The sequence below is a fragment of the Henckelia pumila genome, chromosome 3, assembly GCF_033568475.1.
Source record: "Henckelia pumila isolate YLH828 chromosome 3, ASM3356847v2, whole genome shotgun sequence".
NCBI classification, from domain to species: Eukaryota; Viridiplantae; Streptophyta; class Magnoliopsida; order Lamiales; family Gesneriaceae; genus Henckelia; species Henckelia pumila.
The window spans coordinates 61,238,625-61,365,409 of NC_133122.1; the positions used below are offsets into that span (position 1 = coordinate 61,238,625).

Sequence of the window (126,785 nt, forward strand, 5' to 3'; positions counted from 1 at the left end):
TCGATCCACATCTACTAGGCCAAAATCATGCATTCTGGCTTCTAATACTTGCTTAATACAGATTGATACCCAGATCAAGAAGAAAAAGAAGATGTGGAGATGCCTCAGCTGTTGTATAAGGTTTTGATTTCAATTCGGTATTAAACTGGACCTTGATCAATGCGTGTATGCTCAAAATTTGAGACACATTGTTTTGATTTACTAGATGTGTAAATGCATGAAGCAAACGTAGATGTTTCTCTATTAGGTTATATATAAATTCAAGATTCAAGCCTCAAAGGCCAAAAACTACTCCATCTTGTCAAACTTAAAAACTACTCCACAGATAATTGTGAAGCTGATGAGGGATTATGTATATAGCATTGGCCTATATGCAACTTTGACGCTGAATCACAATGAACAGAATTTGCTCAACTATCAGTACTTTATTCAACACCTTAAACCGGCTTAAAAGGTGAATACAAATCATATTTATGCTTACTGATGGTAGTCCTTTATTTTGCTGTTTCACCAGAAAGAACAATGGACCAATGCATCTATTTACATCGCCTAGAATACCCAGAATCAGAATATTTTATATACATTCTGAACAAAGAGATGAACAGTAGTAATCACATTGAGTCTATAAAAATAGGATTTCTTGAAACACTTCGGCATCAACAGATGCAAAATCTTGCTCGGAATTTCCAGTAACTCCAACCAGATGCTCAGCTTGTTTGAATGGATCTTTTTACGGGAGCTTTTAGGGACGATAAATAGTCCAAGTCCGCCTTTTCAATTCCATCAAAAAGATAGTTATAAGGTGGCATTTCTATGTACTTGCCAGAACCTGGAACAACTTTTAGTTCTTCATTTTCCCAGACAATTTTACCTCCAGCAATGGTCACTTCAATTTTTCCCTGTTGAAAATAGAAAGTAAATAACTCATCAAGAAAGTTTAACCTGGTCATTGGGAAGCAACAATTCACGCTACTGCATTGTATTGGAACCTATTTAGCACTGTGAAGCATGATCCACTTTACTTTAGTACATTAATAGGTACTCGGTCGGTCCTATACTCTTTACTGGAAACAACATCGAAATGACATATTGAAATTGGTATAAGCATTAGGGATGAGAGCTAAACCTTCCCTTTTCTTCCCTCGTAAACATTTGTATCCGATCGAGAGTGGTGAGTAGCTGAAGTTATTTGGAAACTTGAATTTGGGTTTAATATAATTATATCCGCATCTGATCCGACTAGTATTGCACCTTTTCTTGGATATATGTTGAATATTCTTGCACTTGAAGGAGCACACATATAATGGAATTGATATGTTAAATATATAAAGATATTCAAAATCCTTGAAATTAAAGATTTCACAAACATACCACTCAGTGCTCGTCACCCGAACAAAATCAGAGGAAGACATTTTTCCAGACGCCTAAAAATAAAATTAAAATAAAGAAATAAAAGGATCAGCAATGTCCAAGAGGGAAGAATATTGTTACAGGTCAACACTCACACAAGAGAGGATAATAAATAACATACCACCATTGTATCCCAAACTATATGCATTCTCTCCTCAATACCTGCAGGATAAATATCATACTAAAGAATCATGTGAAAAATTAACCCTTTTAGATTCTACATAGAAACTCTGGAACAAAATTATACCGTTGACTCCATTTGGGATTTTTCGAAAATCATCAATTCCGAGTGCTTTTTGTCTTGCGTTGAAGGTGCAGTGATCTGTCCCCACCAGCTGCAACAGGTTAAGTACCCTTAAACATAAAAGGCAAGCATTCTAACAATATAAGGTAAATATTTAAAGTCAAAATTGTAAAGACCTGATCATATCACAGGTTATATTTCCAGTGTACCCATGGATATTATTTTCTGAAATCTTAAAAAAATTGCAGAGACAAATTTCCTACAATTTTGATTCTGAATGGTTTGCCGTCTTCTCTAACTATGTCCAACGTCAACTTTATTATGAACAGAGTAATAACCTGAAGAATTCCTGTCGACAGAGCTGCTTGAAGAGCCTTACCATGTCCTAGTGCTCTTATAGGCGGACTCATGACAAACCTAAAACATAGAAATATCGTGTATAATGATATCATGAAGAAAACAAAGAGGATATATATCAAAATTTGATGTGAGACAGAAAAAATCTTGCTTTGCGGCTGTCTTGAAGTCGGAATCCCAAAGGACAGAATCATCCAGGACCAGCCCTGAAACTACCGGTTCCCCAATGACCTTCTGACCTGAATTCAAAAAGATTAAGATATTGCAATTGTCAATATTTTGGATTTCAGACGTAAGGATCTTGAAATATGACAGAAAATTCCAAGTCTGAGAATTAATCTACAAGGTCCCATGTGAGATCAAATGGATTATTATTCTCAAGAACTGCTAACCGGATTTTCGAGCTTTAGCTATTTCTTCCATTGCATCAATGCTCATGACATGAACAACATACAAAGGTGTGTTCACAAAACCAGCCAAACGAATAGCACGACCAGTCGCCTCACCCTCAAGCTGCATGAAATTTAATCAGATAACAGAAGAAAATGCAAATGAAAGTGAAAATATAAGCTTCATCAAGTGTCAGACACAAGTCTATACAACAATTTTTAACTAATTGATGATGAAGGTTACCTTCACCATTTCCCTCGTCATTATAGCTGATGAGGAAATGAAAAAGGTAATTGTGTGCTAACCACTAACCAAGCATGTTTAGGCTATTCAGATCAGCTATGAAATCCTGACATCCAACTAGATGGATCAAAATGTAATATAAAGTTTAAAACTCATATTTCAAGTGACAGGATGTTGTAACTGGGACAGAAAGCTTAAGATTAAGAATATATAAGGTCAGCAAAGGCACTTGATGTCAATATTTATATTTTTAGAAGATTAAGTGAAGTTACCATCGGTGGCCTTGAAAGAGCATGACCCTCGGGACCCGTAATGCCTAGTTCAATCATTCTTTTTTGTCCTTCAAACACAGCATCTCCATTCTCTGCGTGAACCATAGCCAAGGCACCAAGAGATTTACATTTTTTGAATCCCTCGAGCAGAAGCTCATCGTTGATCATAAGTGAACCTTTATAGGCCATGAAAAATTTAAAAGAATTTATGCCTACAGAGTAAGATAAATTAGTAAGAAATCATCCATAATAATCATTGAAGCAAAATAAAAGTATCTCCAAAGTGAAACAAATAAACCTGAAAGGGTACATGCCTTTGCCTTTAACAATGAGTTCCATTTCCCTTGACACAGAGTTGTCCCATTTCGTGATTGCCATATGGAAACCATAATCCATGCAGGATCTTTCTGCCTTTTTTACATAAGCATCAAAGCCTGCTAATAAGCTACCATTCACGGGAATAACAAAATCAATATGCATCGTAGTTCCGCCAGCTAATGCAGCGGCTTGGCCACTGAAATAATCATCAACTGTTTCAGTGCCCATAAACTCCATAGCCAAGTGAGTGTGGGGATCAATTCCTCCTGTCATTATCAGAAGATAAAGATTAAATAAACAAACAAGATGGTAGACTAGGGACTTCTATGGAATTTGGTATTCAGTAATAAGATTTTATATTCAATTTGACAAGTAATATACTGAAACACATCTTACCATTATTCAAGTCTTACCATTATTCAAGGATAACAATCAGACATTCTTGGTACCTAAAGTTCGTAATTTATAGGAAATGTTCTTTAGTAAGATTAGTTATGTACCGTCCATTCAGCTGCGAGATAATCAACATTGTTACCATAAAAAAGGCATTGAAATACATTATATATCACTACCAAAAGGAAAAAATGAAGAGAAAAGAAAGCAGCCCTAGAGGAGCGGTTTTCTCAACTTTAGAAGCAGTTTTTTACAGCTCCTAGACATTTATCAATGGATACAAAACCCCTCCTATTGTTGGGGTTGCTATATACAATAGAAGTTGTTTTAGTTACGGGTAGTGAAAGTTGAAAGAGCGCTCTTGTTGCCTACTATAGGAGTGAGATTAAATTGCTGATGATTTTGTTGATATAGGACTATAGGAGCATTTCAAATTGCATCTAATGCAAGGACTTTTTGAGCAGTTCAAACCCGCTATTAAAGCTGTTGGAAGAACAGTTCAAACCATTTCTGATGCCATGGATATAGGGGCGGTTACCGACCATTCCTGAAGGAAAACCGGTTTTTGAAGTGTTTTGATACCAATCTTGAAGCCATGGACTGGGAGCAGTTTAAAACCGTCCTTCAAGTAGTAATACCATGTTATTGCGTTTATTGATTTTTTTCAAACTTAATAACATCATTCTCAATACAATTCATCCATAACAAAATTAAGGAAAATACTAGTTGATTAATCAACAAAGCCTTCACATTGAAAATCTTAACCTACAAAATCAATATATGATATTAATACACAATTACTCTCTACAAAAATAGCGAAGTACAAAAAGAGCTAAAATAAATGAAACTATTTTTTAAAAGTCTGAGTAATTGGTATTGGTTCCGGAGGTGCAGGAGATCGGCTATTGTTGTCTTATGAATTTGGTGGAGCATGTGTGTGTTGTTGCATAATATCTCTCATATTCATAACCGATATCTATAAAAGAAATTTAATTTAATTTAATATCATGCATTTATATAAGTATTATAAAATTATTTGTTAGTATTAATAATGATGATATTACTTGAGCTGGTAATGATTCAGGCTAGGAGATCTCTTATCAATTCTAGATATCATACTTTGAATGATACATGTAAAAGTTAAAACTTTGGAGCTGATGTTATTGTATCAGCCATATGCTCTATATTTTTATTTCAGTATGTCTTTGTGCTTCCAAATATTTCATTCTCTCTTTCATTTTCCACAGTTCCATGAGATTGAACTAAGATTATAGTGCACAGGGCAAACTTGACTAGGCTGGGCACCAGCTCTAAGATATCGAACCCAACCACAATGCTTAGGCCCAAATAACATGTTACATAAAACGTATAACTTATATTGTAAAATGTATATATAACTTTAACAAAAATGAACATAATTGTAGATAAATTATATATTCAATGCTTTATCGTGAACTTCCACTAGTTGTGTTTCCATCGAGCATGTCTTGAAGGCAACATTGCACAATCTCGTTTGCAAAACCTAAAAATTATTTTCATGGAATATTGAATATCAATTTAAAAAGTTGAAACATATTGTCATCTCAACTCGTATCGTTTGGTCATAACCGGAGCACCTTCTTTTCTTTTACTTCGTCGACTCAATTGTAATACTTCAACACAAGTTAACTTTCCACCATTTTGCTGGAATTAAACACATAATAAAAATCACTTTTATTTAAAGTACGCAAGAAATAGCAGTGTTTTAAAAAACGCGAAAAAGCGTCGCTTAAGCGTGAGCAAAAAAGTTTTGCTTTGGACAAAAGCGTGAAAAAAGCGATCAACTCCTTGATTGACCATATTAAGCACAAAAAAACGTGAAAAAAACTCGAAAAAGCGTGAAAAAACTCGAAAAAAGCGTGAAAAAATATAATTTTTAAAAATAATATTTAATTAAAATTTTAATTTTTATTTAATATTTTTAAATTTTGAATTTTATTTTAAATGATAAATATTTAATAATATATATATTTTTAAAAAAAACATTTAAATACATCAAAATTAAATTTGTTTCGTACATTTCCTTTCTTTGCGACTAAGATATGGAATCTGATCTAACGTAAATATTTTACTCTAGATAATTTGTTATTTTGAGACTTACATTTTTTATAACTTGAAAGTTTATGTATTTTTTCTTATCTTAAAATCTTTAAGTTTATATGTTATTTATTATATTAAAACTCCGCTAAAATTTTCAAATTTCAAGAGTTTTTTACAATGATAAATATGTATTAGACAAGCCTTGGGCTATTGCCACATAATTAACTGAATTGAAAATGATTTTTGTTCCATGTTTAGTTTCAAGAAAATGGCAGAAAGCCAACTCATGTTGAAGTGCTACAATTAAGTCGACAAAGTAAAAGAAAGGAAGTGTTCTCATTGATCGTGAACAATACGAGTTGAAATATGTTTCCACTTTTTAAGATGAGTTTGCAAAAAAAATTTAATTTTATTGCCAAAGGTTTTGTTTGGCTTTGCTGGACAAGGTTGTGCAGCTTAGTTTTCAAGACGACATTGCTGAGTACACAACTAACAAAAGTGCACGAGAAAGTATTTCGGTTTATAATATTACTGTACAATATGAATTATATTTGTGTAGAGTGAGATATTTGGGTCTGAGCATATTGCTGGTTAGATTTGATATTTGGGAACAGGTGCATTCCGTGGCCAAGTTTTCTTAGTGTTGTAAGCATAGTTCAATCTCCAGGGAGAAGAGTTGTCACTTTACTTTAGATGTTATTAATAAATTACTGGGAAAGGAAGAAAAAATTAAAGATATGGAAGCGCCGAGACAGACGTAAATGGAGCATATGAGGTAGATGCAATAACATTAGTTCCAAAATTTTACACGCATCATTCAAACTTTTCCAAAATTGTAGTACTTTGTTGATTCGTTAAAAACAGTCTATTGTTAATGTTATAAATTGATTTTGCGAATTGAGATGATAAATATGAAGATATTTTGTGGAATTATGAACGATCATTTATTCATGTATTGATGGATAAATTAGTTTGGGAAAAAATTGATAAAACCCAATAGTATTGTTAAATTTGTCATAGAAAACGTTTCAAGTTCAAACCCTTCCTAAATCCCATGTTAAAGTATGTGGTTTTGAAACCAGTGACACGGGATTTGGGAGTGGATATAAACCTCTTCAAATCCAAAACTCAAAAGAAACTTTTATATCATTTCATAAGGAACGCTTTGAAATTTCTCCGCTACTACATTTACGGCTTGAAGAAGAGTCTAAAACCATTCCAAATCCATGACTTCATGAGAATATTCAAAATGCTTCGGAAACCATTGCTTTAGTTATTTTCACGTAGAGGAATTTTGTGAGTTAATTTGCAAGTGAAAGGGAATCTATTTCGTTATGGATATTTTCTGCTTTAATGAGGCATTTTCCTAGCAAGAAATTGATCATTTTCTTATACAAACTTTCTGTTTTGGTTAATGGCATCATAGTTTTCTTCCTTCCATTGTTTACCACACTTTTGCCCGAGAATTGTGACCTGAGTTCGTATCATTCAGAAAGATCTATCCAACAGTTATGGAGAAATGGATACTCTTTATTCCAAAAAGGCCTTTAAGAAACTGTCTCAAAACTGAAGATAGAAATATACCTGGCATGACATATTTCCCAGTGGCGTCAATAATCTTAACACCATCTCCAACCTATAGAACCACTAATTGATATAGATTCATTTGCAAAACATAGTGCTAAAACAGCATAAAACGCAAAGTATGGCTACATAGTCCCAGTTTCCATTGTCGATGTTTTCATTGTGGCGCACATGATAAAAATTCTTCATTTAAAGCGAGACGGATACATACGCTATATTCTAAGATCACTGCCATAACTCATAAGCTGTAGACAACAAAATTACAAATGGGCATTTTCACTTCACTTATCAAGTACTCTATGTACATTTCTCGGTAAACATCATTTAACAAACAAAAGGCTAAAAGCAAGAATACCTTGATATTAGATTGTACAGCAACAATAATCCCATCTTCCACATACACATCAGCAACCTCTTGATGGTGAGCATTCACAACTGTCCCTCCCTTGATCAAAATCTTCGAAGAATACAGCGAATCAACCCCACACATCGATTCACCGTACCCAATCCCGGCATCAGAATACTGCACATAAATTGTACCAAAAATGAAATGGAAAAAGCATAGACAAACACCAAAATTCAACTCTCAGATTGTTCATGCCTTTTTCACAATACACAAGGAAACAGACACGATTGGGGGAGATCGAAATACCCATTTTTATTGGCATTTTCCCTGTTCAGTCCATCTGTTTCTCGTGTACAAAAATCGTCCTTATAATCGACAAATTGATCCAAATGCATCCGTCATTTTATGTTCCGTCATTAGGCCAAATATGTATTCGGGTTAATTTCTCAAAGATTAGAGACTATTTTTGTACACAACCGAGAAGAGGGACTGAACTGGAAAGGACTTAACAGTGAACAATAGGGGTAAAGGTGAGTACTTTCCCAACAAGAATGAAATATCATCTCCACAGTATCAGTAACTCTAAAGATATCAGATTCATCGGAGCCCATAAAGTGATATACAATCCAGAATTGATGGGACACGAAAATATAAAGTGAAAACACAAGAACTGGCTCATGAATTCAGCAATAATCCACCATTTTCAGTACGTACCTGATTGGATTGAGCGAATGGCGATATTATCATAATCATGGAAAGTAAAAGAAGAGATTTACAGTGAATTTGATGAGTTGTGAAACTGGAATCCATGGTTGGGTCGCTTGGAAAATGACGCCTTGTTTCACGTCTGTTGGGATTTTATAGGCGAATACCGAGTTTTGAAGGAATCTTCGCGTTGTCTATATTATATATTCGATCTCCACTAGGAATCTTAATAAATCTTATTTTGTTCCATTTTTTTTCCATGTTTTTGTTTGGTCCACATGAATCAGCTTGGTTAAAATATATAACATATTGGTATATGAATTTTTATTATTGGAAAAATATGAATTTTTATTATTATTAGGCTAACCGATACATGTCAGTCAAATTAAGGTTAATTTTTCTTTCTTTCTGAAATTTTTACTATAATTCGGTTTATATATGTGTGTGTATATAAGACTTTTTTCGTATTAAATGGTTTTTGTGCAAAATTAGAAATATTATCTTAAAATATAAGAATGATTTTTATAATAATTCTTTTTTCGTGTAATTATTTAATAATTTGCTTAGGTTATTTAAATTATTTTATTGTCACGCATAATACCACTTGCTAGATAAAATTATGCCATACAAATATTTAAATATTACGAAAATGTGACAATAATATCATATTGTCAGTCACTATCATTATCATATATATATATATATATATATATATATATATAAAGCAAGTCAATTTTCTGAATATAGAACTAACCAATGTAACCAAGTAAAATTTTGAAAATAACAATAAATACTTCATCAAGTGTCCATGTAATTTGATTAGCCTCCAAGCTCCCACGTTCGTCGAAAAAGTGCAGGAAAGTCCGGCAGGGGCGACCTGAGAACACACGATTCGACCGATGAAGCACGACTAGCATTCGGGTCTCGAATGAGTCGATAAAATATGTCGAACATTCGTGTGATCTCATGGCACCCCTGTTGGCCTCCTCCACCTCAATTTCTTGAATTCACTACCCAAAATTTGGTGCCATTTTAGTCTGAATTTTCTCGAGATTAAATAGAACATAAGGCCAAGGTTTCAAGTGTACTGCATCTTGGTACTTTTGGCTATTACATGTATTGGATTGTACTTTCTGAAGTACGTGGCATTTTGTACTCGATTGAATTTCTTGTACTCCCCAAAGTCTATTCATGGACTGGACTCTTAGCGGCCTTTTGGAAGCCCACGGACCTATCCACCAATGAAGGCCACTCGAGCCCATTGAATGACGATTTTTTTTAAACGATCCAAGTAATTTTGTTTTTAAAAGAATAACTGAATAGGATCAAAGGGTGTGAAATTAGAATTTGCAAGTACACATACACATAAAAATAGTTTGGTGCTAAATTGTTTTTTTAAAAAAATTATTTAAGGATTATATGGCTACTTGATTATAATATATTGTTAACAAGTCTCCAACCCAAGTAACTCGTTTAAGTTTATATTTCCTCCGTCCCAATTATATTGTCCACGTTTCCTTTTTTGTTTGTCCCAAATATATAGTCATACACCATATTTAGTAATATTTTTTTAAACTTCTTTATTAATATACCCCTATTAACTACACCTTGAAAATTGTGCAATCATTTTTTTAATACATTAAATAGGGATAAAATAGGAAATTTATATAAAATTTACTTTTTCAATAAATTTTTTTTAATTCGTGTGAAAACTAAAACAAGATATATAATCGAAGGAAGTATTTTCTAGATACATATTTCCATATGTCATCATTAATAGCCTCAGTTGATGAAAACCAGGAGAATAACAAGGGAACGAACATTAATATTTTTGCTTCAAATAATATGAAACACAGAGATTACAACTGACACATTGATCAAAATCTAACAAGTTTTACATACACCACCGAGTTCTTTGTAGGATCTTCATCTCCATAAACCAGAGGAGGACCCGAAAACGAAAGGGAAGTGCGACGACACGGAGGAGAAGGCGATCTAATGCATTACAGGTGAAAATTATATAGTTTGTATAAGTATTAATGTCTTCACCTGTTAGTAATCTGAGCAAGCGATGATGGATGGCTTGTATTCGGTTACCGTCGTCGTCTCATCATCGTCCGGCGTCCTCTTGCCATTTTCCCTGAACTTGAAGCTCAATCTAATAAAGTAACTTCCCTTTTGTGCTTGTAAACTTTTCTTTGGCAACTTGGTAGCATTCTTTTCTCTGCCGAATGATGCATACTTCAATAGAAGTCCCTTGAGTTTCTGCACCCTGCTTTCTCCATTATCATTCCCACACTTGTCTTTAGCATCTTTCCCTTTAGTTGAAGCTGGCTTGTCCATTAATCCATCGTGCTCGTTCTTCATGGGCCTTACACGTCGTCCAAAACGTACCCCGGGAGCCGTGGGATTCGTCGGCCCGCGTAGATTTAGCCCTTCTTTCTTCTGGTCTCGAACCCATCTTGCATAAGCAGAGCCCTTGAGCTCCAGTGGTCCACTATAGCTGGTCAAGACTGGAACTTGATTCGTGGGCTTCATCGAGCTCTTGTCCTTGTAAGAATCTTGATTATTGCAGGAGGCAGCTGTGTCAGTGCAAGAGTATTTTGAGGCAATTCTGAATGGGGAATATGATCTTGAGCGTCTCGGCCGACCGCTTCTTCCCCTCTCCTCTTCCCTTACTTTCTCCAAAGCCGCCGCAAAAGGGTCGAAATCGTCGTTCCATGTGTGCTTACACGCGAACGGGATCCTGCACGTTGTCGTCGGAGACTTAGACGACGAAGCAAACGTCAGCCTTTGGCTAGAGCTACTGAAAACACTGTTATATTGGAGTCTTGGAGGTGGTTTTAGAGGCATGACTAGGCCACTGAAGAAGAGTTCATCCCCGAAAGCCGCCGAGGGAAGCGAGTCGCCGCGCTCTCGATATCTCTGTCTTCGACTGAATGTCTTGCTAGGCTCGAACTCCAGATGGACAAAGTTCGAGTTGGGAAAATCGTTAGTGTCATGTTTCTTCCTCCGTGGACTGACCGGGGCGCTGCAGTGTAAGTATGCGAGAGTTTTGCGATCATGCGAGTTCGGGCTGGTCGGGGCAGTCGCGTGTAGACAAAGGGAAGATGAGACATTTGCCAATGCCATTCGGTTCAAATTGGAGAGGGTGGCAATATGGATTGTGCAGGCAGAAAATGGGAACAAGAGGCTTTGAAATAGTGTAGATTGTGTTATGTTCTTAATTGTTCCTGAATATAAGGAAGGCCTACCTCAAAATATGGGACTTTATGTTCCTAAAATAATCTTCCAAAGTAGGCAACCAGACACCGAAAAGCAGACACTGGTGCTAGTCCTCGACGATTAGCAATTATTAAGTTGGCCTAAACGAAACACTTGTATGTTTAAAAAGCATAACTAAAAATTTGAAATATTTGAATGGGTTGATGAGAGCTTACGTCACGGGTTGTAACCAAATCATGTATATGATGATCAGCATCTCTATGCATGGTAAAATTTATGTTATATTGCTCATGTGACATATCATAAAACATCATATCTACGGTTAGAGTTGTAAATTTGGGTTTGATCCGTTGAACCAATCCGGTCGGTCATTAAAAAAAGACGGGTTGGGTCATGCTTTTGACGGCATGTCTGGAGGCGGGCCGAAACGGACTGGCCCGGCCGTTTGGGCTGCGAGCCAAGACAGGCCGGGGCGGGACGACCCACCAATTTTTTTTTTATTTTTTTATTTTTTAAAAAATTATATCATAACTAATATTTTATTTATTTTATATATGGTTGATAAGTTTTATTTGAAATGTTTATATATGATTATAAGCTTTAGAATCTTAAATGATTTAAATGATTTATTATAATTTATGTTTAATTGATAATTTTGAAAATTTATATTATTTATAATGATTTATCTATTGTTTGAGTTTTTAAATATGTATAATTTATAATTGTTTATGTATGATCTTTTTAAAATCTTTTTCATATTTTTTTGATTTTTTTTTAAGTTTTTTGACGGATTGACCCGTCTAATCCATAACCCATGACGGATTGGGTTGAGGTATTCCAACCGCCATCAATTTAGGTCGTTTCCAAATTGACTATCTTATCTATTATTAGAGTAAACGCGTAAGGTGTGTTGAATTGTTAATTGTACCTATTTGAACCTTAGAATGACATAATTATTTTAATTATTTTTAGTGAAACAAAAATAGCATATATTATCTGGCTTGATGAGTGATGACTATCTTGTATTCCTGCCGAGTGAATAACAAATTTTAAGCAATATTTCTAGATTTTTTATTGCTTAATTTTGCTATGTGACACATAGAACTTTAAGATAAGGTCACGGAAATATAATGGCATACAAATTTAGGTGTCCAATTTCAAAATGGAACCGTGACCGAAAGGCACCCATTGGAAGTGAACTCGTGATCCCATATGTGATATTTGTGATGAATTAGATAATGACTAGTGTTAATAATATCTGAGTAATAAAAACAATTTCGATTATTTGTGTCTCTTAATTACAATTATTATCAAATAGAAAGAGTTATTTATTAAGATTTTGTGGTGTTTTGATAAAAAAAAAATTGTTTGATTCGTGATTTTGGGGCCTGAAAATTTGATTCAAAATAAATTAGCTACAAATGGGAAAGATTGTTTTTGGTAATCTCCTTCTGAAAAGATTGTCATAGTTGAAATGGGAAATCTATTGTAGCCATGAAAATAGGAAGAGTTTAAATAAATCGAGTTAAGCAAGCATCACGCTCATTGATCACACATCATCATTATTATTTTATTATTTTATAAAATTTGAGATACCTATAAAAACCGTTTCTTCTCATATAATGTGCGGACACCGAGTTTTCTGCCGATTTTACCCTTCATTTTACTCTCGTTCGTGAGAATTTGTGCATAGTTTAAAAAACATGTATCAAAAATCAACCGCTTCACCCCACCTTCTCCCAAAAAGTGAAAATAACTGAACCATCAACACATTTTAAAACCTCAATCGCAGATGTATAATTCTTATATCGTCGTGTTCATAATTTCACACGCAACGTGTGTGTCTATCCCGCTAGTTATCTTACTATTTTATAATAGCTGAGTGGGTTAGAATAACCGTTGATTTGAGGACACCAACTTTCTTACTTATTTTACCCTCTTTTCATAATTTTACCTTAATAATTCTTACACATCAATTTTCACTCTCATAATTACGTTAGTCATGATCCTCAATCCATAACATCCACTATCCCACTAAATCCCCCACTTATACCATGTTTATTTAAAAATAAATTTTATTTTACACACGTATAGCGTGTGCACGTTTTTACTAGTTATTATTATTATTGAGACATGAATTGGGTTGCCGTATAACATTCTCATATTGCTCTATCTAAATCACAAACGTATCCTAATATAAATATTATATAACCTAATTACAAAAAATGATTCACAAAAATCATATTAGAAACAAAATCTAAACCACGTAACGTGTGATCCAAAAAAACTAGTTTTTTTTTTCTACAGAAGGATAGACGAGTTGGTAAGATCTGAGGTGACGTGGGGAGAGATTTCTCAATATTGCGGGTTCGATTATCGTGTGGAGCATATTTCCTGCTGAAATATTGTGGGGTATGCTCTGGGGATTGGTCATATTGCTCCCTCCTTCAGGTCCCTGCCGCTCCTGCACATCCCTCGATTTTATCTCTGCATGAGCCAATAGACATCTGACTCATGTGGAATGGGATCTGGTCAACTCTTTTGCAAAAAAACTAATTTTTACTTAAAATTAAGGTTGATTTGCTAACCAGTTTTTAATTAATGTGATGGAGCTTTATTTAAAATTACAATGAGATCCTAATTACATAATTTTAGTCGCGTCTTCGGAAAAAGGACATCTAACAGCTGGGCCAATCTATGCGCAACTATGTTGTAAAAGCCCATAATTAGAAATAAGTATGGGGCTTGGCCCATTAAGTATTTTGCAAAAACATAAAGGCTTGAAACTATTTATACAATTCTACATAAAATTTATATCAAAGTGGAAAACCCTTTCCATTAAACGGGAAGTTCTTTGATAATTTTTTTTCTTCCTATAATTGCTTTTTTTTAAAAAAAACTTCAAATATATTAATATGTTCAAACTAACTCGAGTCTGTTCAAACATTTGCTTTATAGAGGTCAATAATAAATTCTGGATCAAATGAATTGACATGAAAATTCAAATTCAAATTTTTTATTGAGTCGAAATCAATTCAAAATTAATCTATTTTTCGAGTTCATGCCAAATTAATCTTATTTTTCCGATACAAGCATAAAGATGAACTGACATCAGATACAACTTTTGCATCTTTATGCTAGCTTGTCTTGGTCATTCAGGCCACATGAAATTCATGTATCCGGGTTCGAGACGAGCTTAAAGATTCATTGATTATTCAAATTGTATATGACAGAATCAAATATTTATTTTTTTAATATCTTAATTGGAGTTCATGTCCTTTAAGCTCACTCGAAGCTCGAAAAATAAACCAACATATTAGTGCTCGTGTGTGACTCGTGAATCATCAAACTGATATTAGATCGGTAAATATATTTGAGATCGACTTAATTTTTATTATCTCAAAATATGCTTGGAAAAGTATTCGATTAGTCGATTTGGATTCATTTGTACCCCTAGCTTAACAACACACATGCACGACCAAGTCCAAAAAGATTTATTTGCACATGAGACGTAGGTGTAAACACAGACATACACACAAACACGATACCCAGTACGGTTTCAGACGACATCTGTATATATATATTATTTAAATTCAGCAATTGTGTTAGACTTCAATTAATATATGGGGAGAATTAGACTACTTGCATACTTTAGTCTTTTGAAAATTATTTCGAGAAATTCTGATTTGCATCTCATGACTAAAAAATCAGTAATATTAGCGCAACTTAATTAAAAAGATATTACAAAGAATTATCTTGTATGTATATATTAGTGCATTGACGCACATGTTTACACAGTTTTTTTATTGACTTGATTTATATTAAAATAAATGTAATGGCATAAACTCACGTACAGTTGTAAAAAAATAACAATGACTCATACTATAATATGATTCAAATAAATTTAGAGTGTGTTCCACAAAGCAGCTGGAATGCTTGATGCAATCACTGAGATTACGTTGTGTCCAATCTTGGAGCGATTAAGGTCAAGAACAAAATATGAAACCACTTTTTTTTTTACCGAGTTATAATGAAAATAAAGAAAGGAATACCTTGTATGTGTCACAATTTTGAAAAAACGTTATTCTTTGTTTCTTTACATTGATTTGCTTCATCTATACTTGTTTGATTTGTCTCAAGACTAAAATGTTAAAGGGACCATTTGTCACTTGTCTTGTACGCATATCTTAGAAGTTGAAATTTGACTATTGGTAGCCTAAAACAAGATTATGAAGGAAGGCATATAAAAGTTTTAATGGAATTTCTTTACGTTGCTCAATGAAATCATGGACTACGTCATAAGAGTTTAAATCTATCGAATCAATTTAATAAAAGTTGATTTGAAACATAATTAAGCCAAATTTTTATTGAAGTCAATGGTTACGCTATATGATCATGCACTAGTACTATCCACATATATGTGAGAGTATATGTGTATACATACTATGTTGCAGTATTTTTTTTCCTAATAAAAACTTATAATTTTTTTCACATGTTTAGGGGGAAAAAGTTTACTATAAGTTAGTTTTTTTTTAAAAAAAAATTACCATAAGTCTATAACGAGAATATAATAATGTATTTTTTTTAGAGGGAGAATATATAATGTAAACTTGACTAGTTGATGGCCGCCACTTCAAAACTAAAAAGATATCATATTAATTTTTTATAATTAAACTAAAGAACTTGTACATTTCTGTACTCCAACTCACTTAGTTTTCCACGTCCGCTTCCCCATTAATCAATCAATTGATTAAATTAATTACCCATATGGTTATCGATGAAACGAAATAATTTCAACCTCATATCTCATTAATTTTATAAAGCAATCAAATACTTTAAACCAAATCTATTTTTTTATACCACACGTAATATTTGCATATTTTGTTATGAAACAGCTTAAAAAAGGCTTGGTTCAAGCTCTTTTCCCCAAATCCTCCTCTCTTTTTTACACCCAATCATAAAACACACACCCTGACCAAAAACAAAAACAAACTCCGGCATATATTGAAATACCTAGCTAGAAAATCCTATTTTCCCAATCAAAACACACTAATCCCTTTTTTGAAAATTGTCCCTATCAATATCATAGACTAAAGTGCCTGATTTGTGAAGCGGGGAGAATTTTGTCACAAAGTCTAACCTCACTTATTGACAAATAATAAAATAATGAAATGTCAATTTCAAAATATATAATACGTATATATAATGAATGTCTAATGTCTTTATTAAATCAAAGTAGGGGCATTTGACTGGTCAGCCGAATGAATTCCATGCAGCCTTGAATTTTAAAATATCTATACCAGAAAATTAAAGGAAGCTTCTTATTAGTTATTATAAAGTCATTTGTGTCACACTTGAGCCCATACATATTATAAATAGAAATAATAAAGAACACATGCATTATTGCCATCATATTCAAAGATTTAATTTTCAGAGCCTTGACCAAGTTGAGGCTGCTAATTAACTTTAATGTTCTCTCCTCCCTAAACCCAAGAATTTGCGGATGAAAAACAGGTCCCTATCTTCATTTTCTTGAAAAAAATTCGATCTTTTTCAGTTTTTCAAGGTGGTGTCTTTGAAATTTTGGGCATGGGGATTTGCCTCCAGAAACCTGCTAAACTTGCTCCTGCTTCTTCTGGGCAATTCTCAGGTATGGACTTTTCTTGATTTTGAATGGGTTTTCTCGATTATCTCACTTTTTAGTGTTGGATTTCTGATAGAAGAGAATGCTTGGTAGTTGTATGGCTGTATCTAGTGGTGGAGCCATGAGCGGCGGTGTAAAGTTTTAGCTATTTTAATCTTCTTTTGACTAGCATTTATTCAACCGACCTTCTTGGTTTTTTAACGTTGTTCTATGGATTATATATTTATATTACCTACTTAATTTTTAAGCATCGAACTATGTTCACGATGATGTGTACTTTTGCAAATAGAATTAAGGTAATAATCGAAAGAAAGTGAAAGAAAAATTTATTTGATCAGGATTATGTATCGATTGCCATTTCTAATGTACTGCAATGTATGATTGAAGAGAATGATTGCAGGGTAATTGGTACAAGAATTTTTTACCTTTATGCGCTGAGAGACCCTTTTCATGTCTAACACATGCTTTAATAAAAGAAAGAAATATTGAGGGAACAGTGCATTTTGAAGTAAGATAAAGTACTTACAAAATTTGTAGTTATTTTCACGTTAACTTCTGTTGAATAATTGAATTAGATGGTGAAGTTGAAATAATTTGGTGTTGGAGCTGGATCTTGTGTATCGTTACTTTGTGCTTGAGATCAATTTTCACTACTTTGGCTCGAGGCTATCTATTTCACATTCACGAGTCGACTTCATACATTTGCGAAGTTCAAAGGCGCCTTGCTTTTCTTGGTTATTTGACATCTTTCATCTGGCTTATAAGCTAAGTGTCTGCAATGAACTGACATCATAACATTATATTGTAGGACGAAGATGATTAAATGTGTGATTTGCAGCAGAAATCTGCAATTTTATTTTATTTTTGTTAGTCTTAGAAAACAAGAGATATTGTATTCACTTGTTCAAGTTGTTCGTTTTTCAGATAAGATCCCACCAGGATCTACAACACAGGACAATTTATGTTCTTCGAACCAGCTAGGTCATTCAGGCTTATTATGCAGTGCTATTGCTGCATCGAAATTCGGTCAATTTCCCTCCAACAATCTGAGATCCTTTGCTTTCAATGATCTAAAGAATGCCACTAGAAATTTCCGGTTCGACAGCCTTCTTGGAGAGGGTGGATTTGGGCTCGTTTTCAAAGGATGGATAGACGAGCAAACTCTTGCCCCCTGCAAACCGGGAACCGGTATGGTTGTTGCTGTCAAAAAACTCAAATCCGAAAGTTATCAAGGCCACAGGGAATGGCTTGTAAGTTCATAAAAAGACTAGCTAATTTTTCCATCATACGCCTAAAAATTTGTAAATAGCTAATGTTTTTGTGATCCTACTTCTCTGGCAGACGGAACTTAACTGTTTAAGTCTTCTACACCACGAAAATCTTGTGAAGCTGATCGGCTACTGTGCGGAATCCGAGTACAGGCTGTTAGTCTACGAGTACATGCCAAAAGGAAGCTTGGAAAATCACTTATTTAAAAGTAAGTGGATTATCTAAATTGGTTGTTTTATTTATTTTTCATTTACTTAGCTCTAGTTTCAATCTATTTATATTGGTGAAATTTGTGATAATTTCAGAAGGAGCACAACTTATGACTTGGGCTACACGGACACGAGTTGCACTTGACGTTGCTCGAGGGTTATCTTACCTGCATAGCCTAGACGCCAATGTGATATACCGGGACTTGAAGGCATCCAATGTACTTCTTGATTCGGTATGACAAAATTCATCTTGGAACTCTATATACTTTAACAGGGCTATTTCTATATGTTATTTATCATGTTTTATGTTAATGTTTTTTTACAGGAATTCAATGCAAAACTTTCCGACTTTGGCTTAGCAAGAGCCGGTCCTAAAGGCGACAAAACTCATGTTTCAACTCGGGTCATAGGAACCAAAGGCTACGCAGCACCAGAATACGTAGCAACAGGTCTGTTTTTATGTGGAAACTTATATGATATTGGCCCTTTAGTTTCACCTATATAAAGGGGTAATGATTGTACATTAGGAAATAAGAGAATCTCATAGAATTTTTAGTCCTTTGGGTACTATGTTGTAGATAAATGTCTTTATGGCTGAATCGCATGATTTCGTGTTGTATTGTAGGTCGCTTGACTCCAAAGTGTGATGTATACAGCTACGGTGTCGTGTTGCTGGAGCTGCTATCAGGGAAACGAGCACTTGGAGACGAGAACGTTGGTGGAGCCGACGAAACTTTGGTGGATTGGGCAAAACCATTCCTGAATGACAAGAGAAAAATGTTGAGAATCATGGATTCAAGATTGGGAGGTCAGTATCCTAAAAAAGATGCACAGTTCTTGGCTGTTCTCGCCCTACGATGCCTCAACACGGATCCCAGGAACCGACCGACCATGTCGGAGGTTGTGGCTACTCTCGAACAGCTCCAAGCATCGATTGTGGTGAACAGGGTTGTAGTCGAAGCCAACAAGAAAAAATATGGTGGATAGGAAGTTGAACACCTTGTATAGTAGAGATAGAAATGTTGAGCATGTATGATATGGCGTGGAAGAATAAAAGGATTCGAGGGGGTTATTATCAGAATCTTAAAAATAATATTTTTGATGGTCACAGATTAAAAATATTCATCTTTTACATAATAAAAAAATATATATTAATAAAAAATTATTTGTCCGAAATATAATTAGGATAATATATGATTCAGAATGATTAGATCAATATAAAGTCAAGTACGGTGTGCTAACCTCAGGATTGTATCCATTTCAATTTTGGTGGGACTGATGTTGGACACATATGGATGAGGGAATATCTATGTGATACAAAATAGATATAAAATATGGTAGATTTTAAAATTTTGGGATACAATAAAATATAGCTACTTTTTGTGTATATATAAATATATTAAATATTATGCAAATTATTTTAAATATCACTTTATTGATAAATCCATATTTATTAAGTAGATATATAAATTAAACTACTATTGTTCAACGTAGTTAAGTTATAAGTTTTGATCATGTATGGTGTATATTATTTATTGATTTATTTTTATGGGTGTATAGTGCTATACTTTTTTTTAGCCTATAGTTTTTATATCTTACCAGTTGCAAAACAATAAATATTTGCTAAAAAAAAATACAAATTATCTGACCAGCATTAAACATTGGGCTTTCTTTGCGGTAGCGGGGATCCTCCGAGTCGTTTGCAAGAATGGGCCTACATGTCGAATAACTTAATTTTCGTGGTCACCAACTCCAAATTTTAGTTTTTTTTAAACTCACATATTTTTAGTTTTTTTTTTTTTTCTACAACTTCACACGGAAAATAAATATTGATGGATTATTTATTTTTTTCTATTTTTTTCCGTTCAATATTTAACCCGATTTTTATAAAATCGCATTTGATACATTATATTTTATAACTATTTTGATTTATCATCTTTATATTATAAATATTTCATCGTCTCTTCCAGAGTCAAGTGATATGTAAACATATAATGTTTTGAATTGTTGAATTCATGTTAGTATGAATGTAATACTGTACATAAATCCTAAACAAAAAAATTTTAATGCGACTATTATTAACAAAAACTAATCGTCGATCATCCTTGTAACAGATAATCAAGGACAGAAAATAAAATGAAAGTCCAAATACAATTGACTAATTTAAATGCAATAGGAATACGAATACATAATAATATCATCAACACGATCCTTGGTCGTGATTAATAAATCTTGTTCCAAAATTTATTCCTCCAATGAACACACACACTCAAAATTTACAGGAAAATAAATATTACTGCCCAAAAATACAAATAAATTAAAACCACGCCTTCCAAGAAAATCATAGATTTTGGCAGAAACATAAGAATACGAACTCTTCAATGTATATATCCCTCCTGGGAGAAAAAAGTTCCCTTCTAGAAGAGATTCAAACCCGAAGAACAGTAAACCATGATTCCTCTACAACTACCAGTTACTATAAACAAGGAAAAGGGAATGGATATAAGATGTTCACTCACTCCAGAAAGATCAGTTTTCGAGTCCGACCTCCGAACGATGTTCGGACTTCTTGCGAGATGCTGTTTGCCTTTCGATCACGCAAGTATCCTTGCACACAGCTCATCTGGTGTGCAAGTGCCTCTAACTCGTTTCTTTCATCTCCTCTTCGGTTTTCCAAACGACGTCCTCGAGGCAGGTAGACAGATTCTTGTAGAACTGCGATAAAACGGTAAAAAAGATCAGAAATTTGAAGCCAATATGGAAAAGATATAGGTGCTGTATTGTGAAAGTTGAGCAAAATTCAGTGTACCTTGTGGAACTCCAAGGTATCTCCCTTTGCCTTCCTAACCTCAACCATATGCAGAGAAGGGCCAACTTGAAAGACCTATTTTTATCCACATTTTGCATTAGAAAACAAGGATATTGTATCACAAAAAATTTGTGATTATTTCAAAGTGTACCTCGGTAGCAACGTTAAGGTTTCCTTTTCTTCCAGCTTTTATGTTTTCAAGCCTCATCTGAGAAAAGAGTTGAAAGAAAAGTGCCAAAAAGATTAGTTTAAAGGGTAATAGCCAGCACAAGCACAAGGATTATCAGGAAAATTTCACTCTCACTACCTTGTAGTTCTTCTTGTGAACGTCAAAACCGAGTGGTTTTGCTGCTTGTTCGATTTTCTTTATGATCTCATTGGCGGGGCGTTTGGATGTGAACCTCGTCTCCCTCTTAAATTCCTATCACCGATGCATCGTCAATAAAAGAACGAATTGAACACTTCTATCAATGATGTAACGCATTCATAGTCAGAAAAAAACGCAAGGGAAACGAGTATCAACCTGTTCTGAATCGAATAGATTCCCAAGATTGAGACCTTTTGACATGGAGATTAGCTCAAAGGCGTTCATCGCCGTTGGTTGCTCCTCCTTTTTCTCCATCACGAGATGTTCCTGATGTAAGAAAACAAAGGCTCTATGATCAGAATATTGATTTCGTCGAGAAAGATGGGGAGGAAAAATCACTGATGTGTGACAATCTCACCTCGGAATCCTTGAAAACAGCTTCAACATCATCCAAATTTGTATCTTCTTTCTCATCAAATATCGGTGCTTTGTAACCTTTCTTAAACCACTCATCTTCCAATATTTCAGGGATAGTAATGCGCTGCATAAAAATTTCATAATTAGCTCACATGAAGTATGAACATAAAAGAGATCGGACACCACATAAATCGATATAAGTTGTAATATCACAAGGAAGTATTTTCAAGATTCTCACTTTCATGGGATTTGGTTCGAGAATCCGAGCGATTAATTTCATGGCACCAAAGGAAAGCCACGGGGGGCAAGTGAATTCAGCAGAAGATATCTGGATGTGTTGTCATAACAAAAATGATCAAAACAACAAAAAAATGCTTCGGGCATCATGATAAACAATTAACAAGGCACTTAAATTGCACAAATAACTTACTTTTGAATACAAGTTCATAAGATTTGAATCATCGAAAGGCAGGTATCCTGCAAGCAATACAAAGAGTATCACTCCACATGACCACAAGTCTGCAGTTGCTCCGTCGTAGCCTCGATCATTGAGGACCTATTCAGGTTTTAATCCATAAATCAGACCATGAAAGAAAAACAAAATGTGATGCAAGGGTTTGATAGTGGGATTTGCAAATCTTACCTCAGGAGCGACATAATTCGGAGTTCCACAAGTAGTATGCAGTAAACCATCATCCTGGCAAATAATGAAAATCTCATATTTTTAAGTTGATTTAAGGTATGCGAACGAATATAAATTGTATAAAGTGAAAGAGTGACTCGGCAAACTTCATAATCAAAATCCAATATTTACCCTGACTGTTTGAGATAGAGCACTCAATCCGAGATCGGAAACTTTTAGGTTCCCAGCGTCGTCCATTAATAAGTTTTCCGGCTACTCCAAATAAGGCGATATCAGTCGTGAGAAATGTTGTATGAAAAACTGAAAACTATGTGTGATGAATCATGCGATAAATTCGTGACAAAATTCGCTTACCTTCAGATCTCTGTGAAAAACTCCCCTACTATGGCAATAATCAACAGCATTAATGAGCTGTTGAAAATATTTTCTGGCATCATCTTCTTTCATCCGTCCATGATTAACCTAAGTCATTACAAACAAAGTTCAAACAATATAGTATAGAAATTCAATAACCGGCAGTACAACCGAGCCATCGAACTATGATTTTCTATAACACGCTTTCTGTGTGGCAGGAAAAAGCTCGAATCTTACAATATTATCGAAGAGCTCTCCTCCGGTAACAAATTCCATAACAATGAAAATCTTGGTCTTGCTAGCCATAACCTGAACACAAACAATAATATAAGCTCCTGTGGAGAGGAAGAGAGGGAAAGCAAGAAACAGATACTAACCTCATACAAGCGAACAACATTGGGATGCTTTATCAATTTCATCGTTGCGATTTCCCGCCTAATCTGCCAAATTTATGCATAACATATGTCAGATCCACCATAACAAGAACAATATTTGATCCATCAAAACTGGCAACTTAACAAGAGATCTGTTGTAACGCCTTTTTTAAGGCACAGAGGTAAAACATCTACCTGTTCAGCCATTTTGTGCTTCAGGACCTTATCCTTGTCAAGAATCTTCAAAGCCACTGGTTGTCCGGTCTCAGAGTTCTTAGCAAATTTCACTTTTGCAAATGTGCCCTCACCGATCGTCCTTCCAACTTCATATTTCCCAATTCTGCGCTTGATTTTGGGTTGACTCATCCGCAACTGATTCTCCAGCAGACTTGTTCTGCGCTCAGCAATAGCAGTCTTCAACAAGAACTTCCTGCACATAGAATTGGCTATCTTCAAACCCTTGAAAGTATCAGATAAAACTATACAAAAGTTGCAAACCCAAGACTCATAGAAAGATGGCATTTTTAGAAAAATTACGATTTAGTTTCGGGCAGATGACACAGCTAAGTCTGTCCATAAATTTACTATACAATCAAATTCAAAGAACAAACTTTCTACAATAATCAAAGTAGACTCTTTCTTGATCGGAAACCATTAGCTCGATCACAGCTCAGCCACATACATGAAGAAGAATATGCTGGAAATGAAAACCCAACAAGATTTCTCGGAATTCTTTTTACTTTACTCTTTAAACAATTGAATTTCACAGGACAGACAAATATTGAACCTTAAATGCAATCGAAAGCAATGAATGATCAGTTCACAAGCTAACAAGCATATGTATATAGTGATAACTAAAAGCCACTCCACATATGACTTAATTAATTAATGACTAAAACTTAGAAGAGTGGAACAAATTATTAGAAAAACACACAATAAAAAAACCAATCATGAGTAAAATAAACAAAAAAATGGGAGCGGAATCTACTTCCCATACTTGAAGACAAGAAATACATTATTAAATCACAACCAAATCCCAATCTATCTTATCCTCCCCGTTTTGAATTAGCAAGAAAACTTTTCGCCCACCAAACTCAAGGATTCCCCGTAAGGATCCACCCACTCTCAGACCTCGTCCAAGACTTCCAAATCTAACAAAAAATGATAAACAACTGAAATTTGAGCTCACTTCCCCCAAGTACGAAGGAATTTTCCAACAAAACTCAAAAGAATCCGTACACCAAGTTTCATAACTCAATCAAGAACTTCAAGTCTAACAAAAGAATGAGACAATAATAGAAATTCTTCCTAGAACAAAAATATCTTAAAAACTAACAAGTATTGTCTGAAAGAACACTTTTTCAAAGTACTGACATCTACTTGTGCTCAACACCGACACGGGCTTTGCTACAATCCAAATGATTCTGATGCTAAAGAAGAGATGAGAAGAGAAAAAGAGATAAGACTCGGATTTGTACAAACACAGTACTTAAAAGAGAGCTCGATCTCCCAGGGAAGAAAAGCAAAGCGGCTCTTGGATTCCAAATGGGTCAAAACAACTTAAAGAACCAAGCTTTATAATTGCAAAAACCAGAATGGACCCAGAAAATAGATTGGCCAGCGGGTGAAAATGGCCTCCAAGACTCAACAAATCACCCGCGGTAAATGGGATTAAATATATATATATATATATATATATACACAAGAAAACAAGATTCGCCGCCACACCGCTATATCATCCCAGCTACACATTCGCCGCCATACCTGGTTCCACGCAATAATAATAATTCACCGATAGAAAAGAAGGAATGTTCGGTTGTCACCAAAATTTATATTGTGATTGGAACACAGTTTATGTTTTTACACCGCGTTGGTGGCGCGTGATTGAAGACAATCGTACGATGATGTTATGGGAGCATACAGGATAGTCACATGTTCTAAAGCCCATCGTCTTTCGTTAATTTTTTCCTGCCATGCCCCACTGTATTAATCATTTTTGCTTCTATGAAAAATATATATGATTTCATTTTCAGAATATTATATTATATTTATATTTTAATATATATCTCCATAACTTTTTTATTATTAGATATCTTCTGCCTCAATAAATAGGTGACGACCTAGGAAAATGGTTTTTGTCCACATGATATTCTTGTGCCGAGTTCAGACTTTAGGTATAAATAAACTAAACATGTTCGTGAGTTTTTTTAGTTTATTCGATAAATATTTGATTCGTATTTGAATTGATTGAACTTGAGCCGAATTCGAACATGTTCGAATTTTTTTTTGAGCCGAGCTCGAGCCAAATTTATTTTGTTCGATAGTTTGCGAATAGTTCGCGAGCCTTAATATTTAATTAATATAATATAATTATATATTAAATTTATATATATTTCGAAATTTTTAGAACATTTTGAGCTTTTCGAACCATAATATCCAAACAATAGTTCACGAATATGTTAGAATATTTCGAGCCGAACTCGAACCAAAATATTTGAAATTATCGAGCTCCGAATCGAGCTCGAACTCGAAAATCCTTATATCGAGCCGAAATCGAGTCTTAAAATTTGAATAGTATTCGACTCGATTCGATTCGTTTGCACCCCTAATTCAAATCACGGAGCCATCAAGATTTTAAAAACAACGTTTCGATCAAATATTAAATAATATGATATAAGGTTTCTTTTTAGTAGGTGATTGTGCGTAATGATTGAATATTTTAAATACAATGTGTAATATTACTCAATGAACAGCATAATTATTAATTTATTCCTTGATTTGAAAACACTTTTTTTCCAATTCAAGGGTAGAACAGTAAGTAAATATTATTATTATTATCATGTAATCCAATATCGTGTTGTTAATGGGGCCTTTGATATGATGCTAAATTCTCTCGTATTAAATTCATAAAAATTTGGAGGGAAAAATCTTGGCAAGAGTTTCGTTATCTTTGTTTTTATTGAAAGTTTTATTATTTTTCTCGACATGGTGTTCCTGTGACATCAATGCAGAGTTTAGATGACACTTGACGGTTTAGTATAAGTCATCACTAAAAATTAAAATATACATTATTAAATTGGAATTTGATAACACAGATTGCAAAAATATAAATATAATATAAATATCTTAAAATTATATAGAACCCTGTAAAATTAATATTAATATTATTTTTTTTTATAAAATATATAGTTGGTAATAAACCAACGACTAAAACTTATCACTTTGTGTCGAAATCATACGTACCATAGTGGATGGCCCCACCAGGGTCGTCCATAGAATATGCCAATCGTACCCAAAATATTCTGAGTTATTGACCAAACTAATTACTTTTATTATTTTCTAATTCCCAATTCGAAATAGTGAAAGACTTAATAAATAAAACGAGGAAAATGTGTGTGGATTAAATTGCATGAAGAATTAATGGATAAACTCTTGTATATATATTAATATTATAATAATATTGTGCAATTTGGTGAAAAAGGCGCACCGTATTTGACTCTTCATTAAAAGATCTCTTCTTCTTTTTCTTTTTCTTTTTTTGAAAAATAAAAGATCTCTTCTTATCATGTCTTTGCTTTCACTAATTGGCCCCCACCAAAACCAAATTTGTTTCACGTGAAATTAACCTAGCCTTATTAATTTAAAGCTTAAATCTTTAAAATATTGTTTGTCCATGTCAATATTTCTATGATATTTTCACTATATCGAATTCAAATTTAAAATAAATGACATCTTCTGATACAAATTTTTTTCGAAAATACGAACGAAGTGTTTAACATCTCAATAATATTAGCTAGTGTTCCATCGTATTAAGTAATAAATGGACCAAATCATCGACCAAATGCAACTCACATGGATTACCAACTAGTTGGCATGTAAATCCCGTGAAATGCGAAACAATCATCGAATAGAAATGTCTCAATCATCGAGTCATAAAAGACAGCTAAATTATATTTCTGGACAAATCAATACGCAGCAAATTTAGAAATTTATTCAACGCTAATATATCGCAGATAAAACTATCACACCGATGGGGCAGTCTATGCTACCCCACCTGAACAGTATCTGATAAGATATCAACGATCCGAATCACCCGAAAGATCATATGATGTGATCTTTCGAGTGATCCGGGCTATTGATGCTGGCAAATCGGGCAGTGTCCGTCTGCAACATAGACTGAGCCCAACGATGACATCGATCTCCTTTTTTTTTTCTTTAGGAATTCCTCAGTTAGTACCCATGACAGATGAAATTTTTATATTGTATTTTATACATATATGGTATGATATGTATATAATGATTTTTTTTAATGATTTGCATTTTATGTTTATGATGCTACCCCTATTCTATGGAAAATGCATTTTTTGTGGGACAGAACTTTTGTATTTGTGCGAATGTTTTTTTAACTTGAATGCATTAATATTTAATAAAAATAAAAACATAAAAAATGACCAAATTTGTATAATACACAAAACATGTATAAAAAAAATCTGAAAATGTAATTTTTTTTTTGGAAGCAAAAACAAAATATATTTTATCAAATCACTGAGAATTACATCATAAATTACAGAAGGCGAAGGAACCACTCGGCCTACAAGATCAGACAAGGAACCAGCTTTTCTCGCTAAAGCATGAGCGGCATGATTCACTGATCTGCGAACAAAAGCAAACGAGATAGATTAGATATCCTGAGCAAGGATTTTACAATCTTCTAATATGAGACCAATCGAGGAGGAATTCGGTACCGTACAGTTTAAAGCTTCAACAATCAAAAACGCATCGAATTCAACAATAATTTACGATGAATTCAACTCCTTGATCCAGCTCAATGCTTTTCTAATACCCAGCGCTTCTGCTATTGAAGGGTTAGTAATACCGGGTATTCTACCAGGAATCGCTGCCACCACAGAGCCAAGATTATCTCTGATTATACAACCATAACCTGTTGTGCCATCATCTACAAAAAGCGCCGCATCAACATTACATTTCAGTTGATTTACCATTGGAGTTTTCCAACAAGCGAGACGATTTTGGTTGGTGGATGTCTGCTGGTTCTGATTCAAATTGTGAGCTACTTTTCATTGAGAACAGATATCCAAAGCAGCTTGCAGTACAATAGTTGCAGGTTTACCTGCAGAATTCCATACCACCTCGTTTCTATTCTGCCATATACTCCACATTACTACTACCGCAAGCTCGATTTCAGGGGTATCAAAGTTGGTGGTTATTCTGTTCCACCACCCTACTAACGACCCCTCAGACCCAAAGTGACTCCCAACTCCCAAGAGGTGTGAGACACTATACATTACGGGCTGACGGGCAAGAGATCAGTATATGCAAGTCGTCCTCCTGCTCATTATGACACATCGGGCACCATTCCGGACAAACAAAAAAAAATCAAATTCTTGTTTCTAACTTTTGGCTAAAACTCATAGAAGCTAAAGTTGACATTCACAAAAATTCAAAAGACTTTTACATGCAGCTAAAAAAATTTAGAAAGTGCTTACTAGAAATTCTCTAAAAACTCTTTAGGGTAGTGTTTGAGATTGTCTTTTGCGAAGAAAAAGCTCAAAAGTGATTCTTAACTAAAAACCATCGACTCAAACACTAATTACTAAAAGTTTTTGTATATCAAGAAATTTTGGAATTGGATTGGAGGTCAGCAAATTAAACCAACTGTTATTGAGTATATTTTAATTTGCGGCACATTTTGTGTAATGATGTACTTTATTTTATTAATAGTATTTTTTTTTTCTTGCAACACTCGTCTTCGTATCCTTGTTAATTTAATGTGTAGAACCATGAATTTACAAGAGTAATTTATGCTAAGCATATCGCATAATGATTATGAGCTAAATTTAAATAAGTATGAAAATCAAGCGAAGGTGTAATTTTTTAGAAAATTCGTTTCTGGGAAGATCCGAAAAGAAAATAGTAATGTGTGTAATATAATAACGACCTAACTCGTGATAATCAACGTGAAAATAAAATAAGATATATTATTTTCAATTTTCGAGAAATAGGCATTTGTGTTTGTGTGTGTGTGTGTGTGTGTGTTTTAACGTGAAAAAGTCGTGCAAATGAATACACAAATTTGATGTAAATAATGATCTTATTTGGTTAAAGATTAAACTTTAGTCATCGAAGGCACTTTTTTTTTTTTTGACAGGGTCATCGAAGGCACTTGAGTACATATAGAATTATATATCAAAAACCGTAAAAAAAAAAAAAACATTTATATCTCAACAAATCATTATCCCGGCCTGTACAAATTATGTTTGTGGGCTTACCTTCGTGAGTTCCGGAATTTGCGCTCAATTATCAAGCCCGCGATAAATGGCACGAAATTAAATTTAAAATAATTTGACAAAACCATATCATGTTCGCTTTTCACAGAGAAAAATGTTTTCGAAATTTGGGAACTTAGTGGTTAGTAAAATGAGGAAGAAGTCATTTTGAATTTCCAAGTTAATTAACATGTTTTTTTTTCTTTATTCTCGTGACTAGTTAATTTTGGTTATTGATATCCTCCTAACTTTTAACTTCTGGCTGTTCTATTTCTAAATATTGAAGTATCAATTAATGCTATTTACGGATGTTTTCCCTAGAGATTTTAATTCAACAACGGCTGAATCAATGGGAGTTCGCGAGGCCCTCAGTTGGTTAAAGGAGCTAAATCTTATCAATGTTATTGTCGAATCAGATGCGCTCTAAGTGGTAAATGTTTTTTCATTTTTTGGTGATGGATGTTTCTTGTTTATGCCTTTTAGTTAAAAATTGTACATTTCTAGCGTCGAAACTACTCTCTTGTTCATGATCTTTCCTTCGTAGATCAGCGAACCATGCGACACATACGTTAACAAAATCGGCTGATTTTATATCTGGTTATAATAGACGGTTTCCGCAACTATCATCAGTCATCTCGTGTATTTTTCTATTTTGATAGTAATAAAAATTGCTTTCCAAAAAAAAAAAACCCTGAAATGGCTGATGAGGTTGATTATAAGACAAACAAATGGGGAGTGCGTCCTATTTTTAGAGTTTTTTAATAAGAAAAATAATATATTATAATTTCGATTCGACGAGGTTGAATTTTAGATGGTATTTCACGAGAATTATTTCATTCAAATTTAAAAAATCCTCAAATTTGTTGTTACGTGTGATTTCACAACCTAGTCAACAATCTCTGATAAAATCAAATACTAGGTAAAATTATATGATCAAAATAGCCAAAAGTTACAAGTCAGCAAACGAATACCGAAATTTAAACTGCTATAAAGAGTAACAGAGAAGAGAGTTAAATTATAAGACCTGCAATAGATTGAACTTTGTAATTATAGACCTTTTTTAGGCCCTTCAAACTTACAAATCACCTGATGAATTAAAGAAAGAAATAAAACTGACCTAAAACTCAAGATTTCTAATGATATTCAAGGAAATTAAAGCTAGTATATTTAATTCATGCATTCTAGCTTTCACCAGTTTACAGGACAAAAATGGCTACTTTCAGCATGAAATCAATAATGCCATGGCAGCAAGGCCAAGCTATCTTCTTCTTCCGGCGGAGGGACTTCATTCAGATCAAAGTTGTTCACTATTTCTTGCTCCACAGGTGGCCACGTACAGTGGCGCTTGTGCGCGCCAAGCGCCTGGCCGGAGACGAAACTCCGCCAACACCTCCGGCATTCATGCACAACACCCGGGCCGTTACTTCGGCGGCGCCCCCGCGCAACCGCCCGCCTCCGCTCGTTCACGCCGTTGTTACAAGGGTTTTCCTCCCCCGCCGGCTGCTCCTGCACCCGAGCCCTGTCCCTTCTTATGTGGTGGCCTTTATGGATGGCCACAGATCGAGAGCTCGCGAATGTCCGGTTGCAAACGTCGCACACCGGCGGGGTCTGATCCTGGCTGTTGAGTTGGATTCTCTTCGTTTCGGGTCGGATCTCCGCCGCCTCCTTCAGTATTATGAGTTGGATTCTCTTCTTGATCGGCAAATCCGTAGCATGCAAGATGGATCCTTCTGGTGGAGCCTGTTTCGATGATCCGCCGCCGGCCCAGAGAACATCCGCCATAGCTGCACCGGAATCTTCTTCTTCTGCACCTGCAACAGTGGCGGAGCCGGAGCCGCTTCCTTTCTTCACCGCCGGGACGGAAGCTGCCATCGAAATTTAATCTATGAACAGCAAGAATTTAATTTCTATGGAGATTGATATATTTAGCTTTATTATATATATATATACAAGAAATTGAAATCCAGCTGCGATGAAGTGAGGATTTGCAATTTGCATGCAGCAGAACACTTGTCCGATGAAGGTGATAAAGGGTGGGAATTTGTTGAATCCAACGGAAAAAACATTTAAGTGGGATTTGTATTGTAGTAATTGCTCTTTGATTTTGCGTTAGATGACGAAATATGTGACCATATTGCTTTTGTATTCGAGCAATTCATTTCAGATGCTCAGCAATATTATATATGCATGATTTTCTGACTCATGTGGATGAAATTCAAAAAAAAAAAAATTATCTCATTCAACTTTTTTGTTTTGAATTAAATGCTTACAAATATGTATATTTCATAATTTTATTGTTTTTAAGTTTTTGAAGCTCCTTAAAGTGGGTAAATTAAAAGGATTTCATTCATTGAAACAATATTTTTTTTAAAAATGCTATATATAAACATTTTGTTCATCTTTGGAGAAGTTGCATGCAGTGCATCTCGAGTGATTATAGTATCTTTTTTGTTTTATAGTGCTTGATTTATTGAATACAATACTAGTGTTCTTTTATCTGTATTGCAAGTTTATGCAGTTAAAATATGTATCTAACATTATAAATATTTTTTATTTTCAAATTAATGCTTTTTTTCGTATTTATACTATAAATAAAGTTGTAGTAAATCTATGGTGAAACAATGTCACATATTCATAATTGTGAGAAAGGTTGATCTCATTGTCAAAACTAATGCTTGAATTTTAACATAAAAAAAATATTATTTTTCATGGGTCGAGTTGAATTAGAGATTCATCATCATAAAAATAACTTATTAAACCGCTTCATAAAAGCTTTTTGTGTTAAACTTGAAACTCGTATACTAACTAACTTTTTATTGATTTGTGAAACCCTATTTAAAAGAGTAGATTTTGAAAAATGATCATTTAACTTTTTAGATTTATCATGACTTTTCTACAAAAAGAATTGCAAAATGACATTCGAGCATACCAAAAATACAAAGATTAAACAAAAGTAAAAATTAATAGGGTTAAATTTAAAATTCATGATCGTCTGAATTCAATAATCACATAGTTGACCGGTGAAATGACCTTTTTACCATGAATTTTAATCATAATTTTTTTATACAAATTTAATATAATTTGATTACATAGAAAAAAAAATGTTGTTTTAAAAATAATAGCAATAATCCACAAACATTCTGCTCCTATCCATCAGTCCGTTAAACCGTCGAACACAGCAAGCACTTGACACAAACCTCCAAAGAACATTCTCAAATGTAATATTGATGTAGCTATTCTTCCAAATCATCCTCATGTTGTTATGGCTGCATAATCAGAAACTATCATATTATTGTTCCCGCGGCATCCCAAGGCAGAATTCACGACCCTCAAGACCCCACAAACGCATAGGCTCTAGCAATTAAAGAGGCTCTTAGATACTGTTTGGAAGAGCTTTTAAAAAGCAATTTTCAGTTTTTCGTTAATAAAATTTTATAAAATTTCAAAATTTTGTTAATAAAAAGCTGAAAAGTGCTTCCTAAAAGCTCTTCCAAACACTACCTTAATTGGTTGAAGAATTTTAATTTCTTCCTTATCATCGTGGAATCTGATTTTTTAATGGTAGTGGACGCTCTCAAGTATCAACCACACGGATGCGGATAAACTCCCCGCTCAAAAAGTCTCTTTTTGTACTTTTGTTTTTGCCTGTAGATCGGCGAACCAGGCAAATACTTTAGTTAGGACGACTACTTCTATGTCTGATCTTGTGGGAAAGGTTGATTCGCATCCTATTGTTATTTCGAATATAATTGTCCTGGACCTGTGTTCTTAATATTATCTCTTTGTTTTTTTAAAAAAAATAAAATAAACGTGAGACACACTACGTCGCTCATAAACTAATGTGAGTATTTATTGAAAAAAAAAAAAAAAAAGTAAAGGAAGTAAGGTCGAACGACCAGATTTCTTCTGCTAATATAATACTTATCCGAATACAACGGTGTGGATCTTCCCACGTCATTCAAATCTATCCGTCCCAAAGTCGCCATTTTTGTCATTTTCCCGATTATATCCCTCCCTCTCCACCTTAACTGCCTCCGGCGATCCCTTCCGGACAACCTATTTCTCTCTCCGCGTACACATACGTTAGGTATATACTGTACTGTGCTTTTTGTGTTGGCGGAACGATGGGGAATGCGAATGGTAGAGAAGAAGGCTGTGCTAATGGCGGCGGCGGCGGAGATGAGGCGTCGGGGAGTCCGGTACACGCTCCGAATGAGCGCGTGGATTCGGTTGATTTAATGCTCAGCTCTCCTACGCATGATCACCGTCAGTCTCGATCTCCGCTCTCGTTTTCCTCTCAGGTGCGTTCTTTGATTCCTTATCTGCTTATACATACATTGAACGTGTTCACATGTCTATTTGCTCGTCTCTAGGTATTGTAATCGCGCATATACGAGTTAATAACCTATGGTCAAAGAAAATGCATCGTTTTTTATGTACCGGGGGGATTTATATCTGCCGTAATATTTTGTAAGTTGACAAATTCTGAGCGATGTGGCGAAGTAGTCATTGTTAATTAGTGAGTTGCTGCAGTAATTGTCTGATTCGCTAAATTGCGACAAGGGAAATTATTTTGTCCTAATCAGCGCAAATGGTCAGGTTGATTGATAGTGCTGGGAAGGCAGGAAAGGTTGAACTGTAGTTTGGTGTATTCCACCTGATTTTCTCTCTTTTAGATGGCCAATGCATAAAGAGCCAAAGATGCTAAATTGAAATTGGTAATGCAATGATCAAATGTGAGTTTCATGATGGGTTTCTGTCAATCTTTGGCGATCTATACTTTCTGTCGCTTATTCGATGTGTAACTGTTCAACTACACATCCGGCTCTGAAATACATTTACTCAGTTGTAGACAGAGAAATGATTATGACTGTTACTGAATTACGAGCTTGTATGTGATTTTGATTGCTTACATAGATAGGAACTTGTATGATCTCTTTGCGTCATCTTTATCATTAATATCTTAAAGTGTGCGTGATTGTGTAAGGAGAGATATTTGCTGATATTGTTTTTGTTTCTGGCGTATTGGTGCCGTCTGTTTTCAGCAACCAAAACTTTAGCTTCTGCTTTGTGGAGAATCTATGTATTGTGAATTTTTGGGTAGTTTATATTATGTGTAATGTGTTTGATGTTTTTCTACAACATGGCAGGCTCCGGTAGATCCTCTACCGAGGGATAATGGCCCCTCATTCAATCCATCACGGAAGAATGGGTCTCAGATAGCTGTTGATCACCCTTTTGAACAAGGTATGCCAATTGTAATTAGTTGGAGTTTTGGAGGAAGCAATGTATCTGTGGAAGGGTCTTGGGACAACTGGAGGTCACGGTATATTCCATCACTCGGCCATAATTAATTCATTTGTGAGATTTGTTTTATCTGTTATTATGATGTCAGATAGGCAGCATGAATCAGTATATTGTCTCACTAGTTTCCCAGTAGGATGGCTTTAAATGCTGAAGCAAAGTCTGGATTCATGCAGGAAAATACTCCAGAGATCAGGCAAAGACCACTCAATTCTCTTGGTCCTCCCACCAGGTATATACTGTTATAGATTCATTGTGGATGGTGAAGTGAAATATGCTCCAGATCTTCCATGTGATGCTGATGAGATGGGTCGTCGCTGTAATCTCCTTGATGTCAATGTAAGTGAATAATCTTCTTGTGCATATAACTTGGGATGACATGTCTCAGAAATATTTACCATTATTTGTCCTTATCTGTGTTTGAAAGCTCAAGCGCATCAGCTTCTTGCGCGGAAACTTGCAGTATTTGCTCCAAACAAGTGTTTCCTATGCTTTATTTTTTCTCCTGCCGCAGCTAAAAGTTTTTCTCCTAAAAAGTTTACTCTTGACATACTAGAAAATTGATATGCTACAGGTTTTATAAAGTATTGCTCTCACATTCCAATTTCACAGCAACTTCGTAGGAGCATTTCATTTAATTGAATCGTCTCGTTTCAATAATTTATGTTTATGTTTTCTAAAAAAAATTGTTGTCATCTAGGATTCATGTGGTCAAGTCTAGGCAAATGCTGTTCAAGTAAATCGAAAAATGTATTACTCAGAAAAAGAGTACGAATATACTGGAAATTTGAATGATATACCTTGATATTGCCCTCTTCTGACCGTTAAATACATAAAAATTTGTCTCTAGCATCCTAGCTAATTAAGGTGTTGATCCTAGACCATCATTGGCTCTTTCTTGAACAATTTCTTTATAAATCTACAGAATTATGTTCCGGAAAACCTTGATAGTGTTGCAGAGTTTGAAGCTCCCGCATCACCGGACTCCAGCTACAGTCAAGCTTTCCCAGGAGAAGAAGATTTTGCAAAGGATCCGATGTTGGTTCCCCCACAACTCCAATCAACTGTGCTTGGCTCTGAAAACTGTAAAGAGACCACTTCTTCGTCGAAACCCCAGCATGTGGAGCTTAACCACCTATTTGTAGAGAAAGGTCGTTCTTCTCAGTCCGTTGTTGCTCTGGGCCTGACTCATCGTTTCCAATCCAAGTATGTGACCGTCGTCCTTTATAAACCGCTCAAGAGATGATCCTATTCTTGCTCATTAAATCTTTACTTTGACAATCATCTTATCATGCTACTGTGTATAAACTCTATCATCGTTTGCCTGTTGTACATTATGTCGTTTTGTTTACGGTATATCTGGTACAGAAGCAATGAGAAATCACTTGCATCATTTATCGTTCTTATTTGCTCTTTTATTATTCGAACTAATTTGGCATCCATGTCTTTAGTCTTGTGCACTTTCTGCTTTGCAAGAAAAAATTGTCTTTTTAAGGGGTGGAGTGGAGTATGGCTGAATTTAGATGACATTTCAAATGACAAAGTACCAAAATTGGTAGATTATAAAAATAAGTTAAAAGAGTCTTAAAATAATTAGCCTTTATGGTATATTTTTCCCAAATCAATGTACGTGAAAATATAATTTTTTTAAATATATCACGCATCTCCTCTTGACGTATTTAAAGATGTTTCAAATACCCCTTCAATACAAGATCCTTGGAACAACTCCATTAACAGAAATCTACAAATTCTTAAGCAAACACAAATGACAAAAATGTATTGTGAAAAAAGATCATTTTATGTCCCTGTCGGCAACAGATGGAATAGATAGGCCCCATATCTTAAAAGCAGGCTCACCCTATCCTATGGTGGTAAATGCGCCATATTATATTTATCCAACACAACGTATAATCTATCTATGAAAAGACGAAGAAATGGAGAATAAGCATGGATAATCTAGCTTCGGCATACCATGCTGCACCGGTAGGAATTAGCCAGTTAATTATCATTGGATTATGAAACATCAACATGCATGGTAATCCACATAAATTTTATATACGATATATTCCCAGATTTAGGTAGTTTTTGCAAGCCATAAAAATAAGTGATTATGAATTGCAAATACTACATAAATAATGTGACTGTGATTAATTTAACTGTGTATTTCACATTATTTAATTCAGACACGGGATTCTTTTGATCAACTAGTTATTAGAATCAATTCAGCATTAACTCTTCCTAAAATTAACCTTCCAATGCGTGCGACAAAGTGCAATACCCGTATCTCTTTACAATGAGACACAGAAGAGAAATATGCCCTAACTCGATAGAGTGTTACTGCTCAGTAACAGACCGACCAAATCGTAGTCTGTCCACATAAGTCTCAAATGCACAAAGTTCACCCAGTTAATCTGTGACTCATGAACCTTGGGAATTTTGTACTGAACGGAAATAAAGACAAAATAGGCATCTGAATTCTTATAATAAAGGGGGCACAAAGCATTCCGTTTTCAAGCCACAAGCAAGGAACGAAACAGGGCATGAAACTACAGCTCTAAGGCAGTATTGCCCATAAAAAAGAAAAGAACAGGGAAAACTGATGGAAGAATATGTTATGACTAAGATATTTACAGAAATTCGTACAAGAAAAGTAGAAGCAGTGTATATTAATGAACCAAAAATAAATAAATAAACAAACAAAAATATAGAAATGGAGTTGACAAATTAGAATATCCACAAATTAATCAACGGGTCAAACATAACTCGAAGTTGTCCAAATATGTTCTTAATATCGAATCTTTTGATGACACGAACAACCCAAATAGCAGCAGGACAGAGTAAACCAGCATAGATTGAAGAACGGCACTAAACTACAATGCAGACAATAGAGCAGGCAAGTACCAAACAATGCTAATAAAGCATAACACATCCTAACAAACAGAAATCTCAGAGAACTTCTCTGCCCCAGCTACCTTGTTTTATCCTCGTACTTTAAAATATTTAGTTTGTGTAGTTCAGATATCATTTGGCCATCATAACTTTGACAAACTCCTCATAGTTAATCTGTCCATCGCCATCAACATCAGCCTCACGGATCATCTCATCAACTTCCTCGTCAGTGAGCTTCTCCCCAAGATTTGTCATGACATGACGAAGTTCAGCTGCAGAGATGAAGCCATTCTGATCCTTGTCAAAAACCCGGAAAGCTTCCTTGAGCTCCTCTTCAGAATCAGTGTCCTTCATCTTCCGGGCCATCAGGTTTAGGAATTCTGGGAAATCAATAGTTCCATTACCATCGGCATCAACCTCATTGATCATATCCTGAAGTTCAGCCTCTGTGGGGTTCTGTCCCAAAGAGCGCATTACTGTCCCAAGCTCCTTGGTGGTAATGCAACCTGTCAAGTATTCACAAGGAACGATAAAAGGCCAAGTTTGCAAACTTTAAGGTTTATGGTGAATATAAGAAAAAATATGGAGAAATCCATACCGCAAGCTTTTCCAACCATAATCAATGGAAAGGTAATTAATATGTAATGACTATAAGCAGAAAGTAAGAAAAATTGCACCAACCATTCAACCAAGTCAAAATCTAAACAAAACGATTTTGAGGGTTTTGAGTTGACAAAGTATCTAATGCTTGTTTCCAAACCTCGTACCTTTCCCAGATTAACAAAAAAACAAAATGAAACATTTTGAAAAACGAGAAAACACCTTCAGTCACAATTAACAGCTCGAAACAGGTATACCGGTAATCCGGCTAGATTCATTGCTTTGAGCCTCTGACTTTGCTGTGAAGAACAAGTGACGAGTGACAACAAACTGCAGCATCCAGTGCAGTAGAGCATCAGGGTACCAAAGACACAAAAGGCGTTGATTTTTCAATTTTCATCAATCATACTCAATGCGAGGCTCACGTATATTAATGTATATACACAAAAACAATCCTTGAAACTCAGCATCCGATTATCATAAACCAGCTTCCTTCCCCTTTTAATAAAAAAGGAAACTTTTCACGATCAGCCCGACAATCTTCGGGTTCGTGAACAAATGATACACAATCACACAAACACAACAGAGTTGCGAGTCTACGACCCATCATCACGCGTATATATTTAGCGCGCGATCACATTTTTCAATCGAAATCCAAGATCACCTCGAACGATTGCAAATACGCAACAAACCAAATAACAGCAAAAAAATCAACAACCACGAACGACCAAACAGATCTACACAAGAAACAGTTCCAAACCATTCGCGCACCAAAACAAGATAGATATAAAAAAGGTGGCTAACCGTCGCCGTCCTTATCAAATAGGGAAAATGCTTCCTTAAATTCCGAGATCTGATCGTCCGTAAGCTGATCCGCCATTTTCTTCCCTCTTCAGCTAATGCTGCAGAATCACTGCGTCGAATTTCAATCGATAGATAGAGAGGGATTTGTGCGTGCGTCAACGGAGAAAATGGGAAACTGAGAGATGTGATTGGTGATAAACTAGGCTTTTCCTGTCTCTTTTTCGCCGTTTTTTTTCAAATTTTTGGGAAAGAAAATAAATATGATTTTTTGGCAAATCATAATTACTTTTCTTTGAAAATTAAATTATAATTGTTTTCCATCTTATTCCCGCTCATTTTTCAACAGTATTCAAATTATTATTATTATCTCTACTATATGTGATTAACACTCTTGTGAGACGAGTCAACTATACCTATATTTATAATAATAAGTAATATTTTTGGCATAAAATATAATATTTTTAATGAATAACTCATATAAGAGACATGTTTAAAAAAAATTACCCTTGAGACCGTCTCAAATGAGTTTTTGTCATTATTATATTATATCTCTACTATATTATAATTTTTGAGACACCTATAAAAACTATTTATGTGTTGACATCATCTTTTGTTTTCACTTTTGCCCCTCCTTCACTTCTTTTGGTATCCATAATTACATTTCTTAGACTCCACATTTCACATGAAAAAAACTCAGTTTTTAACATACGCGAAGCGTATGCATTTTTCACTAGTTATATTTAAAAATCATAGTACATCCCGACGAAGGCTCGTTTGCACATATGTTTTAAAAATATTTATAGTGTTTTATAAGTGAAAAAAAAGCTTTTAAAACATATATATTTGGATAAAAATTTTGTAAATATTTTTTCAAAATTATTGTTAAAAAAATATTTTCCAAATATAGTTTTTTTTTTTTGAGAAACTCCAAATATAGATTTTAAAGAATACTTAATGATTTTTTTTATAAAACATTTTTTAAATACATGTCAAAACGGAAGCGAATTTTAGGTTTGAATCCAACTTATTTGGGTAATTAGGAAGGCTAGATTAAAATAGGAAAGTCCCTATCTCTATTTTATATATGTTTAAAAAAATCTCAGTTTGTAAAAAAATTTGTTTCTGATTTTATTTCTTTTCATTCTTCTAATTAATATCTTTTAGGGAATCAGATATTAAATATTAAGTGAGTGGCGGGTAGAGTTCATTAAAAAGTAACAAATAGAACTATCGATTGAAAGATTTTTAATAAAATTTGGATTTCAATTTTTCATTGCAATGTATTTTTAGTTTATAATACCATTTTAATTACTCCACTCTCGAATTTATAAACTAAACTTCGAAGAAAAACGTGAAGATTGTGTAAGGTTTTTATTTTTCAGCTTCGTCGATCGATTGACGATTTTTAATAAAATTTGGATTTCAATTTTTCATTGCAGTGTATTTTTAGTTTATAATACCATTTTAATTACTCCACTCTCGAATTTATAAATTAAACTTCGAAGAAAAACGTGAAGATCGTGTAAGGTTTTTATTTTTAAGCTTCGTCGATCAGAACGTTTACAACATGATATTTACAATATTTTTAAAAAATCTCGATGGTGAACTATTTGGATGAATTATGAAACACAAATAAACTTAGCTTGTATGAGTGACAATCAGGGGCAGATCCTTGAATTTTATCAAGGGAGGACAGCCGAATATAATAAAATATCACACACACACACACACACACATATATATATATATATACACACACATAATCATTACATAAAAAAAGTTAAATATAGTAAATTTAATAATATTTTTATATTTCAAATTTTACTTACAATTTACCCTTACGACTTGATATTTACTGGAAATTATTAATAATACTTCATTCAATAAACTAATATTATATATATATATTATATATAAATATAATTAATTAATATTCATAAAAATCTTCTCAGTAAAAAATTTTCTCTTCACTGCAGTTGTTGTGACTGATAAAATAAAAGACAAACTTACAAGCTTGTAAGCTAACAATTTTTGCTTCAACAATTTTTTTTAGGTCTAAAAAACTTAAAACCCATTTGTGTTTAGGTTTAAAAACTTAGTGACTGGGTTACAATTTTAAAGACTATGAGCCACAAGTTTTCAGGTCACTTTGCACACATTAAACAATGAAGATTAACTTAAATTTTTTGACATTTTTTTTATTTTCGTGTTTGGTTCCTAATTTATGATCACGAATTATTATTTTTAAAATATAATACTATTTTGGTAATTTTAAAAAAAAAAATTCAAGGGGGGGCACTTGCCCCTTAGTAGATCCGCCAATGGTGACGATCTAACTAACATGCTCTATATTTATATAAAAATATATTATATGAATTGCACGTATTTATATTATATGGTGGAATATATTTTCTGCTATAGTAGATGCTCTGCAAGCCAACTGTTGGTTAGAGATTTTATTAACTTAAGTGTAATAAATCATCTTTATTTTAATATAATTACTCTTTTATTTTGGCATTTAATTTATCTGCATTCTCATGCAAGTTGCATAGATAAATACCTTGAATATACTATAGTAAATAAATATGAGGTTGTACACGTAATGACAATCATGAAACACATATTTTAAATTACTGTATATTCTAAATCGAGTTCCTAGTCGATTGAGCTGCCTAAAATAAGGATAAGGAACGCTCGAGCTCGAGACTAGACTCTGTGATGTTGTGTACCACTTTTCATTGGTATGGACATATAAATGTTCAATCATACAGTTTGGTGATCATACGATGAGTTCACTGAACTACCCTCCCTCGTACTTCCCAAATGGTTATCATTCATCGAGTGGATAAGTCTGTGGTTATGGTTGTATATCATTAGTCCTTACAAACCAAGACAAACACTGAGGCTCAACATGCTAGGACTGTGCTTTGACACATTTACCGACCCCATGAGGGTCATCAGGTGACGAGACTGGTACAGTTACGACACATGTAGGAGCGAGTGCATTGTAGTCAAAAATTCACCGCTCACCTACGGGTGTAGATATCCTATGTGATCTTATGAGAAAAAAGTACATGGAATCTCTGGCTAGAGTATGAGATGTGCATTAGGGTAAAGTGGTTCCCTAGTTGTACCTGTGATGCCACTATGTATTCTCAAATATGCATCACATCGTTATCAAACTTCACACGTAACCCTCGATGAATCAATGGTTGCAGATTCGATCGGGATATATGAGACATAGAGACTGTACTGTACGATAAGCGATCGATTAGTTCTTGCAAACATTATCAGTGATACCTAGAGAATAATGGGGTGATGCTACTGTACGCTCTTATTATGATTCGATGGGTTCAATCATAAAAAAATATGGCATTCTTATGATCAAGGTGCTGATGCATAGAATGGGGCAAGTTAGGATAAACCCATATAAAAGACAATGCCCTAAATCACAAAGAGTTGTGAACCCACGGTTAGCTGTATCACTGAATCATTGAGGGTCACACAAGTACTGGTTTTCCCTGTTTCCGTTGACATAATAAATTCAAATAGTTGAAATTACAATAAATAAGTTTGATAGGATCAAACGACAAGCTTATAATGAGTTATAAGAACTTATAGAAATTTTAGTACACTTCTCTAATTTTCAATGGAAGTGTACGTTCCAAATTAGCAGTTGTCTTTCAGTGGTTTCGAAAATCAAAATGTGCACCATAACGACAATCAATTCAAGGTTGTCACATATGTGATATTGGATCATTGATCGGGATTATGATGAGAGCACTGTAATAGACGCATGATTCATGGATTTGTAAGAGTACAAGCCCATCACATAAAATAATTAAAGTTGTAAATAGATTTAATTAATTTCTATCATATTTGGACTTGGATTAAAGGGGCTCGTGAATCATTCATGTGTGTGTATATATATATATATATATATATAATCTTATTGTGTTGCACACAGGGGCATATCTAAAAATTTTATCAAGGGAGGGCAGTCAAACATAATAAAAGATCATATATACATATATATATATATATATATATAATAATAATAATAATCATATAACAAAAGTTAAATACAGTACTCTAATTTAAATAATATTTTTAGATTTCAAATTTCACTTTCAATTTACCCCTACGACTTGGCATTTTCTCAAAATAATTAATAATAATTTCATTCGACAAACTAATATATATATATATATAGTATAATTAATTAATATTCGTAATAATCTTCTCGGCAAAAAATTTCTCTTCACTACAGTTACTACGACTCGTAAATTAAAATTCAAACTCACAAGCTTGTTAGCTAACAATTCTTGCTTCAAAAATTTAATTTTAGATTTAAAAACATAAAACTTATTTGTGTTTAGGTTTAAAAACATAGTGATTGAGCTACAATTTGTTTTACAGATTATGCGCCACAAATTTTCGGGTCACTTTCCACACATTAACCGATGAAGATTAACTTAATTTTTTTGACCATCTTTTATATTTTCGTGCTTAATTCCTAATTTATTTTCATAAATTAAAATTTTTAAACTATAAATATATTACTAATTTATATTAAAAAAAATCAAGGGGGGCAGCTCATAAGTGGAGCCGCCCCTGGTTGCATACCAGTCATGCTCACCTCTGTGCAAACCATTTATGTGACACTCAATCATTGGATGTATAATTCATCATATCCAATAGATGAGTGACACCTCATGGTGTGCACAATGGGTGAGCACGTTGGGTGTGCAGCATAATAAAATTGTATATGTATATATGTGTGTATATATATATATATATATGAATTTTGATATCACGAGCAACAACCAATCACCATGGACACTAACGTGGGCAATAACTGACGTGACAATCATTGATTGGATGTACAAAATGTCATGTCAGTTGTTGCTCATGTAGGTGCTCACGGTAGTTTCTCATGATATCAAAACTCTATGTGTGTGTGTGTGTATATATATATATATATAAAGTGATACATATACATATATATGGATAATTGATTGGATGTACAAGGTGTACGTCAGTTGTTGCTCATGTAGGTGCCCACGATATCAAATCTATGTACATATATATAACGTGATGCCATATACATATATATGGATATATGTGTTAATATATATGTATGCAACCTTTCAAAAAAATATATATATGTATGCAATATTATATATGGATATAATATATATATATATATATGTTTATTTATGACCTGTGAGCGTGGATATATATAATATATATGTATATATGGTAATAATGTACAATGGATGATGACAAAAACTGTAAGACCCAAAAATATTAAATTATTAATTATGAGATTTGAGAATTAAATTTTATATTATGGCTAATATTGATTTGACAAGTTATGGAAATGATAGATTTAATTTTCGAGCTGAAAATATTTAATTTAAGAATTTACGGGTTTTGAGATTTAAATTCCGGGATTCTTAAATTAATTTATGGAAATATTTGAATTGAATAGTTTTGGAATGCAAGAATTAAATTTTGAGTTCCGAGAATGAAAGAGGATTTAATTCGAGGGTGAAATTCGAGAAAGGACCAATTTGCAAATATAGAGAAGTTCAAGGACTAAAATGCGATAAGTGTAAAATTATTTAATTTTGATTCGAGATTATTTAATTTGAGAATATTTCGAGTTTTGAATTAAATTCTTATATTCTTAAATTATTTAGGATTGAAATTGAATTAAATCGCTTGTCTGGAGACTAGTTTGCAAATAGTAGAAACTTGAGGGACTAAAGTGCAATTTCCTTAAAAGTGGCTTGTTATACGTGTAAGAAGCATGGAAAACATCAGAATTCTTCATCTTATCAGAAATGAGAATAGAGGAGCCGAAGTTGTTCCCTTTTTCTTTGAATTCGATTTCTTCGAAACCCCGTAACTTTTGATTCGATCGTCCGTTTTCGATTCCGAAAGATGTTGAGGAATCCTTGCGACGAGGGATTTGATTTGATGTAAGTATTTTATTATCTCGGCATGTTTTGAAAATCGATATATGGCAGAGATCAGATTATGACTTTATGTTTGTGTTTTGAGTTCGTATGCCGTTCAATATCAAAGCCGAATTGAAAATGAACTAAGGAACGAACTTGTTATGATGTCCAGCTTGTATTTGATATATTGAGCTGCTGATATGATGAATTGAATGATGAATTCAGCTGATATAAGTGATACGAATTATTGAATTGATTAGAAATGAATTCGATACCAAGTCGGTTCCCGATTTTCAATCGCTATGCCGCCGGTTGATGTTTTGACTTCATTTTGATAGCCTATAACTGAGTTGAGATAGTTGTTTAGATGTTATGAATGTCATGGCATTTGTATTTCTCGATTTCAGTTGAGTTTCGAAGACTAACGATTCACGACTCCGAGTTGTATCTAATAAGAAGGAGTTGAAGTTTGAAATAATGTTGATTGAATCTATATTGATGATTTTGATTCAATTCTGAAATGATTGAATAGAATGAGGTTTGATATACATGTTTTGATGATATGTTTCAGAGTTTAATAGGAGACTATTGACTCAAGAACCTCAACTTGAAACCGAAGAAGAAGTGATCAAGATGGAAGCGAATGTGAGTGAAGATGATTGATGTTTGAATGATCAGATTCTTGTAGGCATTGTTGTTGTACTTCCTATTCAAATGTGGAACATCGTCAACTCGAGAATGAAAGGTATAATGACGACATCGCGAGTCAGGGACTTTGAAACTCAAGAACGACTATTCTTGAGTTATCCCGAACAAATCACATACTTGTTTAAGTACTTGTTCTTGAGGTAGAACTTATGTTATTGTCGATCCATCACAGGTAGTGGATCTTTATTGCTTTTGATATGATTGTATATTGAGTTGATTCTATGCCAAGGTTGCGATTAACCTTATTTGCGAGTCGTTTACGAACTCGTTGGATGGATATCCATGTCAAGATCGGTTACGAATCTTGATGGCAATGAAGTGATAAGAATCAATTCTTGAGATAAGCGCGCTATATAAATTGAGTCTTGATTTGAAGTTTTGAGTCGATATATGCGTTATGTTTACTCTATTCTTGAGTTGACATATTTAGAGTTGATATGGATTTATTTAACGCTTTTATATGTCGATTATACTGAGAATGATTTCTCACCGGAGTTTATCCGGCTGTTGTTTTGTTTTGTATGTGTGCATCACAACAGATGGGGCAGGAGCTGGTCTGAGATGACATTGACAGCTTAGGAGCGAGACTTAGCACGTGAGGACTCGGGTTTATAGCTGAACGAATATGTATTAGAGTACATCAAACCTAGTAGAAGACTTGAGACTTGAAGCTCACTTATGACTTTAGTGTAGCTTATGATTTAATGACTCTTACGTTATCTGTTTGATGTAAGAATTGCATGATTAGATGCTCAAGTTGTTGTAAATGATTATGTGCATGTTCTTAGATATTGTAGCATGCTTTTGATCGATTTGTATTGAGGTTATTTAAGATGGTTCCAAGTTTTGAGAGCAAAAATCAGCAGCAGATTTCGAGCAAAAGTTAGCTCGCTCGATCAGGTGAAAGTTACCGATCGAGCGAGGCTTGTGATTCTTGGGCAGAAAATATGATTTTTATTGCCCGCTCGATCGGTAGATTTTGTCCGATCGAGCGAGGCCAATGTTTGTGCAGACCCGAGAATTTGATATTTTTGCTCGCTCGATCGGCTGACTTTGCCCGATCGAGCGAGGCTCTGAAATTTTTTTTTTAAAAAAAAATTCTGCTCTTGATTTATTATTCTTTAATTGTTTGATTAATTGTTTAATTAATCATTAGCTGCCCTAAAACGAGATTAGCAACCCGAGGTCCCCACAACAGGTGGTATCAGAGCATAGGTTCTGGACTGAGATAGAAGCTGAGCGGGGTAGAGTGAGTCATATGCATTTATAGTATTGCATGATTATGCAGTATTTGATTCGATGATTTACTAATTGCATGTGCTCTTGATCTACCTTTGAAATTAAATTGATTAATTTACTGATTTGTAAATTTTCGAATTCTTATCGATGTTATTATAAGAATTTCCCCGGGTGATGTAAGCACCCAGAATCGAAGAGAATATTGTTCTTTGGGTGACGTAATCACCCCAGACTGATAGAGTTGTATGGTCAGACTGAACATAATGGTATGGTCAGATTGAATAAAACTGTATTATTGCTCAGTTGAATGAAATATATCTGATTGAACAGAACAAAATATCAGCGAATGAATAGATGTATTGCAGGTAGAAGTTGTTATGAAGAACTGATGTTCAGATATCTGGAAGATACCGATGACTGATGTATCAGATTGACTGTCTATCAACTTCAAGACCTAGCAACTAGCTGATAGATTTTGACGAATAAATTTTGACAAAATAGAGGTATATTTATTTGTTGGTAAGTGATTAGAACAGAGTTTTATTAATGTTTCTTTGCCACAACAGATAGAAATGATGAGAAGGAAAAATATATCTTTTAGAAGCTGAATGATGAAGTAGAAGGAATGAAATTGTAAGTATGCCATAGTGTATGAGATAATCACAATTGGCTACGATTTCTATTCCAATATAGATATGAAGTGAACGATCTGAAATTAGTTATCTTGCTCTAGCGAACCGAGACAGATTAGTCTGGTTCTAAATGCAAAGTATATTAGAGATTAGTACACAGAGGATCAGAATGAAATTGCATCTGAGAATAAAATTTCAGGTAACCGATTTATTTTGTTTTGACCTGTTTATTGTTGGTGCAATAGATTCATGATAGCTGAAAGCTTATTATATGATCACCTCAGTATCAGAAAATAGATTGTGTGAATTGAACTGAAGAATGGAACTATTGCTTCGATGAACTGAAACTGAAGATGATTTTGTTCGTATTGAAATATCTGTTTATGTTGCATGATAGATGATGATGCAATAATCGAATACAGATTAGTAGAAGAATTGATGATAAGAAGCGATAAAATTAGATCAGCAAGAACATAACGTGCATATGAATAAGTTGATATGATATAGAATCTCGAATTATTATGATTTCGGTTTGATATATGATGTTTGATTACAGAAATATTCCGAAATCAGTATATTCGATGCACTAGATATGTTCAAGATCTAAATCAGCAGTGATAGGTATGCCAATGAATAGAGATTACAGAGATGTTCCAGTAATATTTTGACTTTAGATTAAGTTGCGAACTGGAAGTCAATAGCGAATTGATGAATTAATGAATTACCGACGTGATGAGATTATGAACTGAATAGTGATTTTGAGGTTTAGAAAATAGAGGATGATATGAAAATCAGTTACAGATGAGTCTTTTCTTTGATTATGCTGAATCGGATTACATCAATTGGAGATATAATTCTTGAATGATTGAATATTGATTGGCTCTCATGGCACATTGCTTTCGTTTAGAGCCTGTGTTGATTCACTCATTCTGAGTTGTGCGATGCAAGTGAGTTGTTTTCACTTTGCAGAGTTTGTTATCCAGAAGATTTGATTTTTGGATGACCTTGATTGAGGGATTTTCTCAATCTTGATTTATTCTTTTGATTTTGAGAATTATTGATCCTTTGATGATATTTCAGCGTATTTTAAGATTGTTGGCTCGTAACTGATAGAAGAATTTGAATTTTATCCCTGAATTTTTGGATTAGATGATATGAATTGTCTGTACTTAGAGATAGAAATGAGGAATGGAATAGACATCTGATGAATTGATTTTAGATTTCTGTGTATTCTGGTTTAAATATTCAGATGAATATATCCTCAATCAGAATGATTTTCGATTAGAAGTAAGCCAGAACTGTTCAGAGGATAAAATAAACACAGAAAGTAACTGAAGCGATGAAAATTCAGTACAGAATGCCAGATGAAGATATGAATTGCAGCCTCAGATCAGAATGAATAAATTCCATTATGATTGATTATTTGATTGTGCTTGATATGTCCGAAAAGAAATATCAGATTTTGAAGAAAATGCACAACAATGAATTTGGGATTCATCCAATAATTGTTTTATCAGAAGATACAGCAACTAGATGGAACTAAATTAGTATGTTTTCGAAGTTAAACGTACAAAGAGTTTCTGATGAAGTTGCAAATCGTTGACCAGATTAGTTCAGTGATAGTTTAGAAACTCCAGAAATTGAAATAAGATCATGATTTGAAAGAGTAATTTGTGAAACTACCAAGATGAAGCCGTTATGATGTAAACATGCGGTAGTAAAAAACATATTGATTTGAGATTACTGTATACAATGGTCTTTCTGTATGATCCAATCACTGAATTGTGATTAGATTCGTTGCAATAAGAACAGTAAGCCACGAAATAATGTTTCAGATTGAAACATTGGGTTTACTATTAAATTATAATACAGATGATCCGAAGAATTTGAGTACTTTTTGAGGTAAAGGTACAGCATATTATCCTTGTATTGGAAGAATAGTCAGAGAAGATGAATAGAATTTTGAGAATGGAATTTTATCTGATATGATACCGATTATCAACAGTTCTGAATACGTTGAAATCTGTGAATACAACATAAACTCTGATTACGAAATAATCTGAATAGACTAATCAGATTTGTGGAATACACGTATGAAATGTGAATAACAACTATCGATTCAGATCTGTGAAGAAGATAGAGATATGATGAATTACAGGAATGATTAAGATCAATTGTCAGGATTAAGACTTTAGATTTATTCAACAGATGTGGCATCGATTGATTGATTGATGTTTTGATAGTTGGTTATATGTGATTGCATTATACCATTTGTCGATTGATGGATTATCTGAGTTGATTTTTCGGATATTGAGACTATTCTCAGAACTTTGATATCTGATTCGGTATTATTTGTCTTGATGTGTTGCCACTTGATGATTATAATTCCTGTGATAGCTATTGAGCCGATTTTGAGATAATGTCATGATGATATGATGAAAGAAAATCCGATTTCTTTGTGTTGAAATGTTACTATTGAAGTATATAATATCAGATCAAACATGATTTGTCGATATCAGATCAGATTTGATTTGAGGAACACAAGGATGATGAATATAAATCTGTATGGAATGAAAACAGAGAATTAGTATTGAAGGATAGATATAACTTCTGAAGCTGAAAATGAATAGTTAAGCAGAAAAGTATTTTTGAAACATCATTCAATTCAGAAGTGAAACAGAGCAGCGTTGTTTTACTGATTTAGAATATGAATGAGAAGACTGATTTTGAAGCGATGAACAGAATAACAGTGTAGATTTGTTATATGTTCTATGCATGGCATGGAATAATATAGAGAAAGAAACAAGTTGACACTAGAACTGAATTTTCACTGACTGAGATGTCAGATGGAATTGATGATTTGATTGAACGATTTAATCTTTTCAGCTTGATATGATGGATCTGATTTGTTCCACGTATCTATGTGAAAGAAGTATCAATCGATTTTTCCTACGTGCGTTAATCCGGTGAGATAGATATTGAAAAGATTCTGAGTTAAGTCGATTATTCGACAGATCCTGGATTGAGGAAAGAAACCACTCAGAAAGAATTCTTATCGGTTAATAAAGTACACGAAAATAGAAACAGGTTCATAGAAATAATCTGATAAGAGATGAAGAGAGGAGATATGAAGATCATAATTGAATGATTGAAGTAAGAATAACTTCAGATAATCATTCAGTCTATCAGACTTGATATTTGGATTGACTACGATTTCGAGGACGAAATCATTTCTTAGAGGGGAGGAATTGTAAGGCCCGAAAATATTAAATTATTAATTATGAGATTTGAGAATTAAATTCCATATTATGGCTAATATTGATTTGAGAAGTTATGGAAATGATAGATTTAATTTCCGAGCTGGAAATATTTAATTTGAAAATTTACGGGTTTTGAGATTTAAATTCCGGGATTATTAAATTAATTTATGGAAATATTTGAATTGAATATTTTTGGAATGCAAGAATTAAATTCTGAGTTCCGAGAATGAAAGAGGATTTAATTCGAGGGTGAAATTCAAGAAAGGACCAATTTGCAAATATAGAGAAGTTCAAGGACTAAAATGTGATAAGTCTAAAATTATTTAATTTTGATCCGAGATTATTTAATTTGAGAATATTTCGAGTTTTGAATTAAATTCTTATATTCTTAAATTATTTAGGATTGAAATTGAATTAAATCGCTTGTTTGGGGACTAGTTTGCAAATAGTAGAAACTTGAGGGACTAAAGTGAAATTTCCTTGAAAGTGGCTTGTTATACGTATAAGAAGCATGGAAAACATCAGAATTCTTCATCTTATCAGAAATGAGAACAGAGGAGCCGAAGTTGTTCCCTTTTTCTTTGAATTCGATTTCTTCGAAACCCCGTAACTTTTGATTCGATCGTCCGTTTTCGATTCCGAAAGATGTTCTGGAATCCTTGCGACAAGGGCTTTGATTTTATGTAAGTATTTTATTATCTCGGCATGTTTTGAAAATTGATATATGGCAGAGATCAGATTATGACTTTATGTTTGTGTTTTGAGTTCGTATGCCGTTCAATATCGAAGCCGGATTGAAAATGAACTAAGGAACGAACTTGTTATGATGTCCAGCTTGTATTTGATATATTGAGCTGCTGATATGATGAATTGAATTATGAATTCAGCTGATATAAGTGATACGAATGATTGAGTTGATTAGAAATGAATTCGATACCGAGTCGGTTCCCGATTTTCAATCGCTACGCCGCCGGTTGATGTTTTGACTTCGTTTTGATAGCCTATAACTGAGTTGAGATAGTTGTTTAGATGTTATGAATGTTATGGCATTTGTATTTCTCGATTTCAGTTGAGTTTCGAAGGCTAACGATTCACGACTCCAAGTTGTATCGAATAAGAAGGAGTTGAAGTTTGAAATGATGTTGATTGAATCTATATTGATGATTTTGATTCAATTCTGAAATGATTGAATAGAATGAGGTTTGATATACATGTTTTGATGATATGTTTCAGAGTTTAATAGGAGACTATTGACTTAAGAATCTCAACTTGAAACCGAAGAAGAAGTGATCAAGATGGAAGCGAATGTGAGTGAAGATGATTTATGTTTGAATGATCAGATTCTTGTAGGCGTTGTTGTTGTACTTTCTATTCAGATGTGGAACATCGTCAACTCGATAATGAAATATATAATGACGACATCGCGAGTCAGGGACTTTGAAACTCAAGAACGACTATTCTTGAGTTATCCCGAACAAATCACATACTTGTTTAAGTACTTGTTCTTGAGGTAGAAATTATGTTATTGTCGATCCATCACAGGTAGTGGATTTTTATTGCTTTTGATATGATTGTATATTGAGTTGATTCTATGCCAAGGTTGCGGTTAACCTTATTTGGGAGTCGTTTACGAACTCGTTAGATGGATATCCATGTCAAGATCGGTTACGAATCTTGATGGCAATGAAGTCATAAGAATCAATTCTTGAGATAAGCGCGCTATATAAATTGAGTCTTGATTTGAAGTTTTGAGTCGATATATGCGTTATGTTTATTCTATTCTTGAGTTGACATGTTTAGAGTTGATATGAATTTATTTAACGCATTTATATATCGATTATACTGAGAATGATTTCTCACCGGAGTTTATCCGGCTGTTGTTTTGTTTTGTATGTGTGCATCACAACAGATGGGGCAGGAGCTGGTCTGAGATGACATTGACAGATTGGGAGCGAGACTTAGCACGTGAGGACTCGGGTTTATAGCTGAACAAATATGTATTAGAGTACATCAAACCTAGTAGAAGACTTGAGACTTGAAGCTCACTTATGACTTTAGTGTAGCTTATGATTTAATGCCTTTTATGTTATCTGTTTGATGTAAGAATCGCATGATTAGATGTTCAAGTTGTTGTAAATGAATATATGCATGTTCCTAGATATTGTAGCATGCTTTTGATCGATTTGTATTGAGGTTATTTGAGATGGTTCCAAGTTTTGATAGCAAAAATCAGCAGCAGATTTCGAGCAAAAGTTAGCTCGCTCGATCGGGTGAAAGTTACCGATCGAGCGAGGCTTGTGATTCTTGGGCAGAAAATGTGATTTTTATTGCCCGCTCGATCGGTATATTTTGCCCGATCGAGCGAGGCCAATGTTTGTGCAGACCCGAGAATTTGATATTTTTGCTCGCTCGATCGGCTGACTTTGCCCGATCGAGCGAGGCTCTGAAATTTAAAAAAAAATAAAAAATATTTTTCTGCTCTTGATTTATTATTCTTTAATTGTTTGATTAATTGTTTAATTAATCATTATCTGCCCTAAAATGAGATTAGCAACTCGAGGTCCCTACAAAAACACCTATGAGACGGTCTCAATTGTCATTTTTTTAGACGGATCTTTTATATGGGTTATTCATTAAAAATTATTATATTATATGCCAAAATTATTACTTATTAATATAAATATGGGTAGGGTTGACCCGTCTCACGGATGGACCGTATCACAAGTTTGTTACTCATGGATGATATATTGTTGATTTAACGAACAACTTGTTCATCAAGAAAAATACATAATATATACATGTATTATTTTCGAAAATAAAGCCCTAATTTATATATGCAATAATTCGGCCACCATCTCTAAATGACTAAATCATATAAGATTTTGTGTGGTGTTTTCTTGCCTGTTGAAAATCTCAATGAAAAACTTACTCCTTAATCTCTAGTACGAGTTTGAAGAGAATCGAGCAATCCAGTCGTGGACCTGATTCGAAGATTGACGAAAAGTGTTTTTCAAGTTGATTGTTCGTGGGGAGTTATAACAAGATAATTTCGGAATAGTTGGTGTCAAGAGAACTATTCACTAAAGGTATGAATTCTATAACACCTTATGTATATTGATTAAACCATACGAGTGTCCAATTGCATTGAATGTCAAAATAAAAAAATTTAAACTTTCGTCGCGTCTTGAACACGAGAAAAACGGTACTTCAACATTGCCATGTGTAATGGTCCGGTGCGTCCCATCTCTCTCGGAGGCCCGCAACCATTTTTGCTACTCATGGCCTTCTCCCCACCTGGCTAGAGGAGTTTTTGCCCTCCTCAGGAATCGAACCTTGTACCTGCAGGCTTAAGTACAAAGTTTTCTGATCTCTGGTACCTTTCTGTGCGCAATGGGTAAACATCCGAATTAACACTGTCATACCCTGAGCCAAGGCCTACTTAAGCGCGGCCGCACAATGAACTCATTATCAACTACTTCGTATAGGTTGTCGCATTACAAAAATGATTAATTCAAGTTGATATAGAATTACATTAAAGTCCAATATAAACCATTCCTACCTCTTCAATTCTTCGAACAATGAACTCCTATAACAACTGCTTCGTATAGATCGTCGCATTACGAAAATGATTAACCTAAATTAATATAGAAGTTTGTTGCCCAATATAAATCATTATTAACTCTTCAATTATTCCTATGTGGGATAGAGAACATCACAATTAATCACCCCCTCCTTTAGAACGCGACATGACCCTCGATATATCCACCAGCACCGAGAATCTATAAGCGGCTCCTACAGGTTCAAGAGGTGGCTCCTGTGTAGCACGACATCATAATCACCCCTTACTCGGAACATGACACCCTCGTCGCGACCTGACCCTCGATCCACCAACACTGAGAATCTGAGGTGACTCCTACATGTTCAAGATGTGGCTCCCGTGATGTAGCACTTTGTCCCGCGGGTTCAATAGGTGAGTCTCATCCACCTAGCATTTTGTCATGCATACCACTTAATTAGTTCCCGAGGTTGGCCAGCTTTGTGACCGTATCCGATACCATTCTGTCACACCCCAAATCGAGGCCCGATCAATCACGCTGCACATTGGGTTCATATAGAAATTACTTTGTATTCGTCATCGGTTCACAAAAATGATTAACTCAAGTTGATATAGAAGTCCATTGAAGCATATTATAAATCATTCTTAATTCTTCAATTCTTTTCACGTGGGATATGAATATCATAAACGCAATACCCTACGACCACGTTAGTCAAATAAATCGCACTAGACAAACTCTATGAACCAGGTGTTTTTGTTTGATTCAGGACTAATTTAGAATCCATGTATATCATCATTTAACTAAAATATCCATATTCAGCGAGAACGAGTTTGAAAATCACATAAACCACGTTAATACAAACATATGAGATATTAATACGCTCTCGTAGACATAATTGTTTTAATTGGTAATTGTGAATATTGGTTCAAACATCTACATACAATTCTAATATGGATTATTGCTTTCAAGTACATGTAGTTCTAATGTGGACGCTACTTCAAATCTTGAACCCAAGATTTCAAAATACCAATATCAAATTGCACGCGTTGTGTGCTTATACACTGCGTTTTTGCGTATATATTAGGGATGACAATGGGTCGGGTCTAAACCCGACCCCGCATTAAACCCGCTCCGACGGGGTGGGTCTAAACCCGCCTAAGCGGGTCCATAAGCGGGTCCGGAGCGGGTCTCGGGTTTGGCCAAACCCGCCCCGAACCCGTCCCGCCATAGTATATATATATATATGTATATATATATATATATTTAAAACATACATTTATAATATATATGTAATATTAATAATATATAATTATATTTGTATACTAAATAATTAATATTTTATCCATAATTTGAGTATATAATATTATTGGATTGAAATGAATTTTTTTTATTATGATATGTTTAGTATAAAAATATATAATTATAATATTTTTTGGCTAATAATTATTAATTAACTACAATTTGATACATTTTAATTTGTGAGAATTTTTTTTCTTAAATATTATCAATATATATTTGAAATTAAATTTAATGATTTTTTTTAATTTTAAAACATTTTAATTTAATAAATTAAAATTTTTAATTTTTGACAGGTCCAACGGGTCTAACCTGGGGCGGGTCCAAAGGGAGGCGGGGCGGGTCTCGGGTTTAGCCAAACCCGCCCCAGACCGTCTCGTTGCCATCCCTTAACACATATCGTGTACACGTTCTCGTTCATGTACCAAGTACCAACTTGGTGTGATCTTACACTTAATATAATAAAAGAGATAGAAGAGATTTTGATTTGTTCGTTTTGATTTATTTTGTAAATGCTTGACTTTGAGTGACGTTTCTAGAAAATCGAAACAAAAATTTCATTCGTGTCAAGTATATACATCTGTTTGTTTTTCCAAATTAGTGCCGGATCCACATGTTATGTAGTCCGGGTGGTCTATTTTTTTTAATATCAATTTTATAAATTTTTAGATTAATTTGATATTAGTCCGGGTGACTCGATTATAAAAATCAAAGTATTCTGTAATTTAAAATTTTAGTCTAGATATATTTTTAATCATAACTCAGCTTTTGTTTCAAATAGATTTAATCATTGGAAAAATAAAATTTACAAACAAATTTCATATTTTCCCATGTTTTTCCTTTAAAAAACGGTTGCATGTTTTTCAAGTTTCAAGAGTTAGTTTGTACATTAAAACTGTGAAATATTAAAAATCGTTTAAACAAATAAAACATTTTTAATTGTTTATATGCATGTTCTTTATCTTTATTTTTGTTTTATTTATATCTTTCTATTTTATTAAAGTACATGGACTCTAACAAACTGATTTCCAATCAATTGGTGTAGCCTTGGAGAATATTACAAGTACACCCTTACGATTTAGTTCACAAGATGCCCATACCATTTAGATAAGTTAGTCATTTACGAAATACCCATTATCCCTTAAAAAACCTCATCCCACTTTAATCTCCGCTCAACGCCTCATCCCACATAAATCTCCGCTCAACACAACATCTTCTTCCTAGGTTAAGCGCTCAATCTCAACGCTTAGATTACTGCTTAATTTAATTTCTGTAAATTGTTTATCTCTACGCTTTGATTTACGGGTTTTTTTTCGACTTTCCTGCCCTAACCGTTTACAAAAACCGAAGGTAAGTGCTTCGTCTCTCTGCTCTACTTATGTTTCTGCTTAATTTAATTTATGCAGATTTTTTATCTCTAGTTATTTTTTCCCCGACCTCATATCTGTTTATGTTCCTTTCTTCCTCTTTTTGATTTGTTCTCAGATCGTGATATCTATTGATCTTCTTCTCAACGCATCAACGGCTAGGCCCTAGCCGTTTAGAATCACCAAAGGTCATCACTTTGTCTCTATGATATGCTTACGTTCTTTTTTTCATGAATTTTTTCATCAGATTAATAGAGGTGTATGGATGAAGATGTTAATTTGTATACGTGGATTGTAAAATTGTACAATGGATTATAAAATGGAAAAATTATTCTTCTGGTCTTACACTTCGATGATTTTTTTGTTTCCCATCTTTCATTTTATCAAACTTTGAATGACCGGTGTATAAAAAGTAGTCAAAGCTAGGTTTGTGTGTGTGTGTATGTGTCTATATATATATATATATATATATATATATATATATATATTTGGATTTGTGTTTAAGTGATGTGTACATTAATCTATTTCACACTTTATTATTTGAAATTTTGAAAGATGTCATAATCACGTTGATCTTCACACTTTATTATTTAGAATTTTGATATTTTAAATTAAACAATTGTTTTGTGCAAAACATTTTCAATACAAATATATTAATGTACACGAAATCTTTCAAAATTTTAAATCTGATTGCGTTTCTTCACTATTTATTATTTGGAATTAACGAAATCGTTCAAAATTTTAAATCTGATTGTGTTTCTTCACTCTTTATTATTTGAGATTTTCATATTTTTAATTATATTATATTTTTATTCACACTTTATTATTTGAAATTTTTATATTTTTATTAAAATTGTTGTTTTGGGAAAAAACGTTTTCAATAAAGATTTTGATACTATGTTTGTCGATTTAATAATTTTTCTATCTATAATTTGTTTTCATTCATTTGCGTTGTTGTTTTCTATATTGTTGCAGGTAGTAGATAAATGGATATGGAGCACAAGAAAATTTTGAATTTAACTTCGAAATTTGAAACATAAGGATGTTGTCATTTTTTACAACAAGTTATACACTATTTAAAAACTATATATTTGAAATTTTTGTTGTATATTCACATAACCTCTTGAATATTAGAAATTTTCATTCGTGTTAAGTATATACATCTATTTGTTTTTCTAAATTAGTGCCGGAGCCACATGTTAGGTAGTCCGGGTGGTCTATTTTTTTAATATCAATTTTATAAAATTTTAAATTAATTTGATATTAGTCCGGGTGGCTTGATTATAAAAATCAAAGTATTCTGTAATTGAAAATTTTAGTCCAAATAGATTTTTAATCATAACTCAGCTTTTGTTTCAAATAGATTTAATCATTGGAAATATAAAATTTACAAACAAATTTCATACTTTCCCACGTTTTTCCTTTCGAAAAGGGTTGCATGTTTTTTAAGTTTCAAGAGTTAGTTTGTACATTAAAACTGAAATATTAAAAAGCGTTTAAACAATAAAACATTTTTAATTGCTTATATATATATATGTTCTTTATTTTTATCTTATTTTATTTATATATATAATATAATTAAAATCAAAGCCTATAAGCTAGAAATTATAACTTCTAAATTTTTTTTTATCGCTTCAATCAAACACTACAATTTTTAACAAAAAATATTATTATAATTTTACTCAGTTACTTGCACCAAAATTCCAGTGAATGTATTTCATCTCTATGTAAATTAAAAAGTCTTATAATACTTGACATTTATAAAAAATTACATGATTTAACTAGAGTAACGTGATCTTTTGAACACGTACTCATGCTTTCTTGTGAAATCTTGCTCGAAAATACTGTCATTTATTGCTATGAAACAAGATTCCATCGTTTGTGGCTAAAATTTCGCAGATTTCAAACTCGAACTTGATCTGTGGTATTAAAATTTATGGGTTAGTTTATGCTACATCGGGAGTGCTTCATCCCCTAATTCAATACCATTAAATCATGTGGGTCCCTTGCATTTTTATGAAAATTGACACGTGTGTGGATGATCTAATTAAGGATGTATTAAACGGATTTGAAAAATATTATAGATCAACGATAGACTAGTTTTGTACACTCAAATATAATACTATTCAAGCTTTGTTTTTTTAAATCGTGCAATTTCTATAAAAAAAAGTCAACATCTGAAATACTTAATTTTTATGGGTGTAAAACATGTTTTTCAATATTTCTTACGAGTTTTAAGACAAATAACTATTTATTTTTCAAAAAATAGTGCATTTCATATTTTTACTAATCTAACCAAACGAACTATTAGAAATTGCTACTATACGTGGGAAATGGTGAAACGACCCTAACTCCATAATTAATAAATAAATATGCGAATTTTTTTTTATACTTACTAAATAAAATATGTACATATATGCCCATACATATATGCACAGAATAAAAAGATTTAAAAATAAATAAATAAATAAATAAATACTTAAATAAAAATGCATTCTTTAAATAAAATAAATATCTGAGTCAAACATTTAATTAAAAATACTGCATAAATAAAATGATTAAAATTTGCGTGCACTGACAATATTCAATAAAATATTCAAAACTCACAACCACTGAAAAATAATATAAAATGTGTAACGTGCTGACATAATCAAAAACATGCATGTGACTCAGACATCTATCACGGTCACGGGGTCACTGCATGTCCGCTCATACATCCTCGCCTCCGGTGGGTACAACCTCATCCTCAACGTACTCACCTGCACCATAACAGTGTAGTGAGCCTAGAGGCCCAACATGCTAACATAACAAGGGTTTAAAATAATTTAAAACAATTAAATACTAATACATACATATACATGAATGAGCATGCTTGAAAATTTCATAACATATCATAACTTAACTTAAATAACATAATACATAAACATTGTTGAGCAATTTATTTTCTAACATCGCATGGTTGTATCCGTAGTGTAACCTTAAATCATACATTAAATACTGATCAGCGTGGAAACCAACGTACGTGGCGGTGACGAATCACCTCTTAAATTGGCAGTAAACTGCCCTTCAATAGTTCACATATGGGGACGAATCCCCCCTTAAATTGTCACACTACTTCAACTTCCAACATAAAATATTTTATTATTGCTCAACCTTAAACATTTAATTATGCATAAAATTATTTCATGAATGCATGTACTTAATTAAAATGTGTGTCCTTCATATATATTTAATTTAAATTTCTTACTAACATATAAATATTAAAATAACTTCAATGCATAAAAATAATTAAATATATAATCAGGACACGTGCAATTTTCTCATGGATGGTCCTGGACTGCTGGCCCTAACACTCAAGCCCATTTACTTAAATCTGGCCCATTAACACTGAGACTGACCCAATAACATATTTAAGCCCAATAAAAATTATTCTAAGCCCAATTAAATAATTAAAGCCCATTAAAGCATTATAGGCCCAATAACAACTTAAACTGGCCCAATGGGCCCAAAACCCATAGACTGGCCCAATAACTTTTATGGGCTCAAAAGCCCATAAAATTAATGGACTAACTTAATTAAAATTTTAAAAGCCCAAATAAAATTATTTGGGAGTCCAAATAATTTTATTTCAAATTAATTGGCCCAAAAGCCCATTAATTCATAAAATATTTTAAAAATAAAAAGACTCAAGCCCGGCCCACCAAACCCGGACCCGGACTCACTTAACCCGACCCACGACCCACTGACTTGACCCGGACCCAAGAACCCGACCCGGACCCAGCCCTAACCCTAAACCCGAACTCACCTCTCCTCTCCTCCTCGGCCGCCGCGTGCAGCAGCCCTTCTAGGGCTGCTGCCGCCCTGCTCCGGCCACCCCTGGCCGGAGCCCCGCCGCCCAGACGTAGCCCACGTCTGGGCGGTCCTAACCTAGCCAAGACCCCAGCCCCATGCAGCCTGAACCGCCAAGGCCGAGCCCTCTTCCTCGAAACCCTAGCTGCGCACCCCATGGAGCCGATCGCCTCTTGGCTTGATTCTAGGCTCATTTGGCTCGAGCCCCTCGAGCCACTTGAGCCTAGACCCACCTTAGACATCCTACCAACCTTGACCAGCAGCTAGAACGATCCATGGCTTGAAAAAAAACGTGAACATGATCAACAATTTCAAGCACCATATGCATACCTCAAAACCGATAGAATTTCTTAAAGAATCATAAATAAAAAAAAAATCGATGCATACACACACACACTATAACACTGATATTGTACAAAAATAGAGAAGAAATCATGCCTTTCACCGTAAAAACGAAGAGAAAACGAGCGTGAGACGATTCCGGGACGACGGGGGCGATGACAACCGACTTGGACCTTCAAAAACCGAGGCTATGGTGTTCTTTCTTGTGGGAAGCCGATGAAGAAGATGATGGAGAGGGGAGGGAGGCGGCTACTAGGGTAATCGGTTAAGGGTTTGGGGTAGATTAGGTTAGAGTTTTTATTTTAATAAAAATAGGTTTTTAGGATAATTAAAATACATAAATAAGGGTTTTTAAATTCAAAATATATAAATTAAAACTCTAACTAACAATTAAAATCTGATAATAAATTTAACAATCCCGAAATACATAATTAAGGGAATTTTAAAAATACTAAAAAGTCAATATTTTGGCTTATTTTGAATAAAAATGGACTCCTAAAATTATATAAAATTAAATACTAAAAATTTTGAGATAATAAAACTCAAAATAATATTTTAGGGTTCTAAAAAGGCTCATGAAATTAATTGGCTAGAAAGTTGTCATCTCGTCCATCTACGGTCCCGTCTATGCGATAAAATAATTAAAATACTAAAAATCATAAAAATCACTAATTATGGGTTAAATGCTTAAAAATAAATTAAATCATGCACAAATAATTCACATAATTATTTAACCCATAAATCTAAAATTTAAATAATTAAATATCCTAATTATGCATGCAGATTTACGTATTTAAAATATCGTGTGTTACAAATGGACTACTAATTTATATCACAACTGGGAAAAAAAAATCTACAAAGAGTTTTATCTGAATCAAATATGGAAATCTAAATTAAATCTAAGATGGAAACTGTCTGGATAAATGGATAACATTAAATGAAATGTAAAATGGATTTTGATATAAAATGACAAAACAATCCTCCAAGGATCGTGCACACGTACGAGTGGGACGTGTGGGAAGGACATTCATTGTTTATATCACCAAAGCTGATAGTCTTCACTCCCTTAACTGCTCTGTCTTCTCTCTTCTCACTGTTGTGTTTTGCTTCTGGTCTTCTTCCCCAAACAGAGGTCTGAAGCGGCTCCTTTTTTAGGGCTTTATCACTTGATTCTGCTCTTTTAGCTTTTTTTTTTTTTTGGGTTTTGCAAGTGCTCATTCCACCTCGTGTCTTGATTAGGATGTTTACTGGAGTCACATTTGGGGTTTTTTGGGCCCTATTTTGTGTTTGACTGCAAATGAGTGATGGGTTTGTGTTGTTTCTTCGTTTTATGTAGAGATCTCGGTGTATTGGTGTTGTATTTTGCGATTTTGTTTGGTTAATTTGGACCCGTTGTTCAATTTTAAGTGGGTTTTTCTTTTTTCAGTGTTGAAGTTTCCAGGTGAAAAAATTGTGGGTTCGCCGTTTCTCTCTCACATTCTGTATGTTTATGTTGGTGGGCTGCTGTTTTATTTTTAATTTCTCTGTGTTATCCTGCTTGCATGGTTGTTTTTTGGCTAGATGTATGCCGATTAGGCTCATATCTGATCATAAGTTTCATATTCAGCTTGGTCTTTTGTGTATTATTTATTTTTTTGCTCGTTTAACTGCCTCTTTTTTTTTTTTTTTTTTTGCCTCATTTTGGTTCTTGTTTCTTGACTATAGTCTACAGAATAGCTCCTTGTTTTTCATTTGGTACATTCGATTTGAGTATGAAAAAAAATGCTGTCACTTATTTTTTACCCAGAAGAAGTGTATCGATCTGTTATTTTGTCTTGTATTTTGGCATACATTGATTTCTGACGACCAAATGTAGTATGTGCATAGCAAGAAAATGCGTGTTTCATTTTGCATTTGATTTTGTAACTTTACTCACAAGTCAAACGTAGTTTGTGATCTATTATTTCTATTGCGACTCTTTCATATATTTTTTTGGAATTTATATCAAATTGCATGTGATCCTTCTTGCTACTCAAACATGATATTTTATTGGAAAGATGCTCTCAGAACAGAGTAATCTGTTCTTAAACTTTAGACAATGTTTTAGGTTATCAAATTATTATGGTTCTTTATGTCCTCACTCGTCACCTTATTATACGTCTATTAGCATGCCCTTTTGCTTTTCCTGTTTGACGGACTTACATGTCCTGTCATTCCATGGACACGTGTAAGATAAACTTGCATGTGTTTTTGGTGCAAACATGCTTTTAGCTTTAGTTCTAGTATTTTTAATTGACTATCTGTTAGAGTTTCTCCACTTTCTAGGGTTTCAATGGCCGATAATTGTTTACCTGCTTGATAATGCTACGCGATGAGTGAATCATTGAAACTTGAAAGGACTCTTACTCTATTTGCTGAAAGTTTTTGCTGGCTTCTTCGTCAATTTAATGTTCATTTGATTTTTTGTTAAGTAATTGATGCAGTCATCTACTCTTAGCTCCTCTAAATAGTAATTTCTGGAGAACTTACATGGATTTGTTTTGTTTAAGCTACCAAAATTACGTTCGAGAGAAAATTATGTCTAATGCTTCTTTCTTTCCTGGTGTCTAGTGTGTCTGACCAACCCGCTATCTGGTAATGGATCCCTCTGAACAAGATGGTAATGGAACTACAGAATCTCTACCACCACCTCCTCCTATTCCCGAAAACGTTACTCCATTCATGGCTGAACCGGGACCAGCGTTGAACAAGGTTATACGTCATCCAATGGCCAGACCTGGCCGAGGAAGCAGAGGGAATAAGGTTCCTATTCTAACCAACCACTTCAAAGTGAATGTCAAAAGCATTGACGGCTACTTCTTTCACTACAGTGTATGTCTACTGAAATTTTTTTTGTCTATCCATTTATTAATTCTCTTAGCTTGAGTGCTGACAAAGTCTCACCGTAACATGCCAACCCTCATGTCTCATTTTCAACGTGTAGGTTGCCCTCTTCTATGAGGATGGACGTCCTGTTGATGGTAAGGGTGTTGGGCGGAAGCTACTTGACCGAGTTCAGGAGACTTACGAATCAGAGTTGGCTGGTAAGGTATTTGCTTATGATGGAGAGAAGAGTCTCTTCACCGTCGGCCCACTTCCGAGGAACAAACTCGAGTTTACTGTTGTGCTTGATGATGCGGCGTCAAGTCGGTATGTATAATATCTTGTTTTTTATATAGTTTCCTTCTGTATTTTATCGTGTCTCTTTATGTCTGTTGGTTACTTGTACCAAGGAACAATGGCAATGCCAGCCCTGGAGGGCATGAAAGTCCCAACGAAAGTGACAAGAAAAGGATCAGGCGTTCCTACCATTCGAAAACCTTTAAAGTGGAGATAAGTTTTGCGGCCAAAATTCCTATGCAGGCCATAGGGAATGCTTTACGTGGCCAGGAATCTGAAAATTCACAAGAAGCCTTGCGGGTTTTGGATATTGTTTTGAGACAACATGCAGCAAGGCAGTAAGTCTTGAATGATTGTAAGAATCTAACTGAATATATTATATATCTTACTGTTTGCTTCTTGTTAGGGGTTGCTTGTTGGTTCGTCAGTCTTTTTTCCACAACGATCCTAAAAACTTTGCTCCTGTGGGTGGTGGTGTCCTCGGTTGCCGAGGATTTCATTCAAGCTTCCGGGCCACCCAGAGTGGCTTGTCTTTGAACATTGGTACTAGCTGTGACTGCCTTACCCTTCTGAGAGGAAATTCCATTGATTCCAAATTTTCCGCAATTAATTTTAACCCATGGCTGGTTGTTCTGTACCTTCAGATGTGTCTACCACCATGATCATCCAACCTGGGCCTCTGGTGGATTTTCTCATTGAAAACCAAAATGTGAAAGATCCCTTCTCTCTTGACTGGGCGAAGGTAAGGACAGCCTTTATTATCGATTTTACATTTGGAATGAAATATATTGACTTTATTGAACTCGAATGATTGATTTTATAACATAACTTTTCCATGATCCAAAAAAACCAGGCGAAACGCACCCTTAAGAATTTAAGGGTGAAGACCGTTCCTACTAACCAAGAGTACAAAATCACTGGTTTGAGTGAGAAGCCTTGCAGGGAGCAAACGTATGCTTCCTCATTCTTCTAAAATTTTCACTATATATTTAGAACTTTTCGGGTCCTGTCAGGCGAAGTTTCCTTCCTTGATTTGCATCCCTCACATGAATTTAACGCATTTACTATCTGAAATCTTTTAGGTTCACATTGAAGCTAAAAGCTAGGGACAAGGATGGTGAACCACAGACAACAGATGTGACCGTCTATGACTACTTTGTCAACCACAGGAACATTGATTTACGTTATTCGGCTGATTTGCCATGCATTAATGTCGGAAAGCCAAAACGACCAACATATATCCCAGTTGAGGTGAGGCTATATAACATCCATTGATTATTGGGAAAAAACCATTTTGTAACAATTCATTCTTGACCTCTGTTTTGTGTATTAGCTTTGTTCCCTGGTGTCATTGCAACGTTACACAAAAGCTCTTACCTCCTTTCAAAGAGCTTCTCTAGTGGAAAAATCACGGCAGAAGCCACAAGAGAGGATGTCGGTTCTGAGTAATGTAAGCTTCTTCCTTTCAAAAAAGCTCTCTAAGATGTCATGAACGCTCACTCGCTCAGCTTCCTGTTGGTTGTGGCAGGCTTTGAAGACCAATAATTATGATTCAGAACCAATGCTTCGTTCTAGCGGAGTTTCTATTTCAAGTAGCTTTACTCAGGTTGAAGGGCGAATTCTGCCACCCCCCAAGGTGCATGTTTAACGATTTGGATATTACTGATATTCAGTTTGAGTACTGAAATAAACATCTGTTGATTGGGACCTTGGTTTGTTGTAGTTGGTAAAAAAAAAATCCCGCTGGTACTGACCACGTTTACTTGTGATTGCAGCTGAAAGTCGGTAATGGAGAAGAGATGTTTACTCGCAATGGAAAGTGGAATTTTAATAATAAGGTGTACCGCATACTTGTGTTTTTTTAAAAATGTCGAATGCTCTTTTCTCATCACTGTTCCTTAAGGAGGGTCCTCATGTTTCAACAGAAATTTATTGATGCGAGTAAGATAGAACGCTGGGCTGTTGTGAACTTCTCAGCACGCTGTGACGTACGCGGCCTGATCAGAGATTTGACCAGAATTGGCGAAATGAAAGGAATTGTGAGTTCTATTCACATCTTTTTGAACATGATAGTTTCTGCAACAATTATTTGTATATTCTTTTAATTTGCATGCAGAAAGTGGAAGCTCCGTTTGATGTTTTTGAAGAAAATTCGCAGTTCCGACGTGCTCCACCCCTTGTCAGGGTGGAGAAAATGTTGGAAGAGGTGCAGTCAAAGCTTCCTGGACAACCAAAGTTCCTTCTCTGCTTGCTTCCAGAGCGGAAAAACTGTGATATCTATGGTGTGTTTGGATAAATATCTGTAAACTTTGTCTTGAATAGATATATTCTAACACATTCTAGAAAAAATTTAAGGCCCATGGAAGCGGAAAAATTTGTCAGAATTTGGAATTGTTACTCAGTGTCTCTGCCCCATGCGAGTAAACGACCAATATCTAACAAATCTATTGCTAAAGATAAATGCAAAGGTTTGGTATTATGTGATAATAAGTTTCAGTTTATAAGCTTTCTTAGATCTCTTCTTGACTCATTTTCTTTTTGGCAGCTCGGTGGTTTGAACACTAGTTTGGCTGGTGAAATATCATCTTCTCTTCCAGTGGTATCTAAGATTCCCACTCTGATTCTGGGGATGGATGTATCACATGGCTCACCTGGGCAATCTGATATCCCATCTATTGCTGCGGTTAAGTCGATTTCTCACTTTTCCTGTGCTAGTCTTTCGACATGTAATTTATTTCTGGATACACGATTGTTTTCCTCGATCCATGAACATCTTTGTCTTCATTTTAGAAAAGAATTTTCCATCGAATAAACAAAAAACGAAGAAACAAAAATAAACTCAGTATTTCGATTTTAATTTTCATATCTAAAAACTCATTTTCTCATATCATGGTAACTATAAATTTTAATTCGAATTTTCATCGCAGCAGTATTTTATTCTAACATTATATGTTCACACTATATCATAAATTTTAAACGTTTTCAACATCACACACTATTGAAAAATCAGCGAACATTTACTATCACAACATCACACGGATAATGATTCTTTTGTCATGAAAAACTGGACAAACACTCTCATGATCTAGCCGCTAAGTAAACTGTTTCTGCTTTTATGAGCACCACGGAGATACGCATGCCCCAACACATTTTCAGTCATTTATTTTCCCAAAACAAATGTCTGAAAAAGGTAAAAGTGAAACCAGACATAGTGACATACCTTGTATTTTCCTTTCATGATATTAACTTCCAATTCTGACCTTGTTTCAAAGAATTCTTTAGGTTGTTAGCTCGAGGCAATGGCCTTCGGTTTCTCGTTATAGAGCATGTGTCCGCACTCAATCTCGAAAGGTTGAAATGATAGATTCCCTATTCAAGCGTGTGTCAGACACTGAAGATGAAGGCATAATTAGGTGAGGCTTATGAACTATGTGAATAAGACAAACCCCAGTCCTTTTCTGTGGGCTGTGGGATCTTGAAAATTTTATTTCTCAACACATCCTCACAGTCCTCCCCAAATTGTTTTTTGACTTATTGCATGTTATGCCTCACTATTAAATAGTTGTAAAGACACTTGGTCAATTCAATTTGATTTGATGATTTCGCATTGTAATCTGCAAAACAATCAAAGACCATGTTACCTTTTCGTATACTGATCATAACAATCTGAAAGAACGAAGATTTAGATCATAGATAACTAAGATCTGTAACTCCGGTTATTGTTTTCTTCAATTCCAGAGAACTTCTGGTGGATTACTACACCAGCTCTGGGAAAAGGAAGCCCGACCAAATTATCATATTCAGGTAATGCTTCAAGTCTTGTCTTCATGGCAAACAGATACAACTTGATCTGAAAATATTAAATAATGAATCTACCGGGCTTAATTTGTGCAAAATTTTCAGAGATGGTGTCAGTGAATCACAGTTCAATCAAGTCCTAAACATCGAGCTGAACCAAATCATTGAGGTCTCTGTTCTGACTGGGAGATCATTACAAAGGCCAAATAAACATCTTGTTCTTTTGATTTTCTTTTTTAGAAAATAATCAGGTGCGAAAATCTTCCTTTTTTTTTGCAGGCATGCAAGTTTCTTGATGAGAAATGGTCTCCCAAATTTGTGGTAATTGTTGCACAGAAAAATCATCACACTAAGTTTTTCCAGCCTAATTCTCCAGAGAATGTCCCCCCTGGTAGTTATTTTTGCCTTGAGGTTTCTGTTTAGGGGATGCAATTTCCTGAATTGCCTAAATTAACGCCATATCGGAAATGATGGAAGATTTGGATTGTGCTGAACTTTCCTTTGTCCTGAGTATGCAGGGACGGTGATTGATAACACAATTTGTCATCCCAAGAACTATGATTTTTACTTGTGCGCACATGCTGGAATGATTGTAAGCATTTTTAATTCTCTACTATCTGTCTCAAAGCCATATGCTGTTCAATTCCGAAAGTTGTTTCATGACTGGAATCAGTATGATAAAATGATCTTAATCATGCGTGGCCTAAATGAGTATGCCAACAAGATTAATTTGGAAATGGATTCACTAGTGCTTTCAGTTTCCCATGGAGTTACGTTCATCAGAATGTACTCATTTATCCGAGTGAATACTTGCAGGGTACGTCCAGACCAACCCACTATCATGTTCTCTTAGATCAGGTTGGTTTCTCCGCTGATGATTTGCAGGAACTCGTTCACTCACTGTCCTACGTGTAAGTGGATTATCCATGACCACCAGTTGTTGACTCCTTAAAACTGCTAGTTTCCAGTATATTTTCTAAAATTTTCTTTCATCTGTACTCCAGGTACCAGCGTAGCACAACTGCTATATCTGTTGGTAACTACTCGAAAAATAACAAATTCTTTTCTCTCTCTCTCTTTTTTTCCCATTTAATCTTTCATTCATTCTGTCATACCAATTTATCATATTTTATAGCTTCCATATTCTTAAATAAATTCTATCTCTACTCTTTCTATAGTTGCACCTATATGCTATGCGCACTTGGCAGCCTCTCAGTTGGGGACTTGGATGAAGTTTGAAGAGATATCAGAGACATCTTCTAGTCACAATGGTGGTTCTGCAGCTCCAGCTGTTCCACCGATGCCTAAGCTACAGGAGAATGTTCGCAACTCGATGTTTTTTGTATAAAGTCATTCTCTGGGGATACTAGGTAACATTCACGACAGTATCTTTGGACCAAGTTTATGATGTAGTTTTTCGTTCAGACTCAGGTTAATATTATGGTTTGCTGTGCAACGCAGTTGCTAGCTGACAGTCTGGTCTATGTATGCGCTGTTCCTGCTTTTGTTCAAAACAAGCAACTAGTCGTGTGTTTTCCCTTGTATGTAATCATGGTTTTCCTTGGTCTTGTAACTTGTTTTTTTTTGTTTTTTTGTTTTTTTTTTTCCGTATTTTGAGTGTTGGACATGGCATCAAAAAAAATGACGAAGTTGCATCGACATAGGACAAAAAAACAACTAAAAAAGGCAACGGTTGAAACTCTATTTTGAGTTTTGACAAGTTAAAAGGGATTACACATTCTTATTTAACCATAAATCACTTTCCAAAACTGTAATTTATTTATTTATTTTTGGTTGTTGTCCACGTTCTAAACATGTGCAGGCCCTTAAAGTGGAAAGAGAATATATGTTTTCTCAGGGTCAGGATCCCCTACTGTGGGATCCCAGTAGGGGGTGCTGTGGAGGTTTTCCTAATTTCCTCCACAGCACACGTCCTTTTCCTTCTTCTTTTTTCGTTTGTTTCCTTTTTATTTTTTTCCAAGTTTTTGTTTTGGTTTTTTTCATTTTTTTTTTCTTCTTTTGGTTTTGTTTGTTTTTTCTTTCTTTCAAGTTTTTATTTTTTTTTATGCTTTAACTCAAGTTACTCAACAAGTTTCTTTTTTCTTCTTTTTTCCTTTTTTTTAATAAAAAAATTGGCTTTTATTATTTTTTAATTTATCCAATTTTATTTCTTTTTACAAAAATTGTAGGGGTGGCAAAAATTCTCAACATTCCGACCTTTCCTGAATTGCATCTCATTCCTGTTCCGAAAAAATTTCAACACAACATTTTCTCGAACCGAGTTTTTGTGATTTTCTCGTTTTGATTGATATTGGGAGAAGGATCGGGAATAAAACTTTATTCCGACAAGATTCTCGATCCGTCATCAAATAATATTATAATATATTTTATTAATAGATTGAGCTAAATATTATTGTGTTTCAACTCATATAACAATTAATTGTCAACTTAATTCACATAATAATTATACGATACACCGTATGATGTTATTCTTTTAACAAAAAAAAACTTGAAGCATTATCATTAATATTTTAATATTATATGTTTTAAGTCGAATATTTATTTTATATTTATAAATATAAATTTATAAATAGTATTTTTTTAAAAAAATAAATAATCACTCTTTTTTTGTGTTTTTTGAACGAAATCTTGAAAATGAGAAAAAAAATCGGAATTTTTCCTCCCTACTCGAGGGATCCCGAATGTTCACGGTCCCGAATATTCAGCTCCCGAAATATGTTGGGTTCGGAATCTTGGTCATTTTAATAGGCGGATAAAAATACAATTTCATAAATAAATTTATTATTTAATTTTTAATAAATATTATTTGCTACTTATAACTAATCTTTCACAATTAAAATAATAAAAAAATTAAATTTTAAAAATTTCAATTGAAAAGGGTAAAAAATAGATGAATTGAACATGTAGAAATTGGGGGCGAATTTTTTTTTTAAAAAAAAAGGATAAAAAAATTTTTGAAAAGGAAAATTGGATGAGTTAGAAAATAAAAAAGCCAATTTTGATGGTTTTTTTAAAAAAAAACAGAAGAAAAATAAAAAATACAAAAACTTGGAAAAAAATAAAAAAGGAAACAAACTAATCCGTTTTCTCAGGGAAGATATGGGTGAATTTGAATCTTTTAGGTGACGGGTAATTTGAAATACTTTCTACCTGGTTCCGATTGGGTAAATTGCATTTTTCAAAAAAATAATTAAAATTTAATATTCTTTTCAGATTCTGTGTTTCAAAAAATTATGTACATTTATTTGCTCTAGGGTATTTTACATATGATTTTTATAAACACAAGTTTTAAAAGATCATCAATTTTATTTTGGGTATTTGTTCTAATGGATTTTGGGAGCTAAATGCTGCTATTGACCCGGTTCCAATTTTCACAGATATTTGGATTCGATATACTTGTCGTAAAGTAACCTGTGAAACTAAATATGTTTCCAAGGTTTAATAAGATATTCGATCCAGTTTCTGTAAAATCTCAAATTATAAATTCATTGGAAAATTTGCACTCACACGGGGTGTGAGAAAATATAATATTATACATATATTTATTTATTTTTAAAAAATGTTTTGTTTAGAAAAGTAGAACAAATAATTTGATATGAATGCCATATTCCAAAACTAAAATTTATTCTAAATAAACTTTATACTAAAAATTTAATAATTGAATATTTTCCGCACTCAGATTGGCCCACAATGAATGCACCAACTCCTTTTCTTTTGCTAGAGACGTTTTATTTTCCCCTAACCAATCTGCCAGGTGATATGGGCTCCTTGATCAAAAGCTTGACGATACTTTTGTTAGTTTGAATCATGATGTTAACCAGAAGCCTTTTTTTCACACATTATAACCCTATTTTGGCAGCACAAATATCGCACCAAGTTTTCAGGCCCCATGCCATCACTAAAGATATTGGCCACACACATGCCATAGACCCTCAAAAGTGCTATCCCTGCTTTGATTCAAACCCACATGTTGGAGCAACACAAGAACACCATCACTTTAACTAACACAAACTTCTACTGTTTAATGTAACATCATACATTACAAGTATCCCATTCAAATGTGGGCCGCGAAAACACCTCGTAATCTAGGGATCCATGTATTACGTTGTCAACACTCTGTATGCCTTGCAATACAGCAGGCTGAAACACATCGTGATCATAAGGCAAAAGCTTGTACATTACTAATAATGCGAGTGTGAATATGGCCTGAAGCTTTGTGGAGTCTCCATGAACTGAGAAGAACAAAAGCATTGATAGAAGGAACAAGTCGACACAAAACCTCATTATACAAAGTACGGTATCCATCAACCTTCCGTCGTTTCCAGCAGGAAAGCCTCGAACTCTGTACACAAATAGGAAGTTGTATTTGTCGACTACGTATCTATATCCAAAATAAACTGCACCAACCGGAACTGCAAGAGGGGAGAATGACGAATAAATGAGGGTCAGGGCGAAGATTGTGAGATTAAAGGCGTAGTATTGTGCAAAATCAAATGCTTGTTTGGGAACTGGAGATGTCTGGCTCCTGACTGGAGGGTACTCGGACAGATCATGCCCAGAATAGCGTGTTGCTGTTGGAAAGGAACCGTTTGAGTGTGTGTTTTCGCCAACCAAGACCTCGGATATTCGTTCACCTAGAAGGGGTCTCTGCAGGTTATCTATGTCTTGTTGCAGGGGATAATCTTCTATTCTCTCGGGTACTAGCTGAAGCATGTCATTCTTTCGAAACTTCCGAAGATTATTTTTAATCCAAGGTATTGGAGACAGTAGGTCAAAAGATATACCCAAGAAAGTGCTTGTAATGAGAAATGCAAGACAGGAGAGGCATGATTTTGACAAGAAAGAAGAACTCAGATATTGTTCAATCCGTTTGCAATCTTCTCCATCCAAGTAACACCTGCTCATTTTCAAAATAGCGCTTTCTAAAGATGACTCGACCAAAGCCCTCAAGAGAATGAGGTTCACCAGAAAAAAGCACACCATCTTTAACAATGCAGCCCTTTGCTCGCTAGACACAGTAAGATGACGTTCAAACTTCGAAAGGTATGAAAGAGCAGATGGAATCACCAGATACATACTCACAAAAATAATAACATTGGGCAGAAACTGAAAAAGTATGGCTATAATCCAGCTCGAGCTCTGCAACCATGTCAACCACAGCTGAGCATTATCTATCGCTTCTGCATTAATAATTCTAGCTGCACTCTTTATGGCACTAATTACGGCGAGTGGAGAACTGAAAAACAAAAGCAGCAACAGCAGGAAAGTATTTACAATCACTCTCCGCAGTTTTAAAGAAAATTTTGAGGATCCCAAATGGTTCCAATATATGTCACTTGCCAATGGAGCTCTTTCCACTTTCCATTGGTTTCTTTGGAGTTGCAACTCTGTCAATGAGAAGAACCTCCCAACCCGCCTCCTCTTCTCGGTCCGAAAATCCTGCACCGCCTTATTAGCAGTGTAAACATCTTTGAATACCACAAATGCAACCCCAGCACCCCTTGCTCGTCCCTCTTTATATACTGCCATTTCCATCTCCATTTGAGCTCTCGACTCTTGCAACTTCCTTAACCTATCCTCGTCTGAGAAACCCAATTCATCAACCACCTTGTACCACAAATCCTTTGCTCTCCTCCAAAGAAACTGACACCTCTCCAGCAAACCACTGTTCTCCCTTCCATCATCAACATATTCACTCTCATTTGTCAAGCCCTTGGCCTCAATTGTTGCCACCAATTTGGAGATCTTCTCCCTCACCCTCGTCAAATCTGTAGCTAAATCATCCAAAGCACACAAATCCATAGGTACGACCACTTTATAAATCTTACCAGGGTACTTATGCTGAAAATACTCCAGTAGCGGAGTGTCATTAAAGCCTAAAGTTTTTGGAACTCCATGAACCATGATAGTAAAAATTGCACTTGAATGTGAGCTAGGATCACTTGGATTTCCATTCCCATCTCTAAACCTCGTTATCCTCAGCCTACTTTCAATCACATTTATACCATAATGGACCAAAAAAACAAGGAAAACGACAAAAATGAAATGCACCCAAAGCAAACTAGAACCTTTAACAATATGATTTATCGTAGTCTTGGAAAATTCATCGGAAATAGCAGCCCTGCCCAAACAAATATTCACGGGCAGCATAACCACGACAGAAAGCGCGGCGAGAAAGAGGAGAATACCGAAGCTGCCCCCTTCAATTAGGAGAAACTGGGCCGCATCAGCACCACAGTGATGCGAAATCTCGACGCTGGTGGCATGCCACACAGCAAGAAGCTTGGAGGCTATGGCCGTGGATCCCGGCAGCCGGCGGTGATCGACGCGAAGCTTGACGAAGACAAAGATCAATAGGCAGGTGATGGCGCCAACCGCCGAGATATTGAGCAAGTACTGCATGTTCCCGTACCAAGCGTTGTCGAAAGCTCCGTCGCCATCGCCGGGAGAAGGCGGCGGGGAGAGGGTTGTGGGGGATAACAGAGGTGGATCCATGTGGTTGATTTCGCGAAAAAAATATATAGAATTTCTTATTCGAATCCAACAGCAAAAGGACTTATGTGAATGGAAATTGGGTGATCGATATTTAGTAAATATTCAATTTTGATTTTTCCCATCGTCGCATTAGCATTCTAGGGCAAGGGTTTAGACTTTGGAGAGCCAACGACCTCTCTCCTTTTAAAGCTTTAGCCATGATAATTATTTGAAGTTTAACAGTAATATAATATAGAGTTTTGCTGTCAAAAAATAAAATAAAATAAAAAAATATATAATATAGAGTTTTGATATGGGCACGCAACTTGCTATGGAGTTGTTGTTTATGTAGTTTTTTTTTTCAACGGAATTATTGTTTATGTAGTTGTTTATGGTAGTTGTCACTTGTCCATGATATCAAAACTCATACAATATTGTAATTTATTCAAAATAAAATAGTTAGAGGGTGTTTGACTAAACTTATTAAAAACGGCTTATAAGATGAGGGAGCTTATAAGCAGCTTATAAGATGAGAGAGCTTATAAGCTGTTTTAGGAGCTTATAAGTTGTTAGGTCTTATTTTAAAAATAAGCTTTTAAAGTGTTTGAATAAACTTATTTTAAAAAACTTAAAGATGTTGATGCGTTTGTCTTTATAAAATCTTTTTATTGTCAAAATTACCAAAAGGATATAATAATATGAAGGTGAAGTAAATATTATATATATACAAAAATAATTTTAAAATTTTATGATAAATGTTAAAATTTTAAAAAAAAACTATTTTATATTTTAATTTATATAAATCTTACACTATGAATTTTTTTAAAATAATATATGTATTATTTTAAAATTACTCAATAATATCTTGATAGTATAGCCTTTTTTTTTTTAATTATAAGAAAATGATAGAAAACAATTTAAAATTATATATATTATTTTATATTTAAATATATAAAAATCGTATGCTTTGATTTTTTTTAAAAAATATTTAATGTTAAAATAGTATCTCGATAGTTTAATCTTTTAAATTATAAAAAAATTATAGAACAAAACATTATTTTTTTGACCGGAAACAAAACATTATTTTAATATATATAACAAATTGATAAAGAAAACTGTAATTGAATATATTATGAAATTGAAAAAAAAATATAAAACGATAATATAGAAGGATAATAGTGGGAAACAAAATATTAAAATAAGATATTTTCTTAAAAAATAGAGGTGTATCTATTTTTTAAAAACAATTTGTAAGCTGTCAAACAGCTTATTTTCAGCTTATAAGCTGTTTAAAAAAAAAAAATCAAACAGTTTTGGTCTGTCTTTTGGAAAGCTTAAAAGCTTCAAAAAAGCTTATAAGCTGTTTTTAAGAGCTTAATAGCTCACCCAAACATCCTCTAAAAAATTTAATAAGATAGATAATTGATTATAAGATCTGTCAACCCAAAAAAAATAAATTACCCTCTCTCAAACAAAAACGAGATGCAGAAAAAATTGCAAAAGAAGTGATCAAATCTACAATTGTATTTTGCTGGTCTTCGAATATGGCTTAGCGTGGCAATGCTATGACAATCTAGATTCATCTGAAATTTGCTGCAACCTATCAATATAGTTAAGATTTTTATTTATAGCTTCGTGACTTCTTGCTGAAACAATTGAAAGTTAACAGGTGTAATATAGATTTTTAATTAAACAATAAGATAATAAAATTATATTTACATATAAATTTTCCTTTTGATTGGTTAGACTATAATAGAGTATGCCAATCAATAAAATTACGATATTATCGTAAAAAATAATAATTTATATTTACGTATAAATAATTGTGATTTTTATGAGTGTCTATTTTAATTATATATAGTACATATAATATATAGATAGTACAGATATTTACTAAAAATATTTCTTGGTATAACGTTTTTTAAATGCTGAAAACAAGTCTATCAAATTGAAAATTATTTAGTTTTTATCTGATAAAATATCATAAACACTGTTTTATTAAATTTGTAACTTGTAAAAGTTCGTAAATGTTATATATGAACTTTTTTATATATATATTTTAATCTTTTTTATCATACACAAGAATATGCATTGTTTGGGTAACCGGTACTCGAGAAAAAGAAAAAGATTATTATTTTTAATTATTCAGAAAAAATATTTCAAAAATAAAAATAAGCTCTGAAATTTAAGAGGAAAACAGAGAGGTGCAGTTGCCAGCTGGTCACTTCCCTTGGCCAGTTTGCTTCAAAATTTATGGTGATTTTTATTTTAGGGAGGACGACGCGAGCTTCGAAATGCATACGCCATTTGCAGTCGTTCCTGTGAATCTTCGTTAAAACACAAGGAATCGGTTGTTTTGTTTTGTATTTTTTTTTCTGAGCGGCTCAGTCTAGGAGTCATTTGCTCTGTAAAAAGATGAAGTTTTACCCTTTCCCAAAAAACTACCAGAGGAAAAGGTCGGCGAGAAAGAGACGTGTTGATTTTTGTAGCCAAGTCTCCTTGTTTCCAGGCAAATAATTATTCTTTACTTCAGCTCTCTATTTCTTTATCTGAAATTTTGTTTTCTCGAACTGGGATTTTCATATAGATACTGGAATTTTTCATTTTGTTGAGGTAGGGGTTGTTTAGATACAGCAAAATGTGGGTTGTTCATTTGTTGATTTTGGCGTTCTTGGATACCAGGGGCCGATGAAATTTCAAAGGGTTTTGCGGCGGCCGAGAGTCGAGATCGAAGCGATGGTTTGTCTCGAGTGCCATCTTAATGTTTCGTTTATTTATAAAAGTGATGCTGCGTTTAACTAAGTTTATTTTTGTCCGATAAGAACTTTGTGGGTTTAGGCCTCTTTTATTTCCAGTCATAGTAGCATGAAATTCGATTTACTACTGCAAAATATTAAGGGAGTGGGATAATTATCCCTTAATACAAAAGACAGTAGAATGTTATTATTTCATATGCTTAAATTCTTGTTCGGTTAGTTATCGTCATGCCTTCTTAAACAAGATACGGTTTTCATGTGCAAAATGTGACTTATGCTCTGTTCGCTCCCTTCTCAAGATCTTATGATTCTTATCCAGAGCCGCAGATGCTCGAATTTCTGAACTGTTCTGCATAGCAAGTCACAGTCGTGCAGTAATCTGATTGAAAATATGTAATGCAAATGACATTGGAGGAATCCACGAGAGTTGAACTTGATGAATGCATTTAATGTGGTAGCATTAAGTTAGGCTGGAACAGTCACTTGGATTTCTTGATAGCAAGTTTGAAGATGCAAAGATTCTATGATGGTTCATGTTAGCTATACTGACGGTGAATAGAAAATAAGGAGCAAAATCTGATTAATTTTCTTTTTGTCATTTTTGGTTTATAGTTTTTCAAATATATGAAAAATGGAAGGTGAATGATCTTTGGATTGTGGAACAGATGCCAAATTAGGTCTTTTAAGCATGAACGAGGCTTACCCGAATTAGAAAATCAAACTAAATGGTGGAAACCATAGAATCCTTTTATATTTTGTTTTTATAAAGCTCCAGCAACATGCCTTACGTTGTTGAATGGCTGTCAATCATGGTAATATGTGAATTCCACATTTCAAAGTATTGGTCATTGAAACGACACATGATGTGTTCTTGTTAATATAAAAATATATGTTCTCACAGTTCCCTTATAACACATGAACATATGTGGTATTTTTTTTACACTTGCTGCATTGGATAAAATATAATTTATTTTAATGTTAGGTGGATACAAGAAGACAATTAAGTATTTTGTGCGAGTTATGACAAGTCAATGTGTCCATGAGGAGCTAGAAAGCTTCCCAGGACCCGAAGAAAGAAATCTCCTTGATAGACGTTTACCGGTGTTGTTATCCCCTCGAGATCCAAAATCAAAAGGAAAAGTTGCAACGAATGGAGGAGAGCCATTTAGTCCTAACACTGGTATATTCAACAATTTTATATGTTGCATATGTTTTAGCCATTAAATACACCGATACATTGAAGTAATTATGCTTTTCTTTGAAATATAGAGATTATCGTGTTTTGTTTTGTTTTGTTTAATGCATCTTTACCAAAGTATTGTGAGACATCTGCTCAAGCTCCTAAGTATTGAGTTTTTTGAAACTCATTTTCTTATCAGCAATGATGGATATGGTTTTATGTTCTGATACATTTGTGATTTTTGAAGTTTGAAGTTTGAAAATTCGCTATGTTGTTAGAATTTGATCAGATCAGCTTGGAACCGATTATGCTTTTAGGGCATGACCGGTACGTTGGAAATGAATAAGGTATGAATGAAATCAACTTTGGAATGAAATAAGATTGAGAATGAAATGATTGTTATATTTATTCCAACGATTGATACGAATGAACAAGGAATGAAATGAAATTATTTTTAATAATAAAATTATATTTTAACAACATATATTAAAATAATAGTTATTCATACGCTTTTTATTAGTATTATTATTTTTATTGATGATGTATTAATTATTATAAAATTATCATTAAATAGTTTAATTACTCTAAGTTTATATTTTTATAATAATAATAATTATTTTATTATATAATAATAAATAAATAAATCATAATACTAATATTTCATATTAAAAATTTATTATTATTATTATTAATATAATAATAAAATAATACTAAAATTATTTATATATATATTATAATATATTATTATAATTATATAGGTTAATATTTGTTTAAATAATCTAAAAATTGAAAAGATTTGTATATAAAGATGGGAATGAGAGGTGGGAATGGATGGGAATAGGTACTCATTACCATGCCGAACCAAGCATAGGGATAGGGAATGAAATAGGATTGTTCATTTCGTTTCCACCTCATTCTTTCATCCCTAGCATGATTTAATTATTATTTGAAGGTCTTCCAAGCACCTCGAATCAATCCATAACTGAAAAGACTCAATTCACTGATATAAATTTATCTAGTGTGATAAAAATTTGTTTTTAATTAGCATCAAGTTGATTAAGGTTGTACTTGATAAAGCTTCTTTTTCAAAGATTATGTGTACACAGTTATGATCAATCAATCAAAAATTTCTGTTTTGTTGATTTTTGGGAGATTGAATGTTCTTTATCCCTTAGCTATTGCTTTGATAAACTTTGATGAATTTGGAAAAGTTCAAATCCATTATCAATTCTCTTTTTTCTCGATAAAAATCTTTGCAATTGCTCTAAAGATAAATGAATCAGAAATAGTGGATTTGCTTGATATTTTCTGGTGAATTAATTGAATTGTAAGCTCTGATTTTTTAATTTAAAGTTTAAAACAGAAAATTTATTGTACTCTGTTTGTCTAACGAACAAATATTTGATTTGCCGACGAAAAATGTGGAATAGGAGGCGTTTCTGTGGGAAGAACATCCAACAAACTAAAGGGTACACGTGCATCTTTAAAGAGTCGGAAGAGGAAAAATAAGCGAAAAATTGGGTTGAGTGATTCTGATGAAATTATTCCCAGTCGTATTCGTTTTCGTGGGCAAGCAAGGAGGGTTCCGGACAGCTGTAATACAGGATCCACTGAACGGAGAAAGTTGGACTCTGGTACATTCCTTCACTACTTCATGTAAGTTCTTTGATTATCGCCGTTTTATAGAGGGCTGATAATTCATTTTGTTGAATTTTATATATATTAATATAGTAATACAAATATGGCTAAGATAAGAATGCAACACTATGTGGTACTTTTGTGGTCTACTCATGAAAGCCTATATGCATGTAGGCATATATGGAATGATTTTTCTGAAGAAAAGGTGGAGTCAATTGCATTTTTCGACCCTTTATGGTTTAATTTGTATGCTGATGAAAGAAATAGATCGATGGTTATGGATTGGATAAAGGAAATGGGCATATTCTTGAAGAAATATGTTTTAGTTCCAATTGTGCTCTGGTATGTGCTTCTTTGAACCTATGCTACAAATAACCGAAGGCTATAATTTATTTTGTTGTTTTAGTATTGGCATTTCATTTTGGTAGGTCTCATTGGAGTCTCTTGATCTTCTGCAACTTGGGTGAAGGTCTAGATTCAGAATATGGTACTCCTTGCTTGCTATTACTGGATTCATTGCATGCCATAGGTCCTAAGCGACTTGAGCCCCTAATAAGAAGGTATTTTTTTCCTTAAATTTTGGTAAGATGGTATTTTAAATAATTGTTGTCAATACATTCGTAACACCGAGTGTTTCCTGCTACATCAAAACTCTTACAACTAGTGTAAGTATACAACTCAAATATTGTAAAACTGTTAAATTGTCCAACCATTTATGATTCAATCATTGTGTCGCATAAGCATCAGAATAGGGCAGAATGGGCAAGTGTTGCTCTTATACAAATGTCATGCTCAGTTTATGTTGTACCGAGAAAAATATCATGTGTATAATATATGTTACTTGATGTATTATATATATGTGGGTCTTACATAGAATATATGTAAAACTCGTTCAATGTAATATAAATCAGCCCTTGTTATAATATGTGTTTAAAAAAAACATTTAATTTGTTTTGCAGGCTCCTCTCTGACATATACAAAATAGAGGGAAGAACGGAAACTAGAGAACAGCTTAAAAAACTGCCACTCTTGATTCCTAAGGTATGTACATTCTTCATATCCATCGCCCCGCATGTATTTTGTATGAATATCAATCAAATTTTGTGCAGAATTGTTGTTAGGATAAAGGTTGATTGTGGTTATAAACTTGTAACTTTTTTTGTTCTTCCTTGATGCATGTTGAAAACTTTATTTTTTTCCCCTAAAAACCTCCCAGTGGTCGCTGTATCTGCCCCAACTCAATTTGTTACTGTCATTATATGTAACTTGATGTTCAGGTACCACAGCAGAAGAATGGCGAGGAATGTGGATACATAGTTCTCTACTATATAAGCTTGTTTGTAGAGAGTGCTCCTGAAAATTTCAGCGCATCCCATGGCTACCCGTATTTCGTGAGTTCCGTTTGCAATTTTTCCTCACGTCCACCATAATTCGGAGCCAGTTCAATTCTTGATACTGTGATGCAGATGAATAAAGACTGGTTTACCGACGAAGGGCTCGAGTCTTTCTACAAAAGACTCGATTCTTTTCCTCCTCTCCCAAATGATCACGACGACTCCGCGTCAACGGATTCTGATGCATGTGTTGAAACTGTTTCTGCGGACAAGAATGGTGGTAAAACGGTTATTTGTCTAGACTAGAACTGAATCAGACTTCTTTGTGTTGGATGAAAGTCGATGCATGAGGAGGTTTGGAACAATGTGTATGTGAAAGAATTAGCTTAAACGTATGTTGATCGAATTATAAGGTGGTGTTAAAATCAAGAAAGCAAGTAAAGACGATGACTATCGAATACGGTCTCGGTTTAACTTCAAAAATATTCGGCTCAAACAGTAGGTGCACATAAATTTTGTTTGCTTAATGAGAGTTCAAAAATAAACCTCAAATTTTGTTTCAATCAAAAAACCATTCCTCAGACATGTGTGCATAATAAATATAAAATATAGCAATATGTGATATTTAAAATATTTTATAATCTAATAAACTATATAGCTAAAATAATCTCACTTCAAAGTTAAAATAATAGTGTTCTGCTGTTTTGGAGGCAAGCTTAATAAAAAAGTTTGTACGATCAATACTTTTGTGTATATTTTTATTGTTCGAAAAAAATGGTCAACCTATTTAATTTATAATAAAGCTATAAAGTTATTTGATATATTGTACATAAATATTTACACGTTAAGATTTTATTATTATATCGTGATAATATCCAATTTATAATAAGATTTTTATAAATAAGTTTTTTATATTGGATTTTTTGTGATGCGAAATTGACATATAAGCGTCAATCTTTAATTTTTTATGCATAGTCATAAACATGCAATGTGAAGAAAATTTTGTGTTTTCGTCAACGTGGATTTAATGTCTAGATTGAATATAGTGAATAATTATATAGAAACCCAACCAAACTAAATGTCATACAACTTTAAGGTTTGAATATAACTAAGTTAAATCGAAAACTTGAATAATTGATTTTTTTTTCTTTCTTTCTCGAATTGGACTCGAATAATTAAGCCAATCACATGTTACTCTTATGTCCTCGTGGAAAAAGGATGAGAAGATCAATCAATCTGGTCACCGAAGCTTCAACAACAAATCAATTAGTAGCAAAATTTGCAAATTCACTTGTGTAGTTTTCAAAAGGAATAATTGCATACATTACCTCTGTGAAATACCCAAATTACTTAAAACTCTTTATGAAAAAATAAAGATCTACTAGTTTCATGTGTTTTTTAATCTTAAAAAAAAGATTGACCCCGAAGGGAACCTCATGTAGCAAAAAATTGATATTACCCGACCAGAGAAAATCTGGGTAACTTGTGGAGATCTGAATAGCCGGATTAATACTCGAACTGTTCCAAAGACCGAACTTCGTGGGTTGTCACCTGCATCACAAAGCAAAGTGAGTGGCGTCGGAGGTTGTCCGGCAAAGACACTCCGACGCTCAAGTCAGTATTTGCCCAATAAAAGTTCTAGAGAACTAGAGCATGTGACTATTGAGTGCGTACCTTAATAATGAGAGAACTTGAGCTATTTATAGATAGTCAGAGAGTTTCATGGGCTTGATTCTCTTATGGACTTTTAGGTATTTATGGGTCTTGATAAAGTGTCCAAATAAATATCAGAGTAATATGGGACCCAAATGGATTGAGTCATTGGGCTTGGGCCCGGGAGAAATTCAAATTGGGTAATAACTCATCATAAGCCCCCCCACTCTCGGGCATGTCGTTTTAGCGAGACGACCGAGAGTAGAAAATTTAGATACCGTTACGAGTAATTGTAGTAGGAATGTGTTGCAATTAAATTGCAGATAGTAGGAAACAAAGTCCTAGTTGAATTGAAAATTGTTGGATGCACAGTCCTGTCTGAATAATGAACATATAATTGCAGTAGGATTGTGGTGTAATATGAAATGAATCAAAGTCCTGCCAGAATAATAATTGTAGAAACTCAGTAGAACTCTGGCTGAATTACTATTATAAATTCAACACCGTAGTATTTTCATCACAACTTACTAACTCAATATTGTTTCTGAATTTTTTTTATTGCAGTAGCCGCGGGTGGAAAATTAACATAGCAAAAAGATTCAAAATAATATCATGATAGGTACAAATCAAATCTTTTTTTCTCTCTCCTCTCTTCTTCTCCTCTCCCAAGATAAAATATGTATTGTATGTATATGTGTATCTATGCTTGCAAATATGTGTATATCCCCATCTATGCAATCTTCCAACATTACCATGGATCATCGCCGACGAGTTGAGAGGCGGCGGCATGGCGGAGAGAAGGAAAGGCAACAACGGCGGCGGCGGCTGAGAGATTTGGTGACGGCTCATGTCGATTTCCAGCCATGGATTAGCTTCCAAGCTTTCCTGATTTGGCTTCGACGGAGACGACATCGTTCGTGGCGTTTCTGCACAAGGAGCATGGCCGCGCGAAAAGATGGAGAAAAATAGTGTCCGGAATCGACTTCCAGCATGGAACGTCCACCTCCGGTGGATGCTCCATTTCCTGGCTCGATCTGGGCGCGGTGGTTTCGGCCGTGGTACGACAGCGATGATATATAGTGCGACGGCAATGGCGCGGCGACGAAGCGACGATGAATTTCTTGGGCCGTGAGAGGCATGGATAGATGCATGTATACACACACATATGCATATACACACATGTTATTTGTTGTTGATAATAATTATTTTATTTGTGTTTAAATTCATGGTCTGCTTCACCATAAAATCGTGAGAATTTTTATTGTCTCACTTTTACAACTTTTGTCTAATATTTTAAAAATATTATGACTTGGTTATTTGCATTGAGTGGTAATGGAAAAGGTGTACTAGATATATAATTTAAAAATATATATATTTGGTGGGGTATCCGTTCTGGTATAAGGTATTGTACTTGTTGAGGGTGAACCAAAATACCAAATGGTTTGTTGATCTAGCGGAACCTAACGATGATAGTGAATGTAATAAGTAAATTTTCACTATTTTCAAAAATCGGACCGCGGGGTATAACAACGGTTATTTCTTTTGCTCACATATGGGCGTTGGACCGCAACTGCTATTCCGGTGGATGCATTAGGACCGCCACTTATAATATTTTCGACGGAGAGTTTTCCGAATGCCTGAGAGATTTTTGTCTTCTAAGCAATCTCTTGAGGGAATGTGTTTTCTGCAATATTTTGGAGTAGTATTTTAGATTAAAAGCCTTGAGTTAGTGTATTTCACGTAACCTCTTAGGTTGGTACATTGGATCTAACCCCTTGGGGCTATGATTCTGTATAGTCTTTAGGAATTGGTGAATTTTTTATGGTTATCATGACTTGATGAATTTTTTTTTTATAGTCATTATGACTTGATAAATTTTTTATAGTCGATATCATGACTTCTTCTGAAAAAATATTTATAGTCGTTATGACTTTTCCTGAAAATTTTTTTATAGTCACTATGATTTCTTTTGAAAAAAGTTTGACAGTCGGTATGACTTCTTCTGAAATTTTTTTATAGTCGCTATGACTTGATAAATTTTTTATAGTCACCATGAATTCTTCTGAAAATTTTTTAATAGTCTCTATGACTTTCTTGAAAAAAATTTTATAGTCATTATGACTTCTTTTGAAATTTTTTTTATAGTCTCTATGACTTTTTCTGAAAATTTTTTATAGTCATTATGACTTCTTCTGAAAACAAATTTTTATAGTCGTTATGACTTCTTGGATTATTTATAGTCGCTATGATTTTTTTGAATTGTTTATAGTCGCTCTGAATTTTTCTGAATTATTTATAGTCGCTATGACTTCTTCTGAAATTTTTTTTATAGTCTCTATGACTTTTCCTGAAAAATTTTTATGGTCATTATGACTTCTTCTGAAAAATGTTTTATAGTTTCTATGACTTCTTGGATTATTTCGCTATGAATTTTTCTGAATTTTTTTTTTATAGTCGCTATGACTTTTTTGAATTGTTTATAGTCACTATGACTTTGTGAATTATTTATAGTCACTATGACTTTTTTTAAAATTTTTTTTATAGTCATTATGACTTCTTCTGAATTTTTTTTTATAGTCGTCATGACTTCATAGATTATTTATAGTCGCTATGACATTTCTAAAATTTTTTTTATAGTCGCTATGACTTGATGAATTATTTATAGTCTCTATGACTTTGTGAATTATTTATAGTCACTATGACTTTTTTGAATTGTTTATAGTCGCTCTGACTTTTTCTGAATTGTTTATAATCACTATGACTTTGTGAATTATTTATAGTCACTATGACTTTTTGTTGTGTTCTAGGAGAAATAACGTAATGCTTAACATGAAGTACTTAGAAGTGGATCAAGTTCCTAAGATTTTGTCTCATGGGAAAGTCCTGAACCCACTCTAGTTGTTAGGTGGTGAGGTATCCCGGGACTGTATTTTTTTCGTCTTGACCTCTTACAGCATCGTGGCTTAGGTAGTCCTACAGGGCTGGCCAAGTCTCTGATGGATGAGTAGCCTTAATGATTGCATGAGTCGTGACGTATGAGTTAAGCATTCGTTGATGGAGCTGGGTTCCTTTCTATATAATTAAATAGAGAAGTAAACAAATAAACGTAAGTTTATTATGAAACTTAAAATAGAAAATAATTAAATAAAAGTTTTGATCTGTAGAACAAATAAAGTAGCGACAAACAATTTATTTTAGCTTGCAGGTGTTTCCTCTATGAGTATAGAGTTTCTTTAGATTGACATGACTCTCTGTCCTGCATTATATTTCATCGTATTCTTCGTTTCATTTTATTTTTCCCGAGGACTGCAACTCATCAGTTTCCTCGATGCGGGTGTATTTTTCCGCTCTAGACAACAGCTCCTCCAAGGTGTTCGGAGATTTTCCTGCTTTAGATTCCTTGAACCTTCCAGGACGCAAGTTCTCTTGCGTTATTCCAGATAACATATTGTGGTTCACGTGTGGGATTTCGTGAACCGCGTAAGTAAATCTCTTAACATATTTGTTGCGTGTTTTTTTGCTCGCAAGCGCACGATGTCAAGTTATAATATATGAATTAAGTCCAAGTCGATCCCATGGAGAATGAATAAATGATATTATATCAAATATTTTCAACTAATAAAATCCTAATCCTATGTAGAGATACGAAAATGGTTTGATTTTTATAAAACTAAAATTTGCAAGAAACAAAACTAAATAACCACGAGTTCACGAGAGTAAAATTCAATAAGCGATGAATGCTAGAGGTTCGACTTCACTTGACTGTTCACCACAATTTATTTCTAATGATTGTTCAATTATCAATTCTTCTAGTTTATTAGCCAAGAATCCCTATTATTTTCTACTACCTCTCTCGAGTGTCAAGCAGAAATTTGTATTCAATAACAAACTCAATATCTCTATCAAAGTTTAATTATTAAATCCGGTAAATAGCACAAGAATTCTTCTAATGACTTCTATGGAGTTATATGCCTCTCGAACAATATAAACACCAAAGATTTATTTTCCTATGTCGTATTCAAAATCTTCTCTCTCGAGTGATAGATTCTAAATAAAATATCAATCAATCTATGGCCAATAAATTGAAAGCATTAAAATCAGGAAAACACAAATAAACTGTGCGAAGAATTCAAATATATAAATCAAAATATCTCAATCATGGTTTCTAGTCAAGATCCGTCTACCTCTAGACTAAGAAATTAGTTCATAACGCAATTCAAAATCAAATAAGACATGTTTTTCCAACAATCCATAAACTAAGAAAAATAGAGTTTAAAGAGAAACTAGAACGAATTAGAATGAAGCTTCTCCGTCGCCGATGCCGCCGTCTTCCGTCTTCGTACCGAATTCTCGAGCTCTTGTGCAATCCTAAACTCTCAATCATCGTCCTTATGCTCTGAATCCTCTCTAAACCCTTGTATCCTCCAGAATAAGTCATAAAATACCTTTTAAAACTCGATTAAATACTTTCCATATTTTTGGAGACTGCGCAACGCTAGAGCACTAATAATTCGGCGCTGGGGCGCTCAAGTTTCGTATTTTATTTTTCAATGACAGACGTCTAGCGCTGGGGCGCTCAAAAGACGGCGCTGGGGCGCTCTGGACATGAATTTACGGGCGCTGGAGCGCTAAAAATCTAGAGCTAGGGCGCTACTTGTTCTTCCATTTCACCATCTGCGCAGCATTTTTGTAAAAATCATAACTTAAGTTCTAGCCGTCGGATCGAGCTGAAATTTTGACAGCAACTTTAAAACATCCTAAACTTCAATTTTAATGGTGAAGATTGGATTTAGGTATCGCTAACATGCCCAGTAATTTTCTGAAGTTTGCTGTCCCGTAATTCGGCTTTTCGCTTCTTCTTGCTACTTTTCTTCAAATCCTTGCAACTCACAAAAACAACAACAAATACGCATAATATTCACTCAATACATCACAAAATCCAAGTCAAATCATATATAAATTAAGTGCATAAAATGCACTTATCAAATCCCCCCAAACTTAGACATTTTTCTAGTCCCGAGCAAAACAGTAATGAGCAATATAGTCGACCTCTGAATTTTTACATTTCAAGATTCAATACACATGCCCGCTAATTTTCTCAAGAGTTCTCGTGTGTGTGTGATTTGCCAATCTCATCTACCCACCTAACTTTTGGTAAAATAATGCAATCCGTAAGCTTCATAAAATCATTAACTTCGCCCTCATGTTTCAAAATACTCTCAACCAAGTTCAACTTTTACTCACACATATCAACAGGACTTTTTCGGTTAACATTAGACTCAAGCATAATCAACAGGAGATAAGCATCCATATATATATATATATCAATGCAAACAAGGACTCATGATGCAAAGCAAAGGGAATTGAATATTTTTAATTTGTGCAGGATTATGAGTAGCTAAAAAAATTTTATTTGCATTGTCAGACATTAGTCTTGGCTTTCTTCTACTCCATACATCTCCATCTTTATGCCTTGTATTTGGACTAGAATTTCAATCCATTTTTTTTTCTTTTCAAGGCCTCCCCTCACCTTACTTTCTCCGCCATTACTTTTCTTTGAACTTTTTTAGCTACTCAATTTGTTTTAGATTTTTCATGAATATAGAATGGCTAAAAAAACTCAATAGATTCGAAAAAAAAATGCCTAAATCACTTATGTGATCTTAAAAATCTACCTCAGTTTCAAATAAAAATCACAAGAGTTAAGAATCAAATCCTCTAATCCACATCACAAATCCACATAATTTTTTTTCTAATTGCTAGGAGTATCGAAAATCATGGCATTCGTGCATAAATGTGAGAACTCAAGATTAAATATAGCTAACATAAACTTTTTCAGCACACAAAATTTATTTTCATCATAGGCCAACACAATTATAACATCATGCCTTCAACTCCAACTAACTCATAAAAAATTTCAAATTTTCACAATTTTTAAACACCCCCCAAACTTAAATTGTGCATTGTCCTCAATGTACAGTATTCATTAAAAACAAGGGACACATACCTTAGGCACCAAGCGTCAGTACTCAACACCATCTTAATCACTCAAAACTCTTCATCAGGGGTGGCTCCTAAACTCTTTCAGCTCCATACTTTTTAACCTACTCAATTCAAAATCATTATTAATGTCTAGTTTCCTCATGATAAAAATAAAAACAAAAACAACTAAAAGAAAATAAAAAAAACGCAAAAAACAACTAGCTTGGGTTGCCTCCCAAGAAGCGCTTAGTTTATAGTCCATAGCCCGACTTTATTCCAATTCTAGCCCGGTTCTGTTTTGTTGAGGGTCTTCCCTTTCGCTTTCACCCTCCAAATATATTCAACAACCTTTTTAAACTTTGATTTCTTCTTCGTTTTATTCTTCTTCTTTGGAACCTTCGGATCATTCTTCTTTGAATCTACCTCATGAACAAGTTTGGGATGACCATCCATCTTCACAACTCGCTCAATCATGAATAATTCCTATGGGTGGATTACTTGATTTCTTGAATATGTTAAAAATAACTCTTTCTCCGTCCACACCCATCGACAACTCACCATTCTTCACCTCAATCTTGGCATCAGCAGTGGCCAAGAAAGGTCTCCCCAATATTAGTGGCATATTTGCATCCTCCTCCATATCTAGCACAACAAAATCCGCCGGAAAAATAAATTTATCTATTTTTACCAAAAACATCTTCAATGATTCCAAGCGGGTATATGATAGATCTATCAGCTAGCTGCAATGCGATCATTGTGGCCTTCACCTCGCCAAGTCCTAAGCTCCTGAAAATAGACAAATGCATTAGATTAATGTTAGCTCTTAGATCGCAAAGTGCATTATTAAAATAAGAAGAACCAATAGTGCAAGGAATAGTAAAACTCCCTGGATCCTTCAGCTTTTGTGGCATCTTCTTTTGGAGCACAACACTACATTCTTCAGTTAAGCTCACCACCTCATTCTCTTGCAGCCTCCTTTTCTTGGACATCACCTCTTTAATAAACTTCGCATAATTCGACATTTGTGCCAAAGCATCAGCAAAAGGAATGTTGATATGTATCTTCTTAAAAATCTCCAAGAATTTTGAGAACTGCTCGTCCACTGCCTTCTTCTTGAATCTTTGGGGGTATGGAAGATGAGGTTTGTACATCGGTTTCTGCTCAGGCTCAGACTCTTTCTCCTCGACCTTCTTCTCGTCAACTGCAAATTTTTTAGATGTCTTGCTCTCATATTTGCCCTCTTCATCCACCTGCTTCCCACTCCTCAACGTGATAGCATTACACTGCTCCTTGGGATTCACCTCAGTATTACTTGGGAATTGACCTCTGTTATTATCTTTCAGTGCGTTCGCCAACTGCCCAATGCTAGTGTAGTGACCCTTACCCGGATCACCTACTAAACAGAATTTAGACATGCAATTAACTTAATTAAACAGATATCAGAATAAATTGCGGAAACATTACAAATACTACAATCCCAAGGCAATGAATCTGTAAAAATCCAATTAGATTATACAACCATATCGAAAAGCTGTATCAATCTGATAACAACAGAAATAAAAACCTAAGCGAAGCTCCAGCTGACCAACCGCTGCCTAGCCCCTCCTGGAACCACCCGTCTCGTCCAATCGCAAACCTGCCCCATGGAATAGGGTGTCTAGAAATACAAAGTACGAGACGTGAGCATAAAACGCTCAGTACGAGAGTATGAGTATACATGCATGCAAAGTGAACTCCCTATAACTCGAGGTCAAAGATCAGATAACAGAGACAGACCGGACCCTGGTATGTAGCACGCTGTGCCGTCGCTGTAGGAGGTGGCTCCCATACCAATATACCAGTGGATATGTCGGACCCAAATCGATGGAAGTCCATCCACTAACAGGATAGGGTACAACCCTACTAATATACATCTCGAAGGAGATAGCTCAATATGCAGATGAATGCAGCATAAATCAATGACATATAAATCATGCAGTCACATAATACATGCATACTCAGTCAGGATATCTCGAACAGTACTATCGTACCTAACACCGAAGTCTGAACTAAGCTGGAAGAAGACAACCCCTAGCTGCCTTAGGTTCAAGTCCCGACCCGACCCGACCCGACCTGGTCTCAAGACTGACCCGACCTGACCTCTCCCTTCAAGCCCGACCTGAACTGCTCCTGGTCAAGCCCGACCTGAACTGCTCCTAGTCAAGCCCGACCTGAACTGCTCCTGGTCAAGCCCCGAGCTACTCCTTCCCGAACTCCCGAGCTACTCTTTCCCGAGCTCCCGAGCTATTCCTTGGTCCGAGTAGAACTAAGAAGTGAGATGAAATGGTGTAAAATGACCGAACCCTCGACTCCTATTTATAGAGGATGAGCCGGGACAGGTGTCAATCGAGTGCATGACACCTAGCAGGACACTAATCGTGTTTTAGCTCCAACCACGTGTCCATTCCCGACCTGAATACCATGTGTTCTTCCCATGACCGAACACTACCCTGGCCTTGCACATCACTTTCTTGAGCACCCTAAGCCCCGACCCGAGCCAAGCACAAACACATTCCCGAGCCCTAGCTCCAAGCCCGAGCTCTAGCTCAATGCCCGAGCTATTGTTGAACAACCATGACCGACCCGAGCTACTCATGACCGACCCGAGCTACTCATGTCATGTATCTTAACTTGTGCTCTTGTTAATAAAATATAATTAACCAATTAATCTTGTAAATTGGAACTGGGCTACTACATTCTCCCCTACTTAAGATATTTCGTCCTCGAAATAAGATCTTAAGTACTGAATGTAAAACAAGATACAAACCTTCCTTTATTCAAACTGAAAATTTTACAAGATAAAAATAAATACAATAGAATCAAAAGAACTCAGGATGTTCTGAACGCATCCTGCTCTCAAGCTCCCAAGTGGCTTCTTCAGTGCCTCGACGCTGCCACTGAACTAAAACCAAAGGAATGACTTTATTACGCAAGACCTTATCCTTATGATTCAGGATACGAATAGGTCTCTCCACGTAAGTCAAATCGGTATCCACCTGAACCTCAGTGAAAGGACCCTAACTCTCTAAATATAAATAAATATGCGGAAAAATAAATTTTTTTTTTTTTACACTTACTAAGTAAAAATATGTACATACATGCCCATACATATATGCACAGATAAATAGATTTAAAAATAAATAACTTAAATAAAAATGCAACCTTTAATAAATTAAATATCTGAGTCAAACATTTAATAAAATACTGACATAATCAAAATAAATAAAATTTGCATGCACTGAAAATATTTAAATAAAATGAGTAATAATATCCACCACTGAAAATAAATAAAATGTATGACATGATAAAAATATTCAAAACATGACGTAGACTCAGACAACGGTCACGGGGTTACTGCTTGTCCGCTCATAGGTCCTCGCCGCCGGTGGGTACTACATCCTCCTCTACGTACTCACCTGCACCATATCAGTGTAGTGAGCCTAGAGGCCCAACATGCTAACATAACAAGAGTTTAAAATAATTTAAATCACTTTAATACTAATATATACATGAATGAGCATGCTTAAAAATATCATGAACATAACATAAGCTTAAATTAAACTTGAATATCATAATAATACATAAACATTGTTGAGCAAAGTATTTTCTAACATCGAAAGGTCGTATCCATAGTGTAACCATACATACATTAAATACTGATCAGCGTGGTAAACCAACGTACGTGACGGTGACGAATCACCTGTTAAATTGGCAGTAAACTGCCCTTCAATAGTTCACATATGGGGACGAATCCCCCTTAAATTGTCACACTACTTCAACTTCCAACATAAAAATTATTTTATTTTGCTCAACCTTAAACATTAAATCATGCATAAAAATTATTTCATGAATGCATGTACTTAAATAAAATGTGTGTCCTTCATATATATTTAATTTAATTTCATACTAACATATAAATATTAAAAATAACTTCCATGCATAAAAATAATTAAATATATATTCAGGACACATGCAATTTCTCAAGGGTTGTACTGAACTGCTGGCCCAATAACACTCTATTCTGGCCCAATGGGCCCAAAAGCTCAAAGACTGGCCCAATAATTTCCATGGGCTCCCAAGCCCATAAAAATTATTAGGCTAACTTAAAATAATTATTCAAGCCCATTAATAAACTTAAATGTAGCCCATTAATTTAATTAATCTAATTAGCCCAATTAAAACACTTTAACTTAATAATTAACTTAAAAATAAAATACCCGAGCCCGACTAACTTAACTCGGACCCAGACCCAACTAACATAACCCATGACTTTCCAGACCCGACCCGGACACAACAACCCGACCCGGACCACCCCAAAACCCTACAACCCGTCGCCCCTCCCTTGTTTCTTCTCGGCCGCGAGCAACAGCCCTTCTAGGGCTGCTGCCGCCCTGCTCCGGCCGCCCCTGGCCGGAGCTCCGCCGCCCAGACGTAGCCCACGTCTTGGTGGTCCTAACCTGGTCCCTGAACCCGAGCCATGCAGCCCAGCCCCTAGCCAACCCGAGCCCTTTCCGTGAACCCTAAACTGTGCGCACAAGGACCAATCCTTGCACCAGCCCTTACCTGGGCTCGTTTGGCTCGAACCACTCGAGCCACTCGAGTCCAAACCACCCTCACACAGCCTAGGGACCCTTGGCCAGCAGTTAGATGCACCCATGGCTAAAAAAAACGTGAGCATGCTTCCACAAAACATGAATAAAGCACATAATCAAAGCCAACTCGATTTTTCTGAAAAAAATTTCTTGAATAAATCTGATGATCACACACACACACACGCATAAACACTGATATGGCGAAAAAATTCGAAAGGAAACATGTCTTGCACCGTAGGTTGAAGAGAAGTAGGCGCGTAGAACGATTTCGGAACGACGGGGCGACGACAACTTGACTTGGAGCTTCAAAAACATGGCTATGGAGTCCTAGGGTGTGATGGCCGATGAAGAAGATGATGAAGATGGTGGGGTGGCGGCTGAGTGATGGTAGTGGGGTGTGGGGTTGGGTAGGTTAGATTAATCTAGGTTTTTAAAATAAATAATTAAAATTAGTTAGATAGATAATATAATTTAATTAGATAGGTAATATACATAAAATATAAAATTTTAAACTTTTAAAAATACAAAATAATCTAATATAAAAACATAAATCCCGAAATATAAAATTAAGGGAATTTTAAAGATAATAAAAAGTCAATATTTTGGCTTATTTTGAATAAAAACGGACTCCTAAAAATATATAAAATTAAATAATGATAATTTTGAGGAAATAAAACTCAAAATAATATTTTTGGGCTCTAAACATGCTCATGAAATAAATTGGATAGAAAGTTGTCATCTCGTCCGTCCACGGTCCCGTCTACGCGATAAAATAATTTAAATACTAAAAATCATAAAAATCTCAAATTATGGGTTAAATTCTTGAAAATAAATCTTAAAACATGCACAAATAATTCACATCATAATTTAACCCATAAATCTAAAATTTTAAATAAATAAATTTCCTAATTATGCATGCGAATTTACGTACTAAAAATACTGGGTGTTACACTCAGACTGTTGCAAAATATGAGACTGATCCGCCACATACCGTCGCAACAAAGATACGTGGAATACGTCGTGGATACTAGACAGATACGGTGGCAAGGCTAGACGATAAGCCAAATCGCCAATGCTCTCCAAAATCTCAAACGGACCGATAAATCTGGGAGACAACTTGCCCTTAAGGCCAAATTTGAGAATTCTGCGGAAAGGTGACACTCTCAGAAATATTTTTTCCCCAACATCGAACTGTAAAGGCCTACGCTTGGTATTAGCATAGCTGGCCTGACGATCCTGTGCAGTCTTAATCCGTTTCTTGATCTGATCAACAACATCCGCTGCCTGTTGGACTAACTCTGGTCCCTCAGCCTGTCTCTCCCCCACTTCTTCCCAGAAGAGTGGAGTACGACAACGTCGCCCGTACAATGCCTCAAAAGGTGCTATACCAATACTAGTATGATAGCTGTTGTTGTACGCGAACTCAATCAAAGGCAAATGATCTTGCAGGCTGAACCAAAGTCCATAGTGCATGCTCGAAGCATATCCTCCAAAGTACGAATAGTGCGCTCTGACTGACCATCTGTCTCCGGGTGATAAGCAGTACTCAAACTGAGAGTAGTACCCATCGCACTCTGAACACTCCCCCAGAACCTAGAAGTAAACCCGGGGTCTCGATGACTGACAATGCTCACAGGCACTCCATGAAGTCGAACGATCTCCTGAATGTACAATCGTGCCATACGATCCACAGAATACTCTCGGCTATAGGCAATGAAATATGCTGACTTGGTGAGTCGGTCTACCACCACCTAGATAGCATCACAGTTCCTCGAGGTCATTGGCAAATGGGTCACAAAATCCATCGTGATCAACTCCCATTTCCACTCAGGAATAGGCAGACTGTGAAGCAAACCTCCAGGTCCTCGGTGTTCTGCCTTGACCTGCTGACAAACCAAGCATCTCGAAACATACTGATACACACTGTGTTTCATTCATTTCCACCAAAAACGAGTACGTAGATCCTTGTACATCTTGTTTCTCCCTGGATGAATACTCAATTTAGTGCGATGCGCCTGAGACAAAATATCATCTCGCAACTCTTCATCCTTTGGAATCACAAGCCTACCAGACAAACACAGAAAACCATCTGACTGATAGTGAAATCCATACGTACTACCCTCGTTGGCTAGGCGAGCCAAATGTTGGGTCTTCGAATCAGACATCTGAGCATCTCGAATTTGCGAATACAAAGCTGGCTCAGATAAAATTGCAAACATCTTGATACACTGCATACCTTTCTTGTGCTTGAAGGTATACCCTAAAGAACAACAATCTTCGATCGCACTAGACATCGAACAAGTCTGCAGTGCGGAAAGACGCACCTTGCGACTCAAGGCATCAGCAGTGAGATTAGCAGCTCCCGGATGATACTTAATCTCGCAATCATAGTCTTTAAGCAAGTCCATCCAACGTCTCTGTCTCATGTTCAACTCTGCCTGAGTGAACAAATACTTGAGACTCTTATGGTCGGTGAAGATCTCAAATTTCTCGCCATACAGATAATGACGCCAGATCTTCAAAGCAAACACAATCGCTGCCAACTCCAAATCATGAACCGGATAATTATCCTCGTGAAGCTTCAGCTGTCTAGAAGCGTATGCGATCACATGCCCATTCTGAGACAGGACACAACCTAACCCCTGAAGAGAAACATCAGTGTACACCACATACCCTCCAGATCCTGACGGCAATGCCAATACCGGCGCAGAAGTCAACCATCGTCGAAGCTCACAGAAGTTCTCCTCGCACTCGGAGGACTACTCGAAATCCACACCCTTGCGGGTAAGCTGCGTCAAAGGTCGAGCTAACTGAGAGAAATTCAGAATGAAACGACGATAATACCCTGCTAGACCCAGAAAACTATGGATCTCAGCAACTGTCGTCGGACGTGACCAATTAAGCACAGCCTCAATCTTGCTCGGATCGACAGAATTCCCTTCCCTGGATATGATATGGCCAAGAAAGACCACTCGATCCATCCATAATTCGCACTTACTCAACTTGGCGTACAACTGCTCGTCCCTAAGAGTCTGCAGTACCACCCGTAAGTGAGAAACATGATCGTCCTCATTATGCGAATACACCAGAATGTCGTCAATGAAGACCATGACAAAATTATCCAAGTACTCCCTGAAGACACGGTTCATCAGATCCATAAATATAGCCGGCGCATTATGCAAACCAAATGGCATCACTAGAAACTCGTAATGCCCATAGCGAGTACGAATGCTGTCTTGGCTACGTCCTGATCTCGGACTCTCATCTGATGATACCCAGATCTCAAGTCAATCTTGGATTAGACTGAAGTACCCTGCAACTGATCAAACAAGTAATCGATACAAGGCAAAGGATACTTGTTCTTCACAGTAACTCGGTTCAACTGACGATAGTCAATGCACAGCCGCATCGACCCATCCTTCTTCTTCATGAAGAGAACAGAAGCTCCCCAAAGAGATACACTAGGATGAATGTACCCCTTGTCCAAAAGATCCTGTAGCTGATTCTTCAACTCACGCATCTCTGACGGAGCTAGACGATATGGTGCTCGAGAAATAGGCGAAGTACCTGGCATCAACTCTATGCCAAACTCGACTTCCCTAACAGGAGGTAAACCCGGAATCTCATCTGGAAATACATCTGGAAATTCATTCACGACCGGAATGCTCTCTATCCCTATGCTTTCAGCGGACAAATCAACTGCATAGATGAGGTAACCTTCCCCGCCGAACTCTAGAGTTCGACAGGCTCTCAAAGCAGATACCAAAGGCATCGGGGGTCGCGCTTCCTCACCATAGAAAAACCAGCTATCACTCCCCTCCGGATAAAAGCGTACAAATCTCTGATAGCAGTCCACTGAAGCTCGATAGGTAGTCAACATATCCATTCCCATAATGCAATCAAAGTCGTCCATCGCAAGAAGCATGAGATTCGCAATCAGAATGTTACGCTCGAATTCTAAAGGGCAACCCATCACTAGACGCTTGGCCAAAGCAGACTGACCCGTCGGAGTAGAAACAGAAAGTACTACGTCTAGTGCAATGTAAGGTAACTTATGCCTCTTTACAAAACGTGCAGAAATGAAGGAATAAGATGCACCAGTGTCAATGAGTACAAGAGCAGGTAAACCATATAACAGAAATGTACCTGCGATGACCTTCTCATTCTCTTCCACGGCCTGGTCGTGCCTCAAGGCAAACACCTGGCTAGAAGCCTGCGGCCTCAAGTGAGAACTCCCAGCAGGCTGTTCTTGCGACCTCTGCTGAACGGTGGCCTGAGAACCTGATCCAGAACCAGAAATGCCTCCCCCAGATAGTGGACAATCTCTCCGGAGATGACCCACCTCTCCACAATGAAAACAAGCTCCAGAAACTCTACGGCACTTGTCTGACGGATGGTTCTTCCCACAATGATCACACTTCTCCTTCTTCCCAAAACGGATAACACCAGCGGAACCAGAGGAAGAAGAAGTAGATCCAGACTTCTTGAAAGACTGAGCACGGGGACCCAAAGAACTAGCAGGCCTGGACTGAGAGAAAGACCGGTTCCTCCGAATGTTGTCCTCTGCCTGATGACAACGGCTCACCAAACCCTCGTAGGACATGTCATCTCCAACCGCCACACGGTCATGAATCTCAGGGTTGAGACCCTGAAGGAACATGTTATACTTCATCTCCGAGCTGTCAGCAATCTCGAGACAATAGGATAGAAGATCAAAGAACTTCTGCTGGTACTCATTAATAGACATGGCACCCTATCGCAGACTCAGTAATTTACCTGCCTTCATCTGACGGAGTGCAGGAGGAAAATACAGCTTCTGAAAAGCTGTGCGGAACTCAGCCCAAGTAGCAACCCCTCTTGCCGTGATGAACAGTGCAGAAGTGAACCTCCACCACTTTCGGGCTTGCCCTTCCAAAAGATATCCTAGCGTCTCCATCTTCTGCTCCTCAGTGCAACGGAATGTCTGAAAAGTCGTCTCCATGCGGTTTAACCAGTTCTCCGCATCCTCCAGAAACTCACCTCCAACCAAGGCCTTAGGACCCATCGGAAGAAATCGGTGTACGCTAAAACGCTTATCATCATGGCGACGATGATGGCGCTCACAACGACGCTCTCGGTCATCGTCTCCCCAGCGTCCACCTACACTGCCATGGCTGCTCTGATCGTCACGATCTGCCATCTACACAAATTACCTCACGATTATCTTATGCAGAATCTAAATCCCAAGAAAACTATGCATGCTCTGATACCATAAATTGAAAGGACCCTAACTCTCTAAATATAAATAAATATGCGGAATTTTTTTTTTTTATACTTACTAAGTAATAATATGTACATACATGCCCATACATATATGCACAGAATAAATAGATTTAAAAATAAATAACTTAAATAAAAAAGCAACCTTTAATAAATTAAATATCTGAGTCTAACATTTAATAAAATACTGACATAAGCAAAATAAATAAAATTTGCATACACTGAAAATATTTAAATAAAACGAGTAATAATATCCACCACTGAAAATAAATAAAATGTATGACATAATAAAAATATTCAAAACATGCATATAGACTCAGACAACGGTCACGGGGTTACTGCATGTCCGCTCATAGGTTCTCGCCGCCGGTGGGTACTACATCCTCCTCTACGTACTCATCTGCACCATATCAGTGTAGTGAGCCTAGAGGCCCAACATGCTAACATAACAAGGGTTTAAAATAATTTAAATCACTTTAATACTAATACATAACATATACATGAATGAGCATGCTTAAAAGTATCATGAACATAACATAAACTTAAATATCATAATAATACATAAACATTGTTGAGCAAAGTATTTTCTAACATCGAAAGGTCGTATCCATAGTGTAACCATACATACATTAAATACTGATCAGCGTGGTAAACCAACGTACGTGGCGGTGACGAATCACCTCTTAAATTGGCAGTAAACTGCCCTTCAATAGTTCACATATGGGGACGAATCCCCCTTAAATTGTCACACTACTTCAACTTCCAATATAAAAAAATTATTTTTTTTTTGCTCAACATAAACATTCAATCATGCATAAAAATTATTTCATGAATGCATGTACTTAAATAAAATGTGTGTCCTTCATATATATTTAATTTAATTTCATACTAACATATAAATATTAAAAATAACTTCCATGCATAAAAATAATTAAATATATATTCAGGACACATGCAATTTCTCATGGTTGTACTGAACTGCTGGCCCTAACACTCAAGCCCGTTTTTCTTAAATTCTGGCCCATTAAAATTCTTAAGCCCATTAACACATTTCTAAGCCCAATAAATCAATTAAAGCCCATTAGCACATACTTGGCCCAATAACAACTTAATCTGGCCCAATGGGCCCGAAAGCCCAAAGACTGGCCCAATAACTTCCATGGGCCCCCAAGCCCATAAAAATTATTGGACTAACTTAATTAAATTTATTTAAGCCCAATAATAATTAAATTTAACCCAAATAATTAAATGGAACCCAATTAAATTTTTGGATTTAATTAGGCCCATTTAACACTTAATTAAACTTAACACTTAAAAATAAAAATACCCGAGCCCGACTCACTTAACTCAAACCCGGACCCAACTAACTTGACCCATGACCCGACGGACCTGACCCGACCCGGCCTGCCAGAAAACCCATATCTGTAACCCTAACCGTGAATTCTATCTTTCTTCTTCTCTAAACCTGCGCCCAGCTGAGCGGCTTCACCAAAAACGTTTGTGCTGCCTACTCCGACCACCTATGGCCTTGAAACCACCGCCCAAACTTAGACAACATCAAGATGGTTCTAACCCAACAAATTTGACCTCAAACCAATTTTTGTAGTAGGAGAACAACCAAAACACTATAGGCCTTGTTTCTGCTCGCGCGCAGAATGCAAGCACAGACTTCCGGCCAATCGGCCGGCAATCTCCGGCCACCACTGGCCGGAGAACTACCTGGAATACCTTTGCCAATGTCTTGAGGTTCTAATCCAACTAGAATCACCTTACAACACGCTCTGTGGACCGAGAACGAGCCAATCTCCCAACCCCGCTCAATCTGCGCGATCTGCTGCGCATCAGAAGGACTGGCTTCGGTTCCATCCCTTTCCAACCTTAAACACCGAGCCAACCCAAGTCTAAGAACCCTAACACACCCCTCTGAACCTCGGACCAGTAGCCAGCCCGTCTCCCATGGCAAAAACGTGAGCTTTAGCATGAAAAACAAGCAAAACATGAATAAAAACATGACTAAACATGCATGCTTCAAATTTCCAGATTTTATAACGTAAAAATCGTGGTGATTCTGATGAAAAGAGATTTAATAGCTGATATAGTGTAGAAGAAAAGGAATCAAACATGCCTTTATAATTGTTTGATGAATGATCACGCGTTTACGGCTCCGGGACGACGAAAATTCTAAGAAACTTGAGGATCGGCTATGGCTATGGCTTGAAATCTTCTGTCAAAACGTGAGAATGGAGGCTGAAGAATATGGGGGGATGTCGGCTGAATGGGTGGTGGGGTTTGGGGTAGGTTTAGGTTTTTATTTTATTGTAGATTGTAGATAATATCTTAAAAAATATCTCACTAAATTAATATGTAAATATTATACCTTAAATATAAAGTTTTAAACTCCTAAAATATTTAAAAGTCTGATAACACAGCCAAAATCCCGAAATATAATATTAGAGAATTTTTAAATATTAATAAAAGTCATTAAAATGACTTATTTTGGCTAAAAATAAATCCTTAAATAAATACATAACTAAATACTAAATTTTTCTTGACAAAATACCTTAAAATATTATTTTAAGGCTCATAAAACTCATAAAATATTTTTGGCTAAATATTTTGGTATCTCGTCCGTCCACGGTCCCGTCTACGCGATCGAAACAATTAATTTCCATAAATCATGAAAAATCACTAATTATGGGTTAAATGCTTAAAAATAACTTAAAACATGCACACATAATTTCACATAATTATTTAACCCATAATCTAAAATTTTAAATAAATAAATTCCCTAATTATGCATGCAAATTTACGTACTAAAAATACTGGGTGTTACAATTCTCCCCCTCCCCCCCCCCCTTAATTTGAATTTCGTCCTCGAAATTAAAGTACTTACCCGAACAACTCCGGATAGCGAGTCCTCATGTCTGCCTCGGTCTCCCAAGTAGCTTCCTCCTCTGAATGATTCAGCCACTGGACTCTGACCATCGGTATGACCCGCGTCCTCAATCTGCGCTCCTCCCTAGCCAAGATCCGTATAGGCCTCTCCTCAAATGCTAACTCCGGTGTCAACTGAAGAGGCTCTAAATCCAACATATGTGACGGGTTCGAGATGTATCTCCGAAGCATGGATACATGGAATACATTGTGCACTGCCCGCTAGCCCTGGTGGTAGAGCTAAACGGTAGGCCAACGTGCCAACTTTCTCCAAGATCTCGAATGGCCCTATATATCTAGGGTTAAGCTTGCCTCTCCGGCCAAATCGCACTACTCCCTTCATAGGTGACACCTTCAGGAATACGTGATCACCTACAGCGAACTCCAAATCTCGTCGTCGAGTATCTGCATAACTCTTCTGACGACTCTGAGCAGTCCTCATGCGATCCCGAATCTAGGTCACAATGTCAGCAGTCTGCTGCACTATCTCAGGACCCAATAGGATTCTCTCTCCAACCTCATCCCAGTGAAGAGGAGATCTGCATCTCCTCCCATACAAAGCTGCATAAGGAGCCATACCTATAGACGCCTGAAAGATATTGTTATAGGTAAACTCCACTAACGGCAATCTCGTCTCCCATGAGCCCTGAAAGTCGATGACACAGGCTCTCACTAAATCCTCAAGAACCTGTATCACCCTCTCAGACTGACCATCTGTCTGGGGATGAAAAGCTGTGCTGAACAGTAATCTGGTCCCCAATGTTGTATGCAGACTCTTCCAAAACGCGGATGTGAATCTCGGATCTCTATCGGATACGATAGACACTGGTATGCCATGCAGTCTAACAATCTCCTTGATGTAAAGCTCTGCATACTGTGTCAAGGAGTAGGTAGTCCTCACCGGCAAGAAATGAGCTGACTTGGTGAGTCTATCCACGATCACCCAAATAGCGGTACACCCTCTAGTACTCCTCGGAAGGCCAACTACAAAGTCCATAGTAATGTTCTCCCATTTCCATTCCGGAATAGGAAGAGGTCTAAGAAGTCCTGCTGGACGCTGATGCTCTGTCTTGACCTACTGACAAGTTAAGCACTCTGACACAACTCTCCCGATGTCTCTCTTCATCCCGGGCCACCAATACAATAGCTGTAAATCTCGGTACATCTTCGTACTTCCGGGGTGAATGGAGTACGGAGATGTGTGAGCCTCTGCTAAAATCTCAGCTCTCAACTGATCTACGTTCGGTACCCACATTCTACCATGGTACTGAACAATGTCATCCACAACTGTATAAAGACGACCACCCTTGGCCTCATCTCTCTGCCTCCAACGCTGTAACTCCTCATCAGTAGGCTGTCCATCTCTGATCCGATCTCGTAGAATCGGCTGTACCGTCAACACTGACAAGCTCGGTGCATGACCACTCGAGTAAAACTCCAAATCAAACCTCTGAATCTCACTCTGCAGTGGTAACTGCACTGTCAAACACGATACCACTGACGACTTCCGACTCAAAGCATCGGCCACTACATTAGCTTTACCTGGATGGTAGCTAATGTCACAGTCATAATCCTTAAAAAACTCTAACCATCTCCGTTGTCTCATGTTCAACTCCTTCTGAGTGAAAAAGTACTTGAGGCTCTTATGATCCGTGAAAATCTTGCACTTTTCGCCATACAGATAGTGCCTCCAGATTTTCAAAGCGAAGACCACTGCTGCTAACTCCAAATCATGTGTCGGGTAGTTCTGCTCGTGAATCTTCAACTGCCTCGACGCATAAGCAATAACCTTACCACACTGCATAAGTACTGCGCCTAAACCTAGCTTAGACACGTCGGTGTACACCACTAACTCCTCGTGTGGTATTGCCATCGCCAAAACCGGTGCAGTAGTGAGTGCTTCCTTAAGCTGATCGAAGCTCCTCTGACAGTCTGAACTCCAAATAAACTTCGCATTCTTCTTGGTTAAGGAAGTCAAGGGTACTGCAATAGAGGAAAAACCCTTGATGAACTTCCTATAATATCCTGCCAAACCCAAAAAACTGCGAATCTCCGAAGCATTCCTCGGAATACCCCATTTCTGCACTGCCTCAACCTTCGTCTGATCCACTGCAATCCCATCTCTAGAAATAATGTGGCCAAGAAATGCCACCTGCTCAGCCAAAACTCGCACTTGCTGAACTTGGCATACAAACGATGCTCCCTCAAAGTCTGCAAGGCTGTCTGTAGATGCTGCCTATGCTCCTCAACGCTCCTAGAGTAGATCAAGATGTCATCAATGAAGACTATGATGAACTGATCAAGATACGGCTGAAATACCCGGTTCATGAGATCCATGAAAACCGCTGGAGCATTGGTCATCCCAAATGGCATCACTAAGAACTCGTAATGCCCATAACGTGTCCGGAAAGCAGTCTTGGACACATCTGCCTCTCTAACTCGCAGCTGATGGTAACCAGATCGCAGGTCGATCTTGGAAAACACCGAAGCTTCCTGCAACTGATCAAATAAGTCCTCTATCCTCGGCAGTGGGTACTTATTCTTTACTGTGACCCTGTTGAGATCTCGATAATCGATGCACAATCTCATACTGCCATCCTTCTTCTTCACAAATAATACTGGAGCTCCCCATGGAGAAAAGCTAGGCCGAACAAAGTCTTTCTCTAATAACTCCTGTATCTGCTCCTTCAACTCTTTCATCTCGGTAGGAACAAGTCTTTATGGTGCCTTAGAGATAGGCACGGTGTCTGACACTAAGTCGATGCTGAACTCCACATCTCTCACTGGTGGAATTCCTGCAACCTCCTCCGGAAAGACGTCCGGAAAGTCACGAACCACCTCTATCTCTGATAATGATCTGCTAGATGGTTCTGAGGCCGTGACAATACTCGCTAAAAAACCTCGGCAACCCCGTTTCAACAGCTTCCTCGCCTGAACAAGAGATATCACTTGAGGAATATCACTGCTCTGAGATGCATGGAAGGTAAACGGGTCGCCTTCTGATGGTTTCACTGATACTGATCTCCGACGAAATTCAATCGAAGCTCCATTGACTGTCAACCAGTCCATACCCAATATCAAATCAAATCCACTCAACGGCAAAACCACCACATCTGCGCGAATGGAGTGCCCCTGAAGCTCCAACTCCAGTTCTCGAATGACACTAGAGGTAGAAATAATCTGTCCTGACGGCATAGTGACATCATAACCACTGTCAACAATCTCAGGTGTGATGCCTATCCGTCTGATAAACTCCAGGGAGATAAACGAATGCGTAGCCCCTGAATCTAGCAACGCAAACGTGGAGTTGCCTCCAACTAAAATTCTCCCTGCACGCAGAAAAATCCCAACAATTTCATACCACTACTAAACTTTCCCCCAAAGATAAGTCACTAATAACCCTTAATTCTAATCACAAGTAAAACATGCTTCTTATTCTAACATGCAGATAGAAAAAATCCCAAATACAAATTATTTCACAAAGAAAAATCGAAATTCTTAACCAAAGGAAGAAATTATAAAATACTAGGGGTAAGATATACCGGTGATCAAGGAGGTGTCTGGGTCTGCCTCCTCTGCCTGCATAACGAACACTCTACCAGCAGTGTTCTTCTTCCTCGGGCAATTAGCTATCTGGTGTCCTGGCTCTCTACAGTGGAAACAAACTCCTGCTCCCAGAAGACAAGGTCTCAAATGCATCTTCTGACACTTCGGGCAAGTAAGAAAACCTCCAGTATTAGGGGCCCCGCCCCTCGGCTGCTGTGGCCTCTGCTGCTGGTTCGGGCCCTTAGACGGCCCAGTATACTGCTTCTTCGCAGGAGGCTGCGAAGATGGTCGCTGAAATCCAGACTGAATCTGTCTCTTCCTCTGCTGCTCTCGCTGTATCTCTCTCCTACCTTCCTCTGACCTCAGTGCTCTACTAACTGCCGCCTCATATGTCGCGATGTCCATCATACGTACATCATGCTTGATATCCGCCTTCAGTCCCTCCACAAACTGCCTCATCTTCTCCGGTGGACTGTCTGAAATCAGAGGCACAAAATGACAGCTCCTCTCGAACTGTCTCACATACTCAACCACTGACCTGTCCCCCTGTCGGAGACTCATAAACTCCCGGATCATGCGACTGCGCACATCCTCCGTGAAATACTTGGCGTAGAAGATACGCCTAAACTCCGCTCAAGTCAATGTAGGAAGATGTATTCCCCTGGCAGCACCCTCCCACCAAAGAGCTGCATCTCCCTTCATCATATAAGTCGCACAGTTCACCCTGTCGGCGTCAGTAATCCCCATGTATGCAAAGATGGACTCCAAAGAGCGAATCCACCCCTCGGCCACCAATGGATCGGTGGTACCAGTGAACTCCTTCGGTCCCTTCTTCTGGAACCGCTCAGCTACGTCCTCCTCGTGGGACAGTCTAGGACGTGCAGCCTGCTGCTCCAACAGAGCAGTAATCCCTGCCAACATATTAGCATTGGCCTGCTCCAATGCTGCAAGAGGGTTCTGCGGAGGTGGAGGTGGAAGTGGAGATTCCCCACGTCTGTTCATAGGTCTCGGAGGCATTCTGCACCACCACATATTTCTTTACATAAATCGTCATGCATAACTAAGTGTTTTAACATTAATGCTAACTTAAATTCTTAAAAGTAAATCATGCTATAAACACTTAAAACTTACAGACCGGTAGCGTGGATTTCTGAGCTCGCATAGCAGTAATGACCCCTCCAAGGACCGTGCTCTGATACCAACTGAAACGACCCTAACTCTCTAAATATAAATAAATATGCGGAAATTTTTTTTTTATATACTTACTAAGTAATAATATGTACATACATGCCCATACATATATGCACAGAATAAATAGATTTAAAAATAAATAACTTAAATAAAAATGCAACCTTTAATAAATTAAATATCTGAGTCTAACATTTAATAAAATACTGACATAAGCAAAATAAATAAAATTTGCATGCACTGAAAATATTTAAATAAGACGAGTAATAATATCCATCACTGAAAATAAATAAAATGTATGACATAATAAAAATATTCAAAACATGCATATAGACTCAGACAACGGTCACGGGGTTACTGCATGTCCGCTCATAGGTCCTCGCCGCCGGTGGGTACTACATCCTCCTCTACGTACTCACCTGCACCATATCAGTGTAGTGAGACTAGAGGCCCAACATGCTAACATAACAAGGGTTTAAAATAATTTAAATCACTTTAATACTAATACATAACATATACATGAATGAGCATGCTTAAAAGTATCATGAACATAACATAAACTTAAATATCATAATAATACATAAACATTGTTGAGCAAAGTATTTTCTAACATCGAAAGGTCGTATCCATAGTGTAACCATACATACATTAAATACTGATCAGCGTGGTAAACCAACGTACGTGGCGGTGACGAATCACCTCTTAAATTGGCAGTAAACTGCCCTTCAATAGTTCACATATGGGGACGAATCCCCCTTAAATTGTCACACTACTTCAACTTCCAACATAAAAAAATTATTTTCTTTTTGCTCAACCTTAAACATTCAATCATGCATAAAAATTATTTCATGAATGCATGTACTTAAATAAAATGTGTGTCCTTTATATATATTTAATTTAATTTCATACTAACATATAAATATTAAAAATAACTTTCATGCATAAAAATAATTAAATATATATTCAGGACACATGCAATTTCTCATGGGTTGTACTGAACTGCTGGCCCTAACACTCAAGCCCGTTTTTTTTTAAATTCTGGCCCATTAACACTGAGACTGGCCCATTAACATTCTTAAGCCCATTAACACATTTCTAAGCCCAATAAATCAATTAAAGCCCATTAGCACATACTTGGCCCAATAACAACTTAATCTGGCCCAATGGGCCCGAAAGCCCAAAGACTGGCCCAATAACTTCCATGGGCCCCCAAACCCATAAAAATTATTGGACTAACTTAATTAAATTTATTTAAGCCCAATAATAATTAAATTTAACCCAAATAATTAAATGGAACCCAATTAAATTTTTGGATTTAATTAGGCCCATTTAACACTTAATTAAACTTAAAACTTAAAAATAAAAATACCCGAGCCCGACTCACTTAACCCAAACCCGAACCCAACTAACTTGACCCATGACCCGATGTACCTGACCCAACCCGGCCCGCCAGAAAACCCATATCCGTAACCCTAACCGTGAATTCTATCTTCCTTCTTCTCTAAACCTGCGCCCAGCTGAGCGGCTTCACCAAAAACGTTCGTGCTGCCTACTCCGACCACCTATGGCCTTGAAACCACCACCCAAACTTAGACAACATCAAGAAGGTTCAAACTCAACAAATTTGACCTCAAACCAATTCTTGTAGTAGGAGAACGAACCAAAACACTATAGGCCTTGTTTCTGCTCGCGCGCAGAACGCAAGCACGGACTTCCGGCTGATCGGCCGGCAATCTCCGGCCACCACTGGCCGGAGAACTACCTGGAATACCTTTGCCAATGTATTGAGGTTCTAACTCAACTGGAATAACCTTAAAACACGCTTTGTGGACCGAGAACGAGCCAATCTCCCAACCCCGCTCAATCTGCGCGATCTGCTGCGCATCAGAAGGACTGGCTTCGGTTCCATCCCTTTCCAACCTTAAACACCGAGCCAACCCAAGTCTAAGAACCCTAACACACCCCTCTGAACCTCGGACCAGCAGCCAGCCCGTCTCCCATGGCAAAAACGTGAGCTTTAGCATGAAAAACAAGCAAAACATGAATAAAAACATGACTAAACATGCATGCTTCAAATTTCCAGATTTTCTAACGTAAAAATCGTGGTGATTCTGATGAAAAGAGATTTAATAGCTGATATAGTGTAGAATAAAAGGAATCAAACATGCCTTTATAATTGTTTGATGAATGATCACGCGTTTACGGCTCCGAGACGACGAAAATTCTAAGAAACTTGAGGATCGGCTATGGCTTGAAATCTTCTGTCAAAACGTGAGAATGGAGGCTGAAAAATATGGGGGGATGTCGGCTGAATGGGTGGTAGGGTTTGGGGTAGGTTTAGGTTTTTATTTTATTGTAGATTGTAGATAATATCTTAAAAAATATCTCACTAAATTAATATGTAAATATATACCTTAAATATAAAGTTTTAAACTCCTAAAATATTTAAAAGTCTGATAACACAGCCAAAATCCCGAAATATAATATTAGGGAATTTTTAAATATTAATAAAAGTCATTAAAATGACTTATTTTGGCTAAAAATAAATTCTTAAATAAATACATAACTAAATACTAAATTTTTCTTGACAAAATACCTTAAAATATTATTTTAAGGCTCATAAAACTCATAAAATATTTTTGGCTAAATATTTTGGTATCTCGTCCGTCCACGGTCCCGTCTACGCGATCAAAATAATTAATTTCCATAAATCATGAAAAATCACTAATTATGGGTTAAATGCTTAAAAATAACTTAAAACATGCACAAATTTCACACAATTATTTAACCCATAATCTAAAATTTTAAATAAATAAATTCCCTAATTATGCATGCGAATTTACGTACTAAAAATACTGGGTGTTACATAAATGTAGTGACCCTTACCCGGATCACCTACTAAACAGAACTTAGACATGCAATTAACTTAATTAAACAGATATCAGAATAAACTGCGGAAACATTACAAATACTACAATCCCAAGGCAATGAATCTGTAAAAATCCAATTGGATCATACAACCATATCGAAAAGCTGTATCAATCCGATAACAACAGAAATAAAAACCTAAGTGAAGCTCCAGCTGACCAACCGCTGCCTAGCCCCTCCTGGAACCACCCGCCTCGTCCAATCGCAAACCTGCCCCATGGAATAGGGTGTCCAAAAATACAAAGTACGAGACGTGAGCATAAAACGCTCAGTACGAAAGTATGAGTATACATGCATGCAAAGTGAACTCCCTATAACTCGAGGTCAAAGATCAGATAACAGAGACAGACCGGGCCCTGGTATGTAGCACGCTGTGCCGTCGCTGCAGGAGGTGGCTCCCATACCAATATACCTGTGGATATACCGGACCCAAATCGATGGAAGTCCATCCACTAACAGGATAGGGTACAACCCTAATAATACACATCTCAAAGGAGATAGCTCAATATGCAGATGAATGCAGCATAAATCAATGACATATAAATCATGCAGTCACATAATACATGCATACTCAGTCAAGATATCTCGAACAGTACTATCGTACCTAACACCGAAGTCTGAACTAAGCTGGAAGAAGACAACCCCTAGCTGCCTTAGGTTCAAGTCCCGACCCGACCCGACTTGGTCTCAAGACTGACCCGACCTGACCTCTCCCTTCAAGCCCGACCTGAACTGCTCCTGGTCAAGCCCGACCTGAACTGCTCCTAGTCAAGCCCGACCTGAACTGCTCCTGGTCAAGCTCCAAGCTACTCCTTCTCGAACTCCCGAGCTACTCTTTCCCGAGCTCCCGAGCTACTCCTTGGTCCGAGTAGAACTAAGAAGTGAGATGAAATGGTGTAAAATGACCGAACCCTCGACTCCTATTTATAGAGGATGAGCCGGGACAGGTGTCAATCGAGTGCATGACACCTAGCAGGACACTAATCGTGTTTTAGCTCCAGCCACGTGTCCATTCCCAACCTGAATACCATGTGTTCTTCCCATGACCAAACACTACCCTGGCCTTGCACATCACTTTCTTGAGCACCCTAAGCCCCGACCCGAGCCAAGCACAAACACATTCCCGAGCCCTAGCTCCAAGCCCGAGCTCTAGCTCAATGCCCGAGCTATTGTTGAACAACCATGACTGACCCGAGCTACTCATGATCGACCCGAGCTACTCATGTCATGTATCTTAACTTGTGCTCTTGTTAATAAAATATAATTAACCAATTAATCTTGTAAATTGGAACTGGGCTACTACAGCTAGTCTCCATGTATTGCAATACAGCACCCATGTTGGCCACATGCGTCTCTAAGTTGTCAAGGCGAGTCTCAGTCCTCGCCATCCTCTTGCTCGATTCCTGCACAAAAGCATTAACAACATCCTCCAAAGGAGGCTTACCCTCACCCTTATTTGTATTGTATCCCGGAAGAGGATTCAACATATTATTATTATTTGCATATGAAGAATTCTCATGATTACGCAAACTAGAATGATATTGATTTGGTACATGATTACCTCGATAGTTGTTGTAATTTCTGTTGTTCATATTTTGAGCTTGCTCCACACTCTCAAATCCATCAGCAGAATTTACGGCAGTCTCCAGCGATGCTGTCTTAATAGAAACTTGATTGCCTTTGGTCAGTGCAGCCAACTGTGTAGAAATAGTAGCCATCTGAGCAGTCAAAGCAGTGAATGCATCAACCTAATGAATTCCAGCAGACTTCCTTATTACAGATCTCTCACTCGGCCACTGATAACTGTTAACAGTCATTTGCTCAAGCATCTCATAAGCCTATTCAGGAAATTTAGAAAATATTGAACCTCCAGCTGCAGCATCCATAGAAATACGAGTTGGTCCATTCAAACCATTGTAGAATAATTCGATCTGTTTCCAATCCGAAAAATTATGGTTCAGGCATTTCCTAAGCAATTCCTTGTACCGCTCCCAAGCTTTATACAGTAACTCATAATCTTGATGTTTGAAAGTAGTGATCTCAATTTTCAGCTGGGTAGACTTGGCAGGATGAAAGTACTTAGCCAGAAATTTGGATGTCATGTCTTCCCATGTAGTGATACTTCCAAGAGGTAGTAACTGCAACCAACTACGAGCATTGTTCCTAAGAGAGAACGGGAACAATCGTAGTCTGATGGTGTCCTCAGTAACACCATGAATCTTCACTGTGTTAGCAATTTCCAGAAAAGTACGCAGATGCAGATTTGGATCTTCAGTAGCTGCACCCCTGAACTGATTCTGCTGCACCATATTAATCAGAGCTGGCTTCAACTCAAAATTATTTGCCGTGATGTTCTGGCGAGCTATCCCAGAATAATAAGTATTGATCACTGGTCGAAAGTGATCTCTGATCGGCACCGGAGCATTATTGACAACTCGTTCTCTTTCTCTTTCTTCAGCCATTTGTTGCAACTCTTCTCTTCTAGCTTTTCTCAAAGCTTTAGCATTTTTCTCGATTTTTGGATCAAAGAGCAGTAAGTCGTAACTTTGGATTTTTCGCATAAACTGCATATACAGGAAAGATTTAAAATTAGAACCAACAAAATAAAATAAAATGCTCTAAATCAAAATTAAGACCAATTAGCACAATTTAATATAAATCAAATAAAATTCATTCCCCGGCAACGGCGCCAAAAACTTGTTGCGTGTTTTTTTGCTCGCAAGCGCATGATGTCAAGTTATAATATAGGAATTAAGTCCAAGTCGATCCCACGGAGAATGAATAAATGATATTATATCAAATATTTGCAACTAATAAAATCCTAATCCTATGTAGAGCTACGAAAATGGTTTGATTTTTGTAAAACTAAAATTTGCAAGAAACACAACTAAATAACCACGAGTTCACGAGAGTAAAATTCAATAAGCGATGAATGCTAGAGGTTCGACTTCACTTGACTGTTCAGCACAATTTATTTCTAATGATTGCTCAATTATCAATTCTTCTAGTTTATTAGCCAAGAATCTCTATTATTTTCTACTACCTCTCTCGAGTATCAAGCAAAAATTCGTATTCAATAACAAACTCAATATATCTATCAAAGTTCAATTATTAAATTCGGTAAATAGCACAAGAATTCTTCTTATTGGATATTATTGTGATCTTTTATATATTTGATATTTTAGATATACCATATTCAAAAGATTAGATATATCAATATTATTATCCTATAATATATTATTTGATATAGAATATTTGATATATCAAAGTGCATCCACAGTTTGAGGTGGAGTAGAATACTAGTCATGTCATACTAGGTGTCCTATAAATATAGGTAGCCTTCAGTTGGTAGATACAAGATGAAGAACGAATTCACAACACACAATACACATAACTAAATATTCTCTCTAGTAATTCTTGGAGCATCGCCAGAAATCTCCAAGGGTTTAAAGTATGCACGTGATCGAAATATTCTAGTAACATTTCGACGACCGCAAAAGAAACTAAAGATTGTTCGTGGGATTTGTTCGAGAGATTTGCTTGTAGATCGAGTCAGAGATCCAACAACCGTGTGCCTTATTTTCCGCTGAAAAGGTACACACGATTTATTGCTTATGAGCATTAAATTTCAACAGTGGTATCAGAGTCATCTTGGCTTGATCTCGCAAAAATCAAACACGAGCGATATGATTTATTTGGTGGTGTTTGAAATTAGTGCGTTTGCATCCAAATTTTTTGATGCCATAATTTTGATTAATAATTTAATAAACAAACAAAACAGTGCAATTCCGATGCATTCGGATGAATTACAATTATGTTTTTGATTGCATTGGATTTATGAAATTATTATAATATCAATTTGCGCGGCAATGGTTGCGGCAAGCGGCGGAGCTTCGATTGGGCAAAGTATCATGACAGTCGTTTTTTTAGAAGTTAATAGATCACCGAAATCAATGGTGATATTCCGCGAGCTATGCGCGATAATAGTTCGCGACGGCAGTGCTTCTATTCTACCTCACCAAGCTGTGCGCGATATTAAGATCGCGAGGCTGCTGCGGAGGGTACAGGGAGCAGGAAGTGACGACAAGCGGTTGAAGCCCATCACTCACCGCTGTATAATCGCTGGAGCAGGCGATGCAGAGCAGCGTGGGGCAAAGATTTTCTGCAACTCGCCGGAGGAAATAAAAGCGACAAGCTTATGCTCGATCTCCCGTTATCCGTCGGAGAAGAAAGTGCAGAAACACAGTGTCTTCGTGAATCGTGAGGGAGAGAACGAAGCCACAGATATCGCATCGCAGTCGTTAGGCTGTAGCTCTTGGCGATGGTGGCGGCGGAAACCCTAGCGGCATGGAGGCGGCCTGTTTTTTTTTTAGAGAGAGGAATTAAAAAAAAAAAAGAAAAGAAAAAAAGTAAAGATTAATTAATTTCGTGGCATAAGTCTCAATAAATATTTTAAAATAAGATTTATCAAATTAATTAATTTATTAGGCTGATAATTGATTGATTAGATTCTTAAAGCTTAATTAATTAATTTATTTGATTCAAATATTTCGAGTGAATTTAATTATTTTATGACATAATTAAGTATGTCTTTAGCACTTGTGTGAAATAAATGTTCTATTTATTTATGTGCTAATATGAGACTCGAAATATTTTTGTTCATTATGCATTAGTTTTTCTTAAGCTTGAAATAATTTTAATTACATGAAAAGTTATTATGGCTTAAGAGTACTGCATGATTTAGTGCACTAATTGATTATGAGAATTGGTGAATATTTCAGTTATGAATGATTTATTGCATTTTATAATGGAATTTATGAATTTACTTTTGATTATCATATACGGGTTATTGCATTTATTTGACTAATATTATTGTTTAAATTGTTATATCATGCATGATATCATGGACACATTTTATTTCTGAGATCGGTAAATTTATTAGGATTTTTAATTCGAAGGGAGATGATTACTAGCTGTTTGCGAAATTTTTGATTTCAATGAATTAAAGAAAATAATACATTTACTTGGATCCAAAATAAAAGTATTTTTTTTGTGGATAAATACCTTATTTTATTGTGCATAAAATACAGTTATGGATATTCAACCAGTCTTTCTTGAGCTCCATGGTAGTGGCAAACTTGATGGCCAAAATTATGTCATGTGGCATAGAAAAATTCAATTTTTACTTCACAAAGAAAAGTTACTTGATCATCTCACCACTGTTATGACTAAACCTACTGAGCCAAAAGATGGTTCGACTCCTGAATATGTTCGCGATTTGGACGCGTACGATAAGTGGGTGGATCAAGATAAAAGTGCGCGTTTTACTATGCTAAGCTGCATGCACGATAATCTGATCAGAGAGTTTGAGAAACATCCTACGGCAAAAGAGTTATGGGAAGTTCTGAAGGTCAAGTATGGTAGCACTTCGGTTACTAGATTGAGGGCTCTTACCCTCAAGTTTAATCAGTATGTACTTGACCCAAGCCACTCGATGATCCAACATCTAGATGTGATGAAGGATATGATTCAAAGCTTCAGAATGTTGGATATGAGCTCACTGATGAACAACAAGTATTGGCAGTCCTTAGATCTCTACCTGAGCAGACTTGGGGACATGTTAAACTTGTTTTAACCCACAATGAGCATATTAAAACGTTCGATAGTGTCGCCAGTCACTTAAGACTTGAGGCTGACCGTAAAGAATCTGAACGTGCACAAACAGATGCTCTTGTCGCACATGCTAGTCAACGAAAATCCCAAAAGGGTGGACGTTGGAATAAGCAAGTAGGTGTAGTACAAGAAAATGAGAGAAATCGAGACCTAGCCCCACAAAGTGGCCAGACCAAAGTGAGTCTCCGAGGCAAAAAGGGTGAAAAACAAAACATAAGCAAAGTCAAGTCAAGTCAAGTGTTACAACTGTGACAAGATGGGTCACTTTGCTCGTGATTGCACTGAGGCAAAGAAGGTAACACATATTTCTTTCTCTCATAGTACTTCTATAGTAAACATATTTTTCTTGTTACTAATTCTCTCCATGGTGGATTGTAGAAATCGAAGCAACAAAATATATGACGAGAGATTGAGCAAGATTTGTAGATTATCATCAAGTACAAGAATGCTGCCACTACATTATTATGGAAGTTGGCGCATAAGGGGAGATTCTTGGAGTTGGTTTCGTACCTTCTTAGACTTAGTATTTGATGTAATTTACTTTTAAGTTACTTTGTTTGTTAGGACTTGATTTTTAATTATGTTTGAGCAATCTAGTTCGTTCATTTTTTGGCAAAAACTTTTTTCGTTTGGTTTTATGAATAATGGATATTTATTATCGCATTATTATTTCATATGCTTATTTTCATTGATTATATTTTATGGCACTAAGATATATTAATATATATTGCGCAAAAGTGGATGATTATGTTAGTTCGAGAAAGCTCTTTTTGGGAAATTTTCGCTAAAGTCAATCTCCTAGTGTGTGCAAAGTATTTGGTAGTAAGAAACTGCCTTGAGTTAGTTCGCTCAAACATATGCGAAACTATGAATGTGAAGGCATGTTATGATGCCTAATATTTTCTCAAATTTTATTTCACGCTATGTGTTGGTATATATTTTATTTCATCGATCAAAAAGCGCTTGAATATGTCAAGTGATTTTCAAAGTGTTTGAGAATTAAAAGAAGGGTTTTTTTAAAAAAAAATTCTATATACCGATTGAGAACGAGAATATATGTCTGATTAGTTTAGACAAGTACGTGTGAGAAATTGAATGATGATGGCGCAAGTAAATCTTCCAATATTGTTTGCGAAATAATATTTTGATTGTCGTCTACACAATCAATCAGATGTCTTTCAATTTAGTCATTTTGATTCACTTTGAGTTTTGGCATGACAGACTACCTCTTTTGGAGGCTTTGCGCCTTAAGTGATAAATGGGAGTTCTCATAGTATTCATTACAGAAAAATAAATTTTATAAAATATTTTTTCAACACACCTATGTGATGTACTATGAACACCACAAGTAGAAAAATGACTGAAGTAGAGTTTCGAGATATGTATTTTGTGATTGAAGTCGAATGGGACATCAACTATATGAGTTGCATGAACCATTGGATGACGCTAGAATCTTTAGCTAAGATTCGGCATGAGGCCTTGTCTAGCAAGTAATAAAGAGAAAGAAAGCGATCTCAAATTCAGTGGGAGCATTTCACTGAAAGAAGTCTCTCAACATCCAAAATTATATATATATATATAAATCAAGCGTAAAATGATTCTCTGATGATATTTATCATTGAAGGGGAGTTGTTCGTTAATGCTTGCTTTTATGGATATTGATGAGCCAACTAATTATCAAGTGGTTGTGACTTCACAAGAGACAAAATAAGTGAATTTATGCTATCTAGCAGAATATTGTGCCTAAAATATGTGCAAGGAAAACATATGAACGAAGTTCCATATGCAAGTGTTATAAAGGGTTTGATGTACGCAATAGTATGTACTCAACTAGACTTATACTTGACAGTTGGACGGTGAGTAGATATAAGAGAAATCTAGAGATCGCCTATTAGATGGCAGACACAATGATATTTCTTTGTGTGACCATGGAGATAGTTTGAGATTTGTTGGAAAGAATGATGTTGATTGTTCAAGTGATAGAGATAAACGCAAGTCTACATTGGGACATGCATTTATAGTGGGAGACGCAATAATCACTTGAAGTGATGAGAAGCGGCCTTGTAAATATCTATCTTCTACTTGAAAGCAGGATAAAATTGCATGCACATCAACAGTACATGAGACAATTTGGTTAAAAGGATCTCTACAAATATTGCGAGTTTCAGCGCATGTAGATGATGTCTCTTCATTTGATACTGTATTGCACAAGTTAATATTTTTCTTATTGAATTGTTGAGGAATTGTGTCCACATGAGAATGTCACCAGACTTTGATTGGCCTACTCACACAGGCAATCACCCTGGCGCTTGGGTAGCGAACAGGATGAGACTTCAAGATCTTGAGTTCACATAGAGAATATGTGTAAATGATCCCTTCGCGCTTCGAAGAGCGAGGAAGGTTATTATAATAAATTTATAGTCGCCTTATCATAGAGGCTGAGATGAGATCTGAATAGATCGACTATGAAGTGTGTCCACTTTCATGGAAAGTTTGTTTATAGCTGGACGTGAGGATTGTTGGTAGATTTAGTCTCGCAATACGCAGGTCAGTAGCTTTAGTAGCAACTGGACTTAGGTTCGTATGATGTTTTGAGCTCCATCATAGCATGTATGCATACTACATGTGCTTCGTAAGTTCGACCACAAAAGCGGAGTGACATAATGGATCCCTGCTTCGTCACTGTGTGAGCGCTTCATTGTTATTTTTGTACCCTTTGAGACTCTGGACCGTGTCATGAGGTGTAAGTTTGATGACGCTACTTTAGCATGTATCCAATGGTCATGGTTGATTCGGCCTGTCGGAGCATGTCTAGGAAAGCGGTCAAACCCAAGCTAATTGGCATTGGGGCCGAGAAAAAACTAAGATGGTAACGCATCCTTTTGTACTATGACTCATAGACCGGCCGACTGAGTTAAGATTTGTTCTTGACATAGTCATGAGCATAGATACATAATTGAGAGAGTCAAGCATGCTCTATATTATGAGGGGTCAGAGATGCTTGGTCTGATGCGACCACATGGTTTGGGGTATATGAACCGAGATTTGGAGTTTGATGAGTTATGTTAGTTTGGTGATGACTTAATATAATTTTCCTCAATGTTTGTTCTTGTTCGGTCGCACGCTTTACTCCCTGTATGAAAGAATGTGTTGAAGCGAGTGATCTTCACTTACTCAAAATGTGTATGAGTGGGAGTTATTGGATATTATTGTGATCTTTTATATATTTGGTATTTTAGATATACCATATTCAAAAGATTAGATATATCTGTTACGCCTTAAATGCATACAAATCTCGTGTTATGAGATTAATGTTTTTAATGCATTAACAAGTCTCATAATATTATGTTTTGATGATTACAAAACTCGGTTAATTGTTACTAACCATTTAAAGTGAAATTTTACAGATTAGATTTATTGATGATTAAATTCTTGGAAGCTATTTTGAAGCTATACATGTATTTATAAAGTCTTGTATTGCTCATTGAATGGATGAAACATTGTGAAGAGATATTTAGAAAAAGACAAGAAGAAGCCAAAGTATGAAGCAGCAACTTCCGAAAATTACTGGAAATTTTCTATGACTCCAAATAGGATCTCTACCGTTCATAATCTAGATAAGAAGTGTTACATGTACTGTCCAAATTTGAGAGCAATCCAACGGCTAGAATGAGAGATATGAATTTTTTCATATATGCTGCACAGTACCCACTTCTGCAAGGAACAAAACCATGAAGATTCGACTTCAGAAAATAACTGGGAATGTTTGAAAAATCTAAATCCAATCTCCACCAATCAGATACAAGATTATGATGTTATAAATCTTTTGTCCAAATTTCAGGTCAATCCAACGGATGGATTGGGAGATATCAATTTGTCAAATTTGTTACACAGAACAAGTTTGAAAACATGATGAAGCGACTTCCAAAAAATACTGGGCATGATTTATTCGTTCAAATCAAATCTTCACCGTTCAAAATGAATATCCAGATGTTTTAAAGCTTTGTTTTAAATTTCAGATCAATCCAACGGTTAGATTGTGAGATATGATTTTTCCATAAAATCCGCTCAGTGCTGGGAAAAAGTAGGCAGCGGCGCCGAACACTTTTTGTCACTCCTTGACTTCTCAACACACGCCTCATGCACTCAAATCAGATTCAAATCTTTGCCAACTATAAATAGAGGTCATCCAAGGTCATTTGGAGACATCCCAACTCATCTCTTCTCTCCTTTGCAAGCAATTTCTCACTATCAAAGTGTTTGTGTGATATATTTGAGAGTATTTGTAAAAATAGTTTGTGAGTTGGTTGAGCTATTGTTGTAAGCACTTGAGTGTGAAGCCAAGTGTTTGTGTTGAAGCTATCCTTGGAGCCCTTGAGGCCAAGTGTTCGAGTTGTATCGGCGCGGTGATCGTGTTAAATTGTACGGTTATCCTTGGAGCCATAAAGGCCAAAAGTTGAAGTGCTAGTGGATCCTTGGTTAATCGATCTTAACCAAGAAGGGGAGACGTATACGATTTATCGTCGAACTTCCATAAACATCTCTTATCCCTTTTACTGCTTTATTTACATTACGCATTTATTTACTGCACTTATATTTGATTATTTTAAGTCTTCCGTTTGCGTACTTGCATAATTGCTTTAAATTGCTAAAGTTGCCAATAGAACCTAAATCCCCCCCCCTCCCCTCATTATGTTCTAACAAGTGGTATCAAAGCCACCTTTTTCAAAATATTTTCAAAAAGGTTTTTATGGCAAATCTAGATAGCGACTATGCTCAAGGGCAATCAACAAATCGTCCTCCTCTTTTCAATGACATAAACTACGGATATTGGAAAAACCGAATGTCCCTATATATCCAATCCATAGACTATGACCTTTGGAAAGTTACTGTGAAAGGTCCCTACATACCTACTAAAGAGGTTGAGGGTGTCAAAATTCCTAAGGGAATGGACGACTTTTCTAAGGAGGATATGAAACTAATATCTCAAAATGCTAAAGCCATGAATATTCTTTATTGTTCCTTAGATATGAACGAGTACAACTGGATCTCAATGTGCTTATCCGCTAAAGAGATATGGGACAAGTTGGAGATATGCCATGAAGGGACTAATCAAGTCAAAGAAACGAAGATCGATCTACTCCAACTCAAATATGAAACACTCGAGATGGAATCAAATGAAGATATAGATACTATGTTCCGAAGGCTTACTCAAATTATCAATGAGCTAGCCCAATTCGAGGAACAATATCCAACCAAACAAGTGTAGAGGAGAGCTCTACGCGCCTTATCCAAGGAGTGGGATGCCAAGAGGACGGCTATCATAGAATCCAACAAAGGCGACACCGCTTCCTATAACCTTGATCAACTTCATGGGACTCTAAAAACCCATGAGTTGGAACTGTCAACAAGGAAGGAAATAAAGAAAGAAGATATCAAGGCAAAGGGGATTGCTCTATCTAGCCAATCCAAAGAAGATGAAGATGATGATATGGCACTCTTTGCAAGAAAATTCAAAAGATTTATGCGATAAAACAACTTCAAAAAGAAGACGGACAAAGAAGTTACCTGCTACAACTGTCAACAACAAGGCCACTATGCAAATAAGTGTCATCTCAAGAAGAAAGTTGACAAGGAAAAGAAGAAAGCACTCATAGCCACTTGGAGTGATAGCGACGATGACGAGGAGGAAGCAAACATCTGCCTCATGGCTAAAAGTGATGACATCGTCTCCGACGACGATGACGAGGTACCTTCCTATGACGAACTACTACATGCATATAAAAACATGTTTGATATGGCTAAATCTCTTAGAAAAGAAAATAGAAAGCTCAAACATGAATTAGAGACTAAGGGACATGAAAACGTAAGATTAAAGGATGACATAGCCCACTTAGAAAAATCTTTTAATAAGTTCAATGTCAGTATTAATAAATTGAATAATCTACTTAGCATGCAGAAATATAGTTTTGATAAGGGTGGAATAGGGTACGGTAAGAAATCAATAGACTTTACTAGTCTAATTGCTAAAGCAAAAATGAGATCACCCCCTACATGCTCTTATTGTTGTAAAATTGGTCATGCTAGATATAAATGTAGATCCTTGAGATTTCAATATGATCAAAAGAGTTATATGAAATGGAGGCCTAAGAGTACTTAACAACTCATTAGTTGGCATTATGAGATCATGATCTAAGGAAGTTCATCATAGACCGGTTTAAACTGCCTTGACTTGCGACTGGTCTTCCTGATGAACGCTACTCTGTCCAAGAAAATAGGTTTTTAAAGAGGCCATAGCCCTACCTACTACTTGGAGCACTCTTAGAAAGTGGCGATGATGTTGCTATGAGAGACTGAACTCTTAGAAGTCTATTTTATATTTCTCTTTTCTAACACTGTGGACCCAAAAGAACTAAAGGGTACCAAAATTAATTCTTGCAGGAAAATAGGAAAACTGTTCTTCCTAGCATATGGTATCTAGACAGTGGATGTTCTAGACATATGACTGGGAACAAAGATCTACTCCAATCCGTCAAACCAAAGGAGAAGAGAATTGTCACCTTTGGAGACAACAGCAAATGAGTAATTGAAGGAATCGGCTCAATAGGTATATCTAAATCCTGCTTGATTGATGATGTACTCCTAGTGAAAGGGCTTAAACTAATCTACTAAGCATAAGTCAATTGTGTGATAGAGGTTATGAAGTCAAATTCACTCCCCAACACTGCACTATATCACTCATGACTGACAAATCCATAAATTTCAAAGGATATAGAAGTGAAAATGTATACAAGGTTTCTTTAAACAATTTATCTTTATCAAATATTAAAAGCCTTGTATCCTTGAATGTTGATGACAACATTCTTTGGCATAGACGACTAGGTCATGTTGGTCCTAGTACCATAGAAAAACTTTTTAAACTTGATTTAGTTGTTGGTATGCCAAAACTCAATTTAAAATTAGATTATGTTTGTGATGCGTGTCAACTTGGAAAACATACAAGAGAATCTTTTAAAAGCAAAAATTTTATATCTACTTCTATGCCCCTTGAACTTCTTCACCTATATCTATGTGGTCCCTCGAGGAACGCTAACCTAGGAGGAAAGCTTTATGCATTTGTCATTGTGGATGATTTTTTACGTTACACATGGACATTGTTTTTAGCCCACAAAAATGATGCCTTTGATTATTTTAAAACTTTTGTCAAACGAGTTGAGAATGAGAAAAATCTTTCTATAAAACAGATCCGTAGTGACCACGGAACTGAATTTCAAAATGAGAGTTTTACAATTTTTTGTGAAGAGAAAGGCATCGATCACAATTTTTCTTGTCCTAGGACTCCTCAATAAAACGGGGTCGTTGAGAGGAAAAATAGGACACTTGTGGAGATTGCGAGGACATGATATGTGAGCATTCTCTACCAAAATGTTTTTGGGCTGAAGCAATGAACACTGCTTGTTACATCATTAATCGTGTATCAATAAGGCCAATTCTCAAGAAAACTCTATATGAATTATGGAGAGGGAGAAAGCCTAACATTTCATACTTTCGGGCTTTCGGTTCCAAATGCTATATACATAATAACGGTAAGAACAACCTTGGCAAATTTGATGCCAAATCCAACAAAGATATTTTTCTTGGGTATTCCACAACTAGTAAGGCTTTTAGAGTTTTTAATAAACGTACTTTACTTGTTGAAGAATCTATGCATGTTGTATTTGATGAATCTATGTCAATAGTCTCTCGCACTAACAATGATGATGCAGAATTACTCGAAGAAGAGATGGCTTCATCAAGTCTAAATAATTTAGATGTTTCTGTTGAGGAAACACCACTTCTAAAGGATTGGACGCTTCACAAAGATCATCCTATAGATCTTATCATTGAAAGTCCTTCAAAGGAAGTAACCACTCGTTCTTCTCTTAATAATATTTGCAATCATCTTGCTTTTGTTTCGCATGTTGAACCTAAGTGTATTGATGATGCTTTATTAGATGATTCCTGGATTATTGCTATGCAAGATGAATTGAATGAGTTTAAGTGCAATGAAGTTTGGAATCTTGTTCCTAGGCCGCATGATAGATCTATTATTGGTACTAAATGGGTCTTTAGGAATAAACTTGACGAGCATGGTACTATCACTAGAAATAAAGCTAGGCTTGTAGCTAAAGGATATAGTCAAGAAGAAGGCATTGATTATGATGAGACTTATGCGCCTGTTGCTAGACTAGAATCTATTCGCATGCTACTTGCTTTTGCTTGCTCTAGAAATTTTAAGTTATTTCAAATGGATGTTAAGAGTGCTTTCCTGAATGATAAATTGAAAAAAGAAGTTTATATTGAACAACCTGATGGCTTTGTTGATGCTTTACTACCTAATCATGTGTATAGATTAAACAAAGATTTGTATGGATTGAAACAAGCTCCTAGAGCTTGGTATGATAAACTGTCTACTTTCTTGCTTTCAAATGGTTTTTCAAGAGGAAAGATCGACATTACTTTATTCACCAAGAATGTCAAAAATGATCTTTTGATTGTGCAAATTTATGTTGATGATATAATATTTGGTTCTACTAACGAATCTCTTTGTCAAGATTTCTCCAAGCTTATGAAGGAACACTTTGAGATGAGCATGATGGGGGAACTTAACTATTTCCTCGGATTGCAAATCAAACAGTGCAAGGATGAGTTCTTTGTGAACCAAAGCAAATACATCAAGGAGATTCTAAAGAAGTTTGGGATGGAGAACACAAAATCATCATCCACACCGATGAGCACAGCAATCAGACTCGACAAGGATGAAAATGGTAAAACTGTAGATCAATCTTCCTTTTGTAGTATGATTGACTCCTTACTTTATGCTACTGCTAGTAGACCTGACATTATGTTTAGTGTTTGCTTGTGTGCACGATTTCAATTATGTCCAAAGGAATCACATTTGTTCGCCTTAAAACGCATTTTTAAATATCTTTCAAATACTCCAAATCTCGGCTTGTGGTATTCGAAAAATTCTTTCTTTGATTTAAAAGCTTACTGTGATGCCGACTTTGGTGGATATAAGGTGGACCGTAAAAGCACTAGTGGAACTTGTTTTTTTCTAGGAAATTGATTAGTTTCTTGGTTTTCAAAGAAACAAAATTGTGTCGCGTTGTCAACGACCGAAACCGAATATATGGCTGCCGGTAGTTGTTGTGCGCAAATTCTTTGGATGAAGCATTAATTGCTCGACTATGGTGTATCTTTTTCAAAAATTCCTATTTTCTGTGACAACACAAGCGCCATATGTCTTATAAAGAATCCGATTCAACATTCACGCACCAAACATATTGACATTCGTCATCATTTTATTCGTGACCACATCGAACGAAATGAAGTTGAACTTCAATATGTTGACACAACAAATCAAATTGCTGATATTTTTATAAAACCACTAGATGAAAATACTTTTATTCGTTTGTGTGATGAACTTGGCATGATTGAGTTGTAATCGCTTGTAGACATAAGTTTAAACTTAATGTCATATTAAGGGGGAGCTTAATATTAAATTCGAGCAATTTAATGTTGGATAATACAAATTAATTGTATTTATTCAAAGTTATAAAGATCACATTTTATGTGAAATTTATGTGTTGCTTTTTAGAAATTATATTTCAATTCTCTTGTTTTGCATTTACTTTTTCAGTCTTTTTGATTATCACAAAAAGGGGGAGAATTAGTTTGGTTAAATATTTTAACTAAGGAGGAGAGTTAGTTCGGTTAAATGCATGGAGAATAAAATTGGTTATTTGATAAACATTCTCTTCTTAGCTAATTGTTTAATTTAGGGGGAGTTTTATTCATGCAATTATATTGTGCAAATTTAAATTGTTTATTTAATATTGTACATTTATTTCTCCTATTTAACCAAGTTTTGTGATCATCAAAAAGGGGGAGATTGTTACGCCTTAAACGCATACAAATCTTGTGTTATGAGATTAATGTTTTTAATGCATTAACAAGTCTCATAATATTATGTTTTGATGATTACAAAACTCGGTTAATTGTTACTAACCATTTAAAGTGAGATTTTACAGATTAGATTTATTGATGATTAAATTCTTGGAAGCTATTTTGAAGCTATACATGTATTTATAAAGTCTTGTATTACTCATTGAATGGATGAAACATTGTCAAGAGATATTTAGAAAAAAAATAAGAAGAAGCCAAAGTATGGAGCAGCAACTTCCGAAAATTACTGGAAATTTTCTACGACTTCAAATCGGATCTCCACCAGTCATAATCTAGATAAAGAAATGTTACATCTATTGTCCAAATTTGAGAGCAATCCAACGGTTAGAATGAGAGATATTAATTTTTTCATATATGTTGCACAGTACCCACTTCTGCAAGGAACGAAACCATGAAGATTCGACTTCAGAAAATAACTGGGAATGTTTGAGAAATCTAAATCCAATCTCCACCGATCAGATACAAGATTTCCAAATTTCAGGTCAATCCAACGGATGGATTGGGAGATATGAATTTTTCAAATTTGTTGCACAGAACAAGTTCAAAAAAATGATGAAGCAACTTCCGAAAAATACTGGGCATGATTTATTCGTTCAAATCAAATCTTCACCGTTCAGAATGAATATCCAGATGTTTTAAAGATTTTTTTTAAATTTCAGATCAATCCAACGGTTAGATTGTGAGATATGATTTTTCCACAAAATCCGCTCAGTGCTGGGAAAAAGTAGGCAGCGGCGCCGAACACTTGTTGTCACTCCTTGACTTCTCAACACACGCCTCATGCACTCAAATCAGATTCAAATCTTTGCCAACTATAAATAGAGGTCATCCAAGGTCATTTGGAGACATCCCAACTCATCTCTTCTCTCCTTTTGCAAGCAATTTCTCACTATCAAAGTGTTTATGTGATATATTTGAGAGTGTTTGTAAAAATAGTTTGTGAGTTGGTTGT

The 126,785-nt window shown here is 35.6% G+C and overlaps 8 protein-coding genes and 1 non-coding gene across 13 annotated transcripts; 5 read left to right on the plus strand and 4 right to left on the minus strand.

Annotated features, from left to right (window-relative positions):
* Positions 1 to 415: 415 nt before the first annotated feature.
* LOC140890616 (dihydropyrimidinase) lies at positions 416 to 8,523 on the minus strand. Its single transcript, XM_073298532.1, has 13 exons — positions 8,351 to 8,523; positions 7,646 to 7,813; positions 7,291 to 7,342; positions 3,231 to 3,500; positions 2,917 to 3,128; positions 2,404 to 2,524; positions 2,163 to 2,250; positions 1,993 to 2,071; positions 1,658 to 1,745; positions 1,532 to 1,572; positions 1,372 to 1,424; positions 1,127 to 1,283; positions 416 to 899 (listed from the first exon to the last, which is right to left on the minus strand). Exons 1-13 carry the CDS (start codon positions 8,444 to 8,446, stop codon positions 708 to 710), a joined length of 1,617 nt encoding a protein of 538 aa, XP_073154633.1. The 5' UTR covers positions 8,447 to 8,523; the 3' UTR covers positions 416 to 707.
* An 8,431-nt stretch (positions 8,524 to 16,954) lies between these two features.
* LOC140892194 (probable serine/threonine-protein kinase PBL3) lies at positions 16,955 to 19,781 on the plus strand. The gene is made up of 6 exons (XM_073301002.1): positions 16,955 to 17,216; positions 18,135 to 18,460; positions 18,552 to 18,687; positions 18,785 to 18,921; positions 19,014 to 19,137; positions 19,314 to 19,781. The coding sequence occupies exons 1-6, from the start codon at positions 17,156 to 17,158 to the stop codon at positions 19,673 to 19,675; spliced, it is 1,146 nt and encodes a 381-aa protein (XP_073157103.1). The 5' UTR covers positions 16,955 to 17,155; the 3' UTR covers positions 19,676 to 19,781.
* A 1,039-nt stretch (positions 19,782 to 20,820) lies between these two features.
* Positions 20,821 to 25,256, minus strand: LOC140887556 (CBL-interacting serine/threonine-protein kinase 3-like). 4 transcript variants are annotated; one of them, XM_073294873.1, is made up of 15 exons: positions 25,082 to 25,256; positions 23,788 to 24,022; positions 23,596 to 23,658; positions 23,456 to 23,527; positions 23,219 to 23,326; positions 23,036 to 23,116; positions 22,865 to 22,918; positions 22,652 to 22,777; positions 22,460 to 22,549; positions 22,223 to 22,345; positions 22,021 to 22,131; positions 21,805 to 21,918; positions 21,649 to 21,705; positions 21,498 to 21,572; positions 20,821 to 21,403 (listed from the first exon to the last, which is right to left on the minus strand). In XM_073294873.1, exons 2-15 carry the CDS (start codon positions 23,956 to 23,958, stop codon positions 21,329 to 21,331), a joined length of 1,320 nt encoding a protein of 439 aa, XP_073150974.1. In that variant the 5' UTR covers positions 23,959 to 24,022; positions 25,082 to 25,256; the 3' UTR covers positions 20,821 to 21,328. The 4 variants fall into 4 exon arrangements, with proteins under 4 accessions (XP_073150974.1, XP_073150972.1, XP_073150973.1 ...); XM_073294871.1 differs by having other exon boundaries at positions 24,967 to 25,256; XM_073294872.1 differs by having other exon boundaries at positions 24,929 to 25,256.
* An 8,545-nt stretch (positions 25,257 to 33,801) lies between these two features.
* Positions 33,802 to 36,576, plus strand: LOC140891110 (SNF1-related protein kinase regulatory subunit beta-1-like). The gene is made up of 4 exons (XM_073299414.1): positions 33,802 to 34,180; positions 35,030 to 35,205; positions 35,360 to 35,522; positions 36,109 to 36,576. Exons 1-4 carry the CDS (start codon positions 34,004 to 34,006, stop codon positions 36,427 to 36,429), a joined length of 837 nt encoding a protein of 278 aa, XP_073155515.1. The 5' UTR covers positions 33,802 to 34,003; the 3' UTR covers positions 36,430 to 36,576.
* Positions 36,577 to 37,886: 1,310 nt separating this feature from the next.
* Positions 37,887 to 39,683, minus strand: LOC140887069 (calmodulin-7). Its single transcript, XM_073294093.1, has 2 exons — positions 39,477 to 39,683; positions 37,887 to 38,578 (listed from the first exon to the last, which is right to left on the minus strand). The coding sequence occupies exons 1-2, from the start codon at positions 39,550 to 39,552 to the stop codon at positions 38,205 to 38,207; spliced, it is 450 nt and encodes a 149-aa protein (XP_073150194.1). The 5' UTR covers positions 39,553 to 39,683; the 3' UTR covers positions 37,887 to 38,204.
* Positions 39,684 to 62,697: 23,014 nt separating this feature from the next.
* Positions 62,698 to 70,213, plus strand: LOC140893039 (protein argonaute 4-like). The gene is made up of 23 exons (XM_073302112.1): positions 62,698 to 62,824; positions 64,282 to 64,542; positions 64,655 to 64,860; positions 64,944 to 65,168; positions 65,237 to 65,373; positions 65,475 to 65,572; positions 65,684 to 65,781; positions 65,913 to 66,081; positions 66,164 to 66,280; positions 66,359 to 66,466; positions 66,606 to 66,668; positions 66,756 to 66,869; positions 66,947 to 67,112; positions 67,186 to 67,298; positions 67,376 to 67,513; positions 68,113 to 68,243; positions 68,569 to 68,634; positions 68,734 to 68,797; positions 68,908 to 69,019; positions 69,147 to 69,220; positions 69,445 to 69,539; positions 69,633 to 69,664; positions 69,807 to 70,213. Exons 2-23 carry the CDS (start codon positions 64,309 to 64,311, stop codon positions 69,974 to 69,976), a joined length of 2,730 nt encoding a protein of 909 aa, XP_073158213.1. The 5' UTR covers positions 62,698 to 62,824; positions 64,282 to 64,308; the 3' UTR covers positions 69,977 to 70,213.
* Positions 70,214 to 72,324: 2,111 nt separating this feature from the next.
* Positions 72,325 to 75,323, minus strand: LOC140889249 (CSC1-like protein At4g35870). Its single transcript, XM_073296961.1, has one exon. It carries the CDS (start codon positions 75,142 to 75,144, stop codon positions 72,682 to 72,684), a length of 2,463 nt encoding a protein of 820 aa, XP_073153062.1. The 5' UTR covers positions 75,145 to 75,323; the 3' UTR covers positions 72,325 to 72,681.
* A 1,998-nt stretch (positions 75,324 to 77,321) lies between these two features.
* On the plus strand, positions 77,322 to 82,483 carry LOC140892054 (probable ubiquitin-like-specific protease 2B). 2 transcript variants are annotated; one of them, XM_073300802.1, is made up of 9 exons: positions 77,322 to 77,632; positions 77,806 to 77,862; positions 78,862 to 79,059; positions 80,490 to 80,715; positions 80,872 to 81,039; positions 81,126 to 81,257; positions 81,657 to 81,738; positions 81,975 to 82,088; positions 82,164 to 82,483. In XM_073300802.1, exons 1-9 carry the CDS (start codon positions 77,539 to 77,541, stop codon positions 82,335 to 82,337), a joined length of 1,245 nt encoding a protein of 414 aa, XP_073156903.1. In that variant the 5' UTR covers positions 77,322 to 77,538; the 3' UTR covers positions 82,338 to 82,483. The 2 variants fall into 2 exon arrangements, with proteins under 2 accessions (XP_073156903.1, XP_073156904.1); XM_073300803.1 differs by lacking the exon at positions 77,322 to 77,632 and adding an exon at positions 77,663 to 77,736.
* A 29,616-nt stretch (positions 82,484 to 112,099) lies between these two features.
* On the plus strand, positions 112,100 to 112,205 carry LOC140893994 (small nucleolar RNA R71). The gene has a single exon (XR_012153551.1). It is a non-coding gene; the product is annotated as a small nucleolar RNA R71 (small nucleolar RNA).
* Positions 112,206 to 126,785: the final 14,580 nt, after the last annotated feature.

Bases quoted from the DNA above. Each gene is read 5' to 3' on its own strand.
- LOC140890616 (XM_073298532.1), bottom strand. From the start codon at position 8,446: ATGGATTCCAGTTTCACAACTCATCAAATTCACTGTAAATCTCTTCTT. The intron at 7,343-7,645 runs GTATTCTTGCTT...GTGGTTCTATAG, and splicing joins CTGTACAATCTAATATCAAG to GTTGGAGATGGTGTTAAGAT. The intron at 3,501-7,290 runs GTATATTTCTAT...TGATAATGACAG, and splicing joins TGGGAAATATGTCATGCCAG to GAGGAATTGATCCCCACACT.
- LOC140892194 (XM_073301002.1), top strand. From the start codon at position 17,156: ATGGGGATTTGCCTCCAGAAACCTGCTAAACTTGCTCCTGCTTCTTCT. The intron at 17,217-18,134 runs GTATGGACTTTT...TTCGTTTTTCAG, and splicing joins TTCTTCTGGGCAATTCTCAG to ATAAGATCCCACCAGGATCT. The intron at 18,688-18,784 runs GTAAGTGGATTA...TGATAATTTCAG, and splicing joins GGAAAATCACTTATTTAAAA to AAGGAGCACAACTTATGACT.
- LOC140887556 (XM_073294871.1), bottom strand. The intron at 22,778-22,864 runs GTAAGATTTGCA...AAACCTGAATAG, and splicing joins CGAATTATGTCGCTCCTGAG to GTCCTCAATGATCGAGGCTA. The intron at 22,550-22,651 runs GTAAGTTATTTG...CAACACATCCAG, and splicing joins TTATGAACTTGTATTCAAAA to ATATCTTCTGCTGAATTCAC.
- LOC140891110 (XM_073299414.1), top strand. From the start codon at position 34,004: ATGGGGAATGCGAATGGTAGAGAAGAAGGCTGTGCTAATGGCGGCGGC. The intron at 34,181-35,029 runs GTGCGTTCTTTG...ACAACATGGCAG, and splicing joins CGCTCTCGTTTTCCTCTCAG to GCTCCGGTAGATCCTCTACC. The intron at 35,523-36,108 runs GTAAGTGAATAA...ATAAATCTACAG, and splicing joins GTAATCTCCTTGATGTCAAT to AATTATGTTCCGGAAAACCT.
- LOC140887069 (XM_073294093.1), bottom strand. From the start codon at position 39,552: ATGGCGGATCAGCTTACGGACGATCAGATCTCGGAATTTAAGGAAGCA. The intron at 38,579-39,476 runs GTTAGCCACCTT...AATACTTGACAG, and splicing joins ATTTGATAAGGACGGCGACG to GTTGCATTACCACCAAGGAG.
- LOC140893039 (XM_073302112.1), top strand. From the start codon at position 64,309: ATGGATCCCTCTGAACAAGATGGTAATGGAACTACAGAATCTCTACCA. The intron at 65,169-65,236 runs GTAAGTCTTGAA...GCTTCTTGTTAG, and splicing joins AGACAACATGCAGCAAGGCA to GGGTTGCTTGTTGGTTCGTC. The intron at 69,540-69,632 runs GTAAGTGGATTA...TCTGTACTCCAG, and splicing joins GTTCACTCACTGTCCTACGT to GTACCAGCGTAGCACAACTG.
- LOC140889249 (XM_073296961.1), bottom strand. From the start codon at position 75,144: ATGGATCCACCTCTGTTATCCCCCACAACCCTCTCCCCGCCGCCTTCT.
- LOC140892054 (XM_073300802.1), top strand. From the start codon at position 77,539: ATGAAGTTTTACCCTTTCCCAAAAAACTACCAGAGGAAAAGGTCGGCG. The intron at 79,060-80,489 runs GTATATTCAACA...AATGTGGAATAG, and splicing joins GCCATTTAGTCCTAACACTG to GAGGCGTTTCTGTGGGAAGA. The intron at 82,089-82,163 runs GTGAGTTCCGTT...ACTGTGATGCAG, and splicing joins CCCATGGCTACCCGTATTTC to ATGAATAAAGACTGGTTTAC.